Source organism: Chanodichthys erythropterus, chromosome 8 (assembly GCF_024489055.1).
Source record: "Chanodichthys erythropterus isolate Z2021 chromosome 8, ASM2448905v1, whole genome shotgun sequence".
NCBI classification, from domain to species: domain Eukaryota; kingdom Metazoa; phylum Chordata; class Actinopteri; order Cypriniformes; family Xenocyprididae; genus Chanodichthys; species Chanodichthys erythropterus.
The window spans coordinates 36980868-37125046 of NC_090228.1; the positions used below are offsets into that span (position 1 = coordinate 36980868).

Consider the following 144179-nt stretch of genomic DNA (forward strand, 5'->3'; position numbering starts at 1 on the left):
TGTATGATCTAAGATAAAATCATGAAGAATCATTAACATATGAACCTGTATTAATGAGGACTAATGTGTGTTTGAAATCTGCATAAGCTGTATTCATGTAAATTAGTATAAAGAGTTTCAGCACTGAGACAGACAGGACGAATATCACATGTGACTCAAATGTAGGGCTGTCATGACTCCTTGATTAAATTGTATTCTCTGTTTAAAATTAATCATATCTATGGAAGAGAATCCATGAACCACAGTATTGGATGATTTTGTAAGGATGCATGATATATTAAAACCTTTGAAAAACTGCATATCATAGTGTCATGTCCATGGGTTGAAGCAACCCCAAATAATGGTGCCCACACACTAGAAGATTTTAAGCTTGATTTGCACTCCTGAACCATTGCAGGGGCGTGTCATAATTTGAGGCTTGTAGCAAATAATTTTTTGTCCAAAAAATCCTCTATTGTGTGGTGTGTCATTACGATTATTTAACTGCTCCTGATTGAGATGGAGCGACGCCAATCTCAAATCGTAAATATCAAACATTTTTGGATTATAATGTTAAAAATCAGTTGAAACTGTCATTATGTCTGTGGTCATACAGTTTTAAAATCGGTTAAGATTTGAAAATCATCTAGTGTGTCCCAGGACTAACATGATATTTAGTCCCTGAAATGCAAATTTTACCATAGGGGAACCCCGCCAAAAAGTGGATTTTACCCCCGGAATGTGATTTTTACACCCCTAAATATGCAAACTGTTAATCGTGGTTTCAAAATTAAAGTTTAAACCTTCGCTCTGAATTTCTATCATAAAAACGTGGCCAAATATTAAAGATTAAGTGAATTTAAATTAAATGTCATTTGGCCAATAATATTAAACAAGGATTTGATCTGCCATAAAGTGTAACAATCACCAGGCTATTGGCGCCCTCTGCAGGCATTTATTTAAATACATAATATAAACAGTCAACTTTTTGTACATTATGTATGTTATATTAAAGGGTTAGTTCACCCCAAAAATGAAAATTCTGTCATTTATTACTCACCTTCATTTCGTTCCACACCCGTAAGACCTTTGTTAATCTTCAGAACACAAATTAAGATATTTAAGTTGAAATCCGATGGCTCAGTGAGGCCTACATAGGGAGCAATGACACTTCCTCTCTCAAGATCCATAAAGGTACTAAAACATTTAAATCAGTTCATGTGAGTACAGTAGTTCAATATTAATATTATAAAGCGACGAGAATATTTTTGGTGCACCAAAAAAAAACAAAATAACGACTTATTTAGTGATGGCCGATTTCAAAACACTGCTTCAGAAAGCATCGGATCATAAATGAATCTGTGTGTCGAATCAGCTGTTCGGAGCGCCAAAGTCACGTGATTTCAGCCGTTGGCAGTTTGACATGAGATCCGATTCATGATTCGATACACTGATTCATTGTGCTCCGAAGCTTCCTGAAGCAGTGTTTTGAAATCGGTCATCACTAAATAAGTCGTTATTTTGTTTTTGTTTTTGCCGCACCAAAAATATTCTCGCCGCTTTATAACATTAATATTGAATCACTGTACTCACATGAACTGATTTAAATATGTTTTTAGTACATTAATGGATCTTGAGAGAGAAAATGTCATTGCTCCCTATGAAGGCCTCACTGAGCCATCGGATTTCAACAAAAATATCTTAATTTGTGTTTTACGGGTGTGGAACGGCATGAGGGTGAGTAATTAATGACAGAATTATCATTTTTGGGTGAACTAACCCTTTAAGTATTTTAGAAGTGTTGTCCTAAAAAAACATATGACTACTTGCTTCTAATACCAAATATTATTGCCTCATTATTATTATTATTATTATTATTATTATTTAAGTATTTTAATTCATTTTAAAGGCTATTGTTTGCTTGGTCTATTTTTATCACCACTTTTTTTTTAATCAGATTATTTGATTAATCATCAAAATAATTGATTGATTACCAAAATAATCATTAAGTGACAGCCATACTCATAAGTGTTTTGTTAAAGCAGTAACGCTAGAATGTTTAATAATACTTTTTTAAGTGTACCTTGTTATTGATTCTTGATGTGTATCTCTTCATCCTACAGAAATAAATAAGAGAATAACGAGACATTGTGGCATTTTCTTTTCCTCATATTTTCATGAATATTTCCCCAACAATGTTTGCTTTGAAGGACTCATGATATATTTATCAGACCCATTTTTATTTTTTATTTTTTTAGGTGATGATCATTTTTTTAAATTACTGATTTTGTTGTGACAGTTTCCATAAATTTATGTTTTATTTAGGGCTGTCAAGCGATTACAGTATTTCACAATTGCTAAAACATTTCTTGAAACCATCACTCATTTTCTCAAAACATTAAACACAAATCCAATCTTCAAACTAATTTCACAAAACCTCTGACTCTTATGGCAAAATCAAACAAAGCTTTCAGATCAAACACACATTAAACAATATATAAACACTCCAGATCATTCATTAGACACTACATTAAAAAATGGAAAACACAACATCCAGAACATGAGGTTACAGAAAAAAAGTATATTGTAACACAGTAAACACATTTTGCCATTACATAAAATGTATAGAAATCACAAGTAATGTGAATTTAAAGTATACTGTATGTACTGCAAGTACAGTATTATATTCAATATTATATAGTATTGAATGTCTGTATATACAGTACTTACATACTGCAAACATACAGCAGTCTAAATTCAAATGACTAAAAGGTCAAAGAAAACTCTAAATGAAAAGCATGATACAGTACACAAAAAAACATAGTTCAGAGTCAGTGTGAGATTCATTCTGCTTCAGCTTCACGTCTTCATGTTGGGACCGGCCTAAATCAAGTCAAGTCACCTTTATTTCAATTGCAATTTATACTACACAGATACTAGTCTAGTCTAGTATAGTCTAGTATAGTCAAAGCAGCTTTACAGTGATAACAGGTACATGATGATCAGTAATGCAAAGAGGGTTAATTTTGGCTGTACAGCTCTAAAAGAAAATAGTGTCATTGTTCAGCTGAAGTCAGTTCAGTGTTGATTCACTTACATTGTAAAGACCATCAATTATTATGTCAATTACTGTAATTATTTTCCTCTATAAAGCAGTTCTGCAGAAAACAGTGATGTCATCATCTAGGCTAGCTTAGTTCAGTTCTCATCCTATAATGTCATACTGTCAGATCAATAATATTGTTGAATATTATTGAATATTGTTGAGGACATTTTCTACATCACAAGCAATGTCGTCTCTTGCCAGGCAAAGGGAAAAACCTCTGCCGGATCCAGCCTTGACAGCCTTGTCTCCACACCCCTTGCTCTTTCTCCTCATCATCCTCTTAAGGCAGGAACACACCAAGCCAACGGTCGGCCGTTGGGCAGTTTTTCTTCGTCGAAGAAAGTTGGTCCTCGTCGGCTTTGTTTGCGTTGGACCTCATCGGGCCATATGATCATTCTGATTGGCTGTTCAGCTACTGCCGCCTGCTGTTTTGGAAAGGCATTTCATATCACGCAGGTGCAGAACTGATGTGCTGCTTGGCCGTCGGCTGTTTAGCATCCGTTTGGTGTGGCAGGACAACTTTGGACACAGACGCTGCCGACATGAGCAAACCCCGCAGTCTGCTTTCGTCTCCACTAGTTCGTCGGCGTCGGCCTGGTGTGTTCTGGCCTTTACACATACTCTTCCTCCTCTACTTTTCAGATTGTTTCCATCTATTGTTGGTATCATCATTCAGCACCTGTGTCACCTGTGCACTCTGAACTGACCTATATTTTATACAGTTGTTTAACTTTTGCCACATGTATTTACCATTTTGCAACACAGTGCAAAATGTGTTTTAGTGAGTAAGAATGTGTTTAGAGTTTTGCAAAAAGAGTGGGTGAGATTTGCAAACAGTGTCTTAACCCTCTGGAGTCTGAGGCTGATTTGGGGCTTGGAGAAGTTTTGACATGCCCTGACATTTGTGCTTTTTTCAGTTGTTCATAAACATATAAATGACAAAAGTGTCATTACACTGTATTCAGCACAAACTAGGCTACCATAATATGTGAGGAACATGTATGTACATGTTTGTATTTTTGAAGGAATAATGTTTATGGGTGGTTATTGAAAAAACAAAAAACTTAAGTTACTGAAATAAGGCCAAAAAAGTATATTAAATCTGTGTTCACAAGACTTCTGCATATTGGAAGTTGTAGACTAGAGTTTTTGCTTCAGAATTATGTAAAAATTATGCTGCCTACTCCTTCATATAAATCAATATATTGATTTAGTTTTTGTAAGACACTTTTTGTCAAGAAACAGTATGCGTGGAGGTGTGAATCATCATGAATAATGGGTGATTCTCACCTGAGAAGACAAAATAATCACATAATAATGACCTGTAATGACTTACATATTAATGAGGCCTTTCAGTCAGGTAGGCTGTGAAAAAAAACCCTCTGTAATAATGTCTCAGCTCATCATAAACAGCAATACTGTGAAATATTATTACAATTTAAAATAATGGTATTCTATTATGCAGCCGGAGGGCGCTCTGTACACCTTTAGGCCACAAATTCATATAAAGAAGAAAAGGAACCGGGAACTAACGGCATGTCTTCTAGAGATCGCTAACCATGGCTTTAACATCCAAATAAACACTTTTCAAGACAATAAATACATGATTGAGACAATGCATACAAGTATTGCCTCTGAATAGCGCTCACTCCGCGGGCGTGGCCGCATTAGCGGATAATGAGCTGAATCACGGACTTCTGACATGGCTCTCTTTTCATACAGATTACATAAACACAGAATGTTTGTTTTCGATTCGACTTGCACGATTCAAAACCTGACATTTCAATGTTTCTTTAGACATAAGTGTCATTTTTTTTGTCATTAGTATTCATAAGTTACAGTTCATTTTCTGAGAACTATCAGATTGGACTTCGTTCAGAGGGAGACGAGAGATCACACATCATGTTAGTTTTCTTTATTTTACAAAAAGCACAACATTGTGTTCTTGCAGGCTAACATTTTTAATAACAATTTCGATCTCACACATGTCCTTGTGTTGTTCCCTTATCACTGCTCGTGTGTTTAGTTGTGGAACATAGTTTTAAGACCAGACAGAGGTGTCAGCAATTCTTCCTATTGTAAAGTCATGTAATATGTAACCCTCTGTCGCCAATCCATGTGTGCACACAGCAGTTATTGAATGCTGTCCCAGATAGTGGTGCAGTGTGAAAAGAACAGTGATCTGAGGAGTTTGAAAATCATGCAGAGTAAACTCGACATTACTCGACACAGGTAAATTGCAATTGAGGATTTTTTAAAAAAAATAATAGAGTACTCATATTTAATCAAGGAATCGTGATAGCCCTACTTTTGAGTCACGTGATATTCATGTCCCGTCTGTCTCAGTGCTGAAACTCTTTATACAATGTTACATAAACAGCTCAGACTTTTATACAGTAATCTAAAGCAAATTTCAAACCCACATTAGTTCTCATTAATACAGATTTATATGTTATTGATTCTTCATGATTTTCATCTCAAGTCATACACTGAAGGTTCAGAATTACTGGAATCACATTCTTCAAATCTCCTGTTATTTTAAGGGAAACAGTAGATAACCACTGAAAGTACTGTGGTTATTCTCGCTATCAAATATCTTCGTGTTAGGCCAAAGTTTAACATAGACAACATCTCCAACCTTCAGGATCAACACAACTCCATTTGAGGAGTTTAAATCATACTGAGGCTGATTATCATATGCTATAACCACCTTCTCTCCATTCTTATAAATGGCTGCACCTGATGCAGGGCCGTGACCAAATACAGAGATTCTGAACATGTACGCTCCTTTCAGCGGGGCTGTGAAAATACCTAAATCAAATAACAAGAGACACATAATCAGCCATTTTCTGTATTATTACTTAATTACCAAACACACTGTGTAATAATTTTGAAAGATGGCAGATCATTTCAGGATACATTTACACAACAACAATGTCCTAAAACAGACAAGTTTTTTCTTTTTGTTTCTCGCGTACCAACAACAACGTTGTCAAAACAATCCCTGTTCACACAGATCCGTGGAAATGACTTAAAAACACTGTATTCTGCTATCAGGCCAGTAGTTGGCGATGTCACTTTGTATAGAAACACTAAACATCTATAGACTGAACACATAATACGCATGACATCACCATTTTCACAAATTCACATTTTTGTAGTTTACATGGAGACGATAACAGTATTGTTTCCAAAAACTTTAACTTTGAAAGTGTTTGTAAACAACTTTTTTGTAAACAACTTTGTCCCCAGAACTCTGTTGTCCTGTGAATAAACGTCCAAAACTCAAAGTTTACCATTTTTAGTTGAAACTGTTGTTGTGTAAACGGCTCCTAATTCTCTTATCCACATTACACAACTGCAGAGAGATCTGAATGGAGCAGAAGGTTTTCATTACTATAAACTGAGTTTTATGACTCAGTTTCATTGATAATTACCTGTAATTGGGTTGTAGGCATTCCCTATGTTTGTGAAGACGTTCCTGTATGTTAGTGTGATTTCAGTGGAAAAAGGACCGATATATTCACTGCTCGATTGTGTCAGTGCAGCTGAAAAAGCTATTTCTCTGTCTGTTGTTGAAAAACATAAGCAGTATTGTGATATATTACTGTATTAAACTGAGAATGTATACACTGAATTTAACAGTGATTTTATCATTTAACAAGCACACTTTTACCTCTATTTTCCTTTCTCAACTCCTCCACTTGACTCAAAATTTCTGTGAAGGAATAAAGATTCTGTTAAATGACATTTACACTGATTATTGTAATAGATAACACAATTTACACTCAACTTTACACTAACATTTACACTATACAATGTATTGCATTGGTGTTTTACTTTGAGGATCATTGATAAAAGAGTGAATGTTTTGGTGAAGTACCATTAGCTTTCTTGTTCAGCTTTTCCAGGATAAATGTCTGTTGTTCTCTTAGTTGCGTCTCTAAAGCTCTGATGTTTCTTTTCTGCTCTGTAATGGTGGCGGTCAGTTCTCTGATGTTTTCTTTCTGCTCTGTAACGGTGGCGGTCAGTTCTCTGATGTTTTCTTTCTGCTCTGTAATGGAGGCGGTCAGTTCTCTGTTGTTTTCTTTCTGCTCTGTAACAGTGGCGGTCAGTTCTCTGATGTTTTCTTTCTGCTCTGTAACGGTGGCGGTCAGTTCTCTGATGTTTTCTTTCTGCTCTGTAACGGAGGTGGTCAGTTCTCTCAGTGATGCATAGATGTCAGGAAAGCCCCGATCACAGTATTGTTGGCTGTCAGTTAAGCTTCAGCTCTCAAAGTGTCGGTTTGAGGTGGATTCTGTCTTCCGTCCTCAGAGCTGATCTGTTGACTGATCTCATTCTCATTGAGTCCTCCATCTACCTGCTGCTGGACGACAGACATTCTTCACTAATGTTTGTTTCCAGCTCTTGCTCTGTCATCCTCACAGCCTCTCATGTTCCTTTTATAGTATCCTGATTCACTATCTTTTGTACTTGATTTATATTGCTTCAGATAAGTAAGTAGTTCAAGTTAACTGTTAATCAGAATCAAAGGAATGTTTCAGGCTTATCTCTATTTACAACATTTGTGGCACTATGTTGATCTCAAAAGAAAATAACTTTGACTCAACTCTCAGGGTTTTTTTTTTTAGTTTATATATTATACAAGTCCTCATTTATGTCCCTGTTACACAATTTTAAGTTAACATTACATAAAAAGAGAGACCAAATACAATTCTGTTTTGTTGTTTTTACACTATGTAATGTTCTATTTATTAAAACCAAGTATAAATTTCATTAAGTTAGTGTTTTTACTCATTTTTACATTTATTCCAAAATGATAACTAAAGGCAGTAACAATTTAAACAATACATATTATTTATAAAGTAATATTCAGCTTTTATTTTTAATAGTCAGCAGTCATCAACCTTGTACGTACACACTGGTCACTCACTCACTGACACAAAGATGTACCTTAAATTATACCATGCTGATTGCTCACTAAAACTTCTAAGACAACTCAACCAGGCCTCATTCCTTTTATTTTGCATATGCGTTGGGCTGGAATTATTTAAATAAGGAATACTGTGATGTGTTCGTTCCTGGAAGAAAACTCAAAACTACAATCAAGGCGTTTCAGGGAGTTCAGAAACTGAAGTGACTTTGTGCTTTGTAACTTTGCAGACCTTTTTCATGCTCAAACAGAAACATTACAGTCTTCTTGTTTGTTGCTGCCGTGCTGTTTGAGTTACAGCTCTGTCGAACTGATTCTTAATTGCTTGTTTTGTCTCTTAAAATCAAATTTATAACCTATCACTCTCTCTTTTACGGCGGTGGAACACATCCCCAACATTGTTTTATATGAAAAACACTCGGATTGCCTTGACGACCCAGAAGTGTTCCTGGAGCTCTTTGAAAAAACAGCAGAAGCCAGGGGGTGGCCCCGGGAACAATGGCCGGTGCGCCTCATACCACTGCTGTCTGGAGAGGCGCAGGTGGCTGCCCAACAGTTGCCCGTCCAGAACCTCCTGGTCGTTGACGACCTCAAGAGAGCCTAGGTCCCGTCTGCCAGGTTCTCTGCGAGTCCCGCCCCGAGGGCGGGGTGGCTCAGGTCAGGACTATGCTGCCGCTCCCAGAGCTCCGCCCAGGGGGGTGGGGCTGACCATGATGGGGACTGATGCTGCGTCCGCTTCCCCACTCTCTCCACACCAATCGCTTAATCCACTTCCTGCCACTAGGGCGGCGGGGAGGCCTGGGCTGGCCTGTTGGCGTTGTGGGGACCCGGACCACCTTACTGACAGGTGTCCCATTATGAAGGTGGGGACATTGATCCGGGTCCCGAAGGTCCCGCAGGCTGTCCCCAATCAGGCTGTTCAGTACCAAATACCAGTAAGTATTAAGGGGGTACCTATCATGCTCTGGTGGATTCAGGATGTAACCAAACCTCTATCCATCAAAGCCTGATTCAGCCCGGGGCATTGGATACAAGCTGCATGGTTCAGGTACGGTGTGTGCATGGGGACGTGGTGAAATATCCTCTAATGTCGGCTGTTATCTAATTTAAGGGGAAAAAGCATAGTGTAGAGGTTGCAGTTAATCCGCACCTCTGACATCCGCTAATTCTGGGAACTAATTGGCCTGCTTTTAGTGAATTATTGGGATGTGCGAATGTCTCTTGTGAAACAAAGAAGCCGGAAAGGAGGGCACTAGTGCAGTTGGGAGAGGCTGAACGGGGACCACTGAGATCTTATCCAGACGAAGCGAGTGACATCGAGAGGCTAATTCTCTCGGAGCGTGATGAGTTTCCTCTGGAACAGTCTCTGGATGAGTCATTAAAACATGCTTTTGAACTGGTCCGTTGTATCGACGGTCAACCTCTCCAGCCTGCTCGTGCGCTTTCCTATCCCTATTTTGCAATTATAAAATACCGGTTGTATCGAGTGACACAAGATACTCAGACAAAGGAAGATACAACACAGTTATTGGTACCAAAATGCCGCCGGGAAAAGCTTTTCCAGGTGGCTCATTGTAATCCTATGGCTGGACATTTAGGGCAAACAACAACACTAAATCGTCTCATGACCCTATTTTTTGGCCAGGCATTCACGAGAACGCGCGCAGGTGGTGCGCGTCTTGTCATGAATGCCAGCTGGAAAACCCCCCCAGCCTCCCCAAAAGCGCCGTTGCACCCTCTTCCATTAATGCAGGTCCCCTTCGAAAGAATTGGAATAGACCTCATCGGGCCATTGGAACGATCAGCAAGAGGGCAACATTTTGCATTAGTGCTGGTGGACTATGCAACACGATATCCTGAGGCAGTGGCGCTCCGCAGCATATCTGCTAACAGTGTTGCGGACGCGCTATTTCGTTTGATCTCCCGAGTGGGGATTCTGAAAGAGATCCTCACTGATCAGGGGATGCCGTTTATGTCATGAATGTTACGCAAGCTATACGAATTGTTGGGCATTAAATCGATTCATACCAGCGTCTTATCACCCACAGACCGATGGGCTTGTCGAACGTTTTAATCGCACTTTAAAAACCATGATCAGTAAGTTTGTTCACAAAGACGCCAAAAATTGAGATAAATGGTTGGAACCTCTCTTGTTCGCTGTGCGCGAGGTCCCGCAAGCCTCCACAGGGTTTTCCCCCTTTGAGCTTCTTTATGGATATCAGCCCCAATGGGTCTTAGACTTTTTAGAGAAACTTGGGAGGAAGAACCTTCGCAAAGTAAAAATGAAATTCAATATGTACTGGAACTGACAACAAAACTCCACACTTTGGGGCGGCTATCTATGGAGAAATGTTACAGGCTCAGGACAAACAAAGCCAGCTGTATAACAGGGGAACCAATTTATGTAAATTTTCACCGGGAGATAAAGTGCTTGTATTACTTCCAACGTCGAGCTCTAAATTACTTGCAAAGTGACAAGGACCGTTTGAGGTCACACGGCAAGTTGGGGATCTCGATTATGAGGTAGTATGGACAGATAGGAGAGGGGCACGTCAAATTTACCACCTCAACCTCCTAAGGAAATTTAGTGAGGCAGAGTCAGTGATGCTGGTGATGGAAGTGAGTGGAGAGGATGATCTCGGGCCAGAAGTGAACACTAAAACACAATCTCTCGCTCTGGCCCTGGGAGGAGATCATCTCTCACCCTCCCAGCTCACTGATGTGACCAAGTTGCAAGCAGAATTTTCTGATGAGTTCCCGCCCCACCCGGTCGAACGAATCTCATTCAGTACCATATCGAGACCGAGCTAGGTGTGGTGGTGCGCAGCCACCCGTATCGGCTACCTGAACACAAGAAAAAAGTGGTTCAGACAGAATTGGAAGCGATGCTCGAAATGGGAGTAATAGAAGAATCCAACAGTGATTGGGCGAGCCCAATAGTTTTAGTGCCTAAAACAGATGGCTCGATTCGATTCTGTGTGGATTACCGCAAAGTAAATGCTGTGTTGAAATTCGATGCGTATCCAATGCCACGGGTTGACGAATTGCTTGATTGGCTAGGTACAGCTCGCTTTTATTCAACACTGGTTTTATCGAAAGGATATTGGCAGATCCCCTTATCGCCGGTATCAAAAGAAAAGACGCCGTTTGGATTGCACCAATTTGTTACATTTCCATTCGTGTTGTTTGGGGCACCGGCCATTTTTTCAGCGACTCATGGACCGTATTCTCCGTCCCCATTCTGCATGTGCCGCTGCCTATCTAGATGACATTATTATCTATAGTATTGGCATTATTATCTGTATGATTGGCAGCGGCATATGGTGGCTCAGGTCAGGACTATGCTGCCGCTCCCAGAGCTCCGCCCAGGGGGGTGGGGCTGACCATGATGGGGACTGATGCTGCGTCCGCTTCCCCACTCTCTCCACACCAATCGCTTAATCCACTTCCTGCCACTAGGGCGGCGGGGAGGCCTGGGCTGGCCTGTTGGCGTTGTGGGGACCCGGACCACCTTACTGACAGGTGTCCCATTATGAAGGTGGGGACATTGATCCGGGTCCCGGAGGTCCCGCAGGCTGTCCCCAATCAGGCTGTTCAGTACCAAATACCAGTAAGTATTAAGGGGGTACCTATCATGCTCTGGTGGATTCAGGATGTAACCAAACCTCTATCCATCAAAGCCTGATTCAGCCCGGGGCATTGGATACAAGCTGCATGGTTCAGGTACGGTGTGTGCATGGGGACGTGGTGAAATATCCTCTAATGTCGGCTGTTATCTAATTTAAGGGGAAAAAGCATAGTGTAGAGGTTGCAGTTAATCCGCACCTCTGACATCCGCTAATTCTGGGAACTAATTGGCCTGCTTTTAGTGAATTATTGGGATGTGCGAATGTCTCTTGTGAAACAAAGAAGCCGGAAAGGAGGGCACTAGTGCAGTTGGGAGAGGCTGAACGGGGACCACTGAGATCTTATCCAGACGAAGCGAGTGACATCGAGAGGCTAATTCTCTCGGAGCGTGATGAGTTTCCTCTGGAACAGTCTCTGGATGAGTCATTAAAACATGCTTTTGAACTGGTCCGTTGTATCGACGGTCAACCTCTCCAGCCTGCTCGTGCGCTTTCCTATCCCTATTTTGCAATTATAAAATACCGGTTGTATCGAGTGACACAAGATACTCAGACAAAGGAAGATACAACACAGTTATTGGTACCAAAATGCCGCCGGGAAAAGCTTTTCCAGGTGGCTCATTGTAATCCTATGGCTGGACATTTAGGGCAAACAACAACACTAAATCGTCTCATGACCCTATTTTTTTGGCCAGGCATTCACGAGAACGCGCGCAGGTGGTGCGCGTCTTGTCATGAATGCCAGCTGGAAAACCCCCCCAGCCTCCCCAAAAGCGCCGTTGCACCCTCTTCCATTAATGCAGGTCCCCTTCGAAAGAATTGGAATAGACCTCATCGGGCCATTGGAACGATCAGCAAGAGGGCAACATTTTGCATTAGTGCTGGTGGACTATGCAACACGATATCCTGAGGCAGTGGCGCTCCGCAGCATATCTGCTAACAGTGTTGCGGACGCGCTGTTTCGTTTGATCTCCCGAGTGGGGATTCTGAAAGAGATCCTCACTGATCAGGGGATGCCGTTTATGTCATGAATGTTACGCAAGCTATACGAATTGTTGGGCATTAAATCGATTCATACCAGCGTCTTATCACCCACAGACCGATGGGCTTGTCGAACGTTTTAATCGCACTTTAAAAACCATGATCAGTAAGTTTGTTCACAAAGACGCCAAAAATTGAGATAAATGGTTGGAACCTCTCTTGTTCGCTGTGCGCGAGGTCCCGCAAGCCTCCACAGGGTTTTCCCCCTTTGAGCTTCTTTATGGATATCAGCCCCAATGGGTCTTAGACTTTTTAGAGAAACTTGGGAGGAAGAACCTTCGCAAAGTAAAAATGAAATTCAATATGTACTGGAACTGACAACAAAACTCCACACTTTGGGGCGGCTATCTATGGAGAAATGTTACAGGCTCAGGACAAACAAAGCCAGCTGTATAACAGGGGAACCAATTTATGTAAATTTTCACCGGGAGATAAAGTGCTTGTATTACTTCCAACGTCGAGCTCTAAATTACTTGCAAAGTGACAAGGACCGTTTGAGGTCACACGGCAAGTTGGGGATCTCGATTATGAGGTAGTATGGACAGATAGGAGAGGGGCACGTCAAATTTACCACCTCAACCTCCTAAGGAAATTTAGTGAGGCAGAGTCAGTGATGCTGGTGATGGAAGTGAGTGGAGAGGATGATCTCGGGCCAGAAGTGAACACTAAAACACAATCTCTCGCTCTGGCCCTGGGAGGAGATCATCTCTCACCCTCCCAGCTCACTGATGTGACCAAGTTGCAAGCAGAATTTTCTGATGAGTTCCCGCCCCACCCGGTCGAACGAATCTCATTCAGTACCATATCGAGACCGAGCTAGGTGTGGTGGTGCGCAGCCACCCGTATCGGCTACCTGAACACAAGAAAAAAGTGGTTCAGACAGAATTGGAAGCGATGCTCGAAATGGGAGTAATAGAAGAATCCAACAGTGATTGGGCGAGCCCAATAGTTTTAGTGCCTAAAACAGATGGCTCGATTCGATTCTGTGTGGATTACCGCAAAGTAAATGCTGTGTTGAAATTCGATGCGTATCCAATGCCACGGGTTGACGAATTGCTTGATTGGCTAGGTACAGCTCGCTTTTATTCAACACTGGTTTTATCGAAAGGATATTGGCAGATCCCCTTATCGCCGGTATCAAAAGAAAAGACGCCGTTTGGATTGCACCAATTTGTTACATTTCCATTCGTGTTGTTTGGGGCACCGGCCATTTTTTCAGCGACTCATGGACCGTATTCTCCGTCCCCATTCTGCATGTGCCGCTGCCTATCTAGATGACATTATTATCTATAGTATTGGCATTATTATCTGTATGATTGGCAGCGGCATATGGTGGCTCAGGTCAGGACTATGCTGCCGCTCCCAGAGCTCCGCCCAGGGGGGTGGGGCTGACCATGATGGGGACTGATGCTGCGTCCGCTTCCCCACTCTCTCCACACCAATCGCTTAATCCACTTCCTGCCACTAGGGCGGCGGGGAGGCCTGGGCTGGCCTGTTGGCGTTGTGGGGACCCGGACCACCTTACTGACAGGTGTCCCATTATGAAGGTGGGGACATTGATCCGGGTCCCGGAGGTCCCGCAGGCTGTCCCCAATCAGGCTGTTCAGTACCAAATACCAGTAAGTATTAAGGGGGTACCTATCATGCTCTGGTGGATTCAGGATGTAACCAAACCTCTATCCATCAAAGCCTGATTCAGCCCGGGGCATTGGATACAAGCTGCATGGTTCAGGTACGGTGTGTGCATGGGGACGTGGTGAAATATCCTCTAATGTCGGCTGTTATCTAATTTAAGGGGAAAAAGCATAGTGTAGAGGTTGCAGTTAATCCGCACCTCTGACATCCGCTAATTCTGGGAACTAATTGGCCTGCTTTTAGTGAATTATTGGGATGTGCGAATGTCTCTTGTGAAACAAAGAAGCCGGAAAGGAGGGCACTAGTGCAGTTGGGAGAGGCTGAACGGGGACCACTGAGATCTTATCCAGACGAAGCGAGTGACATCGAGAGGCTAATTCTCTCGGAGCGTGATGAGTTTCCTCTGGAACAGTCTCTGGATGAGTCATTAAAACATGCTTTTGAACTGGTCCGTTGTATCGACGGTCAACCTCTCCAGCCTGCTCGTGCGCTTTCCTATCCCTATTTTGCAATTATAAAATACCGGTTGTATCGAGTGACACAAGATACTCAGACAAAGGAAGATACAACACAGTTATTGGTACCAAAATGCCGCCGGGAAAAGCTTTTCCAGGTGGCTCATTGTAATCCTATGGCTGGACATTTAGGGCAAACAACAACACTAAATCGTCTCATGACCCTATTTTTTTGGCCAGGCATTCACGAGAACGCGCGCAGGTGGTGCGCGTCTTGTCATGAATGCCAGCTGGAAAACCCCCCCAGCCTCCCCAAAAGCGCCGTTGCACCCTCTTCCATTAATGCAGGTCCCCTTCGAAAGAATTGGAATAGACCTCATCGGGCCATTGGAACGATCAGCAAGAGGGCAACATTTTGCATTAGGGCAACATTTTGCATTAGTGCTGGTGGACTATGCAACACGATATCCTGAGGCAGTGGCGCTCCGCAGCATATCTGCTAACAGTGTTGCGGACGCGCTGTTTCGTTTGATCTCCCGAGTGGGGATTCTGAAAGAGATCCTCACTGATCAGGGGATGCCGTTTATGTCATGAATGTTACGCAAGCTATACGAATTGTTGGGCATTAAATCGATTCATACCAGCGTCTTATCACCCACAGACCGATGGGCTTGTCGAACGTTTTAATCGCACTTTAAAAACCATGATCAGTAAGTTTGTTCACAAAGACGCCAAAAATTGAGATAAATGGTTGGAACCTCTCTTGTTCGCTGTGCGCGAGGTCCCGCAAGCCTCCACAGGGTTTTCCCCCTTTGAGCTTCTTTATGGATATCAGCCCCAATGGGTCTTAGACTTTTTAGAGAAACTTGGGAGGAAGAACCTTCGCAAAGTAAAAATGAAATTCAATATGTACTGGAACTGACAACAAAACTCCAAACTTTGGGGCGGCTATCTATGGAGAAATGTTACAGGCTCAGGACAAACAAAGCCAGCTGTATAACAGGGGAACCAATTTATGTAAATTTTCACCGGGAGATAAAGTGCTTGTATTACTTCCAACGTCGAGCTCTAAATTACTTGCAAAGTGACAAGGACCGTTTGAGGTCACACGGCAAGTTGGGGATCTCGATTATGAGGTAGTATGGACAGATAGGAGAGGGGCACGTCAAATTTACCACCTCAACCTCCTAAGGAAATTTAGTGAGGCAGAGTCAGTGATGCTGGTGATGGAAGTGAGTGGAGAGGATGATCTCGGGCCAGAAGTGAACACTAAAACACAATCTCTCGCTCTGGCCCTGGGAGGAGATCATCTCTCACCCTCCCAGCTCACTGATGTGACCAAGTTGCAAGCAGAATTTTCTGATGAGTTCCCGCCCCACCCGGTCGAACGAATCTCATTCAGTACCATATCGAGACCGAGCTAGGTGTGGTGGTGCGCAGCCACCCGTATCGGCTACCTGAACACAAGAAAAAAGTGGTTCAGACAGAATTGGAAGCGATGCTCGAAATGGGAGTAATAGAAGAATCCAACAGTGATTGGGCGAGCCCAATAGTTTTAGTGCCTAAAACAGATGGCTCGATTCGATTCTGTGTGGATTACCGCAAAGTAAATGCTGTGTTGAAATTCGATGCGTATCCAATGCCACGGGTTGACGAATTGCTTGATTGGCTAGGTACAGCTCGCTTTTATTCAACACTGGTTTTATCGAAAGGATATTGGCAGATCCCCTTATCGCCGGTATCAAAAGAAAAGACGCCGTTTGGATTGCACCAATTTGTTACATTTCCATTCGTGTTGTTTGGGGCACCGGCCATTTTTTCAGCGACTCATGGACCGTATTCTCCGTCCCCATTCTGCATGTGCCGCTGCCTATCTAGATGACATTATTATCTATAGTATTGGCATTATTATCTGTATGATTGGCAGCGGCATATGGAGCATTTGAGTGCGGTCCTGAGAGCGCTGAGAATGGCCAGACTCACAGCCAACCCGAAGAAGTGTGGCCGCGTGGAGGTCCGGTATCTGGGTTTCCACTTGGGTCAAAGACATTCCCCAAATTAATTAGACGGCAGCAGTTGCAACCTGTCCGAGACCTAAGACCAAAAAGGAGGTGAGACAGTTCCTGGGGCTGGCGGGATATTATAGAATGTTTGTGCCTAATTATTTGGACCTCACCAGCCCGCTGACTGATCTCACTAAAAAGGAAGCGCCATGATGGGGGGGCTGCAGGCCGGACGGCTCCCCGCCCCTGAGTCGTGGGGGTATGTGGCGAGGGGGGCGAGGTTTGCAACGGGAGAGAGAGTTGGGAAACGAGCGGTGAGTGAAGTGGGTCAAGTTTAAATGACAAACACCTGTGTCTTGTTTCAGTAATTGGCGTGGAGAGACCGCATAAAAGCCATCTGGAAGTGAGACGCAGAGAGAGAGGGACAGACTGAGGAGGACTCGTGCGTGTGTATGTACACTGGGGAGAAGTCACGACATTTGTGAAAGCTGCTTATGGTTGCCGAACGCGTATAGCGCGATTTTCTGTTTGGATTTTGGATTTTCAAATAAAGCACGAGTCTCATTCAAGCCGACCCTGTCCTCTTCCTTCCTAGAACATTGAACTTTGTTACACAGGCCGGGCTATGGGAGCGGCAAACAGCACTGGAAACATCCCGTGCTGACACTCACCAATCCTCGGTAAGTTTGCAGCGCGATATTAACACTTCCTTCCTTTACGAGAAAGTTTCTCATTATTATGAGAAACTAAGTCATTATTACAAGATGTTAAGTCATTATTACAAAAAAGTTTCTCGTTATTATGAGAAACTAAGTCATTATTACGAGAAACTAAGCCATAATTACGAGAAATTTTCTCATTATTCTGACATACTAAGTCATTATTATGAGATACTTTCTCAATATAAATATCTCAAAATACAGAATTATATTTTTTACTCAACTGTGGTGGAAACGGGCTTCCATATCCATTTATGTCTAAAATACTAGAAAAAGTGGTGTCGGTCCAATTGTGTTCCTTCTTGCAAAAAAACGCTATTTATGAAAAATTTCAGTCAGGATTCAGATCTCATCATAGCACAGAAACTGCGCTTGTAAAAATTACAAACGACTTACTTCTAGCTTCTGACCAAGGCTGTATCTCAATACTAGTGTTACTTGATCTCAGTGCTGCCTTCGACACTATAGATCATAAAATACTCCTAGATCGACTACAAAATTACACTGGTATTCAGGGACAGGCATATTACAGTGGTTTAGGTCGTATCTATCAGACCGTCACAATTTTGTTTATTTAAACGGGGAAAAATCTAAGATTACGATAGTAAACAATGGTGTTCCACAAGGATCTGTGTTAGGCCCTCTGCTATTTTCAATATACATGCTGCCACTCAGCAATATTATAAGAAAACATGGAATTAATTTCCACTGCTATGCCGATGATACTCAGTTGTATATTTCAACACAACCAGATGAAATCTCCAAATTATCCAATCTGACAGAGTGTGTTAAAGAAGTAAAACATTGGATGACTAGTAATTTCCCTCTATTAAATTCAGATAAGACTGAAGTATTACTTATTGGTGGTGGTTGAGGAGATTCCCCCTTCAATATGTAAAGCGCTTTGAGTGCCCAGAAAAGCGCTATATAAATGTAAGGATTATTATTATTATTATTGGGCCAAAAACCTGTACACAGAATCTCTCAGACTACAATCTGCATTTAGAAGGATGTACTGTTACTCCACCCTAGACAGTTAAAGACCTGGGTGTTATATTAGACATCAACTTGTCCTTTGAAAATCATATTTCATATGTTACAAAAACAGCCTTCTTCCACCTCAGAAACATTGCTAAGCTACGGAATATGTTATCTATTTCTGATGCAGAAAAGTTAGTTCATGCCTTCATGACGTCTCGACTAGATTACTGTAATGCATTATTAGCTGGTTGTCCTGCTTCCTCAATAAACAAGCTACAATTAGTACAAAATGCAGCTGCTAGAGTTCTTACCAGGTCAAGAAAATATGAACATATATCACCAATTTCTCATCTCTACACTGGTTACCTATTAAGTTCCATATCAATTATAAAGTATTGCTAATGACCAATAAGGCTCTAAATGGTTTAGCTCCTGTGTACTTAACCGATCTTGTATCGCCCTACAATCCTTCACGCTCTTTAAGATCACAAAACTCTGGACTTCTGGTTTTACCTAAGATAGCTAAGTCCACTAAAGGAGGGAGAGCGTTTTCACATTTGGCTTCGAAACTCTGGAATCGCCTTCCTGATAATGATTGGGACTCAGACTCGCTCACCCAGCTTAAATCTAGATTAAAGGCGCATCTCTTTAGCATTCACGTAATGCATCTCATGTCAGATCAATTGCACATGACTATCTTTGCTTAATGTTATGAACAGCAAGGTGACTAGAGAGGACATCAGCTTCAGTTTAGATCCAGCCTCTTAAGAAGACCTCAGATGACCAACACCTATGAAGAGACGGCGCCAACTCCTGCGAGGACTTCAGAAGACGCAATCATCTGGATCAACATGCACATTCCCAAATTTCTATATATCCTAATTATTGTTAATATGTAATTCATTTTTCCAGGAGCTCATTGCTTCTACCTTCAGTTAAACTGTTAACAGTGGTTGTAAATTAATTGCCTAAATTATTACATTATTTGCTAACTGCATTCTTTAAATTGTAATGTTGACATGCATTCTCTGTAAAGCTGCTTTGAAACGATATGTGTAGTGAAAAGTGCTATACAAATAAATGTGAATTGAATTGAATTTATAATCCAGGATTCTGAAATGTGTTCTTATTTTAAAGACAAACCACTGGCAAACCACTTCAGGTATGCCTCTCTAGAGAGATGAAAGTACTGATTAGCTGTGCAATTAACATGCATAAATGACATTTTAATACTCTAGTGAATCATAAATGAAAGTATTGACTACGTCACTGCAACGTTACTTTAAATATTTGATTATTTCCAAGTTTTCTCCTAAAATGCATTTGCATATGCAGCACAAACATAACATTTGACATGCAGGCTAAAATACATATTTGCAAGACTAATACAAAAAAAAAAAAAATTGCAAACTCTTGTAAGCTCAATTTCAAATGTTTCCATTAGCTGGAGAGGTTGCACCAGAGCCGGAAACACCTGTAAAGGTTGAGAGAGACAGATAAACAAGCAGCATGTTTATGTGTGGATCTGTTGAATCTCACTGTAAAAAGTGTTTGAGACATTTACTGACTGTGCACAACAAAATCCCCAGTTAAATTAACACCGCTTGGTGTTTATACCACCAGCAGGGTGTTTATACCACCAGCAGAGTTTTAAAGTAACACTGAAGCAGTGTTGGAGTTAATTAGATAATTAAGTGAAGATGGTGTCTGCAGCTGAATCATCCATCCATCCTGTTTCCAAACCGCTGGTCCAATGCAGGGGTCCTCAACACTGGATCCTCTGTACCTTTAACATTATTTATTTATTGGTTTAAATAGTAGAAAAATAGGCATTATTCATCAAATTATTTATATCATCATAGTATTGCATGAGTGACCACCAGTCTCTCTCTCACACACACACACACACACACACACACACACACACACACACACACACACACACACACATACAATTATATACCTAAAATGGTGATTTTGGAGGGTACTGAGGGGTTTAATCAAGGCATATGTGGTAAAACCCTTGGTCTGTCTAGTGGGGTCCAGGGGCATTTAATTATTTAAACTATTTAATAGTTTAATTATTACACAGAAAAATGTAAAAATTTTTACATACTACATTACAGTGTTAATGTAAAGGGGATGGTAAGGGAGGATGGTGGCTTTACAGAGAAGATGCTTTTTGTAATTTTTTTCAAAAAGGGGGATGCCATCCCTCCCCGCATCCCCCCTTAAATCGAGCCCTGACTATATCAGTGGAGTTATGTAGGGAATAGTGAATGAGAGTATAGGGGCCGATTTCAAACAAACAACAAGTCCTTGTGTTTCTCTTTTCTTCAGTGATTCTTCTTATCTTAAATAATGCACCATTGAGTGGTGCATTGATGGTGTAATGGTGTCTAAAATAATGCTCAATCGCTTCAGTGTTATTTGGTGGTTCCCATATAAACACAGAGCAGTGTTAATTTAACACCGGGATTTTGCTGATTGTTCTGTAAATGTCAGCAGATGTTCTGTACGCTGCATCCAAAGCTATGTATGATCACTCACGTCAGCCATCTAAAGATTTCTACACTTAGGGTGCGTTCACACTTGTCATGTTTGGTTCGATTAAAACAAACCCTGGTGCGATTGCTCGGTTAGTGCGATTCATTTGAACATATGTGAACGCTGCCATCCGAACCCTGATGCGGACCAAACAAGCGGACCGAGACCGCTGAAAAGATGGGTCTCGGTCTGCTTCCAAACGAACTCTGGTGCGGTTCGAATGATATATGAACGCAACACGGACCAAAGACATGTAACCGAACCAAAAACAGGAAGACGAGACCCAAAAAAGGACAGAATCCTCATGCATGTCGTTTTTTCTCGTCATAGTCGCGAGTTTGCCCATCACAGGCATCAGACGCGCGTCTCCATGCAGCAGATCATTTGTGTGTGACGGATGGATTCCCGCTGGTGTTTTGACTACTTTACACATTTTATAAGCTCTTCACGAGTTCCCAGCTGGCCAAAATACCATCACATGCAGGCTACACACCGCTACGCACACACAACGAGCGCATTTACCTCAGCAAACAGCATTGTTTTGGATGTTCGGTAAGTTCCGTCTCAAAATAGCCAATACGTCATAAAATCCGACCAATCACATTGTGAATGTATCCCTATGCTTTAAGGTTCGGTATCTTTTGGTTCTGTGATAAAATTGCCAATCTGAACGCTAACCGGACCAGGACTAAATGTTTTTTTTTTCTTCTTTGGTCCGGACCAAATGAACCAAACGAACCAAACTACAAGTGTAAACGCACCCTTAAATTGCTTCATATACACTAGTCATAGTTCAATGCAACAGTACACATACTTAAAAAAAAAAAAAAAAAATCCAACAACTTTTTGCACTGACTCAGTTAAGATGTACTTACATAGAATATTAAGTATGTTCAAATTGTCAACTGACTCAGTTAAGATGTACTTACATAGAATATTAAGTATGTTCAAATTGTCAACTGACTCAGTTAAGATGTATTTACATAGAATATTAAGTATGTTCAAATTGTCAAATTTAATGTTGTTTGACATTATAAAGTTTAGTTGGATTAACTTTATGAATGCAAGGTGAACTTACTTTTTTTTAGTTTTCAGTATAAACATTTTCTGTAAAAAATGTTTTTGTTCACTCAACTTTTTGAAGTACTCATTTCCACTGACTTATTTAGAGTATTTAGTTATTTGAACTTACAGTTCAATATCAAAGTTATCTTTCATGTAACCTAATGTGGCTTATTTTATTAAATCAACCAAATAAATTTTATTTCAATAATTTTTTCATGTCAATTGTAGAGCTGGGTATCAATTCAGATGTCACAATTTGATTTGATTTTCAAGGTCTCGATTCTTGATTTTTTTTTATTCAGTGAATTAAATAAATTTTCACTGGCCCCACCACAAAAAAAAAAAAAAAAATAAATTAATAAAATAGATATTGTTTTTAACCCATGTATAGCCTTTTGAGACCACAGCTAAAACTACTACTATAAATTTCAAAGATTATTAAAGACAAGTAAATAGTCATTCATAAAAAACAACAAATAATTAAACTACAAGCAATAGCTCAAATAAGGCAGGTCTGATAAATTTGCAATGTCTAAATAATGTTAGATGTGGTCCTCAAGGGTACGATTTCCTTGGCGTAGGGTGACGCGTCTAACTTCTGGATTCATAGTGGTCAGGCATTCTGTAATGATTTGCAGGGGTACAAGGAGGCAGGCAGAGAAGAGGATCCACGTGCAGTTTACAATTTATTCTAGTAATCCATAAAATCGACAAACACAGGTATCAGCAAACACGTGGGGAAACACCAGAAGAACACAGGATTACATTCAACAACTGACAAACCACAAGTGAGACACCAACACTACTATACACTGGAACAAACAAGCTTAAAGGGATAGTTCACCTAAAAATGAAAATTTGATGTTTATCTGCTTACCCCCAGCGCATCCAAGATGTAGGTGACTTTATTTCTTCAGTAGAACACAAATGATGATTTTTAACTCCAACCATTGCCGTCTGTCAGTCATATTATGCATTAAAACAAATAAATTACAGGGAACGATAATAATTCTATGTAAAAGTAATTTCACTCTGACACTTGTTTAGAGAGGTTTACGAATCACCAAATACAATGGCTTCGGTTTAATAACAAGATACAGAATAAAAACACAAAAACATAAAAGCGAGCAAAGTCTTCACCCGAGGTATGGCAATCTTCTGTTGTACAACTTCCAATATATATATATATTCTGATAACATCCTTTTTCCTGACATAATACATTTCCTTGTTTGTCAAAGTATAAGATACACAGGTCATCTACAGGCTACACCCGTTCAACTACTTTTAACACATTTTACTAATTTGAACTTTCTGACCTTCAAACTGGCTCCCTCTAATGTTTCTAGTTCAGCAAATAAAGCATAGAGTTTGTTTAGCTTGCATTAAAAAAACACACATATTCTTTAGCTTGCGTTAAAAGCATACGTCTTGGTTAGTACCAGTTCTCCTTAATACTTCTCGTTTCAGCAACCGAAGCACCCCTTGTGGTTAGTTTGGTCAGTACTAGTTCTCCTTAAGGCTTCTTGCTCAGCAACTGAAACGTACATTGTGGTTAGATTGCCTCAACACTTCTAGATATGAAAAATAAAAACTTACATCTTGGCCAGTTTGCATTTTGACCTTTTTGGCCTTTACACAAAATTCAGACTCAACCGGCACTGAAGCTTTTGTATTCAAAGTTTCAACCTCATTTGTAATCTGTTCCAGATCACACATAAAGTATTCAACATACATGATTGTTTAATAAGCATAATCAACTTCAAATTAATTCTTTGCTGCTGTCTTAGAAATTTAAGCATTTCTTTGGCCTTCGGATCCATCTTCATCCCTTCCACTTTCATGGTTCTTCTTCTCTTCTTCGTCCTGTTCCTTCTTGATTTTGTCTTGCAAACTTTGAGTAACCAAATCAGCCATATCAACACTAGGTTCTCCCTGATGAATTGCTTCTGTTGATAGGAATTTTTCAGTACAGTTCATATTCGTTAGAGCCGTCTCCATGACAACAGACAAATCCAAATTAAACCCTGCGGCTTGTGACGACACAGTGATGTCCTAAGACATGAAACGATCGGTTTGTGCGAAAATCTTTTTACATTTTTTACCTCTAATACACCACTATGTCCAACTGTCTTGAACATCCGGTTAGTGAGGTCTGACCACACTCTGACAACAGAAGTGATGTCTCACACTCATTGAAGTATAACCGTGAGAGATCACTTCCGTCATCAAAACATGTTTTCTGACCTCACTAACCGGATGCTGAATGCAGATGGTGTTTTAGAGGTAAAAAAACTATATAAATACTGTTTGATTTCTCGCACAAACTGATCGTTTCGTGTCTTAGGACATCAATGTGTCATCACGAGGGTTTAATATGGATTTGTCTGTGCATGTTTTTTAACTCTTATAGATTGTGTTCCCATTGACAAGCATTATACGACTGACAGACTGCAAAGGTTGGAGTTAAAAATCATCATTTGTGTTATACTGAAGAAACAAAGTCACCTACATCTTGGATGCCCTGGGGGTAAGCAGATAAACATCAAATTTTCATTTTTGGTTGAACTATCCCTTTAACAAGGTAACAAGGGGGCGTCGTAATAATAAGTGTCCATGGTAACTAACAAGGGAATGGCAGCAGGGAAACAAGAGGACAGGGGACACAGGCCGGGATCATGACAATTCCCATTGACTTTATTCTTTCATAAGTTGTTTCTGAGAATTAACAGAGGTTTAGTTCTAATTAATGTTGATTTTATTTTATTAAAATATATTTTTGTTTGAAAAGTGAAAAGCATTTGCTTTAGTTGAGCACTTGACCCTTGGCTTGTCTTAAATGTCTTTTTTACACCAATTGCAACTAGTGGTTAAACGGATTGTTGTTGATTAGGGTGGCCATACGTCCGGATTTTGGCCATACAGGATTTTAAGCCCCCTGTCCGGCGCCCGGCGCCTCCTGTCCTCCTTTTTGGAGTTGCACTGAATCAGCCTAAAAAAAACCCGCACTAGAATCTTTATTAGGACGCAGCAGCATAGCGTCTAATGCCGTAAGATCTCTAGTCAAACAAACGATTGGCTGAAAGTGGTGTCAAATAAATATCTGATATGTCATTTGTTAAAAACGTAAACAAGCCTCCACGTGCTGGCTACGTCATATCATCACATTTACATGCCGAAACGTCAGACCTCATTTAATTTGGAATGGACAAAAGAGCACAAATTTATAGCAAAAAGCAGCAGAGACGCTTTTCATGGATTTTGCACACTGTGTCGCTGTGAAGTGGACGTTAGTAGTCAAGGGAAAGCCGCCATTGACCGACATGCCAGCACGGAAAAACATAAAAGTAACCGATGAGCTGCAGGTACGTCTTCCCTGAGGTCATTTTTTCGAGAAGCATCATCACCTCAGGATGACAAAATCTCCGCTGCAGAGCTTTGTAAAGTCTATCATGCAGTCAAGCATCATCAGTCATACAGGAGTGTAGACTGTGGAGTGAAAGTTGACAGAGATCTTTTGTGACTCATCTACAGCAAAGGGGATGACTTGTGGGAAAACAAAAGCTAAGGCTTTGTGTGAGAATGTCCTAGCGCCCTACTCTGTACATATACATTCAGATTAGATCACATTAAACAATCTGCCTTTTTCAGTGGCAACGGACGCATCAAACAAAGGTATGACCAAGTGTTTCCTGATTGTACTGAGATATTTGCACTTTGAGGAAGGTGTGCAACATGCACTGTTAGATTTTTATAATGACAGCAACGAAACTTCAGAGGCTATAACAAACCTGCTGCTGGCTAAACTGGAGATGTCTGGTCTTGATGTGAAAAATGTGTCTGCATATGCAGCAGACAATGCCAGTGTCAACTATGGAAAACACAACAGTGTTTATCAGAAATTGAAACTGGCTCAGAAGGATGTGCTACCTGCAAATTGTTTAGCCCATATCCTACACAATGCAACAAGATATGCAGCAGGCAGCCTGGATTTTGATGTTGAAAATGCTGTGCTCAAGATTTACAGCCATTTTAGCATGTCAGCAAGCAGAACAGCACAGTTGAAGGAATTCTGTGAGTTTGTGGAAGTGGAAGAATGCAACCTGCTACGGCATGTCATCACAAGGTGGTTGTCCCTGCTTCCATCTATTGACAGAATACTGAAGTACTGGAAGCATCTGACCAGCTACTTTCAGAGTGAAGGTGAGGAGCAATGCTCCCAGTTTTTGTGGAAATGTTTTGGAGAGGAAAGCATTGAAGTGCCTGAGACATATTTTCTTTTCCTCAGTCACATTCTAAAAATCTTCTCAGACATCATTGAAGCACTTGAGGCCAAATCGTTCAGCATAACGTGTGTTTAAGGTAATGACTGAACTGAAACAGAAACTTTAGAGAAGGATGACGGACAGGTTCTTTGGCTTTACTGTGAACAGCAAACTCAAGCAGCTACTCCCTTACATGGCAAATAAATGTGTGGAGGATTTTCTTGGTTTCTATGAAAGAGCCAAGAAATACATAAGTGAAAGATATGACTTCTCTGAGAACAGCTTTCATAGCAAAGTGGCAAAGCTTGACCTCACAACTGCTGTGTCATATGAAGAATACAGTGATGATGTCCAGGCCTGTATGTATGAGGAATATGCCTCATCCACTGTATGAGGAATATGCCACGGTGAAAGCTTCCTTCACCTCTCCGGAAATGGAAGGTTGCCACAGTGAGGAGCGATATCTGAAACTGTTTTCCAAAGCAGATGTACCACTTGTGAATTTTAGGAAGATCAGTGCCTATATTTTCTCCATCCCATGCAGCATTGCACACACAGAACGAGTCTTTTCAATGATGACATCTGCATGGAGAAATGAGAGGAATCGTCTGGATGTGGACAGCGTCAAAGCTGAGCTCCAAGTTTGTGTCAATTTCACCTTTCCCTGCACAGATGTGTACAAGAACTTCCTTGGAAACAAAAAACTATTGGATGCAGCCAGGAAAGGGCAGAAGTATTGCAGATAGACAATCAACTATTTGGTGAGTACACTAGTCTTATGTGTGTTCACAAATCTGATGCATTTAGTTTACTGTGTATTGTATTTAACGAAGCAAATATATATAGGCTATACTCATTTCCTGTAGGAAGCTCTTAAGCCAAATTGATCTCTAATGCAGCATTTTGATTTTATGAATGGGCTTTATGAAATATGAATATGTATTGAGTTTAAAACAATACAGAATTTTGAAGGCTGATAACACTATTTTTGCTATGTTTTTATGTGTACCGCAGGAGATGAACAAGCTCAGGGGCAATGGGGGTTTGCCTTGGTGGCCATGATGACCCTAGAGATGCTGTTGTCGCCTGAGCTGCTGCAGAGGGTGAACTTCTTTGTTAAAGGTCCCGTTCTTCGTGATCCCATGTTTCAAACTTTAGTTAGTGTGTAATGTTGTTGTTAGAGTATAAATAAAATCTGTAAAATTTTAAAGCTCAAAGTTCAATGCCAAGCGAGATATTTTATTTAACAGAAGTCGCCTACATCGAACGGCCAGTTTGGACTACATCCCTCTACTTCCTTCTTTAATGACGTCACTAAAACAGTTTTTTGACTAACCTCCGCCCACAGGAATACACAAGAGTTGCGTTTATAGAGTGTGTTTGTCGCCATGTCGTCGAAACGCTGTTATTTTCATCCCGCAGTCCAATCACCGGGTCTGATTCCGGCTCAAATTGATAGGGTAAAATTAAAGACATGTTTACAATAACACTGAGCGCGTGCATCTCCACGTTATGGTAAGAGGCGTGACCTTTCCGGGCAAGATGCGCTACGCTGCTGTCGAATCACAACACAGGAACCGCTGGCACAATCAGAACTCGTTACGTATTTCTGAAGGAGGGACTTCATAGAGCAAGGAAGTCATCAGCCCGTTTTTATGACAGTGGAAACAGCGGTATACAGATAAGTAAATTATGTGAAAAATACTGTTTTCTTACATGCGAAACATGAACACATGTTATATTGCACACTATAAACACAATCAAAGCTTCAAAAAAACACGAAAAACAGGACCTTTAAGAACTGAAATGTGTATTTATTTATTTGTTGCATTCATTATTTATGTATTTCTGTTATTTCCAGAAGTCCAGAAATGTTATTTTTCTGTCAGTGTGCCAGTCTGCCAGATTATTTTATTTATTTATTTATTTATTTATGTTATTTCCAGAAGTCCAGAAATTTTATGTTTTCAGGCACTGTGCACTTTGCAAGACTTTTTTGAAACAGACATCACATTGTCTTGAATAAATACAAATACTGTGAACAAACACTTTTTTGCCTCTTCTGTTACACATATGTCTACATCAAATTGTCCGGCAATGAATAAGAGTAGGCTTTTTCAGAATCACTGTATCATGATACCATCGATATAATGGACAAAACTGTATTACGAGTACATTGTAGTTACGAGTACACCAGAGTCCTATGCAGTTTTTCTTGCCTCACTAAATGCTGCAAAGTGTCCTCCTTTTTGATGTTATGGAAATGGACACCCTATTGATGATCTGTACGGACTAAGGCCCACAGTTCGGGACACATGTGATTCGCGGATCAATTGCAAGTTTAACGCTGCATTCACACGAGGCATCAGCGTCAACGTCAACGCTTGACGGAGGGCGTGTCTGAAGCTTGTGTTGACGCGACCGTTATAGTGATAACAGCCAATCACATTACTTCGCTGTGTTGCATGAGCGCTATTGGCTAGCGACTGCTCTAGGGTATTTGCATAGGGCGATCTGAGTGGATGACGCCTGCGTTGGCGCTTGAAAATTTGAGAAATCTTCAACTTCTGCCGCTTGCAACGCGAGTGAAGCGACGCGACGGAACCCACAATTCAGTTCGGCAACGCATGACATCACCCATTCAAAGTAAATGAGAAGCGTAACGCCGACGCCCCGTGTGAATGCAGCGTAACCGCAATAGAGTGAAAGGTTATCATTTGAACGTGTTTTGTCTTGCTAGTTTACACATTAAATGGATATAAAACCATTCCAGCGCGCTAGAAGAGGCAAAAGAGGATTTTATTCACTATCGCACGCAGCGCTGTTATCGGTGTGCACAGACGCACATATTCAAGGCTCGTGCGCAGAAAGAGAGAGGCGCGTTATAGCTCGCGAACTCAATTGATTTCTCTTTCGCGTCCTCAATGCACTTGGATGGACACATACACGCATTACGTCAGTCAAAACACCACTCTCAGCAAGTATTCTCGTAAACACATTCGGTTATGTCTTAATTGAACGAGGTGAGAATTCGGATGTGTATCTATCGGATGTGTGCGTGCATGGGGTCTTACTCTTAAAGTGACAGCAACCTATAAATACCTGCTGTTGTCTGTCATGTAAACCAAACGACAAAACACCGCTTTAACAAAGATTAATCTATATTAAATTTATACAGTGAACAGTGTCATTTTACATTTAATTATTACATTTCTGTACACAAAAATGAATACTACAGTTAGACCGTATACTTTATTTGTAACTTTATGTTGTATTTATCTATGCTTGTAATTGGTGTACAGAATTTGTTCTTTTTACAGTCTGTTCACTTGCCTTTAATGATATATTAGTTAGGCTAGTAGTTTCTGCTGTGGTATCAGAGTAAAGTGGGCTAAGTAATAAATGCAAAGTTAAGTTACCCCCTATCCCCCAGTTTAAAATATAAATAAATAAAAATTGTGCTGATCCGAAAAATGATCCGATCCGTAACTTCATAACCGTGATGTGATCCGAACCGTGAGTTTTGTGATCCATTGAACCACTAATTGCAACAGTGTTTCATTTAGAACACTTGTGCTTGGATAAAGTTTATGAGCTGAAGTTGTCTGCTTTTACAACATTCAAATGCTTGTTGTAAACTCATTTCAATTACGGTTTCATAGCAAAAACAGTAGTAGTAAGGTTGAGTTGTTTGGTGCATCCAGACAGAGATGTTCACAAGTCTTTTATCTGGAGTCCAAGTCAAGTCTGAAGTCTATTAAAATGCGACTTGAGTCAGAGTTACTAACTCAAGTGCCCATCTCTGCACCCAGAATGCACTGCATCATTAAGCTTTTTGTTGATTGTCACCATTGTTGAGATTGATACGTTGATTCTTGATGTCATTGTGTGTCTGAATGATGCTGTAGATCAAAACGTACCTTTTTTCCTAAATTCTTCAAATTATCAGATTGTCATGCCTCTGCTGGAGTAAATATCACAAGATCAGTAGAAAGTTTTGAGATACTCATAACACTAAACCCTAACAATCAGTGATGAGGTTTCAGATGTGATCAGTGAAACAAACCACTTTATGATGTTTATATAATTAATAAGTAGCAAGCATATGATTTTTAGCTTACTTTAACACAACAAGCATTTTCTAAAGCAGACAAAAAAGATTAATTGGAAAATTCAAGGATCAAAACCACAACTAAAAGAAACACTATTTACCAAAATCGTTACTTAATATATATATATATTATTGTCAATTATAAATAAGTGGAGCTTCTAAAGCCGTTTTTGGAGTTGTTTAATCATCCTCTGCTGAGATCTTGACTCTTTAGAGATTTAATTTAATTGTTTGCAGTTGATGTTAGATCAATTATTATTTGCAGTAGAAATGAATTTGAATGAAAAACTTGCCAAATGAAACATAACTGAAACATTTGAAATAAAATAATTGTTAACAATTGACATAACAACTGAAATTAAATAATTTATTTGGTTTAACTAAGAAAATAAGTCAAATTAGGTTAAATAAACATGAGCTGTGGTATTGAGAACTTAAGTAAGTTCACTTTACTTTTGTGAAGTCATTTAAAAACAACTACATTTGTCAAGTTGAATTTTTAAAAAAGTAAATACAACTTAATTGAGTCAATGTAAAAGATAACAAAGTAAAAGAAACTAATTTTTTTTTTTTTTTACAGTGTGTAATCATATATTATATTTATTCACTGTCGGGGTATATCAGAGCTCGAGTTGAAACTGTTTCATTCAGCCCCTCATCAAATAAGTTAAAGATTAAGGTATTAGGCAAACAAACTCATTAAACACTGTTTTGCAGTTGTAGATGGAAGTGTGTTTACCTCTGATCTTCTTCCTCCTACGGAAAACAGAGAGAACTATTAAAAATGTATATATTAAAAAAGAAAAGGCTTGAAATTCATCCATGTACATTAGATGTGAGATTGATTTTTGGAAATTTTTAGTGGATTGACTTGAGTTTTTGATTGAGATTGAGTGTGCAGATATACTTCACTCACTTTATGAATACGACGATGATGATGATGATGATGATGAAGATCAATACTATCATGATCCAGTAACCTGTATGCTGAGCAACTGAAACAAGATGATCATGAAGATCATTTCACATGTGAGACAATTGAAACTGAAAGAGTGCCTGTTTATAGAAAATACCTTTAACAGTGAGTGAAACAGACGCTGATCTCTGAGATCCATATTTATTCTGAGCCTCACAATAGAAGCGTCCACTGAAACTGGAGTTGAAGCTGGAGATGCTGAAACTCTGTCCAGATCCAACAGCTGAGCTTTCATTCTCCTTAAACCAGCTGAAGTTCAGAGCAGGAGGGTTTGAATCACTGCTGCAGTTCAGACTCACTGAATCTCCTGATGTTATCTCACCAGACGGACTGACGGACACTGAGACGCTCTTTGGTGGATCTGAAATAGAACAAAAATGTCTCATCAATAATGACAAATCTCACTGAAACTTCAGAATCTGTTGTCAGTTTCTGCAGCAGCATTCACTCACACATGACATTCAGCATCACAGCATTAGAGTCTCTCTCTCCATGTTTATTTCTGGATCTGCACTTGTATCCTCCACTGTGATCAGAGTTGATCTTTGAGATGCTGAAACTCTGTCCAGATCCTACAGACTTTCCCTCCTTAAACCAGCTGAAGTTCAGAGCAGGAGGGTTTGAATCACTGCTGCAGTTCAGACTCACTGAATCTCCTGATGTTATTTCACCAGATGGACTGATGGACACTGAGACACTCTTTGGTGGATCTGAAATAAAACAAAAATGTCTCATCCACAACCACAAATCTCACTGAAACTTCAGGATCTGTTAACAGTTTCTGCAGCAGTGTTTACTCACACATGACATTCAGCATCACAGTATCAGAGTCTCTCTCTCCATATTCATTGATGGATCTGCATATGTATCCTCCACTTTGATCAGAGCTGATCTTTGAGATGTTGAAGATTCTTCCAGATCCTACAAACGTTCCTCCTTTAAACCATGTGAAGTTCAGAGCAGGAGGGTTTGAATCAGTGCTGCAGCTCAGAGTCACTGAATCTCCTGACACTATTTCACCAGATGGACTGATGGACACCAAGACACTCTTTGGTGGATCTAAAGAATAAAATGTAAATGACATTGAGTAAGACCGATAATTAAACAATTATCAACCAGAACTGATCAAAAAATAAAGACTTACACATGACATTCATGTTCACAGCAGCAGAGGACTGAGATCCATGTTTATTTCTAGCAGAGCAATAGTAGTTTCCACTGGCCTCCGACTTAATATTAGTGATGCTGTAGGTGTCACCAGATCCTAGTAATGTTTCTCCTTTAGAGCAGGAGGGTTTGAATCACTGCTGCAGCTCAGAGTCACTGAACCTCCTGATGTTATTTCACCAGACGAACTGATGGACACTGAGACACTCTTTGGTGGATCTACATGAAATATAAAACATGAAAATTATTTTGTTTATGCCATGAATGTCCATTATTATTTGGAACTATTAATGAAGTGTATCTGTAAGTACAAATCAAAATAGTGATGAGAAAGGAGAAAATCAATATCTGACCTGTTGAAAGGTCCATAAAAGAATATTACATTTACAGATTTATAAACCCGAGATTCATAAAAAAAGATCACTGAACACAGATGCATGCTGTACATTCATTTTGCATGTTAATACATGAATAAAAAAAAAAAAAAAAAAAAGCCATGCAGTCTGTACACTGTACAATCTAATTAGACTTACTTAGAGCATGCACATTTTAAAATAAACAAATAAAGTGAAATAGAAATAGTATGTTGTATTCACTTACACAAGAGTTATAGTAACTAAAAAGAACTATTGCTTGTATTTGCTAATTATATATATATTATAATTACAATTCCACCGGTGTATAAAGCACACGAACGAGGAGATAAGAATTAAGTAAGTCTTTACTTGAAAATCCAACAGGAGAATACAGGAACAGACAGGAATATACACCAGTGTAGACATGAACGATACCCGGTAACATACTAAAGATAAACAGGAACTTAAATACACTGATTAATTAACTCAAATGACAAACAGCTGTGATGATTGTGATTAGAGTCCATGGTAACAGATTGTGTTTGGCCGGCTCACACCTGGCTCCGTGGTGATGTGACCTCCGATCGCTCTTGTGTGTGTGAGCGTCTCAATCGCGGCGGTCTCCGTCGTAGTACCTGCGGTGGGCTCAGATCATAAATCCTTGGCGTCTGGGTGGTTCTGGCTGGGCACTGGCTGGGGAGTGGGGCTGGCGGCAACGTCAACGAGAATGGTGAATGGTGATCCGCAGGATGCCAGCACCCACTCCACATAGGACATGAAGCTCCCTCAAGGACCCTCCCCGGTAGGGGTGGGCGGAATGACCAAAAATTTATTTCACGGAATAAGTTATTTTATTTCACGGTAGCGGTATATGTCACGGAATAATAATTTTTCAGGTAAATCAACAAAAGGGACTTGCTTAATATATTAAATACCACTTTAAAAATAAAGAATAGGCTCTCATCTTATTTTATTAATTTTTCTTTTATTTAGAGCATTAGTAGTGAATGAGTGAACTTTTAGATCAACCTCACCATAACAATAAATAGGCCACATATGTGTAGTTTAAAGAGAACAGACTTTTTATTAATATCAGAACAGATTATTAATACTTTCTCGGAGCATTGAAATAAATAAAACTTCAGTAACATAAAACAAATTTTGCACAAAGTATAAAAATGTAAACATTTGGGGAAAATGTCAGAATCTAAACGCTTGTTCTAAAAAAAAAAAAAAAAAAAAAAAAAACTGTAAACACTTCCTGAGCAAAAGAAATTTAAACTCTTTTTGAAACATTTAAAAAAAAAAAAAAAATCAAATAAATATAAACACTTCAATAAATTAAATAATAAATAAAAAATTCTGTCAAACAAAACAATTACAAATTGTGTGCAAGAAAAACAAGCTGGTCAACTCTCTCAGGTTTTAGTGCTGATCTGCGGCATGTGACAATATTCCCACTTGTGCTGAAAGCACGCTCAGATGGAGCACTTGTGGCAGGGATGCACAGATATTTTTTTGCCAGGCTGGCCACACGTGGAAAATTAGTCTCGTGCTGCCTCCACCATTCCAGGGGGTTGGTCTCACCATCCTCTTCAACTGCCTGTAAATAGCTGTTAAGTTCCATTTCAATGGACTCCCTTTCTGACTGGGGGACAGCTTGCCGTTGGCGTGAAGCAATTTTGAAGAAGCTTCCCAAACTTTTCTTCTGTTTTTTAGCAGGACATTCTGAATTTTCTCCAGCATCTTCAGCTAGTGGCACTGAGACTCCCTCAACAGGCCTTTTTGGATCAGCTGCAAGACTCTCCATCTCTGCTGCAGCTCTGGTCTTCATGTAGTCCACTCATTCTGCATTTATGTATGTGGTTTTGAAGCGAGGGTCGAGAAGGGAAGCCATGTCAAGCAGCTCCTGGGTGGATTCATCTGCATATTTTTCATTCAAATAGTCAAGAATGTTCCCCTTAATGTCCCTGGTGAGCTGCGTGTCATCATCCTGTGGCTTAAGAACCTGTTCATTAAAAAGATAAAGCACGGGTTTCAAGTATGAAACGCTTACATACTGTTCCCCAGAGAGGGCATCTGTAAACTCTACGAGTGGGCATAATGCCTTATTTACAGATTCAAGAACGTCCATGTCCTGCCATGTCAGAGCCAAATGTCTGGTCTTTTTGTCAGCTTGCAGGACTTGTGTTAGGGCTTTTTCCTGCTCAATGACCCTTTCGATCATTTGTTGGCGCGATCCCCATCTTGTTGGACTCTCAGTGATAAGCTTGTGAGCAGGCAAGCCTAGCTGCACCTGAGCTATGGCCAGTTCTCGCTGTCTTTTCCAAGTGTTTGAGAAGGCACTCACAATTTTCTTGCACACCCCAATTGCGCGGTCAACTTGGGGCACTTTTACACCTCTCTCTGTATAAATAGATTAAAAGGGTAGAGGGCAATGTGTAAACATAATGTAGCAATAGCTGACAAATTACACAAGACAAGTAGCATGCATTTAAAAATGTTTAAAACGTTTATCTCTATAATTAAGATTTATTAATAAAATTAACAACATAGGTACTTCCTAATATCAAGATGTATAAATAATAAAATAAAAACAAAAATAAAAGTCAAAGAATTATAAAACTATTATTGTTATTAATTTCTATTAGACACTTACCAATGGCTAAATGAAGACGATGAGCAAAACACTGTAACCGCGTCCAGTCATTTAGTTGCAGTGCTTTGATGTTGTTCGTTGCATTATCAGTTGTGACACAGACTTGATGATCCTCTCGCAATTCCCATGACTGAAGCGCTTCCTTTAAACTTTGAGCTATCATCTCTCCCATGTGATCCTCGGGAAAATAGGAAGTCTGCAGACATCTACTGCACAATGTCCAGTCTTTGATGAAGTGGATTGTTAAGCTCATATATGGCTGTGTAGTTTGGCTTGTCCACAAATCAGTTGTTGTTGAGAAGTATAAGGCATCGCGAAGCTCCGCTTCAATTTTCCGTCGGCATTCTCAATACAACCGCGGCAACTCTACTTCACTAAAGTGCTTGCGGCTCGGCATTACATATCTCGGATCAAGCGTTTTGATCAGATCACGAAATCCCTTCTTTTCCACTGAGTAAACTGGTGACATGTCTTTACAGATATGCATTGTAATGGCTTGCGTTATTTCTTTCCATCTGCGTGAGGTTTTGTCATATGGAGTGCCTCTGGTAAATGATTCGGCCAAACTAGTTTGAGATTGTTTTTTGCTTTTAGCACCAGAGGTTGACGGAACACCTGACGTGGAGCGCATCTGTTGGCTTTCATTGTATTCTTTGACATGCTTCACCTTTAGATGATAAAACAAGTTACTCGTGCTACCGTGGCTAACGGTTACATTCGTGTGACACAGTTTGCAAATCACATTTTTCTGCTCTTTGTCAGCCTTTGTAAACCCGAACCACGTCCATACCACTGATGTCGCGCCTCGTTTCACAACAAGTTCCTCCTCCTGCTGCTCGGGATTGGTTTGTGGGATTTCTTTATCAGCATGCTTATCTTTCTCCATGTTTTTCTTATTATATACGCTTGTTTGCAGCTTCTCAATCGTTCTCACGTCCCGGCGCGCTACACGTGAGGTTAACCACGCCCACTAATTTAAACTTCGCGGTATACACGGAATAGAAAAATCTGTAACGGTAGACATTTTATTCCGTCGTCACGGAATATACCGTCATACCGCCCAGCCCTACTCCCCGGACAGCTGTGCACGTGTGGTGTTGTTTGGTCCAACGTACAGGAACGTGCACAGGCAGTAAGGTGCCGGGAAGGTGGTCTGATGTGCGAGATCCAAAAATTGTTCTAAATGTCTCTCGAGGGAGCTTTCTCCCTGCTCAAGGCACATAAGTGTAACAGCTGGTTACATTGTGCAAGCAGGAGGGTAAACGGAAACAAAAAACACTGAACATGAAAAACAAAAAGAAAATCCTACAAACAAACACGTCGCTTACTGTCTTGGTCGGGTATTCTGTTACAATTCCACTGGTGTATAAAGCACACAAAAGAGGAGATAAGAATAAAGTAAAGCTGCATTCACGTCACCTCGTATTTACCGGAATCTTGAAATGACAACACGTGACGTTATATTCGGAGCTGTTCACGTCCTTTTGGTCCTTGGACTGGGAATTATGCATTTCCATGACACCACTATCAACGCCTAATAAATAAATCTACAGCGGTCAGGTGGTACAGCGGCCACGTGGTACATCTGGGAGCTTTCAGAAAACTCCCAGCTTACAAGCTGTAATTACGAGCTCTACGAGGACGTGAGCGCTCTTTACAAGCTAGAATCTTGTAACTACAGGAATTACGAGGCCGCGTGAATGCACCTTAAGTCTTTACTTGAAAATCCAACAGGAGAATACAGGAACAGACAGGAACATACACCAGTGTAGAATAAACGATACCCGACAACATACTGAAGACAAACAGAAATTTAAATACACTGATTAATTAACTCAAATGACAAACAGTTGTGATGAATGTGATTAGAGTCCATGGTAACAGATTGTGGCGGGAAACTAGAACAAAGGAACACGTGACAGATGACAACAAACAAACTGAAAGTCCATGTGGCTGTAACATATATATATATATATATATATATATATATATATATATATATATATATATATATATATATATATAACAATATGAGCACTGACAGGTGAAGTGAATAACACTGATTATCTCTTCATCACAGCACCTGTTAGTCGGTTGGATATATTAGGCAGCAAGGGAACATTTTATCCTCAAAGTTGATGTGTTAAAAGTAGGCATGCCCAAAGCCGAATACCATATTCGGAAAGGAAATGACATGTTTTATGGAGACCCTAAAGGGAATACACATGAGATGGGAGGAAAAAATATATTTCAGTGCTTTCTCACGCAATTATATAGTTGGGTAATTATAATGTAAATAATTTGCCAGCTTCAGGAAGCTGCTGTTAATATGCGGAGTATTGAAATCGCTTTTGAATGTTTTCGTTTTTACTTTCCCTTTCGAGATTCGCAATCACATGCTGTGTGTATACTAGGGGAGCATCAGTACCTATTACACATTTCACAAGATTAGACATTTGTCAGTGATGCTCGGGAACTGCAAAACATTCACCTTTGTCCTATCAGCCATCTCTCCTTACTCCCTTTATGTGGTAAGTGAAATCTGTTGTACTACAAAGTAACAGACTCCTGCAGGCAAACAACTAACCATGTCCCTTTCAGGGCTCCATAGACTGCATTTTTTTCATGCATTTCCAAATACAAATTTAGGCTTTGGACACACCCCTAGTTTGAAGCAGTAAAAATGGGCAAGCGTAAAGATTTGAGCGAGTTTGACAAGGACCAAATTGTGATGGCTGGATGACTGGGTCAGAGCATCTCCAAAACTGCAGCTCTTGTGGGGTGTGGGTCCTGGTCTGCAGTGGTCAGTATCTATCAAAAGTGCTCCAAGGAAGGAACAGTGGTGAACCGGCGACAGGATCATGGGTGACCGAGGCTCATTGATGCACGTGGGGAGCGAAGGCTGGCCTGTGTGGTCCGATCCAACAGATGAGCTACTGTAGCTCAAACTGCTCAAGAAGTTAATGCTAGTGCTGATAGAAAAGTGCCCATGCTGACCCCTGTCCACTGCCGAAAGTGCCAACAGTGGACACGTGAGCATCAGAGCTGGACCATGGAGCAGTGGAAGAAGCTGGCTTTATGAATCACGTTTCTTTTAACATGGGGAACACATGGCAACAGAATGCACTATGGGAAGAAGGCAAGCCGACGGAGGCAGTGGGATGATTTGGGCAATGTTCTGCCGGGAAACCTTGGTTCCTGCCATCCATGTGGATGTTACTTTGACACGTACCACCTACCTAAGCATTGTTGGAGACCATGTACACCCTTTCATGGAAACGGTATTCCCTGGTGGCTGTGGCCTCTTTCAGCAGGATAATGCTCCTGCCACAAAGCAAAAATGGTTCAGGAATGGTTTGAGGAGCACAACAACGAGTTTGAGTTGTTGACTTGGCCTCCAAATTCCCCAGATCTCAATCCAATCAAGCATCTGTGGGATGTGCTGAACAAACAAGTCCGATCCATGGAGGCTCCTCCACGCAACTTACAGGACTTAAAGGATCTGCTGCTAACATCTTGGTGCAGATACTACAGCACACCTTCAGGGGTCTAGAGGAGTCCATGCCTCAACGGGTCAGGACTGTTTTGGCAGCAAAAGGGGAACCAACACAATATTAAGAAGGTGGTCATAATGTCATGCCTGATCTGTGTGTATATATAGTTTACTCAAATAATTATATATATATAACATTGATGCAACAAGAAATCTCAGTTATTTGATTTCAAATAAAAGGAAGTAATAAATATTACAAATGGGAACACAGATCGCCATAATGGTGAGTACAAAAAAAAAAGAAGAAGTGGAGGAAATGAGTGAAAAGTCAATTAAGAATTGCCCCCGCCTCAAAAACCTTTTGCTTGACAAAACGGTACTTAAACCAATTAATCATTACTTGGGTTTTGAGTAAAAAGGGCATAGTATGTGAATAGTACAGATTACTTGCTTTTTACAATTAAGATATTAAGTAAAGTTAAATAAAAAATGTTAGTTAGAATCACTGTTGGATTTTACAGTGTATGACTGGATCAATATTAATGAATCAGTTAATACTCACATTCAATATTAAGATAAACAGGTGGAGAGATCTTATGTTCACTTCCTCTTACAGCACATTGATAGTTTCCTACATCAGAAAGGCTGACTGGCTGCAGCTGAATCTGATTCACATTCTCAATTCCTTCAGTTAATATCCGTGTGTTTCTGTACCAGACGAATGTTGTTTGTTCAGGCAGAGAGCAGCTGCTTTTACATGTCAGAGTGACTGAATCATTCTCTTTCACACTCTGCTGTGTCTCCACCTGCAGGTCTGACAGACCAACAACAAGAACAACCGATTCACTGTTAGCTGAGTGATAGTTTACTCAATAATAAAAATTCAGTCATTATTTATGGCTTTGTTCTAAAGCTGCATGAACTTCTTTTTCAGAACACCAAACATGAAAACTGAAACAATAAACAAACAAACAAATAAATAAACATCCTGTTTGTGGTTGTCCAGTTAAGTTCATGTTTTATAATGCTTGCATGTATAGCGCTTTTGTGCATATTGTTTCAAAGCAGCTTTACAGCCAATTAATGTTTTAATGATACAAAACCACTAAGCAAAGTGATGTCCAGAAGACGTCTTTTCAAAATTTTTTGTCATAAAGTCGTACCAGAGGTGTAAAGTACTTGAGTAATTTTACTTGATTACTGTACTTAAGTATTATTTTGGGGGATTTTTACTTTATTTGAGTACATTTAAAAATCAATACTTTTACTTTTACTTGATTACATTTTTTGAGAAAAAAAAAGAGTACTTTTTACTCCTTACAATTTTATTTACAGTCAAAAAGTACTTATTTTTTGGAGATCACTTCATTCTATTTTCTTTTGCTATTACCAAACCACTTGAATTGCGCTGATGACCAGTTTAATTTAAAGGTTATTTAATCAATGTGATTCATTTTCACATTCCATGAAATTGGTCAGACATGTTCATTGGTCTTTTGGAAGTGACGTCATGTTGCATCAATTACCACAATGCACAGCACCTTGACCTCAAAGAATATACACTAACAAGAAGCGACACTCAACAGAATGTTCCATTGCAACACCTGCGCCCAGCAGCGGCCCTACGTTTCCACCATTTTGGGGTGAAGGCGACTTGGCAGTCCACTAGTTTCTATGGCAATATCAGCTGCTTTGTTAAAAAAAAAAAAAACTTTTTCACAAAACCTTTTTGCTCTCAGTCAGTTTGGGTTAAAACTCTTTAAAAGATCTAGTATTAGTATTAGACTTATAAACATCGAATTAATACCGACATATGAAATTAAATTAAGGACATGCATCAGAAAAATTGGGAATGTTGGACAATAAATATATGAATATAACAGCTTGATTTTGCAATGTTGTCTAATGTCCATTGAAGCAAAAGTGTCCAAAAGTGGGAATAATGCAATAACGGACACAGCAATGCATCATGTATAAGATCATTATGTGTGTATCGTGATCCATTAAAGGTGCCCTAGATTCAAAAATTGAATTTATCTCGGCATAGATGAATAACAAGAGTTCAGTACATGGAAATGACATACAGTGAGTCTCAAACACCATTGTTTCCTCTTTCTTATATAAATCTCATTTGTTTAAAAGGCCTCCGAAGAACATGCGAATCTCAACATAACACCGACTGTTAACGTAACAGTCGGGATCATTAATATGTACGCCCCCAACATTTGCATATGCCAGCCCATGTTCAAGGAATTACACAAGGGCAGCCAGTATTAACGTCTGGATCTGTGCACAGCTGAATCATCAGACTAGGTAAGCAAACAAGAACAACAGCGAAAAATGGCAGATGGAGTGATAATTACTGACATGATCCATGATAACATGATATTTTTAGTGATATTTGTAAACTGTCTTTCTAAATGTTTCGTTAGCATGTTGCTAATGTACTGTTAAATGTGGTTAAAGTTACCATCGTTTATTACTGTATTCACGGAGACAAGAGCCGTCGCTATTTTCATTTTTAAACACTTAGTCTGTATAATTCATAAACACAACTTTATTCTTTATAAATCTCTCCAACGGTGTGTAATGTTAGCTTTAGCCACGGAGCACCATCAAACTCATTCAGAAACAAATGTAAACATCCAAATAAATACTATACTTACGCGATTAGACATGCTGCATGACGAACACTTTGTAAAGATCCATTTTGAGGGTTACATTAGCTGTGTGAACTTTTTTTTATGTTGTTTAAGTCAAGCGCGAGCTCTTGGGGCGTGGAGCACGGGATTTAAAGGGCCACACACCCTGAATCGGCACATTTATAATGATGCCCCAAAATAGGCAGTTAAAAAAATTAATAAAAAAAAAAACTATGGGGTATTTTGAGCTGAAACTTCACAGACACATTCAGGGGACACCTTAGACTTATATTACATCTTTTAAAAACATGTTCTTCGGCACCTTTAAAAACGTACAATATAGCTTATTTCAATTCAGACCTAGATATTATTACTATTACTCCACTAGGTCTGAAATATACTGATCGCTGTAAATATGATGATCTTAAATGTATTAATTATTAATTTACTATTAATAAATGTGTAAAGTTTCATAAAATGGAAATACTCAATAAAGTAGGCTAACTACATTACCTCAGATGGATGAATGGTTGGATTCCACAACTGGTAAAATAAAACATATATAAGACAATACAACATTTACTGTAGGAGCCATACAATTTACTGGTGACTTAATTTAAAAAACTGTTCTATTGCGCTTCTGATTTGGCAGTGAAATTCTCAGATTTTGGGTACGTAAAATTTGAAGGATTCAATGCTCCAGTTAGTATTTTCACCCCATAATGGCGGCCGCGCTACCGGAGCGCCATCTAGTGACTGTTGCCTAAAAAGTATCAGAGTGTCGCCTCTTGGGTTCTGTACTCTTTGTTGACCTGGAAATTATAACAGTCAGTGGAAGAAAATGGAGGAAGTCAAATATCAGCCACAGAATCAAGAGCACCCGTGGCCAACAGTTCATCTGATGATGAAGATTTTTTCGCTTCTTTGAAACAGACAACACATGAAGCCAGTAAAAAGTTAGATGGATATCTGGCCTGTGTTTCAGACACCAGTGTTTCAGGCACTGCAGGATTGATTTTTAGCCCCAAAGAGCTAGGCTTGACACTCACAATTTTGAAAATCAGCTTCTGCTTAAGTTAAATCCGAGGTTTTTCAACTTTGAGTAGCATTTTGCATACTTGCATTAGGTAGTAGTCTTATAGTTTGATAATTAAATACAATTAAACACAAACAGTTTTAAAGGAGGATAAAACTTTGTATGTGGTTCATTCACTTCATGTTTTTAGAGACTAAAAGCTTAAACAAGAATCTCTAGTTTTCATTCTTGCTGTTACTTTTACTTTTTTAATACTCAAGTACAATTTTAATGTAGTACTTTTTTACTTTTACTCAAGTATGATTCTGGCCAGATACTTTTACTTTTAATTGAGTAAAATTATCACTCAGTACTTGTACTTTCACTTGAGTAACATTTTTGAGTACTTTTTACACCTCCGAGTCGTACGCTGAAAAGACTTCTACTGAGGAGCCAGAATGAATGTTTTTATATATTTTTCGGACTCCTTCTAAACGTCTTAAATAGACATTCATGGAGCCTCCGTACAAGGTTTTAAAAAAAAACAAACAAAACTCTGCCATGGAGAGGAAAACATAGGCAGTAAAACACACGTTCATACCTTTAGACAACTTAGCATCTGTATATCCATAACTTCATTCTCTGTTCCCATTTCTGGTTCCATTCTATCATTTTTCATTTTACCTATGTGCGTGTGATTGTGTTTGTATATGTCTGTTAGAGTAGTTGTGTTACTAAGTAGTTGAGTTACCTAATAAAACTTGTGAACAATAAATATTTGTTTAAAAGGGCCCCAGGTCGTGTTAATTATTTATTGGCATAATTGTTATTTGACCTAAATCACCAAACTCATTTAAAGCCTAATATCTGAGTTAGATTTACCTTATTCATTACAACAGCCCTAACACTTTATTCTCACTATATTATTTTTGGCTGAGTTTGTGGCTTTTTAGTTGTTGGTTTTCTAATGTTCAGAGTTGATTTGTTTATTAGAATATGTTGCTTGTCACCGTTGTTGAGATTCATATGCTGATGCTTAATGTCTGTGTGTGCCTAAAAGAAAGATTTTTATTTATTTTTTTAATTAGAACAACTTTTTAGAAATCCTTTGGGAATTGTGTTTTTTTTTTTCCCCTTTGCTGATTCTGTTTGTTACATCAGGTATCTTCAATAATGGTCTATCATCACTCAATTAATCACTTAATTATCTGATTAACTTTAACACTGCTATTATTTTAGCACTTTAACCCTCTTGAGTGTGGTCTCACATATACTCTCTGGAGTTTTTGCTGTGTAGGTGGAATAAACATATGGCAAACCTTTTACTTTCTGACCCCTGGACTTTCACCTCTGACTAATATGTACCTTTTTGGACTAAAAAAGGCACAAAAATGTCTTTCTAAAGGTACTGGTACTGCCCCAGCGACAAGCGACAGTTTTAAACCCTTTTTTCTTCTGTGTGCAGGATATTTGATAAAATGTCTCCTGTTGTGTTCCAACAAATAATGGTCATTCAGCAGATTAAGAAAGTGCTTGATGTGTGTGTTCCTGTGGTCTATTTCTGAGAGTTGACTTGTTTTACCTGTGACGTCAAGTTGAACTCCAGGAATCCCTGTCCAATTTCCACCCTTAACACTCAGGGGTCGGGACACGCGCCGGAGCATTTTGCTGGATTTTTTTCACATAGCAGCAAAATCAACTTAAAGTACTCCGTCATTTTTTGTCATACAGACAAAAGTAATACACCAACTGAAACTACAGAATATCTTCTTTTATTTGTGTACACTTTCAGTAAAAACAAATGTTGTTCTTTTTGAAAAATAAAGAAAACTAACATGATGCACAAGCTACAGTCTCTCTCTGAATGAAGACCATTCTGATAGTCCTCAGAAAATGAACTGTAACTTAGTGAATACTAATCAGACAAAAATGAGAAATATATCTAAAGAAATGTCAGGTTTTAAATCAATTAAATCACAACGAAAACAAACATTCTCTGTTTATGTAATCTGTTTGAAAAGAGAGAGATGTCATTCGTTTGTGAGTCAGCTCATTATCCGTTAATGCGGCCATGCCCACGGAGAGCGCGGAGCTTTCAAACACAAATTCTGAGGCAATTAGAGCAACAAATTAACACCCACATCAGCCTGGAGAAATGCATCAAGCTAAGTCAGATTAATGTACCGTGAGGACATTAATCAGTGAGGAATAATTCTGGAAGAATCACAAAAATCATGTTTTCTGTTAAAGGTGCCCTTGATTCAAAAATTTAATTTACCTCGGCATAGTTAAATAACAAGAGTTCAGTACATGGAAAAGACATACAGTGAGTCTCAAACTCCATTGTTTCCTCCTTCTTTTATAAATCTCATTTGTTTAAAAGACTTCCGGAAAACACTCGGATTTCAACATAACACCGACTGTTACGTAACAGTCGGGGACTCCACCCCAATATTTGCATAATGCCAGTGTTCAAATGCATTACACAAGGACAGCCAGTAACGTCTGGATCTGCACAGATGAATCCTCAGACTAGGTAAGCAAGAACAACAGCGAAAAATGACAGATGGAGCAATAATAACTGACATGATCCATGATATCATGATATTTTTAGTTATATTTGTAAATTGACTTTCTAAATGTTTCATTAGCATGTTGCTAATGTAGGCTACTGTTGGTTAAAGTTACACCGTTTATTACTGTATTCACGGAGACAAGAGCATCGCTATTTTCATTTTTAAACACTTGCAGTCTGTATAATTCATAAACACAACTTCATTCTTTATAAATCTCTCCAACAGTGTAGCATTAGCCGTTAGCCACGGAGCACAGCCTCAAACTCACTCAAAATAAAACGTTGACATCCAAATAAATACTTTACTCACATAATTCGAAGCATGCATGCAACATGCATGACGAACATCTTATAAAGATCCATTTGAGGGTTATATTAGTTGTGTGAACTTTGTAAATGCGCTGTAATATAGTCAACAACTCATGTGGCAGGGAACACGCTCGCTCTTAAAGGGGCGGCGTCAGTGAAAATCAGTGCATTGTTAATGATGCCCCAAAATAGGCAGTTAAAAAAATTAATTAAAAAAAAACTATGGGGTATTTTGAGCTGAAACTTCACAGACACATTCAGGAGACACCTTAGACTTATATTACATCTTTTAAAAACATGTTCAAGGGGACCTTTAAGAGTGGAAATTATATTAACATTAATACAATAGCTGATATGATCCTGTTGTCAGCATGCTCTCAGAGGTTTTTTTTATTATTTTTTTTAGAATTATAGTGACCAGATTTTGGTCCACATTGGACTGCATGCATATGATACTGAGATCACTGACTGGACGCAGGAAAGTGTTTTTTTGTTTGTTTGTTTTTTCTTTCTCCATTGCAGAAACACTAAATGCAAGGTATGGGATGTTCAGGATTTATTTCCAGGTATAACTGTGAACTCACTTAAAATGTGTCTTTGACTCTCATTTATGTAGTTAACAATATTCTTAATAAACTACAAAGAATATATATACATATATATATATATATATATATATATATATATATATATATATATATATATATATATATATATATATATATATATATATATATATATATATATATATATATATATATATATATATATATATATATATATATATTTCATTGCATTCTTTCTTAGTTGACTCAGTCACATTCCTCACTGAATGGCTCATTATTCAGCTCATTATGGGCAGGGTCTTAATCTCCTCAGTTGTGAATCACAGCATTATTCATTAAGATTCAAGCCTCCCCAAACAAAAAGTGTCTTTAGAAATTTAAAATCAATACGTTTATTTTTCAGAGTAGGCAGAATGATTTTTACATCATTGTGAAGTAAAAACTCTAGACTAAAATATACAGTTCCCAAAAGTCTTGTGAGAAAATGTTTAGTATGTGTTTTGAGGCCTTCTTTCAGTGACTTATTTTTTTTGTTTTTTCAAAAACCACACATATTCGTAATTCTCTCAGAAATACAAACATGTACATACATGTTCCTCACATATTATGGTAGCCTAGTTTGTGCTGAATACAGTGTAATGAGACTTTTGCCATTAATATGTTTATAAGCAACTGAACAAAGCACAAATGTCAGGGCATGTCAAAACTTCTCCAGGGCCCCAAATCAGCCTCAGACCCCTGAGGGTTAATGTCTGTAGTAAATCTGCAGTAGTAGATGTGTTTATCACCTTCTGTTACAGCCTTCAAAGTGATGCTATAAGTGTCTTTATCTTCCATCAGACACTGAATCTCTCCTCTGTTCTCTGGATCTGAACACAGATCGGATGGTTCTCCATCAATTACAACATGTTTGGTCCAGAAGGCTGTTCTGATCACATGACCACAAGGATATTTTAAAGTACAGGACATTTTCACTGTTGATCCCTTTAATGCACAAACATATGAAGGGCTGTAATTCACTCCCCAACCCCACAGACCATCAACCGCTGAAACACAGAAATGAGAAATGGAGAGGATTTTAAGGTGTCATTATTATGTTAGCTGACAGCAAAACACTCATGTCAGCTTTTAAGTGTAAAGAGTTCAATCATCTTTTGTTCAAATATCTGTATAGTGAGTGAAACTGAAGACTCACCTGCAGTTATGATTACTACGATCAGAGGAAGAGACTTCATGAGAGACGACTCCATAGTGACTTCTGCAATCATAAAACTGACAAATATGACATTATAATATATGAATTATAATGATCACAAAAGTCTTATTCTCTTAAGTCAAGAAGTTCCAGATGCCAAAACTAAGACTTTTTTGATGAAAACAAATAAAGCCGAGATGCCTGCAGAACATCTGACAATCTCACTCTCATTCTTATGCAGTTTCTCCCAATGTGCGTACATTTGGGTTCTTTCCAAACTCCTTTTTTCTTCTGCTTAACCCTTATGTTGTGTTCAGGTCATTTTAACCTGGAGAGGATTTTCCCATACCTGAAAATGCTAGTTAATGTTACTGCATTGGACTAAAATTTACTGACTTTATTCACACATGTTAACAACTTCCCCAAAAATGTTTTGATACTTTTTGAAATGTTTTGTGGGGTTTTTTTCCACATTGGAACTTGTGTGATGTTTCCAGTCAAAAATGACCAACCTACAAAAACATTGCTTATAAATCTCTCATTATGCTACATCACCAAATTATGGATTCAATCATTTTGTTTACTTTTTTTTTTTCAATTAGAACATTTCTTTTTGGAACTGATTGATCTGAGTTGAAAATCAGAAAATTGAAAATCTGAGAAATTAGTGTTCAGGAGTGTGTTCATCATGTTCATGTTCACAAATATACATGCACACAGAAAAAAAGGGTTTAAAATTGTACCTTTTAAGGGGCAGTCACTGTCACTTGTGGCTGGGGTAGTACCGTTAAAAGGACATTTGGGAACACTTTACAATATGGTCCATAAGTTAAAGGTATAGTTCACCCAAAAATGAAAATTAATTTACTCCCCCTCAAGTTGTTCTAAACCTCTATGAATTTATTTGTTCTGCTGAATACAAAGGAAGATATTTGGAAGAATGTCAGGAACCAAAGCGATCTCGTAAGAAAAATAAATACTACGGTAGTCAATAGGGGGCGAAATCAGTTTGGTTCCTTACATTGTTCTTCTGTACACAAAGGAAGATATTTGGAAGAATGTCAGGAACCAAACTGATCTCGCCCCCTACTGACTACAGTAGTATTTATTTTTCTTACGAGATCTCTTTGGTTCCTGACATTCTTCTAAATATCTTCCTTTGTATTCAGCAGAACAAAGAAACTCATACAGGTTTAGAACAACTTGAGGGGGAGTAAATGATGACAGAATTTTCATTTTTGGGTGAACTATTCCTTTAACATTAGTTAAGATAATTGAGTGATGATTGGCCAAAAAGTTGGATTTTTGAAATGTAAAAAAATTTGAATGTGAAATTGATTTTACAGTAATCTACTGGCAGCAGGGTTGGCAGTAAATTACAGTTTTTGCTACAGTTTGTTGCTGTGAATTAATTTAGTTTATCACTGTTTTTCCTGGATTTTACTGTAATCTACTGGCAGCAGAGTTGCCAGTAAAGTGCTGATATAATACAGTTTATTACTGTTAAATTACATTTCATTTTGTTTTCTCACCCTCATCTTACACAGCAAAATCCTCGTTTTTGTGTGCACAGAGTAACAGACCTGCCAACATGTGCGCATTTTGCGTAGCAGGTACGCATTTTTACCTCAAAGTACGCTGGTATGATTTGTCACTCTAAACTACGTAAAAACCTGGTGACTCCTCTGTGTATGCGCAGTACTCAAATCAAGCAACAGCAAAAGAAGAAGAGTTTGACCAGTTATTAGGCTGGGTTCATTCCCCAAATAGCAAGTGGGATGATTGACAAATGCGTAAGGCCTATATATATTAGAAAGAGACTGCAGATTGACCCCAATACAAAACCCTGCCCACTTGATCTCCCTTCCACTCTCGCCGTCTGACTGATTTCTCAAGTGAAGACAGTACAGTATTCACAGAACTTCTATCTCCTTAAGGTAAACGGGTATAAAATGCTCAAGTAATGCTGAACAATAAATCTAATAAAATTGAAATAGCTAGCCTGTATGGCTTAGTAATTATGAAAGTGCTGTGGTTTGTGGATGACTGCCTAGTGTGAGTCTGGAGAAATAGGCAATTATTCATTCATTCTCAGTGTTGAGAAACATAGCCTACATTTGTTGAGTTGTGTTAATAATAAAGTCCCTAATTAAGTTACATATTTATCTTGTATGAAAACTAGCGCGTTAAGCCGGGCACACATTTAACGATTAGCTGAAACATTCTAATACTGAGCTCAACACACAGCGATTGTTTCCTGCGACTGAAGCAGATTTAAATACTCACACATGGAATGTGAACACCGGCTGTAATCGCAGACTGAACGCAACTGGCTCTGACTGGACGTGTTTGAGCGCGATCAGTCATAAGTATCAATTTACGTTCATAATCGGCCTTACAATCGTTAAGTGAGTGTGCGGCTTTAGTTACTTATGAATCTAAAAGTACTGTTGTCTCAGTGTTGCGTGAGCTCTCTCACACAAACACGTGCGCACACAGAGAGGGAAGATCATTGTAAAATGAAAATTGATGCGCTAGGTTTAAAATTTGTTCTTACTTGTGTTTTCTTTTCTGTCAGAAAGCATTTTGTATTATCCATCCCTGTTTTTATAATTTGTTAAATGATGGATGCTTTACCGTTAACACAATCCCACGTTGTCAGACTCGGCTAACTTATACTTGATATTCTTGAATAATCGATTTGGTTTGCTCTTATTGGTCCTGTCTAACATTTATTCAGCTAATGCTTGTCTGTTTTGTTTATAATGTGCAATGATCAAAGACAGCACGTCAAAAATATAAACTATTTTTTCTGTGGGATTTAGTATCATATTTGGATATTGCACACAATGTTTTTAATGCTTTCTAAGGGTTTCTTGATTTTAGATTAGTTAACCTCTGTTTAAATGATTGTCAGGTTAGTCGTAGCACACATCCCTAATGTAAATACTTGAAACTGCAAATAATTTCATTTTTAATTTATATTAAATAATTCAATGCAATTCACTTGTGGTTGTCAGTTTGTATAAGCACACATTATGCAATACAATATTAATCATGAATAAAAAAAGGTTTTGAGCCGGTGTATTGAAATGATTGACTTTCACTGTATAATATAGCCCAGTGCAGTTTAAGACAAATTTTTGAATTGGGTTAAATTAAAATTCAAACCCAACCTCCCCTCAAACCCTGTGTCCCGTCCCATTACACAAGATGTTCAAGGTTTGGCAGGTCTGAAGTAAATTTGAAGCATAGTAAATTGAAGTTTTCTTTTTGATGGTGTAAATCACATCGCCTGACTGCTTTTGTTTATAGTCTTCTTTGTAACAAATGATGTGCTTTTGTAAGCATTGTTACAAAGACCAAAAATGTAACATAAAAACCACCCAACTAAAAGAAACACTAATTACAATAATGGTGATCAAACATTTTAGTAACACTTTACAAAAACGTTCATTAGTTGACATTAGTTAACTACATTAATTAACATGAACTAATAATGAACTGCACTTCTACAGCTAATTGTTAATTTCAACATTTACTAATACATTATTAAAATCTTGTTAACATTAGTTAATGCACTGTGAACTAACATGAACAAACTGAACAACTGTATTTTCATTAATATTAACAAAGATGAGTAAATACAGAAACAAAATTATTGCTCATGGTTAGTTCATTTTTGTTAATACATTAATGTTTAACTAATGAACCTTATTGTAAAGTGTTATGAACTTTTAACACCCTGCGGGTGGTTCCCATATGAACACCGACCGGTGTTGATTTAACACTGGGGAATTGAGAGAATTCAGTGTTTAATTAAGTGATGATTGATCATTAGTGATGAACACCTGCTGTTAACAAGCAGAATCACTAAAGGAAAGAGAAACAACAAGAACACAAACTTTTTAGCCACTTTTTGGGGATTTAGTGTGTGTCCCTTTAAATGCAAATGAGCTGTTGCTCTGGTGACAGAGCTCCGGTATCATCTCACACACTAATAATGTCAGAAACTCAACATGGCTGTGTTTAGTTCGAATCAGAGTCTGAAAATGATCCCTACAGAGCCAGAGAAGATATGCTGCATGGAGATAGAACAGGTTTAGTTCAGTTTAACTGCATTTATAACCTATGCTGTCATCTTTTTTTTTATCCACTATTAGTACAAGACTGTTGTAGCAAACCTGTCCGTATGATGGCCAAATCTTTACTGATGAGTTTATGAAGTTTATTGTACATCACACAAAATACGACGCATATGAAAATCACCATAAGCTGAATGAAACATGGTACAAGAAGTGCTCATTAAAGTCTTTTATCTATAAAGTCTCTCACCCTTATATTATCATACATATGCAGTGAATTACACAAAAACATTCATTATAACTAACAGTAAACAAATATATACAGACCGTATGCCTTTTCGGGGGTGCTTAATAAATTGGTAAACTTTATATCCGTAAAAAACAACTGCATAATAAAATGCTCGCTCTCCCTTTCTGCCATGACCAGTATCGCTCCGGAGAGGATCATGTACAGTTTGTACTGATCCATCCTTGAGTAATAACTTCAACCACAGTGTCCTCAGTGACAGTAAACAGAAATGGCGGACTCTGTGCTTCTCACTCAGGGGTGTGTCTATGCTAACAGAGCAGATCGTCACCAATCATGGGCGGGGTTTCCCTACTCTTAATAAAAAACACAATTTACTGACCCACGTTCCGTTTTCTATCATGCGCCGTGCACATCTGTGATGACGTAAGATGAACACAAACGCACTAGGGTTCGATAGAATCAATTTGAGTGTGAAACCAGACCAGCGCTTCGGGGGGCACCGGGAACAAAAGCGCCCGGGCTAGGGGCCGCGGCAAACAGGCCCAGTGTGAAAGCCCCCTTAGGGTTTTACTTCGCTATGTTTGGCGACGTTCCTCTCGTTACTTTATTTTAATGCAATACTGTACATATTAAGAAATGCGTATTTTATTCCAAGTGCGCAATTCTCTTTTTTCATCAACGATGCCCTATTCACAAATGAATCACTGTTCAAATACTTAATCAAACAAGTAGGCAAAACTGACTAAGTTGGTTCGCGAATCAGTTTGAATGATTTGTTCAGTTCTTGCTCACGCTGAATCGTCTGAAGCGTTTTTTTCACTCGGAGCGTTGGATGAAGTGGCAGTGGACCTACAGTCAATCAAAAGCAAATCTGCAAATGCATCCTATTGTTTTCCAGCGATGAAGATTTTTATTAGTTGAACTGCGTATGCTGTCTGTGAACAATTCCACAGGTATCGATTTCATTTGATTTCAGTTCATACAGCCAATAGCCAACATTTTACAACCAAACAGATTATTAAGCCACGATAACAAAGTATGTAGCATTTCTTTACCGTTTTTATGGACATATGTCTTAATTTATACAATAAATAAGCTACCATTGTTCAGAGAGTATGAGCGGGGCGGTAATTTGGCAGATTAGGATAATAATTTAAATATCTATCTAAATAATAACATGCTATTGTATTGTTATTAATATATATATAATATATATTACAAAGTAACTAGTAACTAGCTACTTCATTGGATACTTTTTAACTCTTACTCAAGTAACTATTAAGATTATTACTTTCACTTTTACTTTGAGTAAATCTTTCTATAAGTACTTGTACTTTTATTTGAGTACAGTTTTTGGATACTCTACCCACCTCTGTTCAACCGTGCCTAGTGTGAGTACACCTTAAAGGGATAGTTCACCCAAAAATGAAAATTCTGTCAGTAATTACTCACCCTCATGTTGATACAGCCATGTAAGTCTTTCTTTCATCTTCGGATCACAAATTAATATTTTTGTGATTAAATATGAGCGGTGGAATACTCCTCCATTGGCTTTAAGGGGGCCCAAACTTGTCCGTCCAGAAAGTCAGTGAAGAAAATGTTTAAATAGTCCATGCCACTACAGTGGCTCAACCGTACGTTTCTCAAGCGACGATAATACTTTTCGTGTGAAAAAAACAAACAAAAGAACGACTTTATTCAACTATTCATTTTCTCTCTTGTAGGCCTCTGACGTGGCTCCATGACGCATGCGCGAGAACTAAACTGACGACGGTCTTCTTCTACTACTACTTGGCTGCTCACTCCTTAAGCGTATTACCGCCACCTAGTGTTCAAGATGAAGTGCTGGCATAGCCGAAAGCGCTAAACTTTGTTTACAAGCAGGTGAACGCGCGCTGTAAGCTATAGAATTCGGCATTGATCGTGCTTTTGGTCTCGCTCTAAGTAATTGTTTACAATGGTTAGAAAGTGTGCATTTCCTGGATGTCCGAATCGTGAAAAACTAACGAGTAAACGTAAAGGTGCCTTAACATTGCCACAAAATGAACGGCTTACCTTTCACCGTTTCCCATCAAATGATCGTGAGCGACTTAATCTATGGCTGCTGGCTGTTCAACGGGATGTTAATTTACCGATTAATTTCGTCAAGCACATGAAGTTGTGCAGTGAACATTTCTCTCCAGACGACTTCAAATCAGTTCAACAAAAAAGATTACTGAAATCAACAGCTGTGCCCAACTTGTTTATACAGACCAACAAGGTAAGTGGAAGCAGTATGTGGTAATTGTTAAAGTCATGATACACTCATTTAGTTTTGTCTTTATTTGTATATGGCTATATATTAAATAAAAAAAACATAATACATGATACAGTGAATTAAAGCTGAGTTACAACATTGACTTGAAATGTTTTAGGAATCAAAGGATCCATCACAACTCAGTCAGGACCCCCAGTCAGCAGGTCCATGTCGAATTCAATAGCTTACATACAGCGCGCGTGTTCACCTGCTTGTAAACAAAGTTTAGCACTTCCGGCTATGCCAGCACTTCATCTTGAACACTAGGTGGCGGTAATACTCCTAAGGAGTGAGCAGTCAGTAACAAGTAGTAGTAGAAGAAGACCGTCGTCAGTTCGGTTCTCGCGCATGCGTCATGGAGCTCTCGTGAACTAACGTCAGAGGCCTACAAGAGAGAAAATGAATAGTTGAATAAAGTCGTTCTTTTGTTTGTTTTTTTCACACGAAAAGTATTATCGTCGCTTGAGAAACGTACGGTTGAGCCACTGTAGTGGCATGGACTATTTAAACATTTTCTTCACTGACTTTCTGGACGGACAAGTTTGGGCCCCCTTAAAGCCAATGGAGGAGTATTCCACCACTCATATTTAATCACAAAAATATTAATTTGTGATCCGAAGATGAAAGAAAGACTTACATGGTTGTATCAACATGAGGGTGAGTAATTACTGACAGAATTTTCATTTTTGGGTGAACTATCCCTTTAAGTGTCGACCCCGAGTCTACTTTCTCAAAAACAACAAATATTACCCAGAAAGCATTGTTTTCTACGTATATTACTGTTTTAGTGGAAATTTTTACAGCAAGGTTTTACAGTGTAGTTCTAACATCTAACATGTTCGAACAAATGAATAATATGAACATGATTCATATTTGTTAGTCATACATAAACAAAAAGTTAAGATTTATGTAATAGTACACAGCAAAATGTAAAATGCTAAATTAACACAATAATAGTGTGCACACTACAGAATTAAAGTATCATTGAAGCAGTGTTGTAGTGAGATAATTAAGTGACCAGACTGACTTTATTTCTGTCTTAATGGAAATAATAGTTTCATTTGATCAGTGTTTGCTTTAGTTGAGCCCTTGACTTTTTAGCCCTAGTTTTTGCTCTGGCTGTTGTAACTATGTTAATGAAGCACGTTTGTTATGGCAAGAAAAGCCAAATGAAAATATGATCAGGTGATGTTGGCTGTTTATTGATGATGATATAATCACTGTGTAGTGGCCTGAATCACTGATTTCATTCAAAGTCTAATGCTCTTCTGTTTAATAGTAACATGCCTCCAACTGGTCTGTTTTTCCAAAAACAACATCAACAACGACAACAAACTTTTGTCATGAGAAAATAAACATTTATCAAAAGAAAATATTAAATACTGTGTAAATCAAATGAGAAGTTTATTTTCATTGTACAGGAGGAAATTCAGCTGAAGTGAGTCTAAAGGCATGCTTTCGTTCATATTCCCCAGGCTATTCTACAAATATTTTAGAAATGTCTAATAAAAGTATACTATAGGTCTTACCGTGCTGTTGCATCAGTGTGTCAATGATAAACTTGGTTTGATGATGGATGAGCTGAAAAAAACGTAAGTAGATCCCTAGTGTATGAGTATGAATTGGCTTATTTGGAAAATATTCTGTACATATTAATATATAGATGGCAGTTTATTTGATTCAGGAAGATCAGGCACTTCCTCAGGAAGATCAGGCCCTTCCTAACTCAACAGGGTGCACAACTTGTTATTTCCTGGACTATTACAATGCTCTCCTTCTGGCTAGACTTCCAACATGTGCAATCAAACCTCTATAAATGATCCAGAATTCAGCAGCAGCACAACTGGTCTTTCATGAACCCAAGAGTTAACATTGATACTTGCTACAGAACAGCCATGGGCTCCGAACCCTCTTCTCATGAGTTTTCATCCCCTCCAGAAGCATGCGGCATAGGCGGAGCATGTGCTAAGCCTTCACCTGGCCACGGATTTGAGACTAGCGATAACTCAAATCACTTCCGTCTGCTGCTTCTGGTTGCTTTTAGAAAGAAAAGTTAAAATGGGCCCAACACCTCTACTATCCTGTTTTGGATACTCTGTTGTAGTGATGGCAGTATACCTGTTTATATGGTATATTGGTTTAAAATTTGATATAGATTTTTAAATATATAGTTATTAATGACACAGAGAGAGAACAGTACTATGCTGAAGTGTTATGAACATTAGATATGCTTTAGTGTATTATTAGGAAATCTAAAATTGTATATATATATATATAACTAAAATGTATATCTTATTGTTTACATGTAATAAACACATACCTTACTCATACCTTGATATACAGTTGGTGATAATGTCACCAGGCACTTTTTTTCTACAGTCCTCAAAAAACTGAAGTATGGTTTCAGTTTGAACTTGGGTATGCAGTCTATTAGTTGCACTGCAAAATTTACATTTCAAACAGCATTTGGTAAATCCAAATTAAACTAACAGGAAACACAGGAGTTACTTGCCTCTTTGAGGGAGAGCCTGACCACTTGGTGCCCTCATCGTCACAATTCCTCATTGAAAACGATCTCTTCCTAGTAGCGGAGAGAATGCTATTGCTTTTGTTCATGTTCTGCTTCAAGGTTCTCAAGAGGCTGCCCAGATGTTGACATATACGAGAGACCATCGACTTGGTAGAGACTCTGTGTAGTTTTTGAAGTTTTGGAATTTATTGTTGTTGCCATTGTGTATAAATATATATATATATATATATATATATGAGTCAAACCAAAAATTACATTTTAGTATATTTTTATATATTTTTACTAGTGGGTGCAGGACACTATAGTTCTCATAGTTCCAGTCATTCCTGGACTATATTTCCCAGAATCCTCCCTGGCAATCACCTGCACACACTCCACCAATCAGTAATTACCACACCCAGCTGCAGCACATTACCTGGACTATTTAAGCCACTCTTATTCTCGCACTAATTGCGTGGTCTTGTTTACCACGGTTGCAATTCTGAGCGTTCATCATTCTGTTTGTTTGCCTGTTACTGATCCTGTCTGTTTCCCGTGTATGATTCTCTGCTGCCTGCCCTTTGGTTTATTTGCTCCGTCTTGGACTTGTGATTGATATCTGCCTGCCCTGATCTACTGCCTGTTCCTCGACCACAATTCTGCCTTGGTGTACCTGTTTGCCACTGTTTACCCCTTCCCTGTTTACCCCTGTCTGCCGCCTGCCTCGACCCTTTGCCTGGTATAGTTTATGCTGCTTGCTGCATGCCTTGACTCTCTGCCTGTTTACTGGATTGTGTATTCTGTACTGCCATCATTCCCAATAAACTGCATTTGGATCTATGCACTTACAATAGTTCATTTGTGTAAATGAGGATAGCAAAATAAAGTAAACTGTGACTTACATCCAAAAATTCTTCATACAGTGGACTACCAGTAAAATAAAAATTTGGAACCAAAAATTATTCAGACACTTCGACCTGACCATGTAAGTGTTATCTGACATAATTTTTATGACATTGTCTTAATGAATGAAATGGTCACGGTGTCTGAATTAATTTTGGTTTGACAGTATATAGTTGGTGTGTATTGCGTATACGCATATAATTTTTTTATTTTTTTTATTTAGCTCAGTGAACAGTCTCCATTGAATGAAGACCAGTCTAGTAAAGTCCTGGAACTTTGTTTGTCTTGGGATCTTCCTGGTCCAACAGAAGAAAATAGAAGGTGGCTTTATGAACGTCTGCTATTACATGCAGTAATTAAAAACCCTTAGGTACTTGGTCTGTCTGCGTGCTGACATTATAATTTGAAATTTGAATGTAATTAAAATTTGGATTTTTTTTTACTATATTCTCATGTGCGGATCGTTCATCTTTGTGATCTTAGGTTTCTGTCTTACCCATGATACTCTCCAAAAAGGTCATGATGCCAATCTACAGCTTGTTTATCAAGATGAAATACATGTTAAAACTTACTTAAAAAAACCTCTGACCAGCCTGTTTGGCTGTGTTGTGGATGATGTGGCAGGAGCACCAATGGATGTAAATTAGGGATGAGCGAGTACAGCATTATCTGTATCTGTATCTGTTAACCATATGAATTATCTGTATCTGTATCTGTACTCGGAGTGGGTGGGGCTGGTCTTGAAATGGGCGTGGCTTTAACCGGTATGTTATTTTAAGCATGCAATTGATATGGGTTGATCAGAAATTGTTAGATTTATTGCTGATTAGAAAAATATTTACAGGACAGCATCAGGATTGAGCTTCAGATCAATGGTTTTGATCACGATAGCAAACAAACTATATTACAGAACAAGTTTTGCAACAATGAAAACAAAATGCAGTGCAATAATGAAGTAAAATGTAATGAACAACATAACTTTCTTTTTTAACTTAATTTTTTTATGATCAGTGTGATTTGTTTTTTTTTTTTTTTTCACACCAGGTGTGTGTGTGTGTGTGAGAGAGTGAGTAGGGAGAGCGAGAGAGAGAGAGAGAGAGAGAGAGAGAGAGAGAGAGAGAGAGAGAGAGAGAGAGAGAGAGAGAGAGAGAGAGAGAGAGAGAGCGGGCCTCCTAGTGATGTGAAATATGAGCAGGAGTTTACACAGGGTGATTATTTTGACTTTATTTTGTATTTGAGCTGCGTGTCTTGGACGCGGCGTCCGTCCAAAATAGGCGAGGTGCCTATCTTTAGCGAAGCGCTGCGTCGAGCCGCTTCTGGGGCGCTTCTCAAACGCGCCGCGGCGCGGCTGGTGTAAACACAAGCATTGACTAGAGTGGCCGTGTATCAGCTCCTGTAGCCGCGTCGCAGCCGTAACGCGCCGCACACAGCGTGCAGAGCGATACACAGCAACAAAATACATCTGTATGTGTGTAGGGGAGTGGCGCTGTGACCAGCCTATCACAGAACGCTGACACAATCAGCTACCCAATGATGATTTTCATTCAATCCGAGCACAGATATTGACTCGTATTACTCGTATAATACTCGTACTCGGCAGAAGTGCTTTATCTGTACCGGATACTCGTTTCAGCCGCCACAACACCTATGCTACCATCTCTGCTCTAATTATACTATAAATAAGAGTAGTCTTGTCAAAAGTACTGATTTCGGTACCAAATTTCCTTCTAGCATTTTGATCACTGTTGAACAGATTCATAAACACCTCTGATCAGTCATTGTGTTCACATGCTCATCAGATATGTCTGTGACACACTACAATGATCAACGCTTCAAAAATGTGTAAATAGACATTGTTGATGCTCTTCACTGAGTGCTTATACAGATACATGGGAGTGTTTGAAAGCAGGCTATACATTAGGGATGTTACATATATTCGATATATTAGGGATCCGCTGATAGACGCTTGCTTTCAAACGCTCCGGTGAGTATAAGCACTGTGTAAGTGCTCTGCGAAAAGCATCAACGATGTCCATATTTTTGAAGTGCTGATCATACTCGTTTCAGCCGAGTATCCGGCTCATCTCTAATGTAAATGTTTCCATTTTCATTCAGAATTCTTGACGCAATAGAATTTTTTGTTCCTGTATTGGCAGGTGCATTATCAATCGACAGACTTGCAGAAAAATGCCATACCACGGGAAACTGCGCAAGACCTCATTCATTTTTTGATAGATCACTTCATCTGTGCCACAGCTATGGCTACTGGTGGTGCACATATCCAAAAATCTATGGATAACTTTGCTAGTGTCACTGTCATATATCCACACAGTAATTGGGTTCATCTTCTCTTGTCCTGCGATGATAATGTGCATGTTTTACATAATTAAAGCTACACATCTGGCTGAAGTTGAGTGTATGTTCTGTAAAGAAATGGGTGCTGGGCCATAGGCCTTATTTATCTGAGCTTATGTACCTAGGTTTTTGAGTGAAAAAATGCATTATTTGTGGATAATTTTGTCAATACTTCAACATTTGTCATACTTTTAACATTTTTAACTACAACAGCAGATCCTTTGAGCGCAACTGAGGATGCTTTTAAGTGGCGCTTGAGTAGGGTGACCAGATTTCTCATGGTGGAATACGGGACGAGTGCGCAATATGACCATGATATAAGAAATTTTATTTCACTATATATATATATATATATATATATTATATATATATATACACTGCCCTCCAAGAGTTTGAAAACACCCCTGGAAAAGTCTGGTTTTGGACGATATCAGCATTAATCCTTATAATTTTTTGGTGCAAATACATTACAGTAACTTGACATTATCCAGCAATAATAATTTTCATGTGTTCATTTCATTTCATTACATAATAATGGCAGTATATACACATGTCAAAGTCAGACATGCCCCTTTGCCAGCTGTGATGCCTGGTTACTGGTTTAAACTTGGCCCAGGTTTGTAAAAGATTTTTGGGTCAGCACACCTTAATAGCTTCAACAATTGATTGCCAATTAAGTTTAGAATACAATGAAATAATTAGAACCCAGTTTAGGTCAGATAGCTGCTAATGCTGGATATTTTGATGAATCAAAAATTTAAGTTTTTTTCTATGTATAAACTGTTTATGTAATAAAATGTGTTTTTATAATTTGTGTTGTCCCTTACCTGTGCAAAATTATCACAAATTAAAAAGGATTCATGCCAATATTGTCCAAAACCCCACTTTTCTAGGGCGTTTCCAAACTTTTGGAGGGCAGTGTAGATATAAATATTTGTTATATATTGTTATATAAAAAGAAATGTACAAACAAGTTACAAACAATACAACAAATACGACAGAGATTAAACTTGTTTTTTCACATTTGAATATACTGACAAATATTTAATTAGGCTACTGTCCCTTTAAGACCGAATCCATGGATGTAATATAGGCTACTGACACATTTCCTGTTTTTACCTACCTGTTTACGTCCACTTAACTGACTGTATTTACGTGAGATACTCCACACGATGGACATTTTGAAAAACTATGTGTGCATTTGACCATTCAGGCGCGAGGAGAACTGATCGCGCGAGAGAGAGAGAGTGCGTGAGAGAGAGGCTTCTGGTCTGTGTTATTCAGCGTGATTCCGCCTATCCCGCCTTCACTAATCGATTACGAATTGTGATTGAATGGTAACTTTGTTCTATGACGAATTGATTAGGCTGTTCTTGTGTGACAGAACTCCATCACCCAGTTGAAAGATGAAATACGGGACAAAACATTATTTTTTTCTTAATAAGTCGGGACACTAAAAATAGAGCTGAAATACGGGACTGTCCCGGGAAAAACGGGACGTCTGGTCACCCTACGCTTGAGTGACCAAGAATGAAATACACAAGAGTAACGTAGGATGTGACAAAATAAGAGAGGAGGGTCCTCCTATCTATCATATTAAATCTGTATTATGGAAGATTCAGGGTGCGTTCACACTTGTCATGTTTGGTTCAATTAAAACGAACCCTGGTGCGATTGCTCTGTTAGTGCGGTTCATTTGAACATATGTGAACGCTGCTATCCGAACCCTGGTGCGCACCAAACAAACGGACCGAGACCGCTGGAAAGATGGGTCTCGGTCCGCTTCCAAACGAACTCTGGTGCGGTTCGAATGATATATGAACGCAACACGGAACAAAGACATGTAACCGAACCAAAAACAGGAAGACAAGACCCTAAAAAGGACCGAATCCTCACGCATGTCGGTTTTTCTTATCATAGTCGCGAGTTTGCTCATCACAGGCATCAGACATGCGTCTGCACACAGCAGATTGTTTGTGTGTGTGACGGATGGATTCCCACCGCTGTTTTGACTACTTTACACATTTTATAAGCTCTTCACGAGTTCCCAGCTGGCCAAAATACCATCACATGCAGGCTACGCACCGCTACACACACACACACAACGAGCGCATTTATCTCAGCACACAACATTGTTTTGGATGTTCGTAAGTTCCGTCTCAAAACAGGCAATAAGTCATAAAATCCGAAAATCCGTTGTGAATGTATCCCTATGCCTTAAGGTTCGGTATCTTTTGGTTTGGTGATAAAATTGCCAATCTGAACGCTAATCGGACAGGACTAAATGTTTTTTTTTCTTCTTTGGTCCAGACCAAATGAACTAAACAAACCAAACTACAAGTGTGAACGCACCCTCAGTGTCATAGATTGATTTTAATTTGATTTTAATCATACATATACATAATCATAGAATGCACACAAGTCGAAATCCAAAAGAAAAAAGTCTTAATAGTATGGCTTGCAATGAACTCTTATTGGACACTGAGAAGAAAAGCAAAAGACGAGGTGGATCAACAACTGCAGTCAATACAGTAACAGTTTCAGGGAGAGAGTTTGTAACGCCTATTGACGATGATGACGCGTTTATGGTTTCTCATATTGATAAGTCTGAAGGTGTCAATAAGGAAAGTGTTCTTGATGACAGTGAATCAGAATCTGATCCAACTTCTCTGGAAGACGATTTGGCAACCTGAGCTACTAAACACAAAATCACATATGTGGCATTGAATTCACTGCTCAACGTACTACGTCAACAGTTTAAATCATCCAAAAGACTCAAGGACATTGTTAAGGAACCGTGCGCTTCAACACAGAAATACAAGACAAGGCTGGTGGCCAGTATTACCATTTCAGTGTGCTGAAGTCAATTACAGAGGTGCTACATCAGAACATCTACATTCTGAGCAACATCCAATGGTCAACATTGGATTTTGTAGCACTTATAAACCTACCTCACTAACTGGATATCTTGAAGACTTCATTCCTGAAGTTAATGAATTGGCTAATAGATTTGAATTTGAAGGAGTGGTCTTTGAGGGTTTGCGATGCACCTGCACATGCATTTCTGAAAAATGTTAAAGGTCACACCGGCTATCATGGATGTGACCAATGCACACAGGATGGAGTGTACCAGGAAAACAGAAATTACATTCCTCTGAAAATGAATAAGAGCTTCAAAAACAAGAAAGACTCTGATCATCATCATGGTACCTCACCCCTTAAAGAAACTTTCCTGGATATGGTCTCTGGCTTCCCCCTCGATGACATGCACCTTGTGTGCTTTGTGGCTGAAGATGGGTCCTCTCACTTGCAGGCTGTCAGGATTTCAAGTCCAGACATTGACAGAAAGCTTTGACGCATTCAGAGAAGTGTGCCCATGGAGTTTGCAAGGAAAATAAGGGAAATTGACAGGTGGAAGGCAACAGAGTTCAGGCAGTTTTTACTGTATACCGGACCTGTCATGATAAAAGATGTAAAAAAAAAGGAAATTATGCTACTTTTTGTGGGAATTTTCATCCTGGGCATCAACAGTTTCATAGAAGATTACAGTGATTACGCCAATGACATACTGGCTCTATTTGTCACTGCCACAAGTCAAATGTATGGGCCACAATTCTTGTCCTATAATGCACACTGCCTTGTACATCTTGCAGATGATGCAAAAAAAGCATGGTGTCTTTTACAACTTTAGCACTTTCAGATACAAGAATCTCCTGAACAAACTGAAAAGACTTATGAGGAAACCAACATGCCCACTGAGTCAAACAGTAAAAAGATTCTCTCAAATGCAAAGCTGCAAAAATATAAATAAATAAAAAATAATACACTCTCAAACTGGACCGGGCAAAAACAGTCATGTGTGCATTGACAGTAAAGTTGCTAAACTGCAGAACATAATTTCATTCAGTGAGGAGATTTATGTAGCTTACAGTACCTATTTTTTTGACTATCCCCTAACATAATCTTCTAACCTTGGCATTCATTTAGTTGACAACATCTCAAAAACAGTTAAAAAAGTTTTAGAAAATAGAGAGCAAAATATTTATTTTACAGTTATTTTGTCTCATTTCCTCTTTTACATATGGAGTAGTTCTATAAATGTGCATTTTGTCAAATAGTTGAAAATTTATAAACACGGTTACAACAAATTTAATAAACAATATGAGTTTCTGGCTTGAAGCTTTTCAAAAAATAAAATAAATTAAAAAAAATAAATAAATAAATGTATGTACCCAATAGTGGAGATTGAGGGATTTCATTTGATTTTCCATTCAGACTTGCTAAAACTGATCTACGGAAGAGGATTAGGGCCAAGCAATAATAAAAAAATAAAACCATAAATTGAGAAAAAACTCGTTAAATTTCGAGAAAAAGGTCGAGATAAAATGTTGAGAATAAACTCATTAAATCACGAGAAAAAGTTGTTAAATTGTGAGAAAAAATTTGTTAAATTATGAGAAAAATGTCGTTAAATTTCGAGAAAACAATTCGAGATAAAATGTTGAGAAAATGTTGGGAAAAAAGTCGTTAAATTATGAGAACAAATTTGTAATTTAACGAATTTGTTCTCGTAATTTAACAACTTTTTTCTCATAATTTAATGACTTTATTCTCAACATTTTATCGACTTTTTTCCTCGAAATTTAATTAGTTTTTTCTCATAATTTAACAAATTTTTTCTCGTAATTGAACATTTTATCTCGACTTTTTTCTTGAAATGTAACAACTTTAATCTTTTTTTATTATTGCTTGGCCCTAATTCTCTTCCATACTGATCGGATTTCAATCAGATATGCACAAAAATCGGATTTGGAATGACAGTCTGAACGAGGCTTCGGTAACACTTGAGTAAATAGTGATGCATTTTTTACGACCATGTTCCAAGTAAAAAAAGACAATTGCTCACATCTCAGACACATTAATGTTGTGATTAATAATTCATTAGTAATTCTTTATAATTTGTCATAATTGCCTATTAGTTTTTAATGACGCCTATCTCATTCAGTAATTATTGATTACCAAATAAGGAACTATCTTGGTCCTAAATTTGATATTACTTACGGATTAGTTAAGCTTGTTTCCATATTAGTTAATAGAAGTAGCTGAAGTGTTAATGTAGTATTACTCATTAATCATGCATAGTTACTTATTAATGGCGTACCATTATTCTAAAATGTTACAAATGACTCCTTGTGCTTTTGAATCACCCTTGTAGTCTTTGATGTCATATGCTGATCGGTCTTGCACAGCACCAAAGCATGTGGAACAAGCCTATTGTGTCCTATCAGAAAATTAAACCACCTTATACCACAATGGCCAAAAAGTTAAGGCCTTTGCACAGAGTCTGAAATTCACGTCCGAAATGTTCGCATGTTAAAAAATAAATATGACCTCACGCTGTGTCAATCACGTTTTCACACTGTCTCCGAAACTTTCATCCGTCATAACTTTCGTCCGTTTTTCGCATCCATGCCACACATTTTGAGAGACGTTTTGACAATTCAGAGCTACCGTAGCAAACGCCAAAATCCCCAATGCCATCTGACAAGTTGATCCACGTCTTCTACAGCACAAAGGAGTGGCACTGTATGACAAACAAAGTGCGGAGAGAGACAGAATATAAAAAGAGTGTGTCAGTATGGCTAGCAAAGCATCAAACTGAGGCACTGACATCCTGAAGTAAACTTTGAAACGCTCGGGATAATCACGCAGCTCCTTGATGAGGCGGAACTCTCTTTCCTCTCTACACAATCTCGCGATTGGATGTAGGCTACCCAATATTTCCTCTTTCTGTCTTTTTAAGAAGAGAGGGGACAACTAAATTATGCTCACTGATTTTGTATTATTTTGCATATTTTCTCGCAACAGATTCATTAATACGCATCAGACTTAGTGTGCAAGATCTCTGTGCGTGATGAATTTTTAGGATCACGAATACGAAAAATTCGGACTCAGTGTGCAAAGGCCTTTACATTTCGCACTCATCTGACCGGAGAACCTTTTCCCATGTGGTTGAGGAGTCTTCCACATGCTGTTTGGTAAACTTCAAACATGTTTTCTTATTTCTTTAAACAATGGCTTCTTTCTACCCACTCTTCCATAAACCCCTCTTTGTTCGACTTACAGTGGTCCTATGGACAGATGTTTTCATTTCTAAAGTGGATCTTTCTAGCTCCTTCAGTATTATCTTTGATATCTTTGTTGAATCTCTGATTCTCATTGCCCTGTTTATGAGTTTTGGTTGGCGGCCTTCTCGTTAATGGTGATTTTTTTTCCCCCAAACATCTGGGACCGTATTCACAAAACATTTTCTCTTACCACTAAGAGTTCTCCTGAATAGCAGTAAAAGTTCTTAGCTAAGAGTTTTCTCTTAAAACCTATTCACAAAGCTGTTGATACCAACTTTTACTAAGGAATAGACTGAAATCTTAAGCTAAGAGTAAGGGCGGGGTTGACCTCGTTGCTATGGAGTAAACACACAGTGATTGGCTGATGGGGGAGGAGTCAGCGATTTAATCATAGAAATATTGTAGAATGAGGTGTCATGTTTCCATATTAAAATAAAGGTTTTAAAATACAAATGCTGCCCTATTCAAATAAATATTTTGTAATAAAAATGTTGCCATATTGTTGCCATAAAGGTTTTAAAATGTAGGCTAAGTGTCACTAATTATTTAATATGATCTATACAGTTAATTGTCCACCTCTTGGATGTCTTAATCTCAAGAGAATGCAGATTTCAAGCGACAAATTATGTTTTATAAACAAAGTTTGGGAGAAACACATTCAAACGGTCTTTCTAATCAGCTCTAGAGGAGGAATATATACACAGACGAGAGCCGGCTCGCCAATAGTTACTTTGACAGTTTTCTGCATCCCTCCGCCACCCCGTCCCTCACTCTCGGCTGGGGATATGGGGATAACTTTGGGTTTCAAGCTCGGAGCCCTCGCTTCCCTTGGACAGCACACCAAATACGCTTATTATATATATGTTTTACTCTATTCAATCATTTGTAAGTGTGAACTCATGAAAACCACTGGCACAGGTAATCAGACAATATTTATTTATTTGTTAAAGATTTATTTTTGGTGCCTCATCGTAGATTTAAATCTATAAATCAAAAAGTTTGTGATTTGGTCTTAGTGACTTAGGAGTCTTCTCGACTACTCCTAATGTTTCACAGATTTAGGAGCTAGTTTTAGTGCTAAAATGCTTTGTGAAATACTCTTAGAGCAAAAATGTAGGACTCCTAAAATTAGGACTGACACGCCCATTATTTTTAAGAGTTTCTCCTAAATCGGCAAGGTAGGAGCTACTTTTAGCCTTAAGATGCTTTGTGAATACGGCCCCTGATATACACTGCCTCTGATGTGTTTAGAGTTCTTGGTCTACATCAGGGATGGGCAACTCCAGTCCTGGAGGGCCAGTGTCCTGCAGAGTTTATCTCAATCCCTGATAAAAACTCACTTGCCTATAACTTTCTACTAATCCTAAAGACCTTGATTAGCTGGTTCTGTTGTGTTTGATTAGGGTTGGAGCTAAACTCTGCAGGACACTGGCCCTCCAGGACTGGAGTTGCCCATCCCTGGTCTACATGATTAGTGGTTTTGCAGACTCTGTATTGTCACATGATCTGTGTCTGTCCTTGGACTTTTAAGTTGAAGTGTTTCCTGTGCTTTATGTTGTAGTTCTTTGTAGTTTTTCATGTTGATTTGTCTCCCCATGTGTTTGTTTCCTTGTTATCTTGTTAAGCCCGTTTGCCCATGTGTGTATATATAGCCCTTGTGTTTCCTTGTTCTTTGCTAGTTGTTGTTTTATGTGTTGTGACGGATCGTGTTCATGTCTTGGGTCTAAGGTTCCAGTCTATTCGTGTGGAGTTTTGTTATTAAAAGTGTACGTGCAATAAATAGGTTGTTTGCACATGACGTCGCAGCAGCAGCGCCAATGAGTCTGGAGGGCAAGGAGTGATTTTTCTATATAGGAATCCTATCAAAAACTCAAAATTCGTATGTTTTGCACCGTTTATGGTTGCTCAAATCAATAAAATCGAGAACCCAGAAGGTGTTTATATCGTTTCCATAACTTATACCATTTTTTATAATTTATATCGTTTTTTTTAACTTTGAAAGTTGTCACCTTTTAATATCGTTTTGCATCTGCTGATACTGAAATGAATATGGATACCTGCTTACCTTATTTGTTTTTGACTTGGTTAAATATCCACATTCTTCATGGTATCTTTGAAGGGAAGAGAAGCTATTTTATCCCATTGAATGATCATTTGGTGATTTCACTTCAGTTTTGTAGTAGTCCGTTCACATTGTTGATCTGGTTACCATGAGAACAGTGTCACGCGCTGCTGCTTCAGCCATCATACGGTAGAAAATGTCAAAATAAATAAATGTTTAATCTGACAGAAGTCGATTCAGACAAAGAAAATTTCAAAAACACTCAGCTATGTGATTATTTTATTGAGTAATAGGGAGTGGGTTAAATCAGTGACATGATTAGATTTGATATACGTCGTCTTCTCGTCACCTTCTCAACCTGCTTCCCTTAGTGTGTTTTTACACGTATAAAAGGCAATAATTGTATTACACAGTCCAGTTTTTTCTTTGAACGATCATGTGAGCTCCTGTTGCAATTCTCGATTCAGCATAAATGACCTACAATGGTGACATTTTTTTTCAATCGCGACAAATCAAAAATTCTGCCCTAACTTCACTATAAGGCAGCCTTAATATAAACAAACCAGACTAAAACTGAACATGGCGTGACGGCAGCTTCACATCCTCTATATTTTCATCCTCGATGACAATCAAGTCTTTCAATTCAGTGGAAAAGTCACTCATTTTCATAACATAAAGATCACGTCCAACATATGTTGTGATTTTCTGTTTATACCTTTCTAAACCAGCACAGAAAGGACTTTTCTCCATCTCTTCCATTCTAATTTTCACTGCTTGCCCTCCACCAGAATTGAGCGTCACCAGAACCACATGATTGCAAACAACCTATTGGATTCTCTCTCTGCTTCTTCTCTCAATGATCATTACAGAACGACTAGCCAAGAACGAGGAAACACAAGGGCTATATATACACACAAGGGCAAACAGTCTTAACAAGCTAACAAGAAACACCTTGGGAGACAAATCAGCATGAAAAACTACAAAGAACTACAACATAAAGCACAGACATAGAGCACATGTGACAGGTATACTAAAGGTGCGTTCACGCGGCCTCGTAATTCCTGTAGTTACGAGATTCCTGCTTGTAAAAAGTGTTCACGTCCTCGTAGAGCTCGTAATTACAGCTTGTAAGCTGAGAGTTTTCTGAAAGCTCCCAGATGTACCACATGGCTGCTATACCACCTGACAGCTGTAGATTCATTAGGCGTTGATAGTGGTGCCATAGAAACGCATAATTCCCAGTCAAAGGACGTGAACAGCTCCGAATACAACGTCACATGTTGTCATCTCAAGATTTCGGTAAATATGAGGTGGCGTGAACGCAGCATAATACTGATACAATGTGACAGATCATGCAACACTTTGATTGCACACAGGTAAACATTAATTAACTAATTATGTGACTTCTGAAGTAATGCTGCATTCACAGCACCTCGTATTTACCGGAATCTTGAGATGACAACACGTAATGGTGTTATTTGAGGCTGTTCTGTCAACGCCTAAGTGAATCTACAGCAGTCAGGTGGTACATGTGGGAGCTTTCAGAAAACTCCCAGCTTACAAGCTGTAATTACAAGATTTACAAGGACGTGAACTCTTTTTACGAGCCATAATCTCATAGTTACAGTAATTACGATATGACGTGAATGCACCTTAACCCTTAATCGGTCCTTGGGGTCCAGCTGAACCCATTGAAAGATTCCCTCATCTCAGGGGCATGAGACTCTGTGACTTTTCCTAAATAGTCCATTTAAACATGCACAAACAATCTGGGCTTGATTGGCTGTTGACTTCCGGTGAGACGGGAACGCTGGCGCGTCTTGGCTGCTGCTCCTCTCAACCTACACTTGTTTTATCGTTGTTTTATCTCTGTAAATCACAGTTGTGGCTTTTTGGAACTTTGGAAAGTGCCTGGGTTTCCCCCGCACCTACGCGATGCTGTACGGCGTTTTAACCCTTGGATTATTGGTTTTATCACAGAGCTATAACCGCCGGATCATTGGATTGTTTACATATTGTGCATCCTACGGCTGGGTTCAAGACGCTCTGGGCAACAACTCTCTGGCTTCCATGGCTGTAAGGTACACTGCTTGTAATCTGCTGAACTTAAAGAGAAACTATTATCTGCCTAACAACATATACGAACTGTGCCGTAATGTCGGTGTTTTGCAACCCCCCGCGCTATATTCATCGTGCGTCAAAGCGCAGATTTTCTCCTTCTTCAGTGGATAACATATGTGTGCCGGCATACCAGCGTTCAGTATTTCGAATGGTGAGTGCGGGCACAGACTTAAATAACTTGTCAGCGCTGCCTCGCATAGAGCTGTCTTCACTAGCCTCTACACTAACAGACTTTTCATTGGATAACAGCGGTGTGTCGTCATCTCAGCGCAATGTTCAACGAGCACTGTGTGCTGACAAATTGCCGCGACCTCAACGTACTGAGAAGTCGTCGCAAATTTCTACTATCCCGCGCGTGGTGAAATCTGCGCTTTTTAACGCGCGTTCTGTGAACAATAAATCCCTCATCTTATCTGACATTATCATTGAAAAAGGACTTGACTTAGTGTGCCTTACAGAAACTTGGCACAACCAGTCAGATGGTCTGCTGTTTAATGAACTTACACCTACTGGCTATGGGTTATTTGATTCCCCTTGCTCCTCTGGTAGGGGAGGGGGTATTATTGTTTTATTTAAACAAGATATAACATTTAGGCCAGTAGTTATCCCCCAGTTTAAATCTTTTGAGTGTCTGGCTTTGAGTATCTCTGCACCCAGTTCGATTGTAATTGCTACTGTTTATAGACCACCTAAGCCTAATGCTGCCTTCTTATCTGAATTTGCTGACTTGTTGTCAATGTTGTGCCTTAAGTTTGAGAAAACTCTTATCCTAGGGGATTTCAATATTCATGTGGACAAAAAAGACTCTGCTATGACAAAGGACTTCCTGTCTTTACTAGAGTGTTTTGACCTTAAACAGCTGGTGGACTTCTCTACTCACAACAAGGGCCACGCCCTAGATCTAGTTATTTCTAGTTGATCATTTTTGTCCCAGCCTTACACCGTAGACCTAGGTCTGTCTGACCATTTTGCTGTCCTTTTTAATATGGAATTGGAAAATCCCAATATCTCTACATCCCGTACTATACAGTATCGGAATTGGAAATCAATTGATCTCCAGGATTTTTCTGCTTTTATTGAGTCCTCTTTAATGTATTTCTCTTTTACTGACCCTTTGGAGGACAAAGTCTCGCTGTTAAACTCAGTTCTTTTGTCTGGTTTAGATTCATTTGCACCTATGAAGTCTCGCTCTGTTTCATATGTTCGCTCAGCCCCTTGGTATAATAATGAGTTGCGTACCAAGAAGGCTATGTGTCGTAAGATGGAGCGAAGGTGGTGTCTCTCTGGTATGAATGTTCATCTTCATGCTTGGAAGGACAACTTAAATGAATATAAGTCTGAGATTGCTTCTGCTAGGTCCCAGTACTTTTCTCAGATTATTGTTAATAACCAGAGCAAACCCAGACAATTGTTTCATGTTATTAACAAACTTTTAAAAGGTGATAATTCCTCCCATACACCCATTGCAGCTGACCTTTGTGATAGGTTTCTTGATTTCTTCAGTTCTAAGATTGAGAAGGCTCGTAGTAGTTTGAGCCACACTGCTGTGATCGATGACTCAGCTTTCTGTACCCTTCACTTTTCTGGTTCTCCTCTCTCAAATTTCTCTATACTTGATTTAACCTCTCTGGGCAAGGTAGTGTCAAAAATGAAGGTTACCACCTCCATAACTGACCCACTTCCTACCTGCTTGTTCAAAGCATGCTTTCCTTGTCTAAGCGATGTGGTGCTGAGCATTGTTAATGACTCTCTTTCCTCAGCGGTTGTACCAGCAGCTTTTAAAATAGCTGCTGTTACTCCCGTACCTAAAAAGCCGAACGTTGATCTTGACAACTTACACAATTATCGTCCGATTTCTAATCTCCCTTTTTTAGCAAAAATTTTGGAACGAACAGTTGCATCTCAGTTGTATGCTCATCTAACAACGAATCATTTATTTGAGCCCCTCCAGTCTGGTTTTCGTAAATTTCACAGTACAGAAACAGCCTTAGTGAAGGTTACTAATGACTTGTTACTTGCTGCGGATTCTGGCTGCCTGTCAATTTTAATCCTTCTCGATCTCAGTGCTGCCTTTGACACTGTTGATCATTCTGTTTTACTCTCTCGTATGGAATCTGTGTTTGGCATCACTGATACTGCTCTTGACTGGTTTAAGTCCTATCTCACCGACCGTAGGCAATTTGTCTCCATGGGTGGGCACAAGTCTCACATTGGCTCAATCAAATTTGGGGTGCCCCAGGGATCTATTTTGAGTCCTATACTCTTTAGTATGTATATTTTTCCCCTTGGTCATCTTTTGCAATCGCTGGGTCTTAAGTATCATTTTTATGCAGATGACACTCAAATTTACATTCACTCAAAACCTGAAGATCACACTGCAGTGGCGTTTCTCGAACATTGCATATCGGAGATTAAAATTTGGATGTCAAAGAATTTTCTCTGCCTTTACAGCGATAAGACAGAGGTCATGCTGCTTGGCTCTATTCACCAAATACGCAAAGCTGGTTCTCCTTCACTCAATGTTGACGGCACCGTTCTCGAGTTTCAAACAAAAATAAAAAACCTGGGGGTGATATTTGATTCTCATCTCACATTTGATCCACATGTACAGAATACCGTTAAAACATAATTTTTTCACCTCCGAAACATCGCAAGGCTTCGTCCTATGCTTTCTTTTAATGTGGCAAAAAAACTGATCAATACCTTTGTTTTTTCGCGCATTGATTATTGCAACGCCCTACTCGCGGGAGTATCGAAAAATACCCTCAACAAACTCCAATATGTTCAAAACTCAGCTGCTAGAATCCTAACAAGGACAAGAACCCGAGAGCATATCACCCCTATCTTGGAGTCCCTACATTGGCTTCCCGTCAGGTTTCGTGTAGATTTTAAAATTCTCATGTTGACTTATAAGGCCTTACACGATTTAGCCCCACATTATCTATCTGAGCTTTTAACAGTTTATACTCCCAGGCGTGAGCTCCGTTCTTCAGAGTTAGGCCTCCTGACCATTCCCACGACTCTTATGCGCACGATGGGTGACAGGGCTTTCTCTTCCTATGCTCCAAAACTTTGGAACTCTCTCCCCTGTGATATTAGACATGCAAACTCTCTTAGTGTTTTTAAAGTTTCTCTTAAAACTTATTTTTTTAGACTTGCTTATATGTAATTTGTATTTTTACTATTTCGTATCTATTTATCTATCTATTTACTATTTTACTACTTATCTTTCTTCTTTATTGTGTATTGACTGTTTATTTCTTTGTACTATGTGTAAAGCGCTTTGAGAATACTATTTTAAAGGCGCTATATAAAATAAAGTTTATTATTATTATTATTATTTGGTTGTTCTAAAGGTGTGTTAAAAAAAAAAAAACACAGTTAAAGGTCCTTGGGGACCTTTTTTTAGAAATTGGCAAATAAAATCAAACCTGGCATAAATCTGAACATTTTACATTTAAATAAAGGTCGCTGGTCCTAGACCATAAACTCAAAGTGGAACACACATGTGTGACTGAAACAGAGGACATTTTTGTAGAAATTGGCAAATAAAATCATCAAAACTGGCATAAATCTGAAAAATGTCCATACATAAATGAAGTACTAATACTAGAGCACAAAGGCAACATGAAACAAGCATGTTTACAAAATATATATCATAAAATATATATCATAAGTTGAAGCATCAAGAAAAATGAAGTGAAAATGAGTCCCTATTGACCTCTATTAGATATATGTAGATATTATTGCACATTCTTTCTTTAACTATAGTTTTTCCACAAACCTGTAGATGGCAGTATTCTATCCCTAACACATAGAGCAATGTCCAAATACTATTCAGATTTAATTAAGTTCATCATTAAAGTGATGTTTTCATTAAAAAGCCAATTTGTGGTGTGGTTAAATAATTGTGCAGTAAATAGGTAAAAAAAAAAAAAAAACTTCAAAATTTCCACAAACAGCATAAATGCATAGTTGAGAAGTAAATAAAAAAAATGATATATAGTTTATCATATAAAAAATGTATATTTCCTTATGCAATCGCTCTGTAAATGTTTGGGATCTATCTGACCCCAAAGGACTAAAACGTTAGTCCAATTAAGGGTTAATGCTATCAGATGCTATCAGAAATGTGATAGGTCGCGATTATGAGCTCATTGCACTCAAGTTTCGAAATGGGAGGGCATTTATGTGCAATTTATACCGTGGAAACTGTGCATGTGCATGTTAAGGCAGCATAATTTGGTTGAACCAAGCCGGTACTCTCATGCGTACTGCAGGTCTGAGCCTCAAAGTGCCACGAAGGAAACGAGTTATATGTGGTTGTCTCCCCAGAGAGACTCCACTGAAAGAAGAATGGTAAGCAGCTAAGGCTGCCACATACACCTTTAGTGTGGAGGGGGATAACCCTGAAGAGAATCTTTCCTGCAGGAAGTCCAGATCTGCGCTGACTGGGCAGTTAACAGGATCCCACTGGTGATTCTCACACCAAGAAGTGAATAATTTCCACTACAAGGCATACAGTCTCCTCATGGAGGGAGCTCTGGACTGGAGTATGGTCTCAACAGCCTCAGTTGAGAGACCGGAATCTATGAGTTGTGTCCCCTCAGAGGCCATGCCCACAGCATCCATGACTCCAGGTGGGGGTGCAGAATCAGACCACCTGCCTGATAACCGACGGGCCCCGTCCCGGTGTACTCTCTCCAGAACTCCTGGGAGCAGCGCAAACGGGGGATATGCGTACAGTGGTAGCCTTGGCCACGGCTGTACCATAGCATCCAGCTCAAGAGATGCTGGGCTTGTCATTGAGAACCACAGTGGACAGTGAGTCGTCTCTCGAGACGCAAACAGATCCACTTGGGCTTTGCCGTAGTACTCCCATAAGAGCTTCACCACGTCGGGATGAAGTCTCCATTCCCTGGGCCTCGGCCCCTGCCTCAACAGGATGTCTGCTCTCTCTGCTTTTGTTATTTTTAGCACACCAAAAATATTCTCATCACTTTATAATATTAATATTGAACCACTGTACTCACATGAACTGATTTAAAAATGTTTTAGTACATTAATGGATCTTGAGAGAGGAAATGTCATTGCTCCCTATGAAGGCCTAACAGAGCCATTGGATTTCAACTAAAATATCTTAATTTGTGTTCCGAAGATTAACAAAGGTCTTACGGGTGTGAAACGACATGAGGGTAAGTAATAAATGACAGAATTTTCATTTTTGGGTGAACTAACCCTTTAAAGGAACACTCCACTTTTTTGAAAATAGGCTCATTTTCCAACTCCCCTAGAGTTAAACAGTTGAGTTTTACCGTCTTCGAATCCATTCAGCAGATCTCCGGGTCTGGCGGTACCACTTTTAGCATAGCTTAGCATAGTTCATTGAATCTGATGAGACCGCTAGCATCTTGGTCAAAAATTACCATATTTTTCCTATTTAAAACTTGACTCTTCTGTAGTTACATTGTGTACTAAGACCGACAGAAAATGAAAAGTTGCGATTTTCTAGGCCGATATGCCTAGGAACTATAATCTCATTCCGGCGTAATAATCAAGGAACTTTTCTGCCATACCAGCAGGTGCAATGATATAACTCGCGCTTTCGCCGCGTGACACACGGTTTTGCCTGTTTTCACACGCACTCACGCCACACATCAAATTACGCAAAAAAAAATCAGATCTTGGGCCAAGACTCGTTCATTCCTTTTCAAACTTGTCGACGGTAGATGGCGCTGATGGCGTCTATGGCTGGCTGCACCCCGATGTTAGCGACAGAAAAAGAGATACCGCGGTGCGAAAGACAATGAGAGAAACTACCACCTCGAGAAGTTGAGAATCTGAGCTGAGACTAGGTATGTAACAAGGAAATGTCATCCAATTGACTATTCACTCTCTTAAACTTTAAATCTTGAAAAAAAAATTTATTTGTTTGTGTTTGTACGCGTGCCTGTGAACATGATTTAGTGTGGTGAATGTAAACTCAGCTGTCATAACAAGCAGCAGAAGAGCACCTTTTTAACTTGGTGGTATACTGCATGCTCAAAACATCCGCTCATAGCATTGTTTATTTACTCACATGGCATTTATCTTTTTATTAACAGGCCAAAGAAAAGGACTCACTGTGGATGAAGACTTTTTCTGTAGGACCAAACAGTACTTCAAACAGGTAAGAGGTATTCCACAGAATTTAAAGGTGCCCTAGAATCAAAAATTGAATTTACCTTGGCATAGTTGAATAACAAGAGTTCAGTACATGGTCAAAGTTTTAACTAATTGTTATATACACTTGCACTAGAATATTGTATATGACAATTATTTCAAACTTTGACCTGTGGAGGGCAGTAATACACTTAACAGCGTCTACACTGCTGGAATTCAAATAGAGAAGAAGAAGAGAGCTAGTTCAAGATGAGCATTTATGGTTAAAACATACACATTTTTTTTTTTTTTATAAAATAAGTGATGGTTTCTCTAGATAAGACCCTTATTTCTCATCTGGGATCGCTGTAAACTGTCATTTTGACCTTCAACTGTTTGGACTCCATTGAAGTCCACTATATGAAGAAATATTCTGGAATGTTTTCATCAAAAACCTTCATTTCTTTTCGACTGAAGAAAGAAAGACATGAACATCTTGGATGACATGGGGGTGAGTAAATTAAATAAAATTATCTCACTCCAAGGTTTTTTGAAAAGTTGGCAGGTATGCAAATACCTGCCACTTCTCCAAAGATGGATTTTGTTGATAATGATTTCATTTTTGGTAATAACAGTCCGATACTGTGCTATTATTCTAATTGAATTTAATTTGAATGTTAGAATTTGACCTAAAAGGTGATGCATACATCTAATGAGTTTTAAAAAATGCCATTATGTAGGTAAAAATGCCCCTGGAAATCGGTTTAAGGTGGCAAATATTGCTTTTGAAACGACTCTAAAAACAGAGATAAAATGTTTTGTCAGTATTGCATAGCCCTAATGTATAGTATTAATTTTTATTTCTTCAGGTCTTAAAAAGCCTTAAATTTGACTTTAAAAAATGTGCAGCAACCCTGTCTATCACAAAAACAGGACACAATAAAGAAAACTGAAGTGTTCACATGTTTTCATGAACAACCAATCAGAAATGACAATAAATTAACACTCCTACACAATAATGGAATTTCTTTCATTTTAAGCACAAAAATCCTCTGTAGTAAGGTTCATACCTGTTTCTCTGTCCTCTGTGCTGCAGCTGATACAGTGTCATGGTTTTTATGTTCATCCATCATACACAGCAAACATATACACTTCTGATCAGTACGGCAGAAAACCTCAAGGATATTGTCGTGTTTCTGTCGGCAGATCATCTCCTGCAGTCGTCCAGTTGCTTCAGTCACTTTATGTGGCTTATGTGAGTGAAATTCCTCATGATGGTCAAAATGAGTTTGACAGTAAGAGTTCAGACACACCAGACATGATTTGACTGCTTTGTCTTTTCTTCCAGTACAGACGTCACACTGCACATCTCCAGCTCCAGGGTAACAGTCAGCAGGAAGTTTAATCTTCTTCAGTTTCTCCACCATTTCATCCAGAATGGTGTTTTTAGCTAAAGCAGGTCTTGGACTGAAGGTCTGTCTGCACTGAGGACAGCTGTAGACTCTCATCTGATCCTCCTCATCCCAGCAGCCTGTAATACAGATCTTACAGTAACTGTGTCCACAGGGAATGGTCACTGGATCCTTCAGGAGATCCAGACAGACTGGACACATGAACTCATCCTGAGAAAATCTGGCTTCTGCCATTTTACTGCACAAAAACAGAAAGAGACAATAACAGCTCAATTATATTTAGTTTCAGTTTCACTGAGAAGTTTCCTGCTTCTGTCTGAATGCAAAACAGGTTTGTATACAAGTCTGACAGTTGATATTATGAAATGAGATATTAGATACAGCCACTCTCACCCTATTATAAAATGGGGTTTGATCTTCTCTTGACACATCAAGCAGAAAAGCTTATACTAAAATCTAGACAAATCTCTTAGGAATACGGGGAGAGGGCTGGAAAATGTTTAGCACATCAGTTGCTTCAGATGGTGGCCAATCATTACATTTTGAAGGTTAGTGATGAGCAAGGTCTACACAGATCATATAGAAAGTTTGGATATCTCCAGGGTAGACCCAGAACTGGCTGCCTAACTAGAGAATATTTCGTTAGAAGAGATCACAGAAGCAATTATAAGTATGAAATGTGGCAAGTCACCAGGGCCAGATGGCTTTCCATCAAAGTTCTTTAAAAATAATAATAATAATTGAGATATTCTTGTCTCCTTGCTCCTCACTGTATTTAAAGAATCACTTTCCTCAAATTTTCTTGCGTGAAGTGACCATCTCTCTTATTTTGAAGAAAAATAAGAGTCCCTCTCAGTGCAGCTCATATAAACCGGTCTCTCTCCTAAACACAGATGTTAAAGGGATACTCCACCATTTTTTCATATTAAACTATGTTATTCCCTTAACTAAGACGAGTTGATACATACCTCTCTCGTCTCAGTGCGTGCACTAAAACTAGTAATATCTTCACTCGTGAAAAATCCTCTCACCGGCCCCCACTCTCTCTCCTCCTCCCTCTCATTTCCGTCAATAGAACCAACGTGACTTTTACAGGAGAGGGAGCGGGGCCGGTGAGAGGACTTTTCACGAGTGAAGATATTACTGCGCCACTACTTGAGTAACTGTATTTAAATAGGGAAAACGTGGAGGTGTTTGGTAGCTTCTCTGCTTGGCCCCTATTGAATGAACTGGGCTAAGCTAAGTGCTAACAAAGTTTCGCCGCAAGACAGAGCGATTTAGTGCACGCACTGAGACGAGAGAGGTATGTATCAACTCGTCTTAGTTAAGGGAATAACATAGTTTAATATGAAAAAACGGTGGAGTACCCCTTTAAGATTTTGGCAAAACGAGGTGCTCATGCCCTCCTTAATTTCATCAGACCAGCTAGACTCCATGAAGAACTGGTACTCTTTTTAAGATGTTAGATATCTTTTAAATATTCTTTCTAGTCCCTCCCCACCAACACACCAGAGATTTTAATATCGCTCGCTACTGAAAAGGCCTTTGATTGGATAAAGTGGGACTAACTTTTTTTACACTCAAGGAAAATTTGGGTTTGACCATAATTTTATATAAAAATTCAAAGTGTAAAGTGTAAAGGCTCGATTTGGTTAAATATCTGGCTACAAAATAAATCTTCAAAAAAGTGAGCCAATCGATACAGCTGCCACACATAATTAGATTCCTTTTAAAGTTAATACAGAAAAGATACTATATTTGGGATTCTGGGCTACAAAATCATAAGGACCTCTACAAAGCTGTGGTCAGAAATTAGATATTAAACGTTGGGATCTGCTGCCCCTTTCTTTGAGGGGATGAATCAATAATATTAAGATTATATTAAAGTCCCTGTAAAGTCATTTTAAGGTATGTGTTCTGAGTTTTTCACACTGCAGAAAAATGTGTTATTAACCACCCAGCCAAATTTGAATGATTAAAAAAAAATAATAATAATAATACTATGGAAGTCAATGGCTACCGTTAACTGTTTGAAATATCTTATTCTGTGTTCAGCAGAAGAAAGAAATTCATACAGGTTTGGGTCAACTTGAGGGTGAGTAAATGATGACAGAATTTGCATATTTGGGTGAACTATCCCTTAAAACTCAAAAACTCTTTTACATTTGAAACAATAAAATATTGTTTAAGTTGATTTGCACATATGGAACACATTTTACTTTCTAAGTATTGCAATAAAAATGTCAATGTCAATCAAATGTCTTATAATCACTTCATGATATAGCTGTTTAAAAGAACTTTTGTTATTTTACTTAAAGCAGACAAAAACACTTATAAATAATGAAAAACAAAGTTTTTTAAAAGTTTCTGTCATTTAATGAGATGATACAACACATTATAATGTTGTTTATAAGGCATTACGCAGAGGGAAGTGTGAAAATGCCATCAAAACGTTTCTCTAGGCAGTCAGTTCCCTTCAGAGAAGCATTCATAAAATTCATAATATTTCCCTCAGCACTCGGGTGTAAACCTCTCACGACTTTCGGCCATGCTTTTAGACAAAACGAAGCCTATGCTGCATGTTAATCCAATGAAGAAATAAAATAGTAAGTTTAGATTATGTTATCTTACTTGTGTGTAGAAAAGTTTTATCTAACAGTTACTCCTTCTGACTGCAGTAACGCTGATCTTCGTGCCCTCAATAACTTACTCACGGCGTGCGCAAAAATGTTCGTATGAGATTATTATTATTAATATTACCTCCATCTGTAACTATCATCTATTCTGTTTTCTTTTAGAGTCGAAGTCTTTCAAATGCGGAAAAAACATTGCTTTCTATGGGTGGTGATGACGTCAGCGATATCCAAGGGACAGTCTTCAAATTACATGATATGTTTTATCATGATACATTTGCATGGCGCATGATGTTTCAGGATTCAAAACTGAATATCTGTATTTCACACGACACAGAAACATTACAAAAGAAGTTAAGACAAAAATAAAAAAGACAAACACACATTTGTCCTTGTCCATCATTGCTGAGTCAAAGAAAAATCACTGAAAAACTGATCATGAACTGCTGTTTTGAGTTAATAGATAGATAGATAGATAGATAGATAGATAGATAGATAGAACCCTTTAAACTTCTCATATATATATATATAATTTGCACCAAACAATATTTACATAATTAAATATCTCAAACATAACAGCACATCCTGCCCTCTTTGTTTGATCATGCTATTTCATGGGGCTTTCTGAAAACAATTAAAATAGCAAAATAATGTTATTATTGTTCTAAATATGTGATGTGATCTGCGAAAACACATCACATGGTGAAATTTTACCCATCACAGGTTTCAATACCATATGAAAGCTGGATTCGAGATCTTTTCCAAATCTGTTTTTACATCTTTCATAGCATCGGTAACAAATGTTACAGTTATCTTTGAGAAAAACAGGTTTAAATAACTGTCACCGCTTTTTCGCATAGACGTGAAAATGCACTATCCATACATAAATGGTTGTAATTCAAGAATGCTTTGGAATAGACCTGCGGTTGGTCTTGTTTTAAGGAAGACACTTGTCAGATTATTGTCGAGGTGAAATAAATTATGAAAGTAAAAAAAAAAAAAAAAAGTTATAGAAGTTTAATTGTTTATATTTTATAATATCACAAAGCTTGTTTTACTCTTAAACTGCAAGAAAATAAAAGCCAAAAATGTCAACATTCCTCATTGTAAGTTGAAATATTTAAAAAAAAATTGATTTCAGTAAGATTTTGTTTGGGCGCAGTTCAAACTTTTTCACTAGATGACACCCAAGCTCCATATCTGACCATTTAAGGGCACCTCCATTTATGGTTTGAGTGACCTGAACCATATATTTCTATATTTTCATACATTTTATGAAGTAGACATCCTACTCAGAAGTAGTATGGGCAGTTTGGCAGTATTTGATTAGAATTCAATTCATAATTAGAACATGTGTGTTCATTATAGCGCCGTTCTCTTTGCGTGATGTAGTTTATACAGAACTGGTGGGAAATGTGCATTAATACACATTCATTTTATATATTATATAGCTTATTTTTGATAAGCCATATAACCGTCTTTGTAGTGTTAAGAGAGGGAAAGCTATGGGCGTTTTTTTTTCCTCCGCTGGGTGTGTTCTTAAACAGTAGCCTAGGCTAACATTAGAGAAAGACAGCCTTGCCACTAATCGCTATTTTTCTGCACTTAACAGGCGAATTTTGCCAAGATATTTTCAGAAATGATAGACAAGAATGATAGTTTGATGAAAACCCAATTTTGACAAAGAAAATGACACCTATTTTTTTATTTTACTGAAAACGTTTCATCGCGACATCCGATGAGATTTCCCAGATCGCATCACAAATAACATTTTAAACAAAGAAATATTTGGGGTCAATTAAATTGTATGATTATATACATGAAATTAGTTAATCCATCAGTAGGTGGCAGCAAATCTCAATATGTGAATTTAGTTAATTTAGCGGGGTTTTTTTTACTTGTAGTAATTTTTTTTCTCCATTTTTTCTTTCTCTTTGATGATCATTGGTTGATTCACGACTATTTATTATAAGCTTTGTGATTGGTGGATGTTATTTTATGCAATTTTTTCATTGGTTGATTGTAAGTTTGAATTCTGATTCTGTTTGTACTCAAAGCCTACACAAACCTACACACACCTGAAACCTTTAGCCCTGATGAAGGCCTGTGTGCCGAAACGCGTTGGCAAAATAAAGTTGATACATAGCTCCAGTTTCATAGTTTTTTATTTATTTTTGACCCCTCCGTGCCACAACTGCTGCTGGTTTTGTTCCTAAACTACTCGTTTTTTTACTACATGGTCGCTGTCGACACCCATGGTGCTGAACGCACGAGGTTTCGCTGAGCACCAGTGTATTGAAATAACAGTTAAAGTGTTTTTATTTGATTGTTTTTTTTTTTCTTAGAATCCATTTAGTGTTCAACAGTTTTCTATAGATTTCTCAAAATCAAATTTAAACCCTTTTCCCCAATATTTCTAAACTGCAATACTTTGCAATACAGTGCTTTTTGGATCTAGTCCAGTTCAGTGTTTGATGGCTGACCCTATGGCCTTCAACATTTGATCCCATTCACTTACATTGTGCCTCACTAACCAAGAAATTTGTTTGTAAACATTATTGTAATTATTAAATATTATTTAATAAAAATATATAAATGTATAAATGTTTATATATAAATATAAATGCTCTTGAACAAGTGTAAGTCGTTTATCTTTTGCACAAAAATATAAATTTTGTTGCAATATTACATCCGTATTCTTGCACTATATCACACGTCAATCTTTGTAAATAACAAACCACAGGATTTGTTGCTTATCAGCGTGATAAGAAAAAAACCCATACCTTCACACCCCTTTGTCTTGCCAAACATTTCCTCCTCCATAATCTTTTTTTCTTTAATTTTTAAAAAAAATCCAATTATTTTTAAAAAAATTTTATAACCTTTTTGATGCAAGTAAGCACACAGACAATTTGGATCACAAGCTTCTTGCAGGCTAACACTTTTAATAACAATTCCGGTCACACACGTGTCCTTGTGTTGTTCCCTTATCACTCCTCACGTGTGTTTGGATTTGAAGCATAGTTTGAGCACCGGACAGAGGTGCCTTCAATTCTTCCTATTGTAAAGTCATGCAATATATAACCCCCCGTCACCGATCCATCGAGCAGTGTGCTCACAGCAGTGACTAAATGCTGTCCCAGATAGTGATCTGATGAGTTTGAAAATTGTGCAGTGTGAACTCAACATTACTCGACACAGGTAGATTGCAATCAAGGACTTTTTTAAAAAAAATAGAGTACTCGTATTTAATCGAAGAATTGTGACAGCCCTACTTTTGATTCTCATGATATTCATGGTTCCTGTCTCAGTGCTGAAACTCTTTATACAGTGTTACATGTATAGGCAGCTCAGACTTTTATACAGTAATCTAAAACAAATTTCAAACACACATTAGTCCTCATTAATACGGATTTATATGTTAATGATTCTTAATGATTTCCATCTTAAATCATATGCTGAAGGTTCAGAATTACTGGAATCACATTCTTCAAATCTCCTGTTATATTAAGGTAAACAGCAGATAACCACTGAATGTGCTGTGGTTATTATAGCTATCATATATCTTCGTGTTAGGGTACAGTCTCACATAGACAACATCTCCAACCTCCAGGATCAACACAACTCCATTCGAGGAGTTTAACTCTCTCTGAGGCTGATTAGCAAATGCTATAACCAATTTCTCTCCATTCTTATAAATGCAGGCACCTGCTGGATTTGGACCATAACCAAATACAGAGATTCTGAACATGTACGCTCCTTTCAGTGGGGCTGTGAAAACACCTAAATCAAATAACAAGAGATACAGAATCAGCTGATTCATTTATGTTTGCTCAATTACCAAACACACAGTGTAATAGTTTTGAGAGATGGCAGATTATTTCAGGCTACGTTTACACAACAACAGTTTCCTAAAACAGACATGTTTTTTTCTTTGCGTTTTTCGCGTAACGACAACAATGTTGTCAAAACGATCCCCGTTCACACAGATCTTTGGAAACAACTTAAAAACGCTGTATTCTGCTGCCAGGCCAGTAGTTGGCGATGTCACTTTTTAAAGAAACACTACACACTATAGAGGGTCCTGCCAGAACGCGCTCCCTCAGCTGGACTGAGTGGTAAAAGCACCTGCTGCCTGGATTTAATAGGGGAAACTGCAAAAACGCGAGTAAAACAAACGATTACACTAAAGGTTGGGCTCAAAAGTGTTCCTTACAACTTGTCAAATAAACCTAATCCATGGATATTGACATGCTGCCAGCAGTCATGTTTCCTGACATTTATATGTGCCTGATTTCGACGGCAGGGAAATACATAAAGCAAATCTACCTGTGAATATTTTATATAACTACAATATAGGTAGGTTTAAATCCGAGTAATTACTTATATCAATGTTATATATCGTCATATCGTCCAGCCCTAAAACTTGTATAGTTTTTATCAGTGTTTATTTAAAAACACCCAATTATGCATAATATAAGACGGTAAATATTTGATTGATGATTTGTCAACACAATATATAGGGTATGATTTTACCTCAAAACCCAACATATTGACACAATGATAACTGCAAATCCATGTTTCTCTGCTGGAGTCCAGCTGTTTCTGTGCATTGCAGCGATCCATTTGCTTATTTTTTTCCCTGTAGCTTTCAGCAGTCTTTAAATATATACCTCATATTTTGTGTCAAAGCTATTTGTACAGTCAAATCGCAAAAGCTCTTTCCCGTTTTTGGATTTGTTTTTCACAGCATTCACGCTGAAAACCAATGCTGCCGCTCAGTCTTTGTGCCACCCAGTGGGCGTAACCGCAGTCATAATAGTCGACGGTGACGTCACGTGCATACCCTCTATAGACTGAACACGTAATACGCATGACATCACAGTTTTTACAAATTCACATGTTTACAGAGGTGTATAAAGTACTTGAAAGCCATACTTAAGTAAAGGTATAGATATCTTACCAGAAAATGACTTTGGTAGAAGTTAAAGTCACTGTTTAGAATATTACTTGAGCAAAAGTTTTAAAGTATGTGATTTTTTTTGTACTCAAGTATGAAAAGTTTTTATATATATATATATATATATATATATAAATATATATATATATAGCTATGGAAAAAATTAAGAGACCACTCCAAGTTAAGAAATCAATGTTAAGTGGTCTCTTAATTTTTTCCATAGCTGTATATATATATATATATATATATATATATATATATATATATATATATATACACAGTAAAGTCCAAAAGTTTGGAACCACTAAGATTTGTAATTGTAACGATTCAACACTCGACATGGGATCCATTTTGCAAGCTTTATTAAAAGTAATCGTAGTAGTACAGGCAGGGGTCAGCATCAGCAAACACAGCAATGTAGAGCAGGCAGAAACGTGGTCAGGGACAGGCAGAGGATCAGGGCAACAAGCAAGATACACAGTCCAGAGAGCAGGCACAGGGTCGATGGGCAGGCAGCAAAGGGTCAGGAAACGTTAAACAGACGGAAATAGCAACGGGAAAACAAACAGGGTATAAACGCTCAGAAATGACAGCCGGGGCAATAATCAAGACTTCGCGGTGAAGTGGTGTGTGTGACAGTCCTTTATAGTCCTGGTTATGAGCTGCAGCTGGGTGTGGTGATAGTGTGGTGTGCTAGGGTGAATGTGGCAACAGGTGATTGGTGTGACGTGAACATGTGACAGACAGGGAGGATTGTGGGAAGTGTAGTCCGGGAACTGACAGGAGCAGGCTATGATCGTGACAGTAATGTTTTTAAAAGAAGTTTCGTCTGCTCACCAAGGCTACATTTATTTAATTAAAAATACAGTAAAAACAGTAATATTGTGAAATATTATTACAATTTAAAATAACTGTTTTCTATTTGAATATATTTCACAAAGTAATTTATTCCTGTGATCAAAGCTGAATTTTCAGCATCGTTACTCCAGTCTTCAGTGTCACATGATCCTTCAGAAATCATTCTAATATGCTGATCTGCTGCTCAAGAAACATTTAATGTGTACAATTGTACAAAATATTTGTGTACAATATTTTTTTTCAGGATTATTTGATAAATAGAAAGTTCAAAAGAACAGTGTTTATCTGAAATCTAATCTTTTGTAACATTATAAATGTCTTTACTGCCACTTTTGATTGATTTAATGCATCCTTGCTGAATAAAAGTATTAATTTCTTTAATTTCTTTTCAAAAAACTAAAAATAAATATTCTTACTGACCCCAAACTTTTGAACGGTAGTGTATAATGCTACAGAAGCTTTGTATTTCAGATAAATGCTGTTCTTTTGAACTTTCTATTCATCAAGGAATCCTGAAAAAAAAAAAAGTACACAACTGTTTTCAACATTGAAAATAATCATAAATGTTTCTTGAGCAGCAGATCAGCATATTAGAATGATTTCTGAAGGATCATGTGACAGGAATAAATTACTTTGTCAAATATATTTAAATAGTACACAGTTATTTTAAATTGTAATAATATTTCACAATATTACTGTTGTCACGATCACCGTCTGTTCCTGTCACATCCCGGACTACATTTCCCATGATCCTCCATTGCTTATCACCTGCACAATCACTCCACACTAATCACCACACCCAGCTGATACTCATTACCAGGACTATAAAAGACTCACACACACACCACCTCAGCGCGAAATCTTGAGCCTGCCTGCCTGCCTGCCTGCCTGCCTGCCTGCCTGCCTGCCTGCCTGCCTGCCTGCCTGCCTGCCTGCCTGCCTGCCTGCCGGACGCGACGCTCTCAAGCGCCCTGGACGCGATGGACAAGATGGCTGCTTTGCCAGTGCCTACGGGCAAGATGGCCGCCCCTTCGGTGCTCACGGAGGTAGGGGGCGTTCAAGCCATTGAGTCCGCTCCAGAACCCGCTTCAGCCAGTGAGTTTGCTCCAGAGACCGTTCCAGTCGGTGAACCATCGCCTCACTCTCGGAGGAAGAGGAGGAGGAGGAAGAAGGCGTCCTCCTCTCCTCAAGACGCTGACGCCGTTCAAGAGGCCGCTGTGGGCCTGGAGACCACTCCAGAGGTCTCTCCTGCTCCGCCCAAGCGTCATCCTCTACCAGCACCGCCTAAGTGTCTTGCCCTGCCGGCGCCACCTGTGCTCCTCGCCCTGCCGGCGCCACCTGTGCTCCTCGCCCTGCCGGCGCCACCTGTGCTCCTCGCCCTGCCGGCGCCACCTGTGCTCCTCGCCCTGCCGGCACCACCTGAGCTCCACGCCCTGCCGGCACCACCTGAGCTTCCAGCCCTGCCTGCACCACCCGAGCTTCCAGCCCTGCCAGCGCCGCTCAAACTCCTTGCGCTGCCAGCGCCATTCAGGCGTCTTGCCCTGCCGGCTTAACCCACACGCCTGTCTCTGCCGGCGCCACCCGAACTCCTTGCCCACGAACCTGCGACCCCCGCTGAAATCCCCAAGAACTTTTTGAGGGGGGGGGGGGGGGGGTTGGCTGTATACCTAGGGGTGGGGAGCTGGTGGGTGGGGACCCTGCCCAGCCACTGCTGTCAGGGCCATTTATGGACTGTAGCCCACTAAGGCCATTTATGGACTCATTGCTGCGGCTGCCCAAGCCGCCTGACCTGCCGTGGTGACCCAAGCCGCCTGACCTGCCGTGGCTACCCAGGCCGCCTGACCTGCCGTGGCTACCCAGGCCGCCTGACCTGCCGTGGCTACCCAGGCCACCTGACCCGCCGTGGCTTTCCGACACTCCGGACTCGCCATGGTTGCCCGAGTTCCTGGACCTGCATTGGGGACCCCGTTCCTGTCTGCATGCCGGTCTCCAATGCACCCACCCTCCCTCCCTAGCTGTTCCTTTTACGCCGCGAGGACGCGCCTTCCGGGAGGGGGGCGTTATGTCACGATCACCGTCTGTTCCTGTCACATCCCGGACTTCATTTCCCATGATCCTCCATTGCTTATCGCCTGCACTCACTTCACAATCACTCCACACTAATCACCACACCCAGCTGATACTCATTACCAGGACTATAAAAGACTCACACACACACCACCTCAGCGCGAAGTCTTGATTCACCCTGTGACAATTCTGAGCGTTATTTCCCTGTCTGCCTGTCTGTTACCGTTCCTGTCTGTTTCCTGTTTATTGACCCGTTGCTGCCTGTCCTGACCCTTGCTTTGTATACCGACCTGTGAGTGATATCTGCCTGCCTCGACCTTCTGCCTGTGCCCTGACTACGATTCTGCATAACCCTCTGCTGTACCTGTTTGCTCCTGATTTACCCTGCCTGTACGACCACGCTTACTTTTGTAATAAAAGCTTGCAAATGGATCTCCGCCTCAGTCCCGCTTCGTTACAACTGTATTTTTACTGTATTTTTAATTAAATAAATGTAGCCTTGGTGAGCAGACGAAACTTCTTTTAAAAACATTAAAAATCTTAGTGGTTCCAAACTTTTGGACTGTACTGTGTATAAAATATATTTTATATATGTATATATATATAATGTACTTAAGTATTAAAAGTAAAAGTACAAGTAAATGTAAAATATAAAAGGAGCGCAAAAATATTTTTAAAAATTGTCCTATACAGTTTAAGCAGCAAGACTGTGTTCAGTTTTAACTCTTTAGTACATTTTGTTTTCTTTGAATAAAAAAAAAAAAAAAAAAAAAAAAATTGCTAAATGTTTTTTGGAATATTTAAATATATATATATATATATATATATATATATATATATATATATATATATATAAAAAAAATATATATATATATTATTTATACATTGATCATTCATGTTAATTCATAGTGCATTATAACTAATGTAAGAGACCACTTTAAAATGTTTACTTTTACTCCACTACATCCCCCCAAAGCATTTTCATTTCTTACTACAACATAATTTGGGGAAGAACACAGACTGCAAGCAAGCATGTGCAATCAAGTGCTTGCACAACCATAGTTGGTTTCATTTTTTGGGTTGCGTCCGTTGCATGAATGGCGTGTCGTGGAGTGAGGGCACCTGAACTCGACAAAGCCGACCTGATACAGTATTTATTTATTTTTTTTCAGTAAATATATTTGTTTGACAGGAAAGCTGTGCGCAACCAGGAATATATATTCATTTATTTAAAAAAAAAAAAAAAAAAAAAAGCACCCCAGAAAAAAGGTGTTCAAATACTTGATTTATTTCAGTGTTCATCGTTGTGTTTCCTGATTGGCTGGATTGCAAGTTGGTGTTGTTTTTCATGTGAGTGAATAAACAGACAACTGTTCACAAGCTGCTTCTCTTCGGTGATTTATTTTATTTCTTTGAGTGTGTCTCACGCGAAGTTACTACTTTACTTCTGTGAATGAACGGAAAAAACACAAAACTAAAAAAGTTTACCATTTTTAGTTGAAACTGTTGTCGTGTAAACGGCCCCTAATTCTCTTATAAACATTACACAACTGAAGACAGGTCTGAATGGAGCAGAAAGGTTTCATTACTATAAACTGACTTTTATGACTCCATTTCATTTATAATTACCTGTAATTGGGTTGTAGGCGTTCCCTATGTTTGTGAAGACGTTCTTGTAGGTTAGCGTGACTTCAGTGGGAAAAGGTCCAATATTTTCACCGTTCGATTGTGTCAGTGCAGCTGAAAAAGCTATTTCTCTGTCTGTTATTGAAAAACATAAGCAATATTGGGTAACACTTTACAATAACAGTACATGAATAACCATGAACTAATAACTGAGTTAATAGTTACTTCAACATGAACTCATGATTAGTCAAGATATGAACTAATGAAGAGTGATCCTTAACTACGACAGGAGTCATAGGGATTCATGCATGAAAACAGAAGCCTTAACTATGCGTTAATACATGTTTGATAATTAATGCATTAATTAACATTTAGGGTAAACTAAATCAAACAGTCTCTATAAGAAGGAATAATACATATTTGGACTTTGAAATAAATTTAAACAATTTATTCTTGTCAGAATTTAAACTACTGACATCAGCAGCTTCATTATAAACATTACTGAAAGGCACAGGATTAGTTTGTAATTATTTTCACTGACCCTCCCTATCAAACATATAAAATACTAAATACACTATTTATCTTAAAAGGTTTATCTTAATCTGTTTTGTGATATTCTTTCCTATCAAACTAAACTACTGTGACTTACATCAGTTCCTGAGGAATCGGTTCCCAAAAAAATAACCAAACAGGAAACATGAACTAAGGTCAGGGAGTGTTTGCTGGGATCAGATTCAGAAGTTCACTCTCCATCCAGACGCAGGCCGTGATCATACTGTACCTCCATTTTCGGACTTTTTGAAAAGTCACACAACATCACTTAACTGGGCTGAGTACTTATATAGTTGTGTTAGTACAAGTGCGTTTGAAAGTAAGTTAATGATAATCATGAGCTGAATTTGGTAATTAGTTAACAGTGAATTAATTATGATTGTGCCCCCTCAAGTAAAGTCATGACATAAGTATACATTAACAAACCATTAGTTGATGTTAGTATATGCTTAGTTAATAATGAGTTAATTATGATTGTGCCCCCTCAAGTAAAGTCATGACATAAGTATACATTAACAAACCATTAGTTGATGTTAGTATATGCTTAGTTAATAATGAGTTAATTATGATTGTGACCCCTCAAGTAAAGTCATGACATAAGTATACATTAACAAACCATTAGTTGATGTTAGTATATGCTTAGTTAATAATGAGTTAATTATGATTGTGCCCCCTCAAGTAAAGTCATGACATGATGCACATATCACACATCATTAACTAATATATGAATAAACACTATAGAGTGCCATCCTTATTCCTTTACACCCTGTTACAAAAAAACTAAAATAAAAAGTATTGGTATTTTATGTTTATTTCTGTAATTAAACATATATGGACTTGAAAGCAAGCCATAAACATACCTGTAAAGACACACATAAGGTACATTTACATGTAAAATAGCGCGCATCCACAAGCTAATGTTAATCAAAGCATATACATTTAAACGACAAAAAAACAAATACAGTTAATAACTGCACATAACCTCCTGAAAACCCCAATAAAACATACATGTAAATATGTCTTTAATTATTAATTCGGCTTACCAAAGCAGTCAACATTTATTAGTTTAAAATGCCAGCAACACAACAAACGCGCCAAGAGAACACCTAGCGTGTGCCACTAATGTGTGTCCCGCCAGAAACAAACCCTACATACTTTAGTTCCGGGAATAAACTATGACTATTTAGCTATATGACTAAATATAAATTAACTGTAAAAATCAGAAAACAGTTTAGATCAAATTAAATTTATTAGTGGTAGTTAGTCTATTTTCCACATTTGATTAGACAGATCTATGTAATTAATGGCTAAATAATCATGTGCCATTGCAATTATTTGTCACAAAGCTGCAGATGGCAGATTATGATATTACGGTGTAATTTATGACAGTATTAAATCGCGTTTAATTCAAATTCAGAGACTTCTTGTTTACTCTTATGGAGGCTGATTTATTTAGTTTACCCCTAAATGTTAATTAATGCATTAATTATCAAACATGTATTAACGCGTAGTTAAGGCTTCTGTTTTCATGCATGTGTGGCGGGGCGGTGTAATTTTGAGACACAAGCCCAAGGTTTTGTTCACTAATAATGAAGTCCGACTACGCCACCCTAAGGATTAACCCCAGGGAAAATACTCAAACCACCCAAATTGGGGAATATAGCACACAGGTTCGGTTCCCTCAAAATGAGGCCAGAGACATGAGTATAAAAAAATACAAAAATGTTTATTAATACAAAAGTTAATTAAAATACAAAACAATGAATCACAGAAAAATACACGAAACCCCACTTCAAACACAAGAACACAAATTACAAAAAGAAAAAGATATCAAACAAAACCAACTTGAGGTAGTATGTATTTGTGTATGTATATGTAAAACAAAGACGGAGTAATACCAGCAGGGGCTGAGGTTCCCAACGGCTGGGATCAATGTAGAGTTTGGTTTCACAAGAGCACACTTCCACGCGCACACACACCCGTGCACTCTAATCACACTATCAAACACTCAAGGTGTACACCGCACACGATGAAGGAGAACCACCACCACAAGGAGGAAGATCAAACCACCCGTGGGACCCCAGCTCCTGCAATAAATCAGAAAGAAAATAAATAACTATAAAAACAAACTGGGCAGAAATGGCAATATAATCATCAATGCAGCAACTCCTCACATAAGTGGTATCAACAAACAGAAGTGAGGAGAAGCAACAATGTAACCAGAAAATCAGATAGTTAATCACCTGAAATTGTTACAAACACCAACTTCTATACAGTAGGTCACCACACGATTTGAATTGCATTCATAGATTAAACATGCACATATCAACAGATTGTAGTTTCACAAAAAAAGAAAAATCAAAGCAATACCATCAAACAAATGTCCACAAACTTAAAAGAAAAAGGTTAAATAATTTAACCATGATAACTAATAATAAAATAAACCAAAACGTGAAGCAGGGCACTAGAAAGGCACGTAACAGAATCAAACCAGCAGTCCCCTTTAATAAACTTTGATGACTTCGTCGGCGCGGTTGTATGGACCGCCGCTCTGTTAACAGCGCGAAGACAGCAGCAAGTGCTCACGGCAGCAAACAATCACGGCATAAACGATCACGGCAGCAAACAATCACAACATAGAACGAGAGGGAGAATCCATCAGGATATCACGCCGAATAAAATGCTTCATAGGCATGGGCTTGCCACCGTCATACCCACCGCTAACACCATGGGGTACAGGAAGTCATGTATACTGAGAGGCAAACAGTCATCAAAACCCACTAAGCAGCACAAAAAGGGCAGCAGCACCAGAATATAGAAACTGCACTCCACAGCCACCGTCAACACAGCCAAAACAAGAGAGGAAAACGGACGTGACGCATCCCAGGTAACAGCCAATCGGCCTTTAAATAGGAGGTACTATTCACTGATAGGCAAACACTGCTGTCAATCACCTAATCCTGTTACATTCCATCCCCAGTTTCTGCAACGTCGTCCCGACGGTGAATCAAACAAAATCCCACCTAGGAACTCAGTTCCAAGGCCGGAACAGGGTACCAGCTGTACTACTCACTATACTGGCCACTGAACCTGCCCCCACTGTTCGAGGGAGGTGGTGCAAATTAGAGTGCTGACCTGCCGTCCTCCTCCTCCCAGTCCTTCTTACCGTAACCTCACCTACCTCTAATGAGTTGGAAGGCAATACAACTGGCTGTGAGCCCACCTCAACCTCTGTTACCCTAGGGGTTTCCACAGCTTGCCGGACACCAGAGGTCTGAGGAAGAGAAGGACCAATGTCCTGTAGCCTCGTCCTACCTCCAAGTTGTGGTGTCTCTGGCACTAAGACAAACAAATCCTCCTCATCATCATACCCCTCTTCCGGAGGCTGCAAAGACTCAGCCACCGGACTATCAGGCAACCCAGTAGGCAGATCCTGACAGATCTGGGCCTTCAGCAAGGACCGGTGCACATGCTTTACTTTTCCCAAATCCATGGTAGGAGCAATGGTATATACTGCCCCACCTTCCTTGGGTGCTCTCATGATCTGGTACACCACTGAACTCCACAGGTCTTGGATTTTACATCTACCCCTCACACTATGATCACGGAGGTATACCAATTGACCCTCCTTCAGTGGTGCTCCCCTTACCTGCTGGTCATGCCGAGCCTTTCGCCGATCGGCTGCAGCACCCAAACGTTCACGAGCACTCTCAAACGCAACTTGCAACCGATCCTGCTGCTCCAGAATCCACCTATTAACGCTGCCGGCCAACGGCTCTTGGACTCTGCCCAGCAAGAAGTCAACCGGAAGTCTGGGTTCCTGCCCGAACATTAAAAAATACGGGGATTCCCCCGTTGTCTGATGGGGAGTGGTGTTATATGCAAAGAGTACTTGTGGGAGGCAAAGTGGCCAATCACCCTTTTTGGAAAGCGGCAAAGTGCGCAACAGATCATGCAACGTTCTATTGAAACGTTCGCACTGACCGTTTCCGGCCGGGTGATATGGGGTCGTACGTGACTCTCGACTCCATACAAACTGCAAAGCTGTTGAAGTAGGACGGATTCAAAATTCCGACCTTGGTCGGAGTGAATACGACCCGGCACACCGAATTTACAAAACCACTCTACCACAAGAACCTGAGCTACAGTCTCTGCCCGTTGGTCTCTAGTGGGTACTGCCAAGGTGTATTTTGTAAAAACATCGGTCATAACTAACACGTTTTCAAGGCCAGACCTTGAGGGCTCTAACACTGTGAAATCCAAGGCCAAAATTTCATTTGGCCGAGCAGCCAACAAATGTCCCATGAAACTACCAGGTGCAGAGGGGACGCCTTTGGCACACTGGCACCGCTCACACTCCTGGCACCAGCGGGTAATGTCTGCAGACATGCCAGGCCAATAGCACCGCTGCCGCACTAGCTGAAATGTGCGTTCTACCCCTGATGCCCATGCTGTTGGTGAAGCTGGATCAAGACATCCTGTTTCATGGCTGCAGGCAATAATACCTGGAAGATTTCCTCTCCACCATCTGAGCGCAATACACGCCGATAGAGCACTCCATCAGTCTCCACTAGGCGGTCCCATTGACGGAGCAGAATAACTGCCAATCTGGAGAGTTTCTTACGCTCTTCAGGAGTTGGGGGCAACTTGCGCCTCCAAAACCAACAACTCACCTATGACTGAGTCTGCTACCTGCTGAGCACTCATGTCACTAATTGAAGTACAAGGAAATGAGGTAACCTGATTGACCGAGGTCACCAATCCACCTTGGGCAGCTTGCTGCAATGCCACTGGAACAGCCACAGCAGGACAAAACTCATGTACCACCCCTGTACCTGAAAAGTTTTGACGCGACAAGGCATCCGCATTGCGGTTGCTTCTCCCTGACCTATATTTGATCTCAAAATCAAATGATGCCAATTGGGAAGCCCAACGCTGCTCCATGGCACCCAACTTTGCAGAAGTCAGGTAGCTGAGGGGGTTGTTGTCAGTAAAAACCACACATTTATGGCCCAGCAAGTATTCCCTAAATTTTTCAGTCATGGCCCACTTGAGCGCCAAAAACTCCAGTTTCATTGAACTGTAATTGGATGTATTGCGCTCAGTGGGCCTAAGACTGCGGCTACCATAAGCTATAGGGCGTACTTTACCTTGTTGCTCCTGTGAGAGGACTGCCCCTAGTCCTCCATGACTGGCATCTACCTCTAAAATAAAAGGTAGCGAAAAGTCAGCATAAGCAAGCACTGGAGCTGTGGTTAACTTACCTTTCAACCCCTCAAAGCTACACTGACATTCCGCTGACCAGGCTTCAGCAAACTCCTGAACACCCTGCTTCGGCCGCTTGGGATTTGCTAGCTGAGCCACCAACCTATGAAGAGGGGCAGCCAACTTGGCAAACCCCTCCACAAACCGTCGGTAGTAGCTAGCAAATCCCAAAAATGAGCGCAACTCCGCAACACTGGTGGGACAACGCCATTGTGCAACCGCCTCCACCTTCCCTGGATCAGTGGAAACTCCATCTGAAGAGATGACATGCCCCAAATAATGCACTTCCCTTTTGAAAAAAAGCACACTTCGATAATTTGGCCTTCAACCCTTCACTTTGCAAGCGGCTCAGGACTACCTCCATCCGGGCAAGATGTTGATCTACCGAGGAGGAAAAGACAACAATATCATCAAGATAAAGGAGGAGGGACTGGCACTGCTGATCCCCAAACAACCGTTCCATCAATCGTTGGAAGGTGCTTGGGGCATTGCACAGCCCAAAGGGCATCCTATTCCACTCAAAGAGGCCAAACGGGGTGCAAAAAGCAGTTTTAGATTTGTCCCCCTCAGCTACAGGTACCTGATTGTACCCGCTGGCCAGGTCCATGGTAGAAAACCAACGGGCCCCAGCCAGCGAGTCCAGAGTCTCCTCTATACGTGGTAGAGGGAACGCATCCTTCCTAGTCTTTGAATTTAAGCGACGGTAGTCCACGCACATGCGCAGACTACCGTCCTTCTTTTGACCAGAACAATGGGCGACGCATAGGGACTGCAGCTCTCTCTAATTACCTGAGTTTCCAACAATTGATTGATATGTGCCTTGACCACCTCATACTCGGATGGAGGAATACGCCTGAACCGCTGCCTAACAGGGATGTCATCCAACAAGGGGATCTCATGGGATATCAAATTTGTGCATCCCAAATCCCCATCGTTTGCAGAGAACACAGGCACATACTTCTCCAGTAGTGCCCTGACCTTACCCTGTTCTTCTTCTGACAACACAGATAAGTCTAACATGGCTATCTGTTCTTGCACAGTAGGGGAAACCTGCACAAACTGTGTACTCACCTTAGCTGTAACGGTCTTAACTTCTGCGACCTCCGGGGGCAAACTAATCACATCAACCTTATTCACAGTGCCAATAACAGTGCTAGCGTACAATACCACATCTACAGTACCCACATTAACTACTGGCACATAAACTGTACCACCGTCCACCCTTAAGAGAGCAGGAGAGGCTAGCAAACCTGCCGGTAGACCAGAAACTGGTGGCTCAAACAGTACTGTACCACTCGAATATTGCACTGAACAGGTTGCAGCAACCACCAATTTCATGGTGCCACCCAAGATGCGCCACGCCCGACGTCCCCGCACTCTAACTCGCCCTCCGCCATCTGAAACTGGCTGAACGTCAACCTGGTGGCAATGCTGTAAGGCCTGAAAAACAAAATTAGGGGCCTGTGATACCACTGGTAAGTCAAAGAGAGCTGTGCCATGCTGGCCAAAGAGCTCCCGGTAGCAGCGGCTCAGGATGTTCATACCTAACACCCCAGGAACTTCTGCACACACACCACCGGGAGGATCTCTGACCACCAGTATGCCGCAGCCTGAAATTACTCGCCCACAGAGTTCCACATCTAATTCCAAATAACCAACATAAGGAATTGAAAGACCGTTTGCAGCTCGAAGTTGTAACCAATGACACGATCTAAGCTGTTCCTGACCCCACGACCCAAAATTTGTCACAAACCAACTCTCAGTAATGGTGGACACCATAGAACCAGTGTCCACCAGGCAAGGTATCTGAGCCCCACCCATAGATACAATAAGCTGTGGACAAGTAGACATAAGGCGTGACATAAAATCAAAATCAGTTACAGTTTTAGAGCCTATCCTTTTCCCAACCAAATTGTGGCCCTGCAACTCGGTGGGAACTAGTTTTCCGACGGCTGCGCGGATGACTGTCCACCCTTCATTACGGCAGAATTCACACGGGCTGATGGTGAAGCAGATCTCCGCTCCCCATCGCAATCTCTGGCAAAATGGCCAGGTTGCTGACACCTTCTGCAAATTAAGTTAGCCTTAAATGGTCGTGAACGTGACTGAGAATTTTGAAGCTGAGCCATACTTTGGGTTAACTGATTTAATTGTTGTTGCTGCTTTCTGAGCATGTCCCGTAGTTCACTCATTTCTGACGTTACTGAACCACTACTACTATTAACATGCTGATGTCCCTGTACCCCATATTGGATGCCATAAGCGGATGGAACAGACTGGCTCCGACCACGTACCCCCCCAGGCATACCCTCTCTTTCCCAACGAAGAGCTTCGCTGCGAATGTCAAACAATGTAGCAGTAGGTTGACGACGCACAAATTGCTTAAGTTCACGCCGAAGAGCACAATCGTTAACATACTCAACAAACTGATCTCTTAATAACACTTCGGCGTTAGGCATGCCGTGAGGTGACTGACTTTTAACCTTTTCCAGGAGACTCATCAGGGCCAGGGAGAACTCCACCAGCGTCTCCCCATCCTGTTGTCTTCTGGAAAAGAACGACTCCTGAAGTGCTACATAAGACTTTGTACAACCGTACAATTCACGCAATACCTGAATAATTTGATCTGATCCTCCCTCTCGTTCCTCGATCGATAACGAATTTCTTCCTCGCTCTCCTTCCAGATGATCAAACAAGAAAAATGCCTGATCAGCTGTAGACAGATGGCGAAGCCGCATACAGGCCTGAGCCTCCTCCACCCACTCATTGATGCCAATGCCCGACCGACCGCTAAACTTTGGGCACTTGCGATCCCGAGGAATGAAAACAAACCGCTCCGCTGTCGATGCACCAGCACCAATAAGTGGGGGATTTTCAGCCACAGGAATAGCAACATTAGATGGACCTGGCTGCGCAACAGACACTGGCTCTTGCCGCAGCCTTTCATTATCAGCTTTCAGTTGAGCTACCAAATCTCTTAACTCACGCAATTCGTCCTCCATATCTGCAACTGCACACGCAAAGAGGGACTGCTGTTGTCTGGTTCCTACCAGAAGAGAGAGAGAGAGAGAGAGAGAGAAAAAAAAAAAAGCAAATATACAAACAAAACCCACGTCTCTGGACTACACAAGAGGGGACCCTGCCGACTACGCCAGAATGTGGCGGGGCGGTGTAATTTTGAGACACAAGCCCAAGGTTTTGTTCACTAATAATGAAGTCCGACTACGCCACCCTAAGGATTAACCCCAGGGAAAATACTCAAACCACCCAAATTGGGGAATATAGCACACAGGTTCGGTTCCCTCAAAATGAGGCCAGAGACATGAGTATAAAAAAATACAAAAATGTTTATTAATACAAAAGTTAATTAAAATACAAAACAATGAATCACAGAAAAATACACGAAACCCCAATTCAAACACAAGAACACAAATTACAAAAAGAAAAAGATATCAAACAAAACCAACTTGAGGTAGTATGTATTTGTGTATGTATATGTAAAACAAAGACGGAGTAATACCAGCAGGGGCTGAGGTTCCCAACGGCTGGGATCAATGTAGAGTTTGGTTTCACAAGAGCACACTTCCACGCGCACACACACCCGTGCACTCTAATCACACTATCAAACACTCAAGGTGTACACCGCACACGATGAAGGAGAACCACCACCACAAGGAGGAAGATCAAACCACCCGTGGGACCCCAGCTCCTGCAATAAATCAGAAAGAAAATAAATAACTATAAAAACAAACTGGGCAGAAATGGCAATATAATCATCAATGCAGCAACTCCTCACATAAGTGGTATCAACAAACAGAAGTGAGGAGAAGCAACAATGTAACCAGAAAATCAGATAGTTAATCACCTGAAATTGTTACAAACACCAACTTCTATACAGTAGGTCACCACACGATTTGAATTGCATTCATAGATTAAACATGCACATATCGACAGATTGTAGTTTCACAAAAAAAAAGAAAAATCAAAGCAATACCATCAAACAAATGTCCACAAACTTAAAGAAAAAGAAAAAGGTTAACTGATTTAACCATGATAACTAATAATAAAATAAACCAAAACGTGAAGCAGGGCACTAGAAAGGCACGTAACAGAATCAAACCAGCAGTCCCCTTTAATAAACTTTGATGACTTCGTCGGCGCGGCTGTATGGACCGCCGCTCTGTTAACAGCGCGAAGACAGCAGCAAGTGCTCACGGCAGCAAACAATCACGGCATAAACGATCACGGCAGCAAACAATCACAACATAGAACGAGAGGGAGAATCCATCAGGATATCACGCCGAATAAAATGCTTCATAGGCATGGGCTTGCCACCGTCATACCCACCGCTAACACCATGGGGTACAGGAAGTCATGTATACTGAGAGGCAAACAGTCATCAAAACCCACTAAGCAGCACAAAAAGGGCAGCAGCACCAGAATATAGAAACTGCACTCCACAGCCACCGTCAACACAGCCAAAACAAGAGAGGAAAACGGACGTGACGCATCCCAGGTAACAGCCAATCGGCCTTTAAATAGGAGGTACTATTCACTGATAGGCAAACACTGCTGTCAATCACCTAATCCTGTTACACATGAATCCCTATGACTCCTGTCGTAGTTAAGGATCACTCTTCATTAGTTCATATCTTGACTAATCATGAGTTCATGTTGAAGTAACTATTAATTTAGGTATTAGTTCATGGTTATTCATGTACTGTTATTGTAAAGTGTTACCCAATATTGTGATATATTACTGTATTACACTGAGAATGAATACACTGAATTTAACATCATTCAAGCACACTTTCACCTCTATTTTCCTTTCTCAACTCCACTTGACTCAGAGTAAGATTTGAAATTTCTGTGAAGGAATAAAGATTCTGTTAAATGACATTTACACTGTAAATTGTGTTATCTATTACAATAATCACAGTATACACTCAACTTTACACTATACAATGTATTGCATTGGTGTTTTACTTTGAGGATCATTGATAAAAGAATGAATGTTATGGTGAAGTACCTTCATCTTTCTTCTTCATCTCATTCCTCAGTTGTGTCTCTAAAGCTCTGATGTTTTCCTTCTGCTCTGTAACGGTGGCGGTCAGTTCTCTCAGCGCTTTATAGATGTCGGGGCGCTCCTTCTCATTGAGTCCTCCATCTACCTGCTGCTGGACGACAAACACAAAGGTTTCCAACAGCAGCAGTATACATACTAAAGCCTTCATTCTCACTTCACTGATGTTTGTTTTGAGCTCTTGCTCTGTCATCCTCACATCCTTTCATGTTCCTTTTATAGTGTCCTGTTTTACTGTCACATAAATAAATAATTTGAGTGAACTGTTAATCATTAGTGGGATGTTTATCTCTGTTCACAACATCTGTGACCTTATGTTAATCTCAACTGAAAATAACTGACTCAATGTTTTTTTTTTTTTTTTTACATATCATCAGTCTGCATCCTTATTGGACGATAAGGAATGATAACAGATATATCATATAGCTGTATCAGGTTAAAATCTCACAAATTAATAGTATTAAATAGCACCTAATTTAATAAAACAGGCTGTGTGACTATGAGGAATGATTACCTCAAAATGTACATCCATATGCAAGTTTGAGTGACTTTATTTAAATTAGATACATTAGCTATTGTTGTTACGTAATGGTGGTGTATCAAACACACGACGAGGAAGATTAAAGTTAAATAAGACTTTACCTGATAATCCACAGGGAGAAACACAGAATCCAGAGGACGAAATCAGCAGGGAGATGGACAGTTCAGGGCTGTCGACGATGTTCACTGTGGTGTTGCACTGAAAAAAAGGAGTCCATGGTGCAGGAAGAAACCAAAAAATGTACTCACAAAAAACACGGAAAAAACAGAATGTGGTGGGAAACTCAAACAAAGAAACATGTGACAGAAGAAAAACAATCAAACTGACAGTTCATGTGTCAGTGATTATCTCAACCTCTGATATATTTCTGACCTCTGATATAGATGGTCACTCCACCCTATGGTCTCCATGTGAATATCTTACAAAAGTTACCAACTTTACCAGCTTTATGACCAAAAATTGTTCAAATCCTGTGGCTATACTATTAAAACAGTGTGTATTTGAATGTTTACGGCTTGGCCCATTTAACTCCAGCGACAAAGAGACTTCCTTTCATCTTTCCAGCAAGCTCAAATGTGATTGGGTTTTACCAAACACAATACGGACCCTGCGACAGGTCATCGACTTGAAAAACCCTTCTCTGCACGGCGACGAGAAGATTCACATTTAAAGTCAACTCAAGCAAGTACCTCCAGAGTCTAAACTGAACTGGTGCATTTAAATGAATGATTCATGGTTCGTTCAGGTCTTTGAAGTGCATGTTTTGAATAGCAATTGATTACCTCGGTCTCAAAGGTCTCAAGGTCAGACAGAGACATGAGCAAGTGTGTGTAGACGGATGTTAATCGATGTGCCTGTGGGTAATGTCCTAATTCTAGAGCAGGCGGGTCGATAGATGCTGACTGGCTGTAAATCTGGCGAGCAGACCATCGCTCGTAATCAAGCTCTTGGGTAAAATGATTTCGGACTGAGTTTGTTGATCCACAGATTTGTCATGTAAATAAAGTTTCAGTGAAATTGATATCATTGCGAAATGAGAATGACCTCAAGAATGAATTCAAAGCAACTGAATTTGCAACCAGATTCAAAGCTAGAGTTGAAAGACTCCTGTCCAACATGTTGCTTAATTGTTTGCAAATTAGATGGCTTATCTGTTTGTTTATTTGGACAGGTTTGTCTAACATGCCCTTGTTCTTCACACAAGAAACATGTGATCCGAGCTAAAGATTGTGTAATCTTTGCCTTCATTTGTTAGCTTTACAGCCAAGTGGAGTGGATCTTGTTGTGCCTTCAATATCACTGAAAAGACATAACATGCTTGATATCTGAGTGTAATAATTTTTATTGGTGCTGTAAATCTGTCATATATTTTCAAGAACGCCTTGAACAGTTTCATTCTTAACCATGGTAACCACAAATTAACCACAGTTTTGCTACACTATAGTTTATGGTATTTGTTGTATAACAATAATTTTACTACAAATACCATAAGGGCCGTTACATAGCCAACGCGAGAAACGCGAGCAAGCGACGCGCTCCCTTTCATAGTCTAAACAGTGGACGCAAGCGTCACGGGCGATGCGTGTATGCAATACACCGCTCACGCAACAGGGGGTAGTAGAGTCGGGTGATATTAGTAGATTCTGTAGTCCTATGCTTTATGAATTTACTCAGCCAGTTAAGTTGAGTCAATATTTTTGGGTAGCCGAAACTTAGCTGCCCCGCACCATTTCTGCACGCCACCTTCCACTTTTTGTGCGCCCTGGTGAATTTGTCACGGGCACTTTTCCAGTCTGTTTTTACTTTATCTATGGGTTTTCCCATCGCGGTTGCAACCTCTCTCCATGCATTTTCCAACGCTATTTTATTTGAGTGTAATAGCGATGAACTATCGTATAAATGTGGATGAATACGTATAAGTTCGCATAATTTTTCCTCTTCGCCCGCCATTGTATTCAAACCTTCTTCTTCTGTAAACACAATATACTTGAATTAATGTACAATACTTGCAATGTCGCCCCCACCGACAACGCATAGTATTGCGTGCATCGGCGCGTTGCGTATCAAAAACTAGGACGACACATTTGGCTACGAACCGACGCATAATGGTGGCCGAAGCGTAACGATGCGTGGCCTGGGGTGTAAAGATGTGTTGACTATTAAACGGCCCTAAACTATAGTGTAGCAAAACTGTGGTTAACATGGGTAAGACAAAAAAATCATAGTTATGAAAAGCATTTAGCTCAATTAATTATAACTAAAGGTGTAATTAAGTTACAGTGAATAAGAATCTAATCAACTGTAAATGATTCTGAATTAATATTTAACACTTCCAATAGCAAACAGTAATAATATTTTATTATGATAAGCAAAAGTGTCCGGAATCTTTCAGTTTAAGGCAGTAATTTGAAACAGCACAAGAAACTTGTGCACATGAAAAAATCAAACAAGTCTTTATTGAACTACTTCTATGATTACAAGAAACTACATGGCTAACACATACACACACATTCGCAGAGTTGATAGAGTGAGTTATGAAGAAAGTCCCAACTAAAATCGCAACCTGAGAAACATCACAAAAGCCAGTTTGGACATCTCTGTGCAATGCAAAGGTAAATAAAAGATCTGATGTTTGAAAAAAAAAATGTAAAGCGTTTTCTTTACTCAAAAAAACATATGTTTATAAAGTTTAATGTTTTACTTATTTGAAGCAGAGAAGAGTCTGATATGTCCCGTCTAGTTGTAGTCAATGTGCTATATGTAACGTAACGTTTATTATTATCAAATTTAATATAGCACAATTCGACTTGCTCTGTAACAAATAATAGATTAATAAGACCGAAGATTGCCCGTTCTATGTAAATTGAATTATGTCTCGTGTTTAACCACTATAAGAGCCAGCGGCAAATCCCCGAGTCACTGGCCGAGATGAAGCTGTTCTCGGCGGTTACAGAATCACTGAACGGCCGCTGACGCACTCGAGCTTGCATCTCCGAAAACGCCAAAACAAATTGTAAAATAGGCGCTGTTATTAAATATGAGTCACATATTTCAGGTCTAAACAACAACATTCTCGCCTAAAAAACTATTAAAACTACAGTTCGTGGTACAATGTATATATATATAATTATATACATATATATATATATATATATATATATATATATATATATATATATATATATAAATATATTCTCTATAATTCTCTATAATATATATATTCTCTATAATGTTTAGTTCATTAAAGGTGCAATATGTAATATTTTTGCAGTAAAATATCCATAAACCATTATATATATATATATATATATATATATATATATATATATATATATATATATATATATAAAAGAACTCTAAAAAAGCCTTCAGGTCTTAAAGGGTTAATTCAAATAAATACTTTAAAATAATTTGAGCTTCAGCATGGTTTAATAGCATTTATATAAATGTATTTGGTCAAATTAAGCTGTAAAATAAATAGTTTATCCCTTTAAATGCAATGGATTTTGAAAGATATCAACAAAAAAACGGGCAAAAAACTTTAAAAGCGATTTTCTCAGGTTTTCAATTTGAAAAAGAGGGCAGACGACCATAATTAAAATGGGTATATCTTTAAAGGTATGACTATGATATCATTTTAAAGCTTATTGTCTCATCTTTCCATTAATACCAAAATCTCAATTTTGAAATTTGGGTCACTGTGACTCATTTTGCTGGATCAGGTCACATATAAAATATATAAATTATTTTTAAAAATAAAGTTGATTACCCAGCTGGAGCGCAGGCTGAGAATAGCGTTGTCATGACTGGATCATGAAACTATCATCAGTCATGCCCTCTCGTACCTTACGCACACCACGCCCACTTAGATCAGATATCACATCAACATGTCAGCCGGAGGGGTACCGAGGGTCATCGCTTTCGGCTTCAAGAATTATTCACAAGATGGCAAAAGACGAACAGCGCTTTGCAAGACATGCAACATACAAATCTCGGACAGCCAGACGACAACCTCCAATTTCGTCCGTCATCTGAAGAGCCATTCTGCCCAGTAAGTGCTTGTCAATTTGTTAATGTTATCTGGTTAGTTGGTAGTTAGCTAATGTAATAATAGCTAAAGTAGCCATTAAAGGTTGTATCAGTGTGTGTGTGTGTGTGTGTGTGAGAGAGAGAGAGCGAGAGTGTGTGTGTGTGTGTGTGTGAGAGAGAGAGTGAGAGTGTGTGTGTGTGTGAGAGAGAGAGAGAAAGTGTGTGAGAGTGAGTGAGTGTGTGTGTGTGTGAGAGAGAGAGGAGAAATGTAACAAAGTTTAATGTTGTATGTAAACTGTGATTGAGAGAGAGAGAGGGAGGTGTTCAGAGAGGAGTCTGTTGGATGTTAAGCTGTTATTTGTTTTATGGACTCAATGTTGAAAAAAACACTGTTGGCAGAAGTGAAAAATACATAATTTTATGAAGTTACAATTTTGTTTGATTCCATGATGTATTTTACTGAACATGAGTATTTACAATGCAAATCCAAATTATTTTAATTTACTGACAGTTACTTATATCTTGTCTTTTCACTTTATTAAGATCAGATTCTGCAGGTAAAATTACAATAATGTGACTTGACTTGGACTTGACTTTACCTACTACAGGACTTGACATAGCTTTAAAATTGTTTACAATGACTTTCTTTAAGCTAACTGAATATGCTACAGCGAAAAGGGTGTTGCGGTGTTGGATTTTAAGATGTTAAAAGACATGCCTTATTTTTAATTAATTTACACAATTTAAGTGCATTATGAATTTGTGTGTGAATATTTATATTATTTGGTCAAATCAACAATATATAACTTAGAAAACAAAAAATGTGTAGGCTATTTAATATAGTTCAAGTGCCTGAAAGACATTTGTCAATGTAAGAGCATGGTTTATCCTAAACCATTTCTACAATCTGCACCTGAGTAGAATTAGTGATTTTTGCATTTTGGAAACTTTCACAGTAACATTAATTAATCTGGAATGACAAGTTCCTGATTCCACCAATGTCCTCATGAATTGTTAAGACAGGTGTGTTAGTTTACAAACCTTATAAAAGAGTGCCCAGACTGAAGAAACATTCACATATCATCATGGGTAGGTTTAAAAAGGGACATAAACAGGCAATGAAAGATGTCTGGGCACAGGCAGGGGGAAAAGAATGTGTAGTGCAAGAACTGCTAACAGCTGAAATATTAAAATGTTTATTTGGAGAAGATACTGACAAAAACCGTCACTGGCTGTGGGTCACCTGGAGTGTGAGGGACCAATTCAATCGGACCATGGCTTCCAGAAAACTTTCAGCAACATCTGAACAAATGTTGCTGGATCCAGGCAATATAATGGATAGTTATGGTAAGTTTTGTCCAAAACACTGATCACTCACTCACTCGGGCATGCATGCATGCATAAACAAACAAACAAACAAACACGGGTTTCATCAAAGCCGCATTAACTGGAAATGAAAGAATGATAAGCCTATCTAAACAAATTTTTAAATTCAGTAAAACTGAATTAACAAACTTTCCGATAAAAGTTTTCAAATGAATCTTACAATCCACCATGTCTGTTAAATCACTACTCAAACGCATATATCATATCACATAAGCGTTTGCGCAAACTTGAGTTGCACAGACAACCGTGAATTGTACCACCCTAAAGGTGATAATGATGCACGGGGTAACAGCAATGTTGCAGAGCGATGTTGCTTGGGCACTTTCCCATTGAGAATGGGCAACAAATTTTGATGAAGTATACAGAAAGAAATCTGTTGTCCGTTCTTAAAGGGAGAATGCCCGACAACCAGGGCTGCACGATATTGGGAAAATATGCAATATTGTTGTTGAATATTGCGATAACGATATTTCCAGGGTTTCCGCGGGGTCATAAAAAGTCATAAAAAGTCATAAATTTAACAATAATAATTTAAGGCCATAAAAAGTCATAAAAACATCCGGATTTTCCATACAAGGTCATAAAAAACATTTAGCCACGTCTTAAATTGATATGCTCGACCATTAATTTGTTCTTCCATCAAAATGCGCTCACGGCGGCAATGGCATTCATTTGTTTCGCCTGTTGTAGTTCTGTATGAGGAATCTGGGTGGTATCACACTGGTATCACAGCGTTCCAGAACTACAAGTTCCATGCGGCAGCATACAGACTTGTCGGAAGGGCGTTCACAGAAACCCGCGCGAACTCCGAACAAACTGTATCATACTGAGTCACTCCTTAGTTTAATTGAAATCATCCTGGCTATCACAATGGGAAAATGTACCTTTAACGATCTATGGCTCGAAGACTGTGCGTTTAGTAGCTGGCTCAAGCCCGTCGCTAACAATCGGTATCAAGCCTATTGCACTCTGTGTAAGAAGATGTTGGAGCTGTCTAGTTTAGGCATAAAAGCCTTGAAGTCGCATGCAAAGTCGGAAAAGCATATCGTTGCTGTAAAAGGCCTGAAGCGGGTGCAGGCGATCCGTCAGTTTTGTTCGGCTCCGTCACTAACGTTACCCGGTCCAAGTACAGCGCTGGATTCCGTTTCTGTCGCATCCAGTGCCACACACAGTGGTTTCGGATCAACCTCCACACTGAAAGCGGAGGTCCTGTGGGTGTTGAATACTGTGACCAAACACCAGTCGTACAACGGGAACGAGGATATTGCCGAACTTTTCCGAACAATGTTCCCAGACTCTGACATAGCCAAAACATTTACGTGCGGGAAAGATAAGACCTCATACATCACCCGGTTTGGCTTGGCAGATTATATTAAAAAAGACCTCATCTCCAAGGTCTCGGGGCCTTATGTTCTCATGTTTGATGAAAGCTTAAATCACACAAGCAAGAAGAAACAGCTGGACATACACGTTCGGTTCTGGAATGACGACAAGGTGCATTCCCGGTACCTGGGATCACACTTCATTGGCCATTCCACGGCCCAGGATTTGCTAAAGCACTTTAAAGTAAGTAATTAAAGTTTAATATGTAAAACAAATATGATTTCTAGTGCTGCATGTAATATTTGAAATAATTTCATCTTCAAACCTACGACTATGAATAGCCTAAAACCTGTGTTTGATCCATTTATTCAAACCAATTTGGAGAGTAGGGAAACCGTTATGTAATAATATGTTAATGCTCTCTACTCTGCACCACTCTAGTCTCTAGCCATACTCTTTTGAGAAAATAGAAAAATATCTATATATATAACTATATATAATCTAAATCTTTTAATTTGTTTCATCAATTGCATGGCGTGGTTGTATTTTCAGAAACAGCCCACATGGATAACTTGAATAGAAACAGACATGTAGGCCTAGTCAAACATTATACTTGCTTGAACTTGAAAAGTGCAAAAGTGTGTGTGTGTGTATGTGCATGTGTGTGTTATCAATTAAGTGGTATATTTATTTATCCTCATCTTTTTATTTTTTCCCCTCAAGGAGTGTGTGCAGCAGCTGAATCTCAGCAGGCTGGTCTCTGTATCGATGGATGGGCCCAATGTAAATTTAAAGTTCTTTGAGCTTCTCCAATCCGACTTAAATGAAATGTATGGGGGTGCTCAGCTGGTGTCCGTGGGGAGCTGTGGGCTTCATACTCTGCATAATGCTTTCAAGGCAGGTTTCTCCATGTGGCAGGTGGAAAAGCTGTTAAGAGCAATGCACATACTCTTTAACAATGTTCCAGCGAGGAGGGAAGACTACGTGACAGTCACAAAGTCATCAGTGTTCCCGCTATCATTCTGTGGCCATCGATGGTTGGAGAACCTGCCTGTGGTAGAGAGAGCTCTGGAGGTCTGGCCTTCACTTCAGCTGTATGTGGATGCGGTGAAAAGAAAGGAGCTGCCAAACCCTGGTACAGGCTCGTATGATACAATAGAGGCCGCTCAAAAGGATCCCCTGATCTTGGCAAAGTTGCATTTTTTTGCGACCATCGCCCGTACCTTTGACCCCTTCCTGAAGAGGTACCAGACGGATGAGCCAGTAATGCCATTCCTTGCCAAAGACTTGGCTGAGTTGATCAAGGTAATTTAAAAATAACTTTTGTGCTTGTCTGGCTCCTCAGCTACTATAATTAGGTATGAGTATTATATGTATTATATACACTGTGTTTAATGGATAAAATTCTTCAACCTTTATTAATTTTTTTCTTTGTTAAAACTGTGACATTACTGCATGAAAAATATGGATGTAGGGCACTTACATTTTTCATCTGGATTTTTCTTCTGACAGAGTATACTGAGGCGGTTTGTGAAGCGAGAAGTCCTGCAGGACATTACAAAACTACAGCTCACCAAGCTGGACTTGAGTGAGAAGAAGAACTTGCTCCTCCCACAGAAAATTGACATTGGCCTAGGTGCAGATAAAGCCCTGAAGGTATTATGGTCAATTTTGAAGTTGTAGTTTGAAGTAATTTTAGAAATTTTGGTCAGGATACAAGAAGTAGGAATCATTGTGTTGTACATTCTACTTACTTGTGTTTTTATTGTACATCCGTCTTCAGGACACTAAAATATCAGATCTCAGAGTCCTTGAATTTAGAAGGGACTGCATGCAGGGGCTGACTAATATAGTCAGAAAAGTGCAGGAGAAGAGCCCACTCAAATACGCCACTGTTAGGCAGATGGCCTGTCTGGACCCCTCTAACATGTTCAGAGACCCAGACAGGTGCAAGGAACAAATGAAATGTCTGGTGCAGACCTTTCTACAGGCAAAGCAGCTGGCAGGAGGTGTATCTGCTGGTAGGAGTAGTTCTGGAAGGGGCTTTGACCAAAGTTAGAGTACCACACTGAATTATACTAATTATATAAATGTTTATTAGATTGTGTTTACAGCATTATACTTAACTGTGCCATCTTACAGACATTTGCTACATTTATATACCTTTTCTCTTTTCCCATCAGGGGTATTTTTTAGGTGGATCTCTAGCTTTTGTCATTTCTTCTTGTAATGGTCCTGCACCTGTTCTGTGTGCAGTGGCTCATGATTTAGGATTATTTTACATGGGGTTTTCCTTGCTTAAAGTTTAGGTGCATCACCTGAGTGTTTTTAGGAAGCACATAAACCTAATTAGTGTTAACACATTTGAGAAAATAAATGTAAAAATTAGAAGGTGGCTTATAGTCTCAAAATGAAAGGTATCCTGACAACAGTAATCAACAAAACAAACTGGATGAGTGAACATGCAGGTGTTGCAGATTAACACATTTTCTGGTCATGAGTTTAAATTTGTATTTATCTGAGTTTAGTGACATAGAGTTTCTATGTCCTCTGAAATCTTAGGAAAAAACCTGAATTTAAACCATCATAACCAAATGTTATTGTAGTCTTTATAGAGGTTAAAGTGGATCAATATATCAATATAATTGTAACTAATTCCCTTTTGTAACATTTTTTTTTTTTTTTTTTTTTTTTTTAAGGGGATGTCATTCTACAACAGTTTGAGGCTCTCCTGACTCTTGAGTGTAGGAATGAAGAGTTTCTCTCCTTCCAGCCAATGGTAAAACGGCTGGACACCTTCTTGTGCGGCTGTTTAAGCCGTGCCTATCCAGTGGCTTGGGCATTTTGCCAGAAGCTGCTCCTCCTTTCTCATGGACAAGCTTCAGTTGAAAGGGGGTTCTCTGTGAACAAGGAGGTTGAGACTGACAATATGCAGGAAGAGACAATGATTGCACATAGACTTGTGTGTGATTATGTAGATTTGCACGGTGGGGTGACCAAAGTTCCCCTCACAAAGGAACTGCTGGTATCGGTGGGTGCAGCCAGGTCGAGGTACCGCATTTTCCTTGATCAGCAGCGTGCAAGGAAGGAGAGTGAAGCAGGGACACAGAAAAGAAAGCTGGCAGAGGAGTATTTGACCGACCTTAAGAGAAAGAAAACCACTGTTCAAGAGGTTTCCACCTGTCTCGCCAGAGAGGCTGACATGCTGGCAGAGGAAGCAGAGGGCAAATCGGGTTCAAAGATGGCCCAGCTCCTTTCAAAATCAAACGCCCTCAGGCGGGCAAGCAAGGAGAAATTGGCCGAGCTGAAAAAGGTTGAGGAGGAGATCACCATTAAAGGAGACGAACTGAGAAAAATGTAGACAGACACTGACTGATTGACTGACTGACTTGTTATTTTGGAAAGTAATGCCATACAATAATTGTTAATTTACAATGTTACTTCACAATGTTACAATTAAATGTAGACACACTGACTGACTGACTTGTTATTTTGGAAAGTAATGCCATAAAATAATTAATTTACAATGTTACAATTGTTAAGTGTTCCTGTGTTCTTGATACTCAAGAAAAAGAAGGCGAAGGCTTCAGTTTCTTAAGAAATAATAGAATTACTCTTTAAATAATAAAACTTGTTACTTTCAATGAAAGTCAATAATAAAGACTTTTGAAAGGAATTTTAATGACTGAAGTTATTTATTATTTATCGTAATTCGTGTAGGTCATAAATTCAAATCATAATGGTCATAAAAAGGTCTTAAAAAGTCTTAAATTTGACTGATTAAACCCTGCAGAAACCCTGATTTCTTGCGATATCACATTTCCCTAGAGAAATGCTAGATTTATTAGCTATTTAAAAAATTGTAATGTAATGATCATACTAAAATAAACAGGTAATAGATAATCTTCTGATCTAATTAAATGCACTGTGAACAAAGGCAATTAAACAGTCCCCATCTGGCTTTTTTTTATTGTTTTTTTTTTTTTTTTTTTTTTTGTTTTTTAACTGTCAAGGTGCAAACGTTTAGACTTTTAAAACACTATGAATGACTGAAAACCTCAGCACATATTCTGATTTCTGGTTTGCCGTTACCATAGACCTGCAAACACAAAAAAAGTGCATTACTCTCAAACATTAGTTTTTTATTCACATGTAACCATGCAATCATCAAGAGCATGTTGAAACAAAAAAAAGAGCATTTTAACAAAATATTCTCTTTCTTGCCTGTTTTTTTAAATAAAAATATACTATTAAACAAAGTGTACAGGCCTTAAATAAATTTGTACTTAGTGGAAATACTAACATCGTCAACATCCACAAGAATAAAATAATGAAGTATTAACACATATTTCAGGACAATGCAATGCCATATGTGCTTAACAGTGAAAGGAATTTTATTTCAGGTTTTTTGCCAGGAAAACTAGCATATTGACCTTGGTAGGTTTTAAACATGTGCGTTGGCATGTCACAACATTTCCTGCTGTACTAAAAAGTCTCTCTGAAGGTGAACTAGTTGCAGGTATACAGAGATACTTTCTGGCTAGTTTACTCAGGTGTGGGAAGTTGACCTGATGGAGTCTCCACCAAGTGAGAGGGTCCATCTCACGGTCTATGGTGGGAGACACCAAGTAGCTGTTCAGTTCTGCCTCCACAGCATGCGATGGTACCATAGATGATGGAGCTGGGGATGTCTTGAAGAAACTGCCCAGAGATTTTTTGGCCTTCTTTGGGATGACATCTGATGGACCCATGCCCTGGTGATCTTGATTACTTAGGCTTTGCTCCTAAAATAGAGAAATAAAGTAAATATTGCAATCAAATCTAGTAATAGTGCATTATTATCACTTACTATTGTCATATAAACATTTACCTTTGACACAGTTGCTTCAATTTCAGACATCACCCTGGCACTGATGTCTGACACCTTGTCACTGCTGATGTAGCCGACTTTGAATCTGGGGTCCATAAAAGAGGTCATGTCCAGAAGTTCTTGAGTTGCTGGGTTGTCGTACTTACTGTTCATGTAGTCCAGAATCTTCATCTTTATAGACTTTGTTAAATCACTGTCTTCTTCCTTTGCAGCAAGAACTGAGGTGTTCATCAAGTGAAGTACAGGTTTCACATACGAAACGCTTACGTAACTTTCACCTGACAGAGCATCTGTAAATTCTTGCAGAGGCTGCAAAGCCTGGTTTATAGACTCAAGTACATCTAGGTCCTGCCAAGAAGGAACCAAATGTCTTGACTTTCTGTTTGCTGACAGGACATCGCTTATGGCCCGCTGCTGCTCCAGCACTCTCTGAATCATTTTCTGTCTCGAACCCCACCTTGTAGGGCATTCTGTGATGAGGAAGTGTTCCGGGAGGTTGTGCTCTTTTTGTGCATTTTTCAGGGCCATCTTCTCCTTCCAGCTGTGGGAGAAATGTCCCACTAATCTTTTGCAAAGACCAACAGCTCGAGTAATGCGCTCATCACCTTTAACAGCATTTTCTGAAGAGAGAAGACAAAACGTCTCGGTTACGTATGTAACCCTCGTTCCCTGAAGGAGGGAACGGAGACGTACGTCAGTAGTGACCGACGAATTGGGATATCGCTAGAGAGCCCCTATCAGCTTCGAGAGAACTAAAACAAGCCAATGGAATTGGCGTGCGATATTTGCATAATGCGCACCTCCCCTAACAGGTGGATATAAAAAGGGGGGCAGATGCAATCGCACTCTGTTTTTCGCTGAGGAGACAACCGGTGTAACATACGTAACCGAGACGTTCCCTTTCAGTCGGTCACGTTCGACGTACGTCAGTAGTGACCGACGAATTGGGATCCCAACTAAAACGCCACAGTTACGAAACCCCTTCCAGTGCCCAGCGCAGGCTCTAGCCGCCCGTCGCACCAAGGGGACGGAGAAGGGGGCGAGCTTACGCCGGGAAGTCTACTGCTGTTCCGATATACCCACTAAGTAAACTAGACTACACTGGGGAAGCGAACCCGTAAGGAGCGCTGCGGAACCACTACCTACCCAGAGGGGAAGGAATTTACATGGAAAACATATGGACTGGCCCGCAGGGCAGAACGCATATGAGTCCCTGGGATGGCTCCACCTGAGTAGGGGGAGACTCATCTGACAGGAGAAAGCAGAAGCTCTGCTAAGGGAAAGACCCGGGCTCACCGTAGGGAGTAACCGTGGACAATACACATATGCAATCCCTCTACGTGAGTGATTCCAACATATGGAACCCAACCAACAGACAACATCGAAGATGGATGTTGGTCTGGCATCAGACACTCCGCAATGCCCGAGCCGAAGGTGGAGGTGGAGGAACTCGACAGGGTTCACCGAACGGGGAACACGACTGGAGTCAACAGATGCACATATCCTGCCCAGGGGGTGGGAGTGGCATTGCAAGCCGACACGAGCACAGGTTCAACGCGTCTACCGGCTGGTGGAAGCGAGTACACGGGAAGAACCAGCTTACACGTAAGCTAAAAACCCTAGCAAACGTGTTGGGTGTCGCCCAGCCCACAGCTCTACAATCTGTCAGCGAGGCGCCATGAGCCAGCGCCCAGGAAGAGGCCACTCAGGTGGAGTGGGCTCTCAACCCGAACGGGCAAGGCACGCCCTGGGAACATAAGCCAGGGCGATGGCATCCACTAACCAGTGGGCCATCCTCTGCTTGGAGACAGCCTTTCCCTTCTGCTGGTCTCCGTAACAGACAAAGAGCTGATCTGAGGTCCTAAGCTTCAAGTTCTATCCACGTAAACACGCAGGGCGCGAACTGGAAAGAGCGAAGCTAGGGCTGGGTCTGCCTCCTCCGAAGGCAGCGCTTGCAGGTTCACTACCTGATCTCTGAAGGGAGTGGTAGGAACCTTGGGCACATATCCAGGCCGGGGTCTCAGGAAGACGTGAGAATCCCCAGGCCCAAATTCCAGGCACGATTCGTCGACCGAAAATGCGTGCAGGTCCCCCTACCCTCTTAACATGAGGCCAATGCAACCAGGAGGACGGTCTAAGAGACAGTACTTTTAACTCGATTAATTGCAAAGGCTCAAGGGATGACGCCGAAGTTAGCTAAGAACTAAGGTGAGATCCCTAGAGGGTAAGGAGGGTGGGCAAGGAGGAATCAGTCCCCTCGCCCCCCTCAGGAACCTGATGATCAGACCGTGTTTCCCCAGGGCTTGCCATCAACTGCATGGAGATGTGCAGCGAAGCGGCAACATACACCTTGAGGGTGGAGGGAGACAGCCTTCGCTCCAAGCCCTCTTGCAGGAAGGAAAGCACAGATCTGACCGAGCATAATCGGGGGTCCTCTCGTCTTGCGAGAGGAGCACCATTCAACGAATAGGTTCGACTTCAACGCATAGAGGCTCCTCGTGAAGGAGCTCTAGCGGAAGTGATGGTGTCTACGACCGCCTGCGGGAGATCACCCAGAACCTCCGCATCCCGTCCAGGGACCACACGTGGAGGTTCCACAGGTCGGGACGCGGGTGCCATAGGAAGCCCCATCTCTGAGTCAGGAGGTCCTTCCTCAGAGGAATCGGCCAAGGAGGGGCTGTTGTGAGGAGCATTAGGTCCGAAACCCGGGTCCGAGTGACCAATATGGAGCCACTAACAAGACCTGCTCCTCATCCTCCCTGACCTAGCACAGGAGCTGTGCGAGAAGGCTCACTGGGGGAAAACGCATATTGCGTAGGCCCCGGGGCCAGCTGAGTGCCAGGGTATCCGTGCCGAGCGACTCGCCGGTCAGGGAAAACCACTGGCCGAGGGCAGTTCCTGGGGAGGCAACAGGACTACCTGGGCCTCGCCGAAGTAGTGCCAGATCAGCTGGACCGCCTGGGGATGGAGCCGCCACTTGCCCGCAAGTGGAGGCTGCCGTAAGAGCTCGTAGGCTGCACGGTTAAGCACACCTGGGACATGAGTGGCCTGAAGCGACCTCAGATGCTTCTGACTCCATAGCAAGAGATGGCAGGCGAGTTGCGATATGCGACGGGAGCGTAGACCAGCCTGATGGTTGATGTACGCAACGGCCGCCGTGCTTGTCCGAGCGGACCAGTACATGCTTGTCTGACAGCAGCTCCTTGAAGCGGCCCAGTGCAAGACATACTGCTAGCAACTCGAGGCAATTGATATGCCAATGCAGTCGAGGCCCCGTCCAAGACCCGAACCGCATGCCCGTTGTACATGGCCCCCCATCCGGTGGTAGAGGCATCTGTGTGGACCACAGCGTCCAAGGGGTACTCCCGCCCGCAGGAACAAAGGGTCCGACCACCGGATGAGGGTAGGGCGGCAGCTCCGTGTCACGAGGACACTGAGCGTGCTGCGCTGCCATGGCCATCTCGGGACCCAGTCGCGGAGCCAGTGTTGAAGCGGCCTCATATGGAGCAACCTGAGCGGCGAAACGCGGCTGCAGATGCCACATGCCCCAGGAGCCTCTGAAGTCTTTCAGTGGGGCCGCCATCCTGCGCTTGAGCGAACTCAGGCAGTTCAACACCGACTGGACGCGCTCCTAAGAGAGGCGCACAATCCAGGCGACCGAGTCTAGCTCGAGACTGAGAAAAGAGATCCTCTGCCCGGGGGCGAGTTTGCTCTTGTCCCAGCTGACCCAAAGACCCAACAGGCTGAGGTGAGCTAAACCATCTCCCTGTGTACGCACAACTGCTTCGCGAGCTGGCCAGGAACAACCAGTCGTCGAGGCAGTCGAGAATGCGAACGCCCTGTTCCTTGAGGGGAACAATGGCCACCTCCGCAACCGTGTAAGGCGTGGAGCGACAGGGCCAGCCCGAAGGGTAAGAGTTTGTACTGACATGCTCGACCCGAGCGCAGAATCGAGACATGAAAGTATGCATCCTTCAGGTCGAATGCTGCAAACCAAACCCCGGGACGGACGCACTCGAAAATGCGCTTCTGCATGAGCACCTTAAACGGCAGCCTGAAGGTACTGGTTCAAGACGAGCAGATCCAGGATTGGCCATAGCCCACCGCCCTTTAGGGTACAATGAAGTAGGGCTGAACCTGACTTCAAATCGGCTGGAGGGACCGGCTCGATTGTATCCCTCGCCAGGAGGACAGCAATCTCCACTCGGAGAACAGGTGCAATGTCCAACGACACCTAAGTGAAGTGGACACCCCTGGACGCCGGAGGACACCGGGCGAAATGAATCGCATAGCCGAGTCTGATAGTACGCATGAGCCAGCGGAACGGGCTGGGGGCACTAACCAGGCCTCCAGACACCGAGCCAGCAGAACCAAACGCACCACAGACGTACCGGGGGTGGGGCAGCGAACCAGAGTACGGGGACCCGACTCGGGCGGCGTGGTAGCGGCCCAGAGTGTGATCAGACTCTGCGAGGTAGCAGTGCGTATGGGAGACGGCACACGGGGCGCGGCCTGCACCAACACACTGACACCTGCTGGCGAGGTGAGAGGGGGCTGGGAGTAGCAACGCGGGGCGCTGCACATCGCCAGCCACACTCTTGGGACGTAGAGGATCGGAAAACAGTTCTTAGTGGGTACCGCTGGACTCCGGAGAGCCAGCGGCGGAACAGACCAATTCTCCACCCGGCCCTCCTCCGGGGAGAAAGAACCGTTTACGTCAGCTCCAGGTCGCCATATCTCCAGGACCGTCTCCCGCTAGTCAGGTGACTGCGGGTTGAGCGGGCTGGGTTCAAGGCCAGTTTGTGAGATGAGCGCATCGAGAAAGCACTCTTTGACGACGGCAAATCCCAGCAAGACTCGCCAGGGGTGTTTCTGGACCACCATGGTGGACATTGTCTGGCCAGGGGCCTGCGCTTTGATTTGCATCCTGCGTAGCTCAACCCCGACTCAGAACTACCCACATGCAATGAGTGCTTTGACCTACTGCAGACTTGCCAGGGGCCAAGACTCATGCAGGGCAGAGGTGGTGTGCCCGTAGCACTGCCACCCCACCCTAGGGGGTAGTGAGAGAGAAAAAACTTGTAGTGCAGATTATGACCCTCTTGGCGTTCCATATTAACGCCAAAAAAGGCCACAAACTGCCAAGTTTTTTCATGCACATCCGGGCTAAGCCAGGGGCGCGGCAAGGCGAGTACGCGTCGCACGACACCCCCAGGGGCCCGGGAAAGCATGGTTGCCAAGTCTGAATCCGATTCGGCATGAGCACGCCACAACCGTGGGACGCTCAGCCTCATCTTCATGTTCAGAGCCCAACAATACTCTCTCCAATGTAGCAGTCGACATCTGATCCTCTGCTGGAGCCCTGACTAAGATGTTAGGTCCTCCATATTTAAGGAGGACCAGCAACACATGCAGAAGCTACCAGCCATGTTGGACAGTGAACGTGGCCGCCCAACTGGACGACACACGGCACCCTGGGCACCGACGTGGCCATGTATCTAAACATGATCCACCCACGAACATAGTCACAACATGTTTGCAATGCACTAGAGGAGTGGGGGGCCCACGGAGAATGAGTCGGCGGGTATTGCCCCACTGTGATCCTCTGGTCACCCAGGCTTATTAACCAAAGTAGCACTTTTCTGATTCAGAAAAATAACTAGATCGGGGAATAAGTGAGGGGACTCCACCTCATTAAAGGCAGCCGAGTCTCGACCGTGCATCTAGAGCGTCAGACAGCGCGCAGGGTTGCCGTGGCAACGCGCGCTGTCAGCCGGCAATTCGACGGCACATGGCGCGCTGAGCGCTCAAGCCCTTACGAGAAAGGCGAGCAAACAACGCGCCGACGTGGACATATTTCCATAAGAAAATATGACCACCCACAAGCACAGTCTCAGCACGCTAAGCAGACATGAGAGAAAGTGATCGTGGCCGTCAGAGAGGATAGGAAACGACCGCCTCCAGAAACGCACAGACAGAATGACATCTTGAAAAAGACGCAGTGTCTGTCTGTGAAGCTCTTTTAGAAGGGGAAACTTCAGCTCTTTTGTGTCGAGACACACAGGGAGCGTCACGACGTGTTTAGAAAAACACAGGAGGAACCAGACCAAATCGCAGACCAACCAGTGGAATTACAGCGGAACGCTGGGAAAACATTGGATGTTTCCACCCGGCTCACTCCAACTCGCGACCTCGCTGCAGGCGTCGTCACACCAACACAAGCGCCGAAACTTCTTCAGAGGCTTGAAGTTCAAACAGCCGCAGGACACCAGGTAGGCTCCGAAGCGAAAGACAGAGTGCGATTGCATCTGCCCCCCTTTTTATATCCACCTGTTAGGGGAGGTGCGCATTATGCAAATATCGCACGCCAATTCCATTGGCTTGTTTTAGTTCTCTCGAAGCTGATAGGGGCTCTCTAGCGATATCCCAATTCGTCGGTCACTACTGACGTACGTCGAACGTGACCGACTGAAAGGGAACATAACAAGAACATACAGGGTTAAATAACATGGCAATATTATAATTACAATTTTATATAACAGAATTTGAGATAGAAAACAGTCAGCTACAATTTACTATATATTTCCTAAATAAACATTTTCTTAAATATTATATTATAAAAAAGAAATATTGGTAACACTTTAGAATAATGGTCATTAGTTAACAATAGTTCATGTATTAACTAACCGTGAGCAGTTCATTTGTTACTGTATTTGTTCATCTTTGTTAACGTTAGTTAATAAAAATACAGCTGTTCATGGTTTGTTCATGTTGGTTCACAGTGCATTAACTAATGTTAAAAAGATGTATTAGTAAATGTTGAAATTAACATTAACAAAGATAAATAAATGCTTTATAAGTGCAGTTCATTATTAGTTCATGTTAACTAATGTAGTTAAGCAATGTTAACTAAAGACCATTATTCTAAAGTGTTACCGAAATATAATCTAAAATACCATGCCTATATACTACATTCAACAATACAATACAAATAACTATACCTTTTTCTGTTTTTATTTAATTATTGCAAATATAAACAAATACTCACCGATGGCCAAATGCAAGTGGTGACCAAAGCACTGTAGTCAGACCCAATTGTTAACTTCGGTAGCTTTCACCACATTAGCGCCGTTGTCTGTAGTAATGGAAACTTGATTCTCTTCTTTTAAGTTCCAGCTGGCTAAAACTTCCCACAGTCCATGGGCTATGTTTTCACTGGTGTGGGATTCGGGGAAATATACAACACCCAGACAACGTGCTTTTAATTCAAAGTCTTGAGTAAGAAAGTGAACGGTAAAGCTCGTGTAGGGCTCAGTCGTACGACTGGACCACAGGTTAGTGGTGCTAGCGTAGAAGTCCACTTGACGCAGCTCGGCGCTCACTGTCTTTACGCATGTGTCGTACATCTGTGGAATTGCGACTTGAGAAAAGAAATTTCTCGATGGCAGCTGATTTCTCCGGTCCAATTTGTTAATTAGACTCACAAAGCCTTCTCTGCTCACGGTGTTAACGGGCATCATGTCTTTAGCTAAAAAACGCGTGACAGCTTCTGTTAATTCCCTGTGGCGTTTCGACGTTTTTTCATAAGGAGTTACATTTGCAAAACTTTGATCAATGCTTGTCTGTGTGACTCTGTTTTTTTACTTGGCATTTCTTTAGCAGTTTTGCGCTTACTTTTGAAGTCATTATACAGCTCCCTGTGGTTGTGTTCCAGGTGACAGTGGAGATTAGTTGTATTTCCTCTCGACGTGGCCACAATTGTTCGACATGACTTACACAGTACCTGCATTTGTGACACGTCTCCTCTCTCGAAGCCAAAATATTGCCATATTTCAGACGTACAGTTCTTTTTAGCCACAAGTTGTTCGTTGTCATTATTTTCCTCGCTCGTCTCAACTCCCGGCATTAGTTTTAATTTTCCACCATCTGCTCTGAGCGCTCTAAACCACTTGGTTCCTCTTACTGGGTAGGCGGGTATAAGGATAGTATGGCCCCATCTGATTGGTCAATTTGGATAAGCAGCCTATGCATGCAACGCACAAATGCTTGGCACATTTTTTTTTTTTTTTAATTATTTATCGCACCTCTCTGCGATACGGATATCGCATATACTATTATCGCGATAGCGATAATTTTACGATATATCGTGCAGCCCTACCGACAACATTGCTCAAAAAGGTGGCCCGTGTATCATCACCTAACTATTCATTCATGTTAATTTAATGGCATAAACTGCAAATGGATTGCATATATACATAAATAACATAATATACATCTTGTGAAAAACGCTATGCAAATAAATTTCCGAAACGCCACACTTAAATATGACACACTCGTTATTAGGGATGTAACGATATCATAATCTCACAATGTGATAATACCTCGATAAAAAAATCCACGGTACAATATCTATTGCGATATTTAAAAAAAAAAAAAAAGACAAATGAAGACTTTGTTAGTAAAAGAGCTGGCAGTGGGAGGTCTGTGCATCCCCAAATTGACTCCAGATCCACTGGACCTCCTGGAGTCTCCATTCTCCCGGGAGTGTGAAATGTCATGAGCAGTGTGTTGAGCTCGGACCGAACCGTCAAGAATTTCTCCTGAGACTGCATATCCGGACGGTCTTCACATGCTAAGGCATTTGCAAGTATCGTACATTTGAACACTAAACAGTGATTTAGTATTAGGTTGTGAACCCCTTTGTTAACAAATACGATCAACAATTTCTCATTTCATGGACACTAAATTTTTCTGCATGTTATGCGGAGAGCTCGGTGTTGTACGAGAACAATTGTTTCAATGTGTATTCTATAAGCATTCTGAAAGCGACACATCTAAAATAAAAAAAATGAAATGCATGTAACTGTGCCATAACTTATCAAAATAATCAGGTAACCGTTTTATTTAATTCATCTCAGCAAAAAAGGACATAGACCAGAAAATGGCTGCTGAGGAGGAAGAGGGGTGTTACAGCCAACTACTGAGGGAGCTGGCTGATGAAGATCCTCCGGGCTACAGAAACTGGTTTAGAATGGGGCAAAACACATTTAACACATCATCTGGTGGAACCATCATTAAGAAGGAAAGACCTAGAGATGAGGAAGGTATTACCTGTTGGGGAGAGACTGGCAATAACATTGAGGTACTTGGCCACGGGAGAGACCTTCTTCTCTCTGGAATACACATTCCGGGTTAGTAGGCACAGCATTTCTAGGATTGTAGTCGAGACTAGCGATGCTTTTTACAAGGCATTACAACAGCATTACCTCCATCCACTGAAGAGAAGTGGAAGCACATCTCCACTAGAGTTGAGGAGAGGTGGAACTTCAATGGAAAGCATGTCAACATATATCCTCCACCAAATTCAGGGTCCCATTTCTATAACTACAAAGGTTTCAATTCAATAGTTCTCATGGCTCTAGTATATGCGGAACTAAAATTCATTTACATCGATGTAGGGACAAATGGCAAAGATAGGGCAAAGTGCGGGCTGAGCCGGATATTGGAGGACAGCACACTGAACATACCACCACTGGAAGACCTGCCTGGATGTCAAACCCCTGTCCCTTATGTTGTCGTGGCAGATGAGGCCTTTGGTTTGAAGCCATGGATGATGAGACCATACCCAAGGACACAACTGGATAACAACAAGAGAATCTTTAACTCCCTCAGAAAGAAATTCATCTTTACAAGCATAATATATTACAATATATTACAAATGTAATTTTAATTTTATCAATGTTTTTATTCCACATTTGTGTTTTTTTGGTGGATTTAGATTTTTTTATTTTTTATTTATATAAATTTTTTTTTAAATATATATATTTTTAAATAGGTTTTTATACAAAAACAGCTTTTTATGTAAAAATCACTTTATAAAAGACCCACATTTCTAACTTTCATTCATGGGAATAACATGGATATTTTGACATGCCCATCTTTTTTAAAAATGGAGTTTTATAAGTAAAAAATTATCACTTTATCCAGTAGATGGCTTCAGAGCTCCACTATTTCCCTACACACAGAAAAAAGAGTTTAAAATTGTACCTTTAGGGGTACAACAGCTTGTCGCTGGGGCAGTACCTTTAAAGGGACATTTTTGTACCTTTTTTACTCCAAAAAGGTACTAATGTCAGAGGTGTAAAGTCCAGGTTCAGAAAGTGAAAGTCCTCCTCTGTAATTTGTTCCATTCTCCTGGATTTGCTAATCAGCACAGTTTTTCAACCAGGAGGTACACAGCAAAAAATCCAGTGTTAAATGAACACTCTTGAGTATGGTCTCACATATACTCACAGGAGAGTTAAAGTGTTAAAATAAGAGTGTTAAATGAACACTGAAGCAGTGTTAAAGTTAATGAGATAATTAAGTAATTAATTGAGTGATGATTGACCGTTATTGATGTTAACAAGGAGAATCACCAAAGGGGAAAATTTTGAATCACCATTATGGAGATCAGGGGTTGCTTTAGTTGATGTTGTTTGGCTGTTGTAACTGAGTTGTAACAGCCAAACAAGCAAAGAGAAAAGATGATCAGTTATGTGTTGGTTATGTTTTAACATTATCATTATATGACCTGAATCATTAAACTCAATTAGAGCCTAATCTCTGAGTTAGATTTACATTATTGATTATAGCAACACTGTGATTCGACAGCAGAAGATCAGCTTTTTCAATATACGTTAAAAAAAAACTGTATTCGAACACAAGAAGATAACACTTTTTTTCATCCAGTCAATTTCATGAGCATTGTTGATAATTTAATTGTATAACATATATGGTGTCAGTTGTTGTAAAGTTTAAATACATTGTCATGGTAACAATGGAACTGGCTTGAAACGTATAACAATGTAAATATACAGTGACATTTTATAAGTTTCAGTAAAATCTGAAATGACAATTCTGTAATCATTTTCTTACCTAATGCGAATTTGAATTTGTTTCCATAAACCACAAAATGAGAATTTGTGGAAGACATTCATTATATTTGAATGCCATCTTTTTCATCATTGTAAAAAGTTTCTTCTGTGTACTCATTCACAGTTTCACACACTATCACACACACATGCACACACGCACACCCACATGCGCGTTTTTGTGAAAAACATGCCTTTCTAAAGCTGCTAGAGCCAAGCTGAAAAAGTTTTAGGTTGCCACTGGCCTTGTTATGACAGTCATCTGTTGAGATTTTCATTTAAAGCATATTTTTGCACAACCTGATTTTTTTAACATACATATGAGGACAAATATTCATTTCATAATTTTTCAGGACATTTAAACACACATACACTGATGTCTAAATCATAGCTATATATTGGTCCCATGGTGAAAAGTGAGTCCTGAGCTACACACACATACACTGATGTGTAAATCATACCTAACTATTGGACACACAGTGAAGAGTGAGTGAGTTAAGTAGGAATGTGGTCTCATACCTCTTTGTGTTCATACTGCTGCTTTTTGGATCCAGTCCAGTTCACTGTTTGATGGCTGACCCTATGGCCTTCAAAATTTGATTCCACTCACTTACATTGTATGTGCTTCACTAACCAAGAAATTTGTTTGTAAAGATTATTATTATTATTATTTTGTAAAACAACATTGCTACAAATGCTCTTGAATAAGTGTAAGTTGTTTATCTTTTGCACAAAAATATAAATTTTGTTGCAGTATTACATCCTTATTCTTGCACTATATCACACATCCATCTTTGTAAATAACAATTATTTTGAGTTATTTTCCTTGAATCATGTTTTTTTTATTACAGAAGGCAATGATAACATCAGCATAGAAAAAAAGGACAAATAAAAGAAAGATGCAAATGAAATAAACTGCTTTAAATTTTTCACGTACAGCAAGTATACTTAAAAGTGGCATACAAGTAAGAATACAAGTAAGATAATAAAATGAAAAAATAAAACTTCATATTCTTCGCTTTATGAATAAAATGTACACTGACTTGTTTTATTAGGCTGTCACTTTAAGAACTACAATAATGCATTGATCCAATACACTGATAAACATACACGATTTCTTACCCAGATACATTCATTTAAGATAAAACCTGTTTATGTGAACCTAGAGATTTTGACACAACGCATTAAGACGCTACATATAATTCAGTTTAGTACACGCGCTGTGATAGCTAGTTTTCTGTGTATGCACTAGGTGTCTGCGCTCATAAATCTGTATATAAAAAAATTTAACTGGCAAGGCATGCAGGCGCGTCTCTCGTACAGTTAAAATCACAATAAACATGTATATTGTGAACAAATAATTTAGCGAGATCTGAGACAGCTTTAGAAAACGGTCTAATAATGTGGTTCATGGATTCTCATCTGTGGAATGCGAACGATTTTAGGCCCCATTTTCACTCAACGGACAAATCTTCAACAGATTTAGCGAAAATAGAGGTAAATTGGTGCTCGGTCATGTGAGTGACAGTGACGCAGTGTGAATTATCAAAGACGCGATCTAAGTGAATTGACAATGCATCGCTGATGGTCGTGAGATATTAGGCATGTTAAATATCTGGACCTCTCTGCGATTCAAAATCCTGCTGTGCGAAATGAGTTCTGACTGAAAATGACATCAGCAATGACCTACAGCCAATGAGAGAACAAGATAAAGGGCAGCGGGATGTTCGGGGAGGAGTTATAGACCCACGTCTTGCTAGGGCTGTGACAATTACTGCATCACCGCGGTGCTGAGGTAATCACCGTCTTCACTGTACTTTTTTTGTATTTTATTTATTTATATATTTATTTTTGCTGGTAAAAGTTACAGGAGTGCATATGGTGTGTGATATGAACTATAAACACAATAATCATTGTTTATCATAATTCACTGTCTTCTGTCAAACTTTCAAGTGCTTCTAGAGAACAGCTTTGCGCAAGGGGGAGGGACAGTCCAAATATATGGGGGATTTATTTTGTGCTTGTGTCTGATTATTATTAATTAACTGGTAGGTTCTTGGACTTGTGATTTCTACAGATAATCTTCAACTAAAATACATTGTTAGACCATCAATATCTTTTATTTATGTAATTAAATATCAATATCAATTAATTATGACATTCACACCTGACGTTCTTGGTTTTCTTCCTATTTATTAAATCCAGGCAATTGTTTGATAAAACATTAATTAAAATTAAGATACAATTTATACAAAACGAAATTCACTTTAAAGAAAGGCTTACTACAAAACAAAACTTAATGAAGTGGTCAAAATCATGTCTGACCCACTCAACCTGGTCTCATGGGAGAGACGTACTCGTGGGCACGTTTTTGCGAGACACAAAATTATGTACCGGCACGTACGTCTCGCTGCAGTTTCCGACAGAAACGAACGCTAGAGGCCGGTAAAACGTCAATGAGCGCTTTGGCTCATTTTCACACACAGTTTTGATGACGGCCGGGGTCGGATTATGGTGTAACGAATGTAGCGGTTATTAATCAATTTATGGATGAAATATAAATATAATAATTCATAAGGTTATGAATAAATTATGATTCATATATCGACCCAACGGGGAATTAAACATATATTGTGAATCAATTACAACGAATTATAATCAATTACATATATGATTAGTTCTGGTTTAATAATTATTTAGAGAAACTGTTCGTTTGTCCAGCAAACTAAGTCCCTCACAGAATATTATAAACAGAGTTATTCTCTGGCCATGAAAATAACTTATAGCATCAAAGCATAAAGCGATCGAAAAACGTTAAAGTGACTTGGTTTTCAGCTGAAAGAACAAACAGAACAATCGAGCGTGAATAACGTTTTAATATATGCAAACTACGAATACAGAGGTTATACATCTAAATATATATACAAGGAAATACACACCTATGTACAAGAGTGGAAGTAGAGAAGGAAAGAGAGAAGGCAAGTAGCAAACTCACAACCAGTCCTAAGCCAGCACGGAAATCAGGTTCATCATCTAAGATTGAGAAACGGCAGTATACTTGCATTGGTTGTGTGTGTCGAATTTCAGGTTAGCGCTGGTGCAGTTCGTTGGCTTCCTCCGTTCCGCGGGAAGGTTTAAACAGAGGACTTGAGAGTGAGTTTCGCTGGAAGATGGCGGTCCCGAGGCTGAGCGCGATGGCAGCGCGTGGTCACCGGAGATGCCCGGGAAAAACGTGCACGAGATGCTCGTGAGACAATCGGGAGAGAACACAACAGAAATTGTGCGTCTTTGCTTTTATGACAGATAAGCCGACACACCTCCTTGAGGTGGGGTAGCCAATAACATGGGTGCAAAGTTGGCGGGAAAGCTTTCCCTTTGTTTGGCCTCATGACTTAATCTGCATGATTTATGACTGTCAGATCAGATCTCCAAATGTAGTGCGTTCTTCGCAGTATCATTAAACACATAGAAAAATGCATTTGCCCGCTGTGTGACATATCTCAGTGAATAGCTCGTGTCCGGAGCTTTACGGAGAGACCAAACTCGATAGGTCAGAAAGGCATAGGAGAGAAGTTATGGTTTACAGACAAAATTATATCGTTAAAATGCACACTAGCACAAATACACTCATTTAAACACTAGGAAACATACATAGGCCCTAAAATACTACGTGATGGATATATTTCAGCATAGTTGTATTTTACATATACAGTCAAAAATGTATGATTGTGTGTTTCTATATGTGTCTGTGTGTGTGTTTTTGTGTGTCCCTGTGTGTGTGGGGTGTTGGAATGTGGATCTGGTCAGTCTCTGGGGGGGGGGTGCTCCTTTGGAAGTCACCAAAGTGAGGAAGTTGCACCTTTCTGTTTACCCTCGCAGGTCCACAAAAGTGTCAAGTGGGCTTATCTTTGGCAGATCTGTTCAGAGCCGCGATGAGGTTTTACAACCCAGTCCAGCATGCTAAAAGCGTTCTGAACATTCCAAAGTTTATTGATTATCCTGATACGTGTGCATACGCTACAATGGATTCGTAAAGACTCGTTTTGACGTATTCTCTGATGTTACGACTTCAAAACACTTCTTACCAGAGTGCCCGATTTGTAAACGAACGCACTTTGGACTTTGCGTCTCTTGATCGGCTATACGCGTTTCACTTTTTTTGACCGTGACCAAGCCGATACGGAGTTGGACTTATGACGAGGAGTCAAATCCCCCCCGCCTTGGTACAAATCCTGTGAAAGGCGACTGACTGGTAAAAAAAAAAGGGAGCTCAAAGAGAGATCTAAATGAGCTGAAAAACGGTATACAATCGCAGACGCTTCTTACACCACGTTTGCTTTTGTTAACGCTATCGGGTAGGTTTAGGTGTAGCGTCGGTGGGACGTTATTTTAAAACGAAATGGAGCGCAAATGTCAAATCAAGAACAGCGGCGATTCTTCTAAAAAGCAATGTCATAAAAATTTACCGCATTCACCCTATTATCTGCTTCTGATGGATTTTTCCTCATGACAGCTGAAACAACTTGAAATAGGCCTACTCCGTCATTTGTGGTGATACATATTATTTGCAAGACATCATTACAAACTACAAATAATCTACTTTTATTTGTGTACACTCACAATAAAAACAAAACCTTCTGCTTTTGTAAAATAAAAAAAGCAGAATGCGCTTTCATCTGTCTCTGAATCTTTCTGAAACGTCTCAAAAATGAACTGAAACTCAGCGAATAATTATCACACAAACATGAAACTTGCGTCTAAAGAAAGCTTGAAATGTCCGCGGGATTTGTTGCTTATCACCGCAATAAGAAAAAAACCCATACCATCACAGCCCTATGTCTTGCCAAACATTTCCTCCTCTATAATCTTTTTATTCTTTAATTTAAAAAAAAAAAAAAAAATTCCTTTTTTAAATCCTTTTCGCTGCAAGTAAGCACACAGACAATTTGGATCACAAGCTTCTTGCGGGCTAACATTTTTCTCACACGTGTCCTTGTGTTGTTCCCTTATCACTCCTCACGTGTGTTTGGATTTGAAGTGTAGTTTGAGGATCGGACAGAGGTGTCTGCAATTCTTCCTATTGTAAAGTCATGCAATGTGCAACCCCCTGTCACCGATCCATCGAGCAGTGTGCTCACAGCAGTGACTAAATGCTGTCCCAGATAGTGGTGCAGTGTGAAAAGAACAGTGATCTGATGAGTTTGAAAATTGTGCAGTGTGAACTCGGCATTTATCGACACAGGTAGATTGCAATCGAAAATTTTTAAAAAAAAATAGAGTACTCGTAATTAATCGAGGAATTGTGACAGCCCTACTTTTGAGTCTCATGATATTCATGGTTCCTGTCTCAGTGCTGAAACTCTTTATACAATGTTACATGTATAGGCAGCTCAGACTTTTATACAGTAATCTATTGCAAATTTCAAACACACATTAGTCCTCATTAATACAGATTTATATGTTAATGATTCTTAATGATTTTCATCTTAAATCATACGCTGAAGGTTCAGAATTATTGGAATCACATTCCTCAAAGCTCCTGTTATTTTAAGGGAAACAGTAGATAACCACTGAAAGTGTTGTGGTTATTATAGCTATCATATATCTTCGTGTTAGGGTACAGTCTCACATAGACAACATCTCCAACCTCCAGGATCAGCACAACTCCATTTGAGGAGTTTAACTCATTCTGAGGCCGATTATCATATGCTATAACCACCTTCTTTTCATTCTTATAAATGCAGGCACCTGATGCAGTTGGACCATAACTAAATACAGAGATTCTGAACATGTACGCTCCTTTCAGTGGGGCTGTGAAAACACCTAAATCAAATAACAAGAGATACAGAATCAGGTGATTAATTTATGATTGCTCAATTACCAAACACACTGTGAAATAGTTTTGAATGATGGCAGATTATTTCAGGCTACATTTACACGACAACAATTTCCTAAAACAGACATGTTTTTTTCTTTACGTTTTTTGCGTAAAGACAACAATGTTGTCAAAATGATCCCTGTTCACACAGATCTGTTGAAACAACTTAAAAACACTGTATTCTGCTGCCAGGCCAGTAGTTGGCGATGTCACTTTTTAAAGAAACACTGCACACCTATAGAGGGTATGCATCAACGTCACTTTCCCTCACTGCCTCAGCTGGACTGAGTGGTAAAAGAAGCTGCTGCATGACTGGATTTAATAGGGGAAACTGCGAAAACGCGAGTTCATTGTTGTGTTTCCTGATTGGCTGGATTGCAAGTTGGTGTTGTTTTTCTCAGCGCTGAGCATGTGAGTGAGTAAACAGACAACTGTTCACAAGCTGCTTCTCTTCAGTGATTTATTTTATTCTTTTGAGTGTGTGTCACGCAAAGTTTACAAACCCTACTTTACATTTGGTGGCAGCTGGGTCATTATTTTGCATTTGTGGTGCTTTTTGTAGAGTTTTATGAACTTTTTCGGCATGCGATAGTGGCGCCATTTGGACATTACACTCTTATTGTTGTGTGAAAGGGCCCGTGCAGCTATGCAACTTCACGAGGGTTCAACTGAAGTGCACCAAAGCCAAAATCAAGTGGCTATGGTGCATTCTGATCACACTGATGAGAAATTACTTCAGGCAGTGGAGCGGTTAATGTCGACTGTGAACGAGCTGAAAAATGATGTCCGCCAGCTACAAGACAAAAATGCTCATCTTACAGAATGTTTGGAGTTCTGGGAAAGGAACAGAAATTCTTTAGTTAAAGAGCAGACCAGGATGGCATATAGCTCTTCTCCAACATACCACAGTTCACAATATCAGCCTGACTGTACCCATATACCTAATAGACGGTACAAGGATGTTACAGTGTTGCATGACTGGCAGCGCACAATGCCACGTGACAGCAATAACACACGGGGAGGTGACAGAGCTGGGCCCTACTATCCTCCACTCTCAAGACCGTAGGTATCATATTGATGACTACAGACAGCCCCTCAGCCCTAGTCCTGTCCGGCAGTGAAGTAGAGACAACAGCCCTCAGAGCCGACGCAGTGTATTCTTTAGGTCCCCTGACAGCCAACAGTCATTCAAACAACAGGGAAACTTCCATTAGCTGATGTTGAGGGGCAAACATCAGCTTCAGCCTCCCGGCCCCAAACTGATTTTACAGTATTTAATACAAATGAGGAGCACACACAACCCCCTAACAAGGTGTCAGCAAATGTTTTGGCAATTGTGGAAGGAGTGGAAGTTTCTGCTCTGGTGGACACGGGCTCTACTATCTCCATTGTGGGGGAAGATTTTCGACATTCTCATCCAATGTTAAAAAACGGCCTATGAAAACTTCAATGGTACTTGAACGTTCTGTCACTGGGCAATGTCTGGACACCTTAGGTGTCTTAGTTCTAGATATGAGACTTGGAAAGAATTGCTGCATCATGATTTATGATTTCCGGGTGGTTAGAGGTGCACACCATCCAGTCATCCTTGGGTGGGACTTCCTACAAAACACCATGCTGTCCTTGATGTAGTAAATCAGAAATTGTCCTTATGGAATGTTGAGCTCCCTCTGCACTCGACAGGACATAAAGCTGCAGCCTGTTGTAATGTTTCTGTGCTTACATCTACCAAATTACTGGCATGGAGTGAAACAATTATCACTTCATGTGTGGCAGGAGCGATGGCTGTATCTCCTGTGCCAAATGACCGCATAGGTGTCCTGGAGCCCAACCGAGCTAGTAATGTGGCCATTGCGCACACCCTCAGTGAGGTTCAAAATGGCCTGACTGTAGTACAAGTTCTGAACACCACAGAAGAAGACATCGAACTCAGGTGAGGCCATGCCAATCAAACAAAGGCCCTATAGCGTGACACCTGAACAAAGACAAGAAATACAGCAACAAATGACAAAATTCTTAAAAGCAGATGTCATTGAAGAGAGTTATAGCCCCTGGGCAGCGCCCATAGTTTTAGTGCATAAGCGGGATGACACATGGCGATTCTACCTGGATTACAGAAAACTCAATGCTGTAACAATAAAAGACTCTCATCCCCTTCCAAGAGTCGATGATGCATTAGATGCATTATCAGGATCTGCTTAGTTCTCCACAATAGACCTGCAGCATGGCTATTGGCAAGTGGAGTTGGCAAAAGAGGATCGTAAGAAAACTGCTTTCACCACAGGTAGTGGGCTGTACTATTTTAAAGTTATGCCCATGGGTCTGACAAAAGCTCAAGCAAATTTTCAAAGGTTAATGGAGATGGTACATTGTGGGCTGCCTTGGAAAACTTGCTGGGTGTATTTGGATGATGTCTTAATTTTCAGTAAGACTTTTATGGATCACCTTCAGCATTTGAAGGAACTTTTTCCAGATTCAAATCCTGTGGGTTAAAGCTCAATCCCTCCAAATACTCGCTTGCTAAGAGTGAGGTGTTCAACCTTATCCAAGAAATGTTCAGAGTGTTCAGGACTGGCCTATCCCATGCTCACCTACTGAAGTGAAGGCATTCTTAGGATTGTGCTCCTACTATAGGAAATTCATTAAGAATTTTGCTTACCACGCATTCCCTCTCTATAGACTGACAAAGAAAAATGTTGGAATTCATTAGACTGCTGAATGTCATGATGCATTTTCTTATTTGAAGCATGCCCTATCTCATCCACCTACTGTCTCTTTCCCAGATTTCCACCGGTCATTCCATTTGTATACAGACACCTCTGCATCACCTCTCTCTTTGAGCTCCCTGCTGTCCTTGCCCAGGAAAAAGGGACTCAAGAAACAGTGGTAGCTTATGCCAGCCATGTCCTCACAAAGGCTGAAAAGAAGTGGTCTATGTACGATAGAGAACTTTGGACCATTGTGTGGGCTGTCAGACATTTCCGCCACTATTTGTACAAGCAGCCATTCCTCATCATTACGGACCACAAACCCCTCCTGGGCCTAAGGAAAATCCCTATTGACAGTGAACGCACTGGTTCAGTCGGCATGACCCATGATATACCAACTAACCACCTGTGCTGAGCAAGAAAAACCTCCTCTTTCATTCTGCAGTTGGCTACCTCTGAATTGAGTTTCAAAGAGCAGCAACGACTGGATCCAGTTTTAAAGGAAGTTTAACGTACAATACTAGTCCCCATTCATCAATTGGCTTTACTCCCTTTTATCCTTACACATGGTAGAGAAGCCAAATTGTGTACTGCCTTCTCCATCCAATTCGCCAGCAGATTATGCTACAGACCTGTTGTGTAAACTTCAAGATGTATTCACTGCTGCAACCCAAAACAGGGAACATGCATGTCATCAGCAAAAATGACACAATGATAAGGGACTGAAGTTCACTCCTTATCAACGGGGGGAGACCTCGTGTGGCTGCATGACCCTACCACAATCAGGCAGAAACTTGCTCCTCACTGGAAAGGGCCGTTTGAAATTGTGGACTGTTTGGAGTCAGAGGGTGATGTGGGTGTCACTTATTATACATTATATATTATTATCTGTCAGACAAATGTCAAATTGTCCATTATAACCAACTGAGACCATACCATGCACCTGTCCCTCAAAAAGAGAAACAAAATACCCCCTCAACTCGGCGACAGAAGGTTTCACACTGCATGACTTTACAATAGTAGGAATCTCCGACAACTCTGTCTGGCACACAAACTACATTTTACAACCAAACACTAGCGAGATGTGACAAGGAAACAATGCAATATCACGCGTGCAAGAAGGGAGTTCTCATGTGAGACTGGGATTATTATTAAAAACGGTAGCCCGCAAGAAGCTTGCAATACGAATTGCCTGTGCGCTGATTTGCAGCGAAAACAAGAAAAAGAAAAGAAGAATATGGAGAAGGAAATGGTTGAGGAGACGCGAGGAACATGGATTGTGTGTTCTGCAACAAGAGTGGTCTATAACTCCTCCCTGAACTCCCCGCTGCTCTGTATCTTGCTCTCTCATTTGCTGTCGGTCATCGCCGATGTAGTTTTCAGTCAGAATCAGCACCGATTTGCCTGTGATTTCGGGCATTTGTTGGCAATTTCTCAAAACCTGTCGGCAAGCCAAACTTGGGGCTAAAATTGTGCAGTCTGAACTCGGCTTAAGGGAACATCTAAGGACCCCATCCTGCCACAGACATCACTTGCTCCTGGACCTCACCCTTTACTGGCAGACCCGCTGCCTGCTAACCCTCCTGTTATTCAGAGTTCAAGCTCTGGTCCGGCTGCATGCCTAGGTCGACGTCAGGTTAAATTGCCTAGGTATTTAAAAGACAATGTCTTGACATAAAAAGAGTAAATGCCTGTGGACCTGGTATGACTTGCATTTTAATAAATGGGAGATAGTGGGTTAAAGTCTGGAATCTGTGTTCTTTCATCGTTGTGTTTCCTGATTGGCTGGATTGCAAGTTGGTGTTGTTTTTCTCAGCGCCGAGCATGTGAGTGAATAAAGAGATGACTGTTCATGAGCTGCTTCTCTCCGGTGATTTATTTTATTCTTTTGAGTGTGTGTCACACAAAGTTTACGAACCCTACTTTACACAGTGAATGAACAGCAAAAACACAAAACTCAAAGTTTACCATTTTTAGTTGAAACTGTTGTCGTGTAAATGGCTCCTAATTTTTGTATAAACATTACACAACTGCAGAGAGGTCTGAATAGAGCAGAAGAGTTTTCATTACTGTAAAGTGAGTTTTATGACATTTCATTGATAATTACCTGTAATTGGGTTGTAGGCGTTCCCTATGTTTGTGAAGACGTTCTTGTATGTTAGTGTGATTTCACTGGTAAAAGGTCCAATATATTCACTGTTCGATTGTGTCAGTGAAGCTGAAAAAGCTATTTCTCTGTCTGTTGTATATTATATATATATTACTGTATTACACTGAGAATGTATACACTGAATTTAACATCATTCAAGCACACTTTCACCTCTATTTTCCTTTCTCAACTCCACTTGACTCAGAGTAAGATTTGAAATTTCTGTGAAGGAATAAAGATTCTGTTAAATGACATTTACACTGATTATTGTAATAGATAACACAATTTACACAGTATACACTCAACTTTACACTAATATTTACACTATTCTGCATCTGTGTTTTACTTTGAGGATCATTGATAAAAGAGTGAATGTTTTGGTGAAGTACCTTCATTTTTCTTTTTCAGCTCTTCCAGGATAAACGTCTGTTGTGTCTTTAAAGCTCTGATGTATGCTTTCTGCTCTGTAACAGTGGCGGTCAGTTCTCTCAGTGCTGCATGGATGTCAGGGATGCCCAGATTGCAGTATTGTTGGCTGTCAGTTGAAGCTTCAGCTCTCAAAGTGTCTGTTTGAGGTGGATTCTGTCTTCCGTCCTCAGAGCTGATCTGTTGACTGATCTCCTTCTCATCGAGTCCTCCATCTACCTGCTGCTGGACGACGAACACAAAGGTTTCCAACAGCAGCAGTATACATACTAAAGCCTTCATTCTTCACTGATGTTTGTTTCCAGCTCTTGCTCTGTCATCATCACAGCCTCTCATGTTCCTTTTATAGTGTCCTGATTCACTGTCTTTTGTACTTGATTTATATTGCTTCAGATAAAAAAGTAGTTTAAGTTAATTGTTAATCATAATCAAAGGAATGTTCCAGGCAAGTTCATCGCTATTCACAACATTTGTAGCACAATGTTAATCTCAACAGAAAATAACTTTTGACTCATCTCTCAGTTGTTGTTGTTTTTTTTTTTTTTTTGTTATGGTTTTGTTTTGTTTTTTAATTTATATAGATCAGCAACCTTATGGGAGGTGGAGTGATAATCACAGAAGATTGTTGGATCACAGAAACCTCCGGTCGTGTGAATGGATTGTCTGATCTGCAAACTAGTGCAGGTTAAAATCTCTTTACACTTTAATAGTATTTATAGCACATAACTTAATAAAACAGGCTGTGAGATTATGATGAATTATCATCTCAACTGTACACTCATATGCAAGTTTGAGTGACTTTATTTATTTAAATTTAATACATTAGCTATTGTCATTTGTCAGTGATTATCCTGATCTCTGATATATTTCTGACCTCTGATCTAAATGGTCATTCCACTCTCTGGTATCAATGTGAATATCTTACAAAAGTTACCAGGTATATGTTATGACAAAAAAAAAGGGAAAAAAAGGACTATTAGTATTAATTTACACAGTAAATAAAAACAGAAGTAGAACTGAATAAATGCATGGATTAATAAATACAAAAAAAGTAATTTGAGGACGAAATCAATTTAATTCTTTCCTTGCTGTTATTGTATAATTGTATAATTGAATGAATGAATGAATGAATGAGGCATTTATATAGCACTTTCCTATGTACTACTGTACACCCAAAGCGCTTTACAGTCATATCAGGGGTCTCTCCTCATCCACCACCAGTGTGCAGCATCCACTTGGATGATGCGACGGCAGCCACAGTACAACGGCGCCAGTGCGCTCACCACACACCAGCTGTAGGTGGAGAGGAGAGAGAGTGAAAGAGCCAGTTCAATGGATGGGGATTATTAGGAGGCTGTGATTGGTATGAGCCTATGGAGGGAATTTGGCCAGGACACCGGGGTTACACCCCTACTCTTTACAAAACGTGCCATGGGATTTTTAATGACCACAGAGAGTAAGGACCTCGGTTTAACGTCTCATCCGAAGGACGGTGCTTGTTACAGTACAGTGTCCCCATCACTATACTGGGGCATTAGGTCCCACACAGACCACAGGGTGAGCGCCCCCTGCTGGCCTCACTAACACCTCTTCCAGCAGCTACCTGGTTTTCCCAGGAGGTCTCCTATCCAGGTACTAACCAGGCTCAGCCCTGCTTAGCTTCAGTGGGCAACCAGTCTTGGGCTACAGGGTGATATGGCTGCTGGCAGTATATTTTGTATATAATGACAATTATATACAAAATATACTGAAGATAACAGACTATGTGTACAACTCAATATTATTACTCAACACAAAACATGTAAAGTTAACAAATGTAGTGACATGTATAAAAACATTACATGTAATTATTAACCTGATTTGTCCAGTACGAGAATGCCCTATGCACCTATGATAGTTTACAATAACTTGTTTTATGGTATCATACTGTGAGCTGTTGTTTTGCAGTGTGAACTTTGATCTTAACACCTTTAACCTTATTATTTATTATTCTCAGGTTAGGTAAAGTAAGTCGAGTCTGGCCTAAATTATAAGCATTTTAAATTACTTATTAATAATAATAATAATAATAATATTTTTTATTTATATAGCGCCTTTCCAGAGCTCAAGGACACTTTACAGTGAACAATTAACAGGGAAGAGATAATACAAATAGACAATAATGAGAAACAATAATGGAAGTATACAGAAAAATAGAGTCAAGTACAAAATTACAAACACAGACTTAAGAGACATAACATTCAGAGAAATATTAGCAATAATGCAGAGTAATCAGTTAATCAAATCAAGAGGTATAACATTCAGAAAATAGGTGAGTTTTGAGTAATGATTTAAATTCAGAGATATTATTGACACAACAGAGTGAGCGAGGGAGAGAATTCCAGAGTTTGGGTGCAATAACACTGAATGATCTGCCCCCCATTGAAGAGAGGCGATGCCGAGGGACAACTAGAAGGCCAGAGTCAGAGGAACGTAGTGAGCGAGTCGGAGTGTAGGGGACGAGCATATTACAGAGATAACGGGGAGCCAAACCATGCAAAGATTTAAAAGTGAGCAGAATAATTTTGAATTTAATACGGTAGGCAACTGGAAGCCAGTGGAGATCATACAAAATTGGGCTGATGTGAGCAGATCGCTTGGTATGGGTGAGTATTCTAGCAGCAGAGTTTTGAATGTATTGTAATCTGGAAATGAAGCTGGCAGGTAGACCAATGAAAAGGGCATTACAGTAATCAAGGCGTGATGAGACAAATGCATGGATGACAGTTTCAGCGTCTTTGGTACTGATGAAGGGACGGAGTTGGGCAATGCGACGTAGGTGAAAGAATGCAGATTTGGTTACAGAGGAAATATGAGACTGAAAGGAAAGGGTGGAGTCAATGATTACACCTAAATTTTTAACAGTATTGGATGTTTTGATATGAGAACCATCTATTTCACAGGTGAGATTTGTAGAAATATGGCTAGTAAGTGAGGGAGTTCCAATGAAAATAATCTCAGCTTTGTCCATGTTGAGTTTTAGAAAATTTGAATTAAGCCAATTTTTTATTTCTTTAACACAAGCAGAGATTTTGTCTGTTTGGGGAGGTAGAGTAGGTGTGCAGATTGAGTATATTGGAATGTCATCAGCGTAAAAATGATAGTTAAGACCGTGACGTTGTAAAATCTGACCAAATGGTATGATGTAAATTATGAATAATAAAGGCCCGAGAACGGATCCCTGGGGAACACCTCGCTTCAGGGGGACAGAAGGTGATCGAAAATCCTTAACTGAGATGTAAAATTGTCTGTCAGAGAGATAAACCAAGAAAGAGCAGAACCAGAAATACCCAAATCAGAGAGACGAGAAACAAGTAATTCATGGGAGACGGTGTCAAATGCAGAGCTGAGGTCGAGTAGCAGAAGTATAGACAGAAAACCAGAATCAGCAGAAAGCAGTAGATCATTCACAACCTTTACAAGTGTAGTTTCGGTACTATGGAGGGGCGAAAACCAGATTGAAAGGGATCGAAGAGATTATTTTCAACTAGAAAAGACGAGTTGGGAGGCAACAGTGCTTTCCAGTAATTTTGCTATGAAGGGTAAATTTGAAATAGGATGGGAATTAGATAGAGGGGTCGAGGCTGGGTTTCTTGAGAACAGGGGTAACTGCAGCAGTTACTACTTACAATTTGTTCAGAAGAGTTCTCTGTGGTGTGTTCTTGATTAAAGCCTTAAAGCACTATAAATCAAAGCTTCGGTGGACAGTTTTTTTAATCAGTTATATTTCTTTTAATTGCTGCTCCTTTTCATGGGTAGTCACATACATACATAACTAACAATTTCTGTACTGTATTTACTCAGTGTGAAACCCAAACTGACGCGAACCCGGCAAACGTGACAACATAGAGGAACAAAATGGATAAAGCAGTTGAACCTTACTCAACACTAGGGCTGGGCGATATATCGCATAAGATTGTCACGCGCATTTCGTCAGTAAAGCCGGTTCCCTGATTACCGCTAAATCGCCATCACCTGCTTTCAAATGGAGCGGCATTTAATAGAAAGAACGGTAGATCACTGACAAGCTACGCAATATCGTGTTCATTATCACAGATGAATCGCCTTCGCGATTATATATATTAGCATATATTCTAGATTCCCTACATGTAAAGTAAAACATTTCAAAAGTTTTTTTTTTGATGATGATGATGATTAGAGCGTACAGCTCATGAAAGTCCAAAATCCAGTATCTTAAAATATTAGAATATTTCCTAAGATCAATCAAAAAATGGATTTTCAAAACAGAAAAGTTCAAGTTCTTTAAAGTATGTTCATTTGTACACTCAATACTTGCACCTTTGCCTACCCAATTTCTTTCTTCTAGTCAACTTTGCATTTAATATGCTTTGATACATCATTCTGTAAACAGCCACCACATTCAGTAATGACCATCTGTGACTTACTCTCTTTGTGGAGGGTGTCAATGATTGTCTCCTGGCCCATTGCCAAGTCAGCAGTCTTCCCCATTAGTGTGGTTTCAAAGAACAAGAGATACCCAGAATTTATACTGTAGGGATGGTCATTTAATGAAACTCAAATGTAAATTCTAATATTTTGAGATACTGGATTTTGGACTTTCATTAGCTGTACGCTCTAATCATCAAATTAAAAAAAAAAACTTTTGAAATGTTTTACTTTACATGTAGGGAATATAGTATAAATGAAAGTTTCATTTTTAAAAATAATTTACAATAAAAAAATGAACTTTTTCACGATATTCTAATTATATGACCAGCACCTGTATATATTGTTTTGGATTTTGATGTTGTTATTTGCTTGCTTTTAATTTAATGCCATATATGCTTGATTATGAAATTAAGTTACTGCAATACTTCCTTTGTTTGTTATAAGAAAAGATGACTAAGCAACAATTGTGAAAGTTAGGTTTTTGAGTTTGATGATTGTAACCAATCACAAAGACTAAACAATGAGGATGAAGAGAGCATGTTGCAACCTAAAGCGGAGGTGAGCCAGACGAAGACTTCGGTGAAGAAGAGGAAAAGTGCTAGAAGAAGACAACAGCATAGGCGACAAAGGAGGGACATCCAGCTTAGTAAGCAAGAGATACAGAGACTGTAACGCCTACAGCAGGAATATTGGATCATAGACATTGATCAATTGATGAGTAATATGAAGTTGGAAAGTCCCAAAAATTAGTATAAAAGTCTGAGGAGTAAAAGGCCTCCTCAAATGCTGCCTGCATTAAGCGTAGAAGGACACAATTTAAATACAAAAAACTTCCGAAACCTTTTAAGGGTAAAAATTTAATTGATGTTCAAAAAATGAAAATCACAGATAAATCAGATAAACAAATGATAAAGCTTGGGTTACTGAATATTAGATCTATTTCTTCAAAAGCACTTATTGTAAATGAAATTATCACAGACAATAAACTAGACTTGCTGTGTTTGACAGAAACCTGGCTAAAACCAGACGATTACATTACTTTAAATGAATCTAGTCCTCAAGGTTATGATTATCGACACAATCCTCGACAGAAAGGCAAAGGGGGAGGTGTTGCTGTAATTTATAGTAATATATTCAGAATCATTCAAAAGAATTTCAAATATAATTCCTTTGAAGTGATGGTGCTTTATGTAACATTATGTAAGTTGACATTTGTGCTGGCTACTGTATACAGGCCAACAGGGCACCATACTGACTTTATCAAAGAATTTGCTGATTTTCTATCAGAGTTAGTACTGGCTGCGGATAAAGTCCTTGTTGTTGGTGATTTTAATATCCATGTAGATAATAATAAAGATGCATTTGGATTGGCATTTGCAGACATTTTAAACTCTATTGGAGTTAGACAACATGTGTCAGGACCCACTCATTGTCGTAATCATACCCTAGATCTAATACTGTCGCATGGAATTGATATTGATGCTGTTGAAATTCTACAGCAGAGCGATGATATATCAGATCATTATTTAGTCTCGTGTATAATACAATTAGCCAAGGCTACAAAACCACCACCCAGCCATAAATATTGTAGAACCATCACGTCTACCACTAAAGACTGCTTTATAAATAATCTCCCCGAGCAGTTTCATCGCCTTAGTATACCTGACAACTTAGAAGAACTCGATGCTGCAACAGAAACTATTGTCTCTCTCTTTTCCAGCACATTAGATGCAGTCGCTCCTTTACGTCTAAAGAAGATTAAGGAAACTAATCCAACGCCGTGGTATGATGAGCACATTCGGGCTCTAAAACGAGCTGTTAGAAAAGCTGAACGTAGTTGGAAGAAAACAAAACTAGAAGTTTTTCGCCTTTCGTGGAAAGAAAAAATGATTGAGTACAGAACGGCTATAAGAAATGCTAGATCTACTTATTTTTCAAATCTCTTAATAGAAAACAAACATAATCCTAGGTATTTATTTGACACAGTGGCTAAATTAACTAGAAACAGAGATTCAACTGCTGACGTTTCCATAGAGCACAGCAGTAATGACTTTATGAACTTCTTTACTTGCAAGATTGATAATATTAGAGAGAAAATTATAAACATGCAACCGTCTACAGTTTCGATCGTGGCTGTATTTCTCTATTAGTGTTATTAGATCTCAGTGCTGCTTTTGACACTATCGATCACAACATTCTTTTAAAAAGACTTGAAAACTATATTGGCATTAGTGGAATTGCTTTGGCATGGTTCAAATCGTACTTATCTGACCGTTATCAGTCTGTAGTAGTTAATGAAGAGATGTCGTATCGATCACAGGTTCAATATGGAGTACCACAAGGCTCAGTACTAGGACCGTTGCTTTTCACTCTGTACATGCTGCCCTTAAGAGAGATAATTAGGAAGCATGGTGTTAGTTTTCACTGCTACGCTGACGATACTCAGCTCTATATTTCCTCGCGCCCTGACGAAACCTACAAATTCACAAAACTAACAGAATGCATAGCTGACATTAAAAACTGGATGACAAGAAATTTCTTATTATAAAAACTGATATCCTAATCTTTGGACCAAAAACTTCCTCACGAAAAAACCTTGAATACTCTCTAACACTTGACGGGTGCTCCATTAAATCTTCGTCCTCAGTTAGGAACCTGGGTGTGCTCTTTGATACCAATCTTTCATTTGAAAGTAGTTTCTAGTATCTGTAAAACCGCCTTCTTCCATCTAAAAATATATCTAAATTACGACATATGCTCTCAATGACAAATGCGGAACAGTTGGTTCATGCATTCATGACCTCAAGACTAGATTATTGTAACGCTCTACTGGGTGGTTGTTCTGCTCTGCTTTTAAACAGACTACAGTTGGTCCAAAATGCGGCAGCTAGAGTTCTTACTAGAACCAGAAAGTATGATCATATTAGCCCAGTTCTGTCAACATTACATTGGCTCCCTATTAAACATCGTATAGATTTTAAAATCTTGCTACTTACTTATAAAGCTCTAAATGGTTTAGCTCCCCAGTACCTAAGTGAGCTCTTAATGCATTATAGTCCTTCACGTCTATTGCGATCTCAGAATTCAGGCCAATTGATAATACCCAGAATATCAAAATCAACTGAAGGCGGCAGATCCTTTTCCTATTTAGCACCTAAACTCTGGAACAATCTTCCTAGCATTGTTCGGGAAGCAGACACACTCTATCAGTTTAAATCTAGACTAAAAACACATCTCTTTGCTCTTGCATACACATAACACATTATCAATACATTAACATTTTTCAAATCCGTTAAAGGATTGTTACGCTGCAATAATTAGGTCGGCCGGAACCGAGAACATTTCCTATAACACTAGATATACCTGTACATCAGAATAAGAATGGCATCTACGCTAATATCTGTCTCTCTGCTTATCCTGAGGTTTGCCGGGTGCTGGATCCAGGCCGTATCCAGATCAGATGGAGAACCTGTGTCTGGACCTGACTACAACGTAGCCCAGGAGACAGTGGGCCTACAGATCCAGTTCTGGCTGCATCTATAATTCAGATTTTTAATCCCCGTATCCGCTTACATATATTTATATATAATCTATTTTTAATCTCTATAATAAAAATTTATAATTCAGATTTTGATCTCCATATCCATTTACATATATTATATATATCTTCCAAGGGGTTTTTTCCCTCCTAGGACTTTTTTCCCAGTGTTAGCACGCTGGGTTTTTCTCCTAGGGGGTTTTTTCCACCCCTGGGAGTCAGCCGACATTGGCTTAATGTAGCACCATCTTGTATATGTTACATATTACCACGCTTGTTTGTACAGTTTATTTTTAACCACTTCCCTTTTTTCTGTGCTTCTAATATGTAAAGCTGCTTTGAAACAATTACCAATTGTAAAAGCGCTATATAAATAAATTTGACTTGACTTGACTTGACCTGATACCCTAACGAGGGGCGCTTAACAGCATCTCCAATATTGCTGGATAAAGCTAGGATATAGAGCTTTTTAGATTAAGTTGATTTAAGTTTTATTTTGCATTAACTGCTTTGTATTGTAACCAATAAAATTCAACAGTAAATGAGACTTTACTTATAACTACAAACTGAGCCTTGATAAAGAACAACCACAAGGTAGTCTTCTGCATCATTCCTGAAGGACTTCAACCTGCCGGCGGGTGAGTATCTTATGGTTTAGACTAGATTTGACTTTCCTTACCCTACCTGAATAATCTAGGATTAAAAGGTGTACTATAAATGGTCACACCGACTAACAATATATGGGGATGATTAGGAGGCCATGATGATGGACAAAAGCCAATGGGCAAATTTGGCCAGGATGCCAGGGTTAAACCCTTACTCTTTTTTTCAAAGGACATCCTGGGATTTTTAATGACCACAGGACTTCGGTTCAACGTCTCATCTGAAAGGTGGTGCTTTTTGACAGTATAGTGTCCCCATCATTATACTGGGGTGTTATGACCCACACGGACCACAGGGTGAGCACCTGCTTGTCTCACTTACACCCCTTCCAGAAGCAACCTAGGCCCAGTTTCACAGAAAAGGCTTAGGCTAGTCCTAGACTAAAATGCATGTTTGAGCTGTTTTAACTGAAAGCAACTTGTACTGATGTATCTTAAAATATGTCCGTGTCATTGTTTTGTCTCAAGATAATGTTTTTTTAGGCAATATAGATGCTACTTGAATCTCCTAATTGAACTAAGGCCTAATCCTGGCTTATTCTAACCCGTTTATGAAACCTGGCCCTAGTTTTCCCAGGACATTC

The 144179-nt window shown here is 39.8% G+C and overlaps 4 protein-coding genes and 1 long non-coding RNA gene across 8 annotated transcripts; all 5 read right to left on the minus strand.

Moving 5' to 3' along the window:
• Nucleotides 1-19887: 19887 nt before the first annotated feature.
• Nucleotides 19888-32698, minus strand: LOC137024848 (B-cell receptor CD22-like). The gene is made up of 7 exons (XM_067392784.1): nt 32585-32698; nt 32242-32499; nt 31893-32150; nt 31538-31801; nt 31381-31459; nt 31204-31220; nt 19888-19952 (listed from the first exon to the last, which is right to left on the minus strand). Exons 1-7 carry the CDS (start codon nt 32595-32597, stop codon nt 19906-19908), a joined length of 936 nt encoding a protein of 311 aa, XP_067248885.1. The 5' UTR covers nt 32598-32698; the 3' UTR covers nt 19888-19905.
• Nucleotides 32615-80537, minus strand: LOC137024845 (E3 ubiquitin/ISG15 ligase TRIM25-like). 4 transcript variants are annotated; one of them, XM_067392779.1, is made up of 6 exons: nt 80440-80537; nt 77338-77917; nt 76250-76327; nt 55578-55629; nt 47418-47480; nt 46599-47268 (listed from the first exon to the last, which is right to left on the minus strand). In XM_067392779.1, exons 2-6 carry the CDS (start codon nt 77911-77913, stop codon nt 46913-46915), a joined length of 1125 nt encoding a protein of 374 aa, XP_067248880.1. In that variant the 5' UTR covers nt 77914-77917; nt 80440-80537; the 3' UTR covers nt 46599-46912. The 4 variants fall into 4 exon arrangements, with proteins under 4 accessions (XP_067248882.1, XP_067248880.1, XP_067248879.1 ...); XM_067392778.1 differs by having other exon boundaries at nt 80311-80491; XM_067392781.1 differs by lacking the exons at nt 46599-47268; nt 47418-47480 and adding an exon at nt 32615-32826 and having other exon boundaries at nt 80311-80491.
• A 1311-nt stretch (nt 80538-81848) lies between these two features.
• On the minus strand, nt 81849-100916 carry LOC137024858 (complement C1q-like protein 4). Its single transcript, XM_067392802.1, has 4 exons — nt 100670-100916; nt 100457-100507; nt 89827-89958; nt 81849-84095 (listed from the first exon to the last, which is right to left on the minus strand). Exons 1-4 carry the CDS (start codon nt 100914-100916, stop codon nt 83815-83817), a joined length of 711 nt encoding a protein of 236 aa, XP_067248903.1. The 3' UTR covers nt 81849-83814.
• LOC137024862 (uncharacterized) lies at nt 91902-100397 on the minus strand. The gene is made up of 3 exons (XR_010895778.1): nt 99161-100397; nt 98627-98686; nt 91902-92462 (listed from the first exon to the last, which is right to left on the minus strand). It is a non-coding gene; the product is annotated as an uncharacterized lncRNA (long non-coding RNA).
• Nucleotides 100917-112270: 11354 nt separating the features above from the next.
• LOC137024042 (E3 SUMO-protein ligase ZBED1-like) lies at nt 112271-113601 on the minus strand. The gene is made up of 2 exons (XM_067391195.1): nt 112873-113601; nt 112271-112786 (listed from the first exon to the last, which is right to left on the minus strand). Exons 1-2 carry the CDS (start codon nt 113398-113400, stop codon nt 112397-112399), a joined length of 918 nt encoding a protein of 305 aa, XP_067247296.1. The 5' UTR covers nt 113401-113601; the 3' UTR covers nt 112271-112396.
• Between the last annotated feature and the right edge of the window lie 30578 nt (nt 113602-144179).

Bases quoted from the DNA above. Each gene is read 5' to 3' on its own strand.
- LOC137024845 (XM_067392779.1), bottom strand. From the start codon at position 77,913: ATGGCAGAAGCCAGATTTTCTCAGGATGAGTTCATGTGTCCAGTCTGT. The intron at 76,328-77,337 runs GTATGAACCTTA...TTTTGATTCTAG, and splicing joins CACAGAGGACAGAGAAACAG to GGCACCTTTAAATTCTGTGG. The intron at 47,481-55,577 runs GTAAGACCTATA...TTATGATTGCAG, and splicing joins CACACTGATGCAACAGCACG to AAGTCACTATGGAGTCGTCT.
- LOC137024858 (XM_067392802.1), bottom strand. From the start codon at position 100,916: ATGACAGAGCAAGAGCTCAAAACAAACATCAGTGAAGTGAGAATGAAG. The intron at 100,508-100,669 runs GTACTTCACCAT...ATTCCTTCACAG, and splicing joins GATGAAGAAGAAAGATGAAG to AAATTTCAAATCTTACTCTG. The intron at 89,959-100,456 runs GTGAAAGTGTGC...TTTCAATAACAG, and splicing joins GTTGAGAAAGGAAAATAGAG to ACAGAGAAATAGCTTTTTCA.
- LOC137024848 (XM_067392784.1), bottom strand. The intron at 31,802-31,892 runs GTGAGTGAATGC...GTTCTATTTCAG, and splicing joins TGTGATGCTGAATGTCATGT to ATCCACCAAAGAGCGTCTCA. The intron at 31,460-31,537 runs GTATTTTCTATA...ATCTTGTTTCAG, and splicing joins TGTTTCACTCACTGTTAAAG to TTGCTCAGCATACAGGTTAC.
- LOC137024042 (XM_067391195.1), bottom strand. From the start codon at position 113,400: ATGGCCCTGAAAAATGCACAAAAAGAGCACAACCTCCCGGAACACTTC. The intron at 112,787-112,872 runs GTAAATGTTTAT...TCTCTATTTTAG, and splicing joins TTGAAGCAACTGTGTCAAAG to GAGCAAAGCCTAAGTAATCA.